Here is a 131,515-nt window from a genome sequence, read left to right on the forward strand (position 1 = left end):
GGCGCCGGCAATATCGCTGTCTGCCGCTGTGACCGATCTGCACGTCGAGTAGGAGGCGTCCTTCTCGCAATTTCTAAAGATATTCCATCATTTCATATAGATATTAACACTGAACTTGAAACCACGTGGGCTTGCCTAACACTCGGTCACACAAAGGTAATCCTCGGCGTTTGCTACCGCTCACCCTCGTCATCTGCCACTTTCACTGAACAGCTACACGATGCTGTTAATCTAATTTTTTCCCGTTTTCCTACAACACCGTTATTCTTACTCGGCGATTTTAATTTTCCATATTTAATATGGAATGCGCATCTACCCACCATAAAGCTTTTTTCCGTTCAGGCTAAAGATTTCTGTGAGCTGTGTTCCCCGTTTTCATTATCCCAACTTGTGACTCAGCCTACCAGATCATCAATCAGAACCGCTAACACGCTTGATTTAATCCTAACTAATCGACCAGAACTTGCTTCCTCTATAACATGCCTACCTGGTATTAGCGACCATACCTTACTGACATTCGGCTTAAAAGTCTGCTATCCCAAAAGGACAAAAGTTAAGAAATTAATACGCGATTACAAGAAAGCCAACTTTGAAGCCATTAACGATGAACTATCGTCATCTATACAAACATTTTTTGTTGATTTTGAGAACCGTACGGTCCAGTCAAAGTGGGATATATTTGTTCACCAAGTGCGCCTATTAGCTGAAAAGTTCATTCCTAATCGCATCATCACTTCTAATCCTCAATCCCCTTGGTACAACTCTTATATAAAGCGCCTATCTAACTGAGAAAAAAAAACGTCTCTATCGCTTAGCTAAATCATCTGCGAGTAAAACAACTTGGAAAACCTATAACGTTGCCATTAATCTGTACTTAACAGCACTAAAAATGCTAAAGACAATTACTTATCCCATACATTACCTGACATGCTTACGACAGATATCCGAAAGTTTTGGCGCGTCATTAACCCGTCTTCTGATAGCTCGATCACCTTGAAAGATGAGTCAGGTGAAGTTATTCCAAGTGAAGCTTTCGCAAACATTCTCAGTGAATCATTTGCAAATAATTTTTCCACTTCATCGAACATTGATCTACCACACAAAGAACACTACAACTATCCCATTATGCAACCCATAGCTCTTGACTTTGCAGGTGTTGCTAGGCTGATTGATGATTTGCCTTTAAACTCAGCTCCCGGTTATGATACCATTAATAGTAAATTTTTGAAAAACACTAACACATAAAGTTCTGTAATACTTGCTAATATTTTCCAGCAATCAATAAGCACTTGTACTCTGCCTGCTGAATGGAAAATAGGGAAGTTTGTTCCGTTGCATAAGTCTGCCAACAAAAGCTCACCCCTGAATTACCGCCCGATTTCGCTTACCAGTACCTGTTGCAAACTTCTTGAACATGTTATATTTACTAATCTCGTTAACTTTCTTGACTCGAACTCATTTTTCACCTCTGCTCAACATGGTTTTCGCAAAACATTCTCATGTGAAACCCAACTAATATCTTTCACTCATAGATTACACTGTATTTTAGATCGCGCCTCTTGTGCCGACTGCGTATTGTTAGACTTTAGCAAAGCATTCGACAAGGTTTGCCACAAACAGCTGCTATTCAAGCTGAGTCTTTTAAACCTTGTCAGTAACCTGCTGATATGGATTGTGTGTTTTCTTACTAACCGTCATCAATTTGTTAGTGCGAATAATTATGATTCATCATTGAGGTTCATTCTGGTGTGCCTCAGGGATCAGTACTAGGGCCCCTACTTTTCCTGATTTATATTAATGACCTACCTTCTTCATTGACATCTCAAATTCACTTGTTTGCAGACGATTGCGTGATATATCGTGAAATAATTACTAACGACGACACTAACGCTCCCCAGTCTGACTTGGACTATGTGATTGATTGGTGTAACACTTGGCTGATGCAACTTAATATTAATAAATGCAAAGTTATGCGCGTGCAGAGGAACAGCAGTACTCTTACTACTTACTATCTAAATAAAATTCCTCTAGAATCCGTTAACTCATACAAATACTTAGGAGTTCATACAACAGCAAAACTTACCTGGAACATTCACATTGAGTACATAATAAGTAAAGCTAACAGCATGCTGGGTTACTTGAGCCACAAGTTTTCCAAAGCACCACCATCCTTAAAATTACTGCTTTACCAGTCATTAGTGCGTCCTAAATTAGAATACGCTGCAGCTGTGTGGGACCCATACCATGGAAACCTTATTTCTTCACTCGAGCTTGTCCAAACTAACTCAGTCCGATTCATATTTTCAAATTATAAGCGTACCGCTAGCGTAACATCAATGAAGTACAATCTCTCTTGCATTACTTGCATCTCGCAGAACAAAAGCACGTTTGACACTGTTTCACAAATTTTATTACCATTCCTCCCTTCACAGTAACTTCATTTCTCAGCCTCATTACCTATCAAGCCGCATCGATCATCTCCATAAGATCGAACTTCAAACAGGCAACACTAACCCTATCAGTCAGTCTTTTTTTCCCAGATCATCACGGCAGTGGAACCACCTTCCCTGTGAAATTGTATCTAGTGTCGACAACAAACTGTTTCGTTAGGTATTAACTAACATTCTATAATTAGTAATTATTAACATGCTATTTCATTTATTTGCCGTACTTACAAGCGACTAAGGACGACACTGGTTAACATTGTACTAACAGGAATTATCAAGATGCTACTTTGTTTACATTGTCTGTCGTACTTACACATATTGGGCAAGATATTACATAGTATTGTACAATTAGGAATTACTAACACGCTGTATTGTTTATTTTCCGTACATTATTGTTATACTTCCCGTTTTCTCACTCGCCTCTGTAATGCCTTCGGGCCTTGAGGGTACCAACACTAAATAAATAAATAAAAATAAATAAATATAGTGACACCGTATTCCCGAGTCACGTTTGTTTACCATCCGCCGTAGTCATTCTGAGACTTCTATTGCTTCAACCACATGTGACGTATTCTGGCATCGTTCCACGTCGCTATCGCACTCAGCTGCCAAAGTCGCCCATAAGCATGGTGGAGAGACGAGGACTGCGATGCCAACGCAGTGACAACGATGGGATGACACAGGAGTGACGTCGATGGAAAGGCATAAACGGCTTGACGACGATTTCTAAATCATGACGATGATATAATGGTGGAAGCGTGACGAAGACGACGTGAGGACATTCGGACGACAACGTGTGTATGGCGACGATGCGTCGACGACAGCGGTATGCCATCAACCGGATGAGGAAGCTACGATGACGGCGATGGCACGACCATGACAGCATGATGACGATGTTACAATGGATGTACGATAACGACTGCCTGGAGACGCAATGACGATGATGGCATGGCAAAGATGGGATAACCGCGTGTATATGACGCCAGCATTAATAGAGTAGGGGAACCAAAAGAAGGATGACAACGAAGGCATGAAGGCAATCGGATGAAGTTAGCGAAGTAATGACGATGGCAAAACGACAGCGAGACGACGACGGAATGGCGACAACGGTATGACGACGATATGACGACAACTGTGTGACGACAATGGTGAAAGACGGCAGCACGAGGATAGTGGGACGTGAAAGTCAGCAAAACGGAGTTGGAACGACCGCGACGGTATCACAATGACGGTATGACGACGCATGCATGACGGCGAAGGAAGGATGACGATGACATAACAGTATGCGGGCAATGGGATGACGACTAGTATAACGACGACAACTGCGTGCAGGCTGCTAAATGACGAAGCCTGTATGACGACGAAAGCATGACGACGATGGCATGACGAAAATGGGGAGACGAAGCTGGAGTGAAGAATCTGACACAACCGCGACATCATTGACGAGGACGATCAGAAAGCGGATGCACAATAGCGACTGTCTGGCGATGACGGCGTGAGAACGGTGGCGTAATCCAGACTGAATGACAACAGCATGCTTACAATATAATGACGACAGGTGATTGACACGGAACCTCGACGGAATGCCGACAATGAGCTGACGGTACTGAAGTAATATCGGTGGTAAAATAACATCATGATGACGGTGCATGACGACAACCATATGACGACGACTGTGCGGCAAGGAAGGCATGATAACGATGGCATGAGAACCGTCGGATGAACAAATTAGAATGACAAAATAGAACGTCCACGACGCTATCGCGCCGACAGCATGACGACGCATACATAACGACGACTGTATGAAGACGAGATAATGACGACGATGCCTGGATAACAGCATAAGGACAATGGCATGGGGATAAGCTTACCACAACAATGACGCGACAATGAATGTGTGGCGAAGCCTGCATAACAACGACGGCGTGATGGTGACGGTATGATGAGAGTCGGATGACGAAGCTGGAGTGGCGACGATGAAACGACCAGAACGGCGTCACGACAACAGTTTGACAACAAATGAGTGACAACTCTATAAGGATGATAACGTGATGAGGGCGGTGCCACGAGAGTCGGTTGACAAAACTGAAATGGCGACGATTCAACAATCACGACGACATCACTTCCACGAGCACATATACGGTGACCTAAGTTGGTAGACAACTTTAGTCGCTGGATCGGCGTCATCATCATCATCAGCAGCCTGGTTACGCCCACTGCAGGGCAAAAACCTCTCCCATACTTCTCCAACAACCCCGGTCATGTACTAATTGTGGCCATGTCGTCTCTGCAAACTTCTTAATCTCATCCGCCCACCTAACTTTCTGCCGCCCCCTGCTACGCTTCCCTTCCCTTGGAATCCAATCCGTAACCCTTAATGACCATCGGTTATCTTTCCTCCTCATTACATGTTCTGCCTATGCCCATTTATTTTTCTTGATTTCAACTAAGATGTCATTAACTTGCGTTTGTTCCCTCACCCAATCTGTTCTTTTCTTATCCCTTAACGTTACACCTATCATTCTTCTTTCCATAGCTAGTAGCGTCGTCCTCAATATGAGTAGAACCCTTTTCGTAAGCTTCCAGGTTTCTGCCCCGTAGGTGAGTACTGGTAAGACACAGCTATTATAAACTATTCTCTTGAGGGATAATGGCAACCTGCTGTTCACGATCTGAGAATGCCTGCCAAACGCACCCCAGCCCATTCTTATTCTTTTGATTATTTCCGTCTCATGATCCGGATCCGCCGTCACTACCTGCCCTAAGTAGATGTATTCCCTTACCACTGCTAGTGCCTCGCTACCTATTGTATATTGCTGTTCTCTTCCGAGACTGTTAAACATTACTTTAGTTTATGCAGATTCATTTTTAGACCCACTCTTCTGCTTTGCCTCTCCAGGTCAGTGAGCATGCATTGCAGTTGGTCTCCTGAGTTACTAAGCAAGGCAATATCATCAGCAAATCGCAAGTTAGTAAGGTATTCTCCATTAACTTTTATCCCCAATTCCTCCCAATCCAGGTCTCTGAATACCTCCTGTAAACACGCTGTGAATAGCATTGGAGAGATCGTATCTCCCTGCCTGACGCCTTTCTTTATTGGGATTTTGTTGCTTTCTTTATGGAGGACTACGGTGGCTGTGGAGCTGCTATAGATATCTTTCAGTATTTTTACATACGGCTCGTCTACAGCCTGGTTCTGTAATGCCTCCATGACTGCTGAGGTTTCGACAGAATCAAACGCTTTCTAAAAATAAATGAAAGCTATATATAAGGGTTGGTTATATTCCGCACATTTCTCTATCACCTGATTGATAGTGTGAATATGGTCTATTGTTGAGTAGCCTTTACGGAATCCTGCCTGGTCCTTTGATTGACAGAAATCTAAGGCGTTCCTGATTCTATTTGCGATTACTTCAGTAAATACTTTGTAGGCAACTGACAGTAAGCTGATCGGTCTATAATTTTTCAAGTCTTTGGTGTCACCTTTCTTATGGATTAGGATTATGTTAGCGTTCTTCCAAGACTTCGGTACGCTCGAGGTCATGAGGCATTGCGTATACAAGGTGGCCAGTTTCTCTAGAACAATCTGTCCACCATCCTTCAACAAATATGCTGTTACCTGATCCTCCCCAGCTGCCTTCCCCCTTTGCATATCTCCCAAGGCTTTCTTTACTTCTTCCGGCATACCTGTGGCATTTCGAATTCCCCTAGACTATTTTCTCTTCCATTATCGTCGTGGGTGCCCCTGGTACTGTATTAGTCTCTATAGAACTCCTCAGTCACTTGAACTTTCTCATTCATATTAGTAATGATATTGCCGGCTTTTTCTCTTAACGCATACATCTGATTCTTGCCAATTCCTAGTTTCTTCTTCACTGCTTTTAGGCTTCTTCCGTTCCTGAGAGCATATTCAATTCTATCCATATTGTACTTCCTTATGTCAGCTGTCTTACGCTTGTTGATTAACTTCGAAAGTTCTGCCAGTTCTATTCTAGCTGTAGGGCTAGAGGCTTTCATACATTGGCGTTTCTTGATAAGATCTTTCGTCTCCTGCGATAGTTTACTGGTATTCTGCCTAACGGAGTTACCACTGACTTCCATTGCACACTCCTTAATGATGCCCACAAGATTGTCGTTCATTGCTTCAACACTAAGGTCCTCTTCCTGAGTTAAAGCCGAACACCTGTTCTGTAGCTTGATCTGGAATTCCTCTATTTTCCCTCTTGCCGCTAACTCATTGATCGGCTTGTTATGTACCAGTTTCTTCCGTTCCTTCCTCAGGTCTACGCTAATTCGAGTTCTTACCATCCTGTGGTCACTGCAGCGCACCTTGCCGAGCACGTCCACATCTTGTATGATGCCAGGGTTAGCGCAGAGTATGAAGTCTATTTCATTTCTAGTCTCCGTTCGGGCTCCGCCACGCCCACTTTCGGCTATCCCGCTTGCGGAAGAAGGTATTCATTATCCGCATAATATTCTCTTCCGCAAACTCTACTAATAACTCTCCCCTGCTATTCCTAGTGCATATGCCATATTCCCCCACTGCCTTGTCTCCAGCCTGCTTCTTGCCTACCTTGTCATTAAAGTTGCCCATTAGTATAGGATCGGCGTGAGATGTTCCAAATGGTTGAAGTAGGCAAAATCGCTATAATACCGCTATGTCCTATATCTAATAATTGCATATGAAAGCTTCCGCATGAAAACCAATATGTTACCACATATCATCACACACTCAAATCATCATCACACACTCAAATCACATATCATCATATCACACTCAAAATTCAGGCAGCTCATATCGGCTCACTTTGCCAAATAATCTCATAATCGGTAAACATTTCCTGCTTTTTTCATGTATCCAACGCGTATTTCACTTTGTGGTTTCTTCCTTAAGATGGGACATAACAAATGTCACATTTTCTGCTTTTACTTGTGTGTATATATGTCTGTATTGAATTGCATTTTTGTATTGAATTGAATATTGTATTGAATTGAATTTTATATTGAATTGTATTGCAACCTTTTTATTCAATTGCAAACATATGCGGAGCTCAACTGCTTGTGTGTTCTTTGCGTCTTTGCCTTCAACCACGGTTCCATAACAATGTATAACGTTACTTTGCCTGTCTGTCTTTTTATTTCGCTTTATAATTATATGACCACGTGAATACTTCTCTTGTTAACCCCCCCCCCCTTATGTAATGCCCAATAGGGCCCTTAAGGGATAATAAATGATGATGATGATATGTAGGCAGAGTCCCGCATGATGCCATTAGAACATAACGAAGTCTCGTTTAAATACATATACCTTCTGTATGAATATATTAATGTAGCCCTATAAACAACCATGATCTGCGTATGCAATAATACCATATGATTTAATGAGGTCGATATAGATAACGTACTTCCCATATATCATATCAAGCAATTACTACAGATGATATTGTTACGTAAGAAGACGCAAATGAAAAGCTATATACAAGTATATTTACAACGTAATACGCCGCACTTGGCCAAGAGGCAACAGCCCGCGCTAGCCTCCAATCGTTGTCGTCGTCTTCGTACTGCTCGCCTCTTCGTCATCGGTAATACTATTCCGTAGCACTACCCCCGGCGGCAAAAGCGCCGTCCCGGAGCGACTAAAGGCTGGACTTGGAAACAGTGTAGTAAGCCTTGAGCCTACTGACGTGCACGACATCACTAGGTGCCACAGTAGATGACGAGGTTGAGCTCACAGGGGCAATTTCGTACGTCACAGGCGTCACCTGGCGCAGCACGCGGTAGGGCCCTGTGTATCGCGAAAGGAGCTTCTCTGAAAGTCCGACGTGACGGGAGGGCGACCAGAGGAGCACGAGCGCACCAAGCGAAAACTGTACGTCACGGTGGCGGGCGTTGTACTGACGCTGCTGAGCGGTTTGCGAGTCCGTCAGTCGAGCACGGGCAAGCTGGCGTGCATGGTCGGCGAGAGCGATGGCGTCGCGCGCATACTCGCTTGTTGAGATCGAAGCAGGAGGAAGTGCCGTGTCAAGGGGCAAGGTCGGTTCGCGACCGTAGAGCAGATAAAAGGGAGAAAATCCGGCGGTGTCGTGCCGGGAAGAATTATAAGCGAATGTGACGTAAGGAAGGGCAATGTCCCAGTCGCGGTGGTCCTTGGAAACGTACTTTGACAGCATATCGGTAAGAGTACGGTTTAACCGCTCTGTCAGGCCATTGGTTTGAGGATGGTATGAGGTAGTCAGCTTGTGTTGAGTGGAGCAGGAACGTACAATGTCGGCGATAACTTTCGAGAGGAAGTTACGACCACGGTCAGTGAGCAGCTGTCGCGGGGCGCCATGAAGTAAGATAATGTCACGCAAGAGGAAGTCCGCGACGTCAGTGGCGCAACTGGTAGGGAGAGCCCGCGTGATAGCGTATCGGGTGGCGTAATGAGTTGCGACGGCTACCCATTTGTTCCCAGAGGATGACGTGGGAAAGGGACCGAGGAGGTCTAATCCAACACGAAAGAACGGTTCCACAGGGACAGTGATCGGCTGGAGATGACCGGCAGGTAGCACCTGAGGTGTTTTCCGACGCTGGCAGGTATCGCAGGCAGCAACATACTGTCGGACGGAGCGAGCGAGACCAGGCCAATAGAAGCGGCGGCGGACGCGGTCGTACGTGCGGGTTACGCCAAGATGTCCTGCAGTAGGTGCGTCATGCATCTCAAAGAGCACAGTCTGTCGTAGATGTTTTGGCACGACAAGAAGAAGATCAGATCCGTCAGGAAGGAAGTTCCTTCGGTACAGAATGCCGCCCTGGAGGACATATCAGCGAACGGATGCGTCGGTAGGTGTAGAGCGCAGACGCTCGATGAGTACTCGCAGCGATAGGTCTCGGTACTGCTCATCGGCGATGTTAGCGAAGGCAGACACAGAGAAAATGCCGTCGGCGGTACTACTGTCGGCGTCGTCGGGCTCGTCTACCGGGTAGCGAGACAGGCAGTCAGCGTCCTTGTGTAGTCGGCCAGATTTGTAGGTGACAGAGAACGAATATTCTTGGAGGCGTAAGGCCCAGCGACCAAGTCTTCCGGAAGGGTCTTTCAATGAGCATAACCAACAAAGCGCGTGATGGTCTGTGATAACGGAAAAGGGTCGGCCATATAAGTATGGGCGGAACTTCGCAACCGCCCAAACAAGGGCCAGACACTCACGCTCAGTGATGGAATAGTTGCGCTCCGCGGGTGAGAGGAGCCTGCTGGCGTAAGCGATAACACGGTCGTTGCCGCGCTGGCGTTGTGCCAGTACTGCGCCAATTCCATGACCGCTGGCATCAGTACGAACTTCGGTAGGCGCAGAAGGATCGAAATGGGCCAGAACGGGAGGCGTTGTGAGAACGTCGATTAGATGCGAGAATGCAGAGGCCTCGTTATCGCCCCAATGGAAAGGGGCGTCTTTTTTCAAAAGCTCGGTTAGTGGTCGTGCGATGGCCGCGAAATTTTTCACGAAACGGCGGAAGTAGGAACAAAGGCCGATGAAGCTGCGCACATCCTTGACACACTTCGGAACAGGAAAGTGCGTAACAGCATGGATCTTGCCTGGGTCCGGTTGCACTCCGTTCGCGTCAACGAGATGCCCAAGGACGGTAATCTGGCGACGGCCGAATTGGCACTTCGATGCGTTCAGTTGCAGACCGGCGCGACGAAAAACGTCCAGGACTGCCGAGAGGCGCTCGAGGTGCGTAGCGAACGTTGGGGAGAATACTATGACGTCGTACAAGTAGCACAGGCACATGGACCATTTGAAACCGTGAAGAAGGGAGTCCATCATGCGTTCAATAGTGGCAGGAGCGTTACAGAGACCAAACGGCATCACTTTGAATTGATAAAGACCGTCCGGAGTTACAAAAGCAGTCTTCTCGCGGTCGAGATCGTCCACAGCAATCTGCCAGTAGCCGGAGCGGAGGTCAATAGAAGAGAAGTAGCGAGCACCATGGAGGCAGTCAAGGGCGTCATCGATCCGAGGTAGGGGATACACGTCCTTTTTGGTAACCCTGTTAAGGTGCCGATAATCCACGCAAAAGCGCCATGAGCCATCCTTCTTTTTTACCAGTACAACCGGTGACGCCCATGGACTACATGCCGGTTCTATGATGTTATTGGCAAGCATTTTGCGAACTTCAGCGTGAATAACTTGACGCTCAACCGGTGACACTCGATACGGGCGGCGATGAATAGGAGGGGCATCGCCGGTATTAATGCGATGTTTAACAGTTGTAGTTTGGGCCAAAGGACGATCGTGAAAGTCAAAAATATCGTTGTAGGAAAACAGAACGCGGTAGAGCTCACGAGCGTGCTCGGACGGCATGTCGGGCGCAATCATTTTCTGTAAGTCGGCGATGGTGCAAGTTGTCGACTGAGATGGTAGAGGAGGATCGGCTGAATGGCTGTCTACCTCAATAGATGCTATTGAGTGATCTTCGAAGGAGCAAAGCTGGGCCAGAGACATCCCGCGTGGCAGCACTTGTGTCGTCAAGCCAAAATTGACCACGGGCAGGCAGACGCAATTAGCCGTAATAGATAAAACGGTATGAGGTACCGTGATCCCGTGTGTAAGGAGGACGTCTTGTATAGGAGCCGCGATATAGTGACCGTCGGGCACTGGTGGGGATGACACTAGGTCAACGTAAGTCAGTGCCGTAGGTGGCAAGCGAACAAAGTCGACGGAACTGAGGCGACTGGGGTGTGGTTCAGCGGGATCCAGAACAGGCAGGTCAAGGCGGAGAGTACTGGCGGAACAATCAATTAGAGCAGAATGTGCGGAGAGGAAGTCTAAGCCGAGGATGATGTCATGGGGACAGTGGGCGATGACCGTGAATAGCACGACTGTTGAGCGATCGGCGAAGGAGACGCGGGCGGCACACATACCAATTACGGGGGCTGTTCCGCCATCGGCGACACGGACAACAAGCGTCGTGGCGGGCGTGATTATTTTTTTCAGGCGGGTACGAAAGTCCGCGCTCATTACCGACAAATGCGCCCCAGTGTCTATAAGAGCAGATACAGGAACACCGTCGACTTGCACGTCAAGAAGGTTCAGATGAGTGGGCAACGTCAGTGGAGGATTTGGCGGCGTAGGGAGCAATGCAGCGTCACCTCGAGGCGCTGCATCATTCAGTTTTCCGGCTGGGAGCGGCGTCCGAAGGGAGTCGGCGAAAAGGAGCGACGGGGCTGGGGAGAGCGAGATTGTCGTCCTTGGGGCGAAGGTGAACGAGAATAGGGGCGGTTCGGCGCAGGAGAGTCAGTGGCGGCATTATCGGAGCGTGCGGCATAAGGGCGAGAAGGGCCACCCGAGGGGCGAGAATAGGCAGTATAAGCAGACCGGGTCGGGGAAGTCCAGCGACTTCGACAGTGCCGAGAAATGTGTCCGATGCGACGGCAGTGAAAACAAATGGGCTTGTCGTCAGCAGTGCGCCATTCAGCTGGGTTGCGGAAACGTGGTGGGTAAGACGATGCGGGACGGGGCGGAATCGAAGAAGCCGGATGGGTATCAGGGTGATGGGCCGAGCAGATGGTATGAAGGCCCATGTTTTCGAACTCCTGGCGGACAACTGCTTGGATCAGGGAAACCGTGACTGCCGGTGCGTTGGTGGGGCTGGAGTCGAAGGCAGCCGGATAGGCGGCCTCAATCTCACGCCGAACGATCTTGGTAATATCGCCGGTGTTGTTGGGACGAGGAGCGTCGGCACAGGAAGAAGTCGCTGGGCAAACTGCTGATCGATACGTCTGCTTTTAGCGAGTTCCAGGCGGCGGCACTCTTTGATAACAGCATCCACCGTCGCGACGTTGTTGAACACGAGCAAGTTGAAGGCGTCATCGGCAATGCCTTTGAGGATGTGGGATACCTTGTCTGACTCAGGCATGTGTGCATCAACTTTGCGGCACAGAGCCAGGACGTCCTGAATGTACGTGACATAGGGCTCTGTTGACGTCTGCACACGGCCGGAAAGCGCCTTCTGCGCGGCAAGTTTGTGACCGTAGGGGTTGCCGAACAAGTCTCGGAGCTTTTGCTTGAACGAATCCCAACTGGTGAGCTCCTCTTCGTGCGTCCGAAACCAAACTCGAAGTGTGCCACCGAGGTAAAAGACTACGTTGGCGAGCATGATAGTAGGGTCCCACCGGTTATTGCGGCTGACGTGTTCGTACAGGCTGATCCAGTCGTCGACGTCGTCCCCATCTTTGCCCGAGAATACGCCAGGATCACGAGGAGCAGGGAGAGAGATGTAGGTCGTCGAAGTGGCAGGAGGGGTCGGAGGCGGCTGAGTCGAATTGTCATCGCCGGGAGCCATGAAGCTAGGCTCGACGTACCGTCCACTGCGAAGCTCCGTGACGAGGTACAGGGAACGTCCACCTCCACCAGATATGTTACGTAAGAAGACGCAAATGAAAAGCTATATACAAGTATATTTACAACGTAATACGCCGCACTTGGCCAAGAGGCAACAGCCCGCGCTAGCCTCCAATCGTTGTCGTCGTCTTCGTACTGCTCGCCTCTTCGTCATCGGTAATACTATTCCGTAGCAATATGAACGTAGCCCTATCAGGAAAGAAAAAAAAGCTCCATATTCAATAATACCATATGGACACATGGGACCTCCATTTGGTCGCATAATATTTTTGGATGTTCAGCTTCTGAGTTTTTTCGATAAGGCTATTGGGACGATAAGGATTGTGAATAGGGTATTGTTCGACCTACAGTGTCAACATTCTCGAAATGTCTTCACGCAATGGACATTCGTGGACACTCGCGATCGGATCGTCATGAAGTGCATACAGAACCTATTGCAGCAATGCTGAAGATTCACGACAATAAAGCAGTTGTCGCAGACCAGAGAGAACTTCATTGCGGGGGTGTCGTTGTGCAGGAAAAATGACGATATTTCATGCCTGAACACCTCAAGAACGAAACACGTCTTGTCTTTCGAGTACATAATCATTATTATTATTATCATCATCATCATCATCAGCCGATTTGATGTCCACTGCCGGACGAAGGCCTCTCTATGCGATCTCCAATTAACCCTGTCCTGCGCAAGCCGATTACAACTAGCGCAAGTGAATTTCATAATTTCAACGTCCCACCTAGCCTTCTGCCGTCCTCGACTGCGCTTCCCTACTTTTGGTACCCATTCTGCAACCCTAATAGTCTACCGGTTATCTAAACTACGCTTAACATGACCTGTCAAGATCCGTTTTTTTTCTCTTAATGGCAATTAGAATATCGGCTATACCCGTTTGTTCGCTAATCCAAACCGCTCTCTTTCTGTTTTTTACCGGTATGCCTAGCATTCTTCGTTCCATCGGTCTTTGCGCGGTCCTTAACTTGTCCTCAGGCTTCTTTGTCAGTCTCCAAGGTTCTTCCCCATATGTCAGCGCCGGTAAAATGCACTGGTTGTACACCTTCCTTTTTGATGATAACGGCAAGTTTCCAGTCAGCAGCTGACAATGTCTGCCGCATGCGATCCAGCCCATTTTTATTCTTCTGTGAATTTCCTTGTCGTGATCAGGGTTCATTGTGAGTAATTGACCTAAGTAAACGTACTTCTTCACAGACTGTAGAGGCTCACTGGCAATCCTGAACTATCGTTTTCTTGCCCGGCCATTGACCATTATCTTTGTCTTCTGAATATTCATCTTCAACCCAACTCTTACACTCCGTGTGTTTAGGTCCTCACTAATTTGTTGTAACTCGTCGCCTGTCTTGCTGAACAGGACAACGTAATCTGCAAACCAAAGGTTGCTGAGATATTCGCCGTTGATCCTACCTCCGAAGTCTTCCCATTTTATTAGCTACAATAGTTTTAATAGCGGTGTTTTAATAGCTTTAATAGCTTGAATAGCAAGCACACTGTGAATATCATTGGAGAAATTGTGTCTCCTTGTCTCACCTCTTTCCTTATAAGTATATCCTCCTGAGTGCCGGCTATGGGGCATTTGTCCAATATATTGGACATCAAATACTCCGTCACTCCCCAGGCGGAAGCATGTTCTAGCCCGTAAAGCCGAATTGTCCAATATTTTAGGCACCTATTAGCACCACCTATAAAGTTTTGTTGAAAATGCATTAGTAGTTTGACCACCAGGGGTGTTTGCAAAGGCGGCATTCAGCAGCACGGCTTTCTACGGCAACCACCGAAAAAGTAAGTTCTATTTCTCATACTTTATCACTCGTTCTTTTTCTGTAATGAAATTTTGATTATTGAACAGATTTTGCGCTTTTGAAGGCATTTGCAATATTAAGTTTGCCCTTTGCTACTGCATAGCCACTACCACAAAAATGACCGGGTAGAGTTCCAGTGTCCAATATATTGGACTAAAGCCCCTACATCCACGCGCCACCGCCGACCAAGCTAAGTACCGCCAACCTACCCTCCTCCTCCACGCTCCTCTCCCACTCACCCCCTCAGCTTCCGGCGCCAAGCGGAACTTACGTAGCTTCAGCTTCCTGTTCCGAGTCGAAGTGACGCTATCTTTTTAGCGTTGTTTACTTTCGCGTCTACGGAGAGGCTTTAATTGCACCAGCTGCGGTTGAAACTGTTATTGCGATTCCATCCAAGAACCACCGCCTATTGTAATCGGCGATCTGCTCGTGTTCGCTGCTTCGCGTCAACCTGCGACGGATTGTGCCTCGAGAGACAACGTACAGTGGAATGCAGTGCCTGGGTGCTTGGAGACCGCTCCCGTTTTTCGTGCATTTGGAAAACAGCGACCGCAAACTACTACTTCAGCGGAATACAACAGCTTGTCCCCTTTGAATTCTTCTTGCTTTGAAGCGTACATCCCCTTCAGCCAGCACGTATGGAGGGACTTTAGTGAAGGAGTTCGCGACGCCAATTTGTACGGCAGACGCATAGAGTTTATGCTGTTGATTCTGAGGTTGAACTTGTCTCGTACGGCAGATCGAAGGTAACGAACGTCCCAAGTGCGTGCACTGCGTGAAGAACTGCAATGACGTGAAGCTATGAAATATAACAAGTTCAAATTTGCGTGGAAGGCATTCAGTGACATGGTGAAAGCAAGTGTGCTTTTCTTGTGGGATATGCGCGGAGGTGTGCAGTGAATTGGTGCGTGCGCGCGTGTTGTAACGCGTGCAAAGGTGTACGGCGAATTGTGTTAGTGTTGTGACGCGAGCAGATGTGTACGGCGAATTATTTTCATGTGTTGTGCCCCAGCCCATGGCTCTCCGCACTTTGTCAGAGAAAGGGGATGACAGGCAAAGCGTGCGGGCGCAGCGTACGCAAACAAGCACGTAGATGCACACGAATGACGCTTGGTGGAATGGCTAGAGCGAGCTACTCAAATTAGCACCGGTTGCTAAGCACGGGCGTCTCACCATCGTCTGCAATCACAGTGGAAATTCTCGCAGCGCAACTTCCCGGTAACTCCGGGAAGCGTAAACGCCGGAACCGGAAATCTTAAAACCGGACATGCCGGAACCGGAAACGCCGGAAGCGGAAATGCCGGAACCGGATTTGGTGTGAGGGGAAAAGGCGGTTGGCGGTACTTAAGAGAGCGGCGGTGGCGCGCGGATGGAGGGGCTTTATATTGGACAACATGCTGTGCTAAAACAGCCGATAATTGTGAAATACTAAAATTCACTTTTTGTCCCTGTAACGTAAACAGCAATTTCTGAAAAGCTCACTAATATCTGTAAACATTAATACACCTCGGAACTCAGGAGGATATTCCTACTTTTCTTGTGTATAATTAAGGTAGCTCTGAAATCTTTCTAGCTATATTCGAAGGCGTTAACGTAAGCGGCCTGCACTCCTTGATTACGTAATGTCTTTCTGACTGCTGGTATTTCTACTGAATCAAATGCCTTTTTGTAATCTATGATAGCCATATAGAGAAGCTGATTGTACTCTGCGGATTTCTCGACTACCTGATTAATAAGATGGATGTGAGGCATTGTAGAGTACGCTTCATGAAGCCAGCCTGTTCCTTTGGTTGACTAAAGTCTAGTGTTGCCCTTATTGTATTGGAAATTTTCTTGGTGAATATTTTACATAATACTGGGAGTAAGCTAATGGGCCTACAATTTTTCAATTCTTTAACGTCTCCCTTTTTGTGGATTAGTGGAATATTTGCATTCTTCCAGTTCTCTAGGACCCTTGAAATTGAGAGAGGCTTCGTATAGAGAGCCGCCAGTTGTTCAAGCATGATGTCTCCTTAATCTTTGATTAAATTGACTGTTATTCCATCTTCTTCTGCCGCTTTTCCCGTTTCATGTTTTGCAAGACCTTTCTAAACTCATCGCTAGTTATGGAAGGAGTTTCTGCAACCTGTTCATTACTGCTTCGAATAGAGGTATCGTGGCTTCTCTGGGTACTGCGCAGGTCAGTGCAGAATTCTTCCGCTGCTTTTACTATACCTTAGAGATTGCTGATGAGTGCATGTATCTTGGTTTGTCCTATGCCAAGTTTCCTTCCAACTGGCTTCAGTCTTTCTCATGTTATAATTTCGAATATGCCTTATTTTCGCATTCTTGAACACTTTCGATAGTTCCGCGAATTCTATCTTATCTCTGCAGTTGAACACTCATTCTTTGCTGTTTCTTTATTAGGTACTTCGTTACTTGGGAGAGCTTGCCTACTGGTTACCTTGACGCCTTACATCCCACTTCAACTGCTGCCTCTGAAGGCAGCCAAGTTACAGTTTCCTTTATAAGCTCTGTGTCATTTTCATCTCTCAATTCTAACGCTGCATATTTGTTTACAAATAGCAGCGTGAATTGGTGTGCTTTCACCCTTACTGCATCTAGGTTAGCCTGTTTCTTCCTGACTAATTTTGCTCTTCCTCTCTTCAAATTGAGGTGAATCCTAGACCTCGCCAAGCTATGATCACTGCACTTTAATCTACCTAACACTTCTACATCCAACAATATGATGAGATCGGCAGAAAGCTTGAAATCTATTCATTTCTTGTTTCACCATAGGACTTTTTCAAGTCCACTTTCTGTTGCTATGCTTCCTGAAGAAGGTGCTCATTATTTGCAGCTTATTGCTTTCCGCGAATTCTACCAGCAGCTCTCTTCTATCGTTTTTTTTTTAGAATCGACGCCGTAGTTGTAAATTGCTCGCTCACCAGCCTGCTTTTTCCCCACTTTTGCATTGAAGTCGCCCATTGCTACAGTATGCCGAGTTTGCACTTTTCTCATCGCTAATTCAACATATTCATAAAACTGGTCTACTTCATCATTATGACTGGATATTGAAACGTAGGCTTGTACTACCTTTAATCTCTACCTCTTCTTAAGTTTGATTACGACTACTCCTACCCTCTCCTTACTGCTGTAGAATTCATTAATGTTGCACGCGGAGTGTTTATGGATTAGGAATCATACCAGGTATTGTTGCTTATCTGGGAGACCTCTATAGCGGAGGACATCGCCGTTAGTTAGCATTGTATAAGCCTCACCAGTTCTTATTTCACTAAGGCCAATGATCAGGCTTTGTTTGGAATATTGTTACGCGAAGGACGAGTCAGTAAGACGATTAACTATTTACAGGTTATATTCAATACAGCGGTTGCAGCGCTGACCGGTTAGATTCACAGCGCAAGCCCAGATCGTTCTTCCTCCTCTTTTCTCGAGTGATATCACCCACGCGCCTCGTTCAAACAATCAAATACCCCACGCGTGTAGCAATATCATTGGCCTTTCCAGTACACGCCGATGCCTGTTAGTTACGAATGTGTTCGCCGCTGCTTGGCGAAGTCTCCTACGCTTGTCTCAAGGAAGTTCTGTTCGACAAGTGAATGACGATTATTAGGGGCCTGTCAGAGGAAGTCGTCGGCTATATTGTAGTTCATACCTGTAGAATACAGTGATGTCATATTCATGCTCTATGATGCTCCACCCAGAGCGGCTCGGGTGATCCGTCAGATAGGCTATTATTACTGGACACTCACATTCAGTATTCAGGCCACCCACCATAAATGAAAGGGCCGTAGAAGTTGAAAGAATAAATGGTGCAGGATATTTTATTTGCTGAGCACCAAACATGTCCTTTACAGAGAAGTCACAGAACTGGACTTCCGTGCTTCCAGCAAAATCTGAAAATAATTTCAGAGCATGCAGTCAAGTTTGAAGATATTACATGCACACGTAATCAAAATAAAAACATTAACATAAACAGCACACACAATGTTTCACGCTAATCCTATTCGTCACGTACGTACTACGTGTCAGAAAATATCAACTGGGGTGTTTATGTCGAAATAAATGCATGGTTTTTGTTATAACATATTCCGTTTTATGCGCTCACACATACAAATTTTCACAGGGGCAACAAGAAGTCTAAACTTGGAAGGTTTCCGCCTATGTGCATATATTTGGTTTTCGCACGTAGAACGTAGGTGTGCTCCTGAAAAGAAAAGTTGAAAATAGGACAAGTTCATCAGACCACATATTTTGGCTAGATTGAACATATACCTAATTGACGGCGTGTCTCACGTAACTACAACAAAATTTTAAATATATTGCTACGAATTGATACGTGAGACTCACAGTAAGTAGTTCGTAGTCGTTTTGTGTAAATGGGACTATCTTTGAAGTATGATTGTTAGCAAATTATACATTATTTGTGGAATATTATAAATATCAAATTCAAAGCATAGGTCGTACTTCAAAAGGTGTAAAACGTGTTTAGAAAGATCTGGTGAAGCTATTTCCATCCCATTATCTTTTACGTGGTTCCTTAATTCGGAGCTTTGAAGAAAGCCAACAATATATCAAAAAGAGAGCGCGCTATGCCATCGCAGAATTGCAGCGCTCTATATCGTGTTTTTAAGGAGTCCTGTCACGTAAAAAAAAAAAAAAAATGTTTCTTTTCGCTACGAAAAAGTCGACAGACCATGGCCGTTTTTACTTTGTTACATTGTTTAAAGAACTGAGTTCATTTCTTTTTATCCAGAGATTTCTAAAAAAAAACGAGGAATAAATGGAATGGCGTATTCAAATCTGTGTGCACTGCCCGGAAGACTGGAGTTACCGGGGTAACTACAGAGTTAGGTTGGAACTATAGGTTTGAGCACTAGGTTAGGTTGCAACTATAGTTAGATTCGAGCACTAGCCAAGCCATGCTTATTTTGCCTATTCTCTAAATTCGAGAAAATTTTTTAGTATCTGTGTTATTGTGCTTTTTTTTATTACACTTACTCACTTCAGTACTGTTAAGTTATGCTCACGAAGGTTAACCTAAAGCGCATTGTTCCAGACAAATTTACCCATTGGGAAACGAGCAAATGCACTAACTCATGGCAGCAGCACCAACATTACGCAGAGCTCCATGAGTTTCTTTCATGCCCTTTTGTTAATTTTTGTGCTGCATATGTGTTCCATTTGCAGGGTGCATTGAACAGCACTAGCGTTGTGCGTGCCACAGTGGCCTATATTTTAATGCCTGCAACTTATTTTCGCAAATGAGATTTTCTTCGCGTAAAACTCGGTGAGAATCCAATCATAAGACCACACGGAACGAACCCGATAGATTAAATTTAACCTTCTTTTCCGGAAGAGTTTAGCGAAACTGTGCACACACATGTGGCCACGAGCTCAATAAATTTTAGAACATATGCTGTGGGAATGCCCAGCACCGTACACGCACATTAAGACCACGACCCTGTCGTCGAGGTTGCGTGAGGCTCTGCAGAGCTCCGCCCTCGACGACAAAACCTGGGCGATCCAGCACGCCCGCAAGGCGGCAGCGAGGCAAGCCCTCGACGTCCCCTCATGAGAGGCTTAGTCCGGGCCATCATAAAGTGCTGGTTCTATAATAAATGTTTATTGCACCTCCACCCTGTGGTTTTTTTGGAACAGAAGGCGCAGTTTCTGAAATAAGGCGTGTTCCACGCCTAATGCCATTTTTTATGCGCAAGGAACTAGTTGAGATCACAGATTTTCTTAGACCAGCTCTCTGTCTTCTTTCGTGCAACGCTGCACATCTCCCTCCGTGCTCCTCACGAACATCTCGACATGACGCGTTTGACCGTCGCTTGCGCAAAGAAGAGAAGGAATGGCAGCAGGTAGGAGCCACTCGCGGATGCTCTGGTCGCGCCGGAGACTGCGACGGTGACGAACGCCGTTCGTGCCTCTCGTAGGTAGCCGTCGACTACGGCCATAGAGGCGCCGTCAGCCTTGCAAGTCTGGAACTCGCCGCGGATGCAGTCCAGCTGGTTCTGGAACAGCCTACGAAAAAAAAAGAAGAAAATGGGCCTTCTATGAGGATTCTAACAACGGACTTCGAAGTGTGTTAATGCTAAGGACGGCATCTTTTTTTTTTTAACCCTCGGGGACCTGGAAAACCAACGACGACTCGTCGCCAGGGCCAAGAGGGCAGTTGAAGCCAGAGGGTTCCTGGACTAAGGAGCCTTCCCACCTTAGGGTGATACCCGTCCTCGCTCGGGACACTGTTTCGTACAATAAACGTTTCTTTCTCTCTCTCTCTCTTGGCGGACGGGTAGCTAAAGAAAGCACCGCTGATTAAAGGTCCGCAAGACGTATTACGTGCAAAAAGTCACAAATGGCTGCAGATTGAGCGTAATCCATAATCCTTCCTTAGGCGCCGCGATAAGTTTCTAAGAAGTAAGAAAAATTAATTTCGCTTTCGCACTAAGTTCTGAAGGTGATGCACTGAGGAAAAAAAATTGGTAGATACACTTAAGACTATTTACATGCGGGAATAGGAAAGCATGCAGTCGCTTTGGTGAAATGTTTTTTCTACGTTCCTTGTCCGCGCAAGCTGTAGCCATCGTTTTAATTGCGCCTCGGTAAGGGCAAATGAAAACGCGCCAAGCGTCTCAACGCGCTCGCTTGCCCGCGAGGCGTTCGTAACTCATAGGATCGCTCAGCGTCATTCCGTTGGACAGTAACATGGACAGCAATGTTTTTTGTAGCGTAAAGCTACATTACGCATGTCGGAGCCGAGTTTCGCGTGCTTCTGCGCCTGCCATACTGCGCATGCGCGAGAGCCGCGTGACGTCACGAGAGGCGCAGCTGCGTCGCCCTAGCCGCCGCCGCGGACGCAGCCAGCGCGCGCTCCTCGCCGCCGCCGACTGCGGCACATGCCAAAGGTGTGACGTCGCAGTCTCCGCAGACGAGCCGGCGCCGTGTGCGCCCGCTGCTGCATTTACGATTGCGGCGTCGCGCGGCACTGCGCATGCGCGAGAAGGGTGCACCGTGCGTGTAAATGCGCGGGAGAGACGGTTGATGCGCGCGCTCGACATAGAGGTAGGGTGGCTAGAATGGGGAGGTGTGAAGACCGGCCTCCGGAAGCTGGCCCCAAAATGCGTTCCTGCCGCGTGATGGCGCTGCCGGCCGGGGCGCCGTTTAGGGCGCTGTAGTTTCTCGCGGCGTCGGCATACCTCCGGGCGGGAAAATGATTTGGTAGCGCTTAGTTTTTGCGTTTGAATGTGTTAGAATCTGACCAGACTTCTTTCTCTACATTGTAGATGCTGAGAGAATTTAATGTTTCGCTGCTCTCATTCCACATGGAAACCGCGAGCACCGACTATGCAGCCGACACAGCAACGGTTTTTGCGACCACCTCTTGCCGAGATTAGCGCGCTTATTCCTTGCCGAAAGTATAGTTCATAGGAATCGCCGCGCAAGACCAGCGCATTGGAATAACCTTGAATGTGTCGCCCGCACATAAGTCACATATCTGGGATTGTAACATAACTTTAAATGGAGGAAGTTCATGCAATATATCAGCATTGTGGTGAAGAAATTCTAGAAAGTACAACGCGCTTGCGATTTAATACATGTTTATTGGAGATAACACAGTTATTGCATAAAATCACATTTTTACAAAACACAGGGCGTAACCTTCTTGGCTTTGTTGTGTATGGCACACTGATTTAAGCCTTTGAGGAAAAAGTGAATACGTGTTATACAATAAAACCTAGACACCGATCCTGTTAGATCAGCGTAATGCTTCCTGCAGCCAATCTGTGGCACATTGGCTGCTAGAAGCAAGAAATTTTTGACAACTTTTGCTTGCAGTCGCGTAGGCTTGAATGCACGGGTGAACCTGTCCTCGAGTGTCTGAATGAGGTTGTATAGACAGACTGAGGGATACAGAAGCCCCCGATGTCCCCATGCACCCCCAGACTGAAATGCATAAGCTTGCATACTTCATTATAATGATGAACTGCGCAGGAGTGGGGTGATCATTGGCTCCGTTAAACTGTCTCACAATACCGAATGAACGCTCCAAGCAGTCCTGACTGAGGCGGGAAGTCATCAAGAACCTGAACCTAACCTTCTCAGTTACATACGTCAAGAGGTCTTTAGTGGAATGTATGGTCACAAGCAGACCTTCTGATGTGTCCTTGCTTAAGAAGCCGAGCCCTTTTGCATGGGCCTCCCACTGATCCAGAAATGCTAGCATGCTGTTAAGTGCAGTTTCTTGAGCACTGCCACGTCTGAGACACAAAAAGCATTTACCACCGGCACACGAAAATGAGCACAGTTGCTGTGGGCATATCTCAGAGCTTCAGTTGGAAACCATGATGTCATGGCTTCAATTGCTTGAGCCATCACGTCGATGAACACCCTTGTTGGCTCCAGATTTGAGTACTGTTGCTCAATATTTCCTTTGTGCAAGTCCATGGCGTGCACAACTGCACTGTTGAAAATATTGAAGGCCAGATTTACCCGCATCTTTTCGAATCCACTAGAATATGTGTGTGAATATTTCAACTTGGGTGCAACTTTCAATGTCAAGGCACCGCTGTCGACCTTCCATGTCGTTGTAACATGTTCACAGGGTGTCAAGGGATAGCGACAGCAGCTCACACCAACTACTTTGAAGAAAAACTGAGGAAACATTAGAAAAACACAGCTGCACTACACCGACCACGAGAGATCACTTTGCAATGCACCGTGGCCTACGAGACTGACAAGCTCACGGCGCCCCCGACGGAAGCGCCAAATTTTCCCCCAGTGGGAGGAACGCGCAGCGGGGCCTCCCTAGGCAATAGCGGCGGCGGCGCGGTCTTCACACCTCCCAATTCTAGCCACCTTAATAGAGGTTAAGGAGAGTTGAGGCGCTGCCAGTCGGTGCAAAAGACTGGAAAACCTAAGTTCTTTAAATCCCGAGGTTGTCGCTTGGCAGTGGCCGTCGAGCGTCGAAAGAACGAGCGTGCCAAGGCAAAACGTGCGGTCGAGACACCGGAGCAACGCGAAGAACGCCTTGCGAAAAGACGTCGCCAAGAAGCTCAACGCCGTGCTATGGCTTCCCAATAACAGCGGCAGGATCAAGGGAGTGTCACAGACGATCCCAAGACTCGTCGGTGCACTGAACATGCTATGAAACTCGGTGAAAGTGCGAGCGCGTCTATACTCTTCCTCTCGGACTTTGTGAACAATCCGTTTGGACACATTTGTGACGTATGTGAAAGACTGTGGCATTTGAATTACGAGGCCAAACAAGGCCATAGCCGGATAAGCTAAGGTTAGCAAGCAAGGCAAGAGATTAACGAAGCATAACCGTACCTTTACGCTGCGTATATCCTGGCGTAGCTGAGCTAAGCCACTGTCAATATTTTTTTCATTCGGTTAACGATTAATCATTCATCGTTTTAGCCCGTAATCAATGGATCGCTTTCGATGAAAGGTTTTTCATCGACCAATTGATTAATCGAAATTTTCGCCGGGAACTTCTAAAAAGGTTGAAATACAGTTATCTATATTTGTAGGACCCTATTTTAATGTTTCATAGCTGGAACCAAGTTTTAAACACAAGTGTATAAACGCTTGATAAAGCGTAATCTGTAACTTGTTCAGACTAATTATAGTTGGAACTAGTGGCTGTTGATAAGATAAAGAATACATGCTATAAGATGGCTAAAGTGAAAGTGAATTCCAACTGAAATCCACACACCCAGCATGCGAGAATAGATGCTCGGACGCTACAGATTTGCTGGAATCCACATGAACTCTCCATTGCTATGTAAAATACACGCTCCAAACTGGCGCGAATGCTTTGCCACGTGTTTAGTGAACTGAGAGCGGCACGACGATCAACGACTGGGTTGCAATAGTATGCCTCGAATCGCGAGGGCATTTCAAGCATCTGGCTTCGAGCGGCTTGGTGATGTGTGCGGTGCGGCGAAAGAGAGGGGAAGCACTCGGCTCTGCATCGCTCGAAGTTTCGGAAAAACCGTCGACAGTCGCTTTACCACAGCAGAACAGTCACTGCTCGTGCGCTGCCATTCCAGATGATTTCGAAATTTTCGCGCTACTGCAAGCTCTCGAAAACGGTTATTCGATTTGGTCGAATAAATGAAACGTGGATATCGATGAAGAATAATCGTTTTGCGGAATGATTAATCGAATAATCATTCATCGACATAACCGACCCTGAGAGTTTACTCGGTCACTACTCTTCTATTCTGCTCTCCTCCTCGTGCTTCCACTGTACCTTCCTCCGCTTTCCTGCTCTCGCTCTATTCACCATCACTGTCAACGCACTCTCCATTGCGCTCCGCTTTCGCTCTCTTTCACCCTCCCCTGTGGCGCTCGTTCGCTCGGTCATGCCGACGACGTTCAACGAACGAGCGGGGGCTAACACACAGAACTGTTCTCTGCCACCGCAATTTAATCACTGCCGTCAATATAGGAGCGCGCGCAATACCCGGCGTCTGCGAGGCAGCTTGCCGGTGAGGCGAGATCACGGAACAGTCCAAGTGAATAAGGGGTGGATTGGCGATAGCTTTAGTTACACTGTATTAAAGAAATAAAAGACTGCATCAATTTTCAACATTTGCAAAACCTGAAGTATGTTCTTATGGTCGTTCTTTTATTTGTTTCCTGGGGGCTTTCTCCACTAAGCGCCCACGCTTTCCCCTAACGACATCAAGTATTCCCGCCCTGTGTTAAGTACTAATGGTGTTAAGTGTGCATCTCATGCGCTACAAATAAGATTAAATCTTCACGCGTGATAATCTATTGCTCAGTCAGTTCACACCGAAAGCAACGCCACAATATATGCAGTCTATGCTGCTCTACCTCAAATAAAACACTAAAATTACTGTTATATAAATAAAATGTTTTGCCCCTTTGGTTTGCCAGCGCCATCAAATAGAAGGTACAGAATTGTATTAGCGAATTCCATGCCCTTTATGATTTACGACGCCACGCTGTATGGTGTCGTGATGCGCGTACCGCTAATGGGTCACAGTAAATTTGGCATCACAAAACGCGAAATGTTTATTTTTTTACAACCTAAACACTCACTTTCAAAAGCAGTGGTAAAGAACAAAAAATGTGTTATGCTTGCGACCTGCGGACGCCATCAAGTAGAGTGCACCGATGAGTGTTACTGGATTTTATTCCCGTGTAGATTTACGACGTTGCTACATGGTAAACTTGAAGCCCTCGGGTGTGCCTAAGGCCTGATCAGCTATAGCCCTTCAAGAACCGACACTTCGACAACACAGCAGAGTTGGCGACGCCAACTTCGTGTAAGCCCCACTTCTTCCAGGGAGATCGGCTTGAGTGGAAGCATACTGTAAGCGTATTCTACAGGAACGCAGGAAGTCACGTGCACGCGCTTGTAGGGTACCTCGGTGTGCGTATGCAATGATGAGGGAAGTTCTTAAATCATGCGTCTGGTATTCCGTAGAACCACAAGAGAGAGAGAGAATGAAAAGGAAAGGCAGGGAGGTTAACCAGATATGAGTCTCCGGTTTGCTACCCTGCACTGGGGATGGGGGATAGGGGTTAGAGAGATGGCAGAGGAAAACGCTCAAAAAAAGGGAGAAAAAAAAAGACACGCACACATGGAGGCGCACACACAAAAGGCGTTCCAGTTAAAGTCGTTCACACAGGCCGGTAGATCGTAAAAAGCGCAATAGCGCTTGCAAGGCCTTCTTCTGTGACGGTAGGTCCTTTCGATGTTGTAGAATTATTTTTTCGGATAGCGGTTGGTCATCCAGTTGGTCAAGTTCATGGCGAAGGCATGCCCTCTGGGAACTGTACTGCGGGCAGGCACACAAGATATGGCCAATTGATTCTTCAAGGCCGCAGTGGTCACAGGTTGGGCTGTCGGTCATCCCTATGCGGAATGCATAGGCTTTAGTAAAGGCAACGCCCAACCAAAGTCGATATAAAAGCGTGGCGTCTCTACGGCGAAGCTGTGATGGCGCTCGAAGACTTAGTGTGGGATCGAGTGAGTACAGTCGCGTGTTTCTTAAATGTGGCTCATTCCATTGCGACGCGGTGCACTGCCGAGCAAGTAGGCGGAGCTTGCGTGCTGCGTCAGTTCAAGAAAGAGGAATTGGGACGTGGCGCTCCTCAGTTCATCCGCCCGTTCATTGCCGATGATCCCGCAATGACTTGGAAGCCACTGAAAGGTTATTTCGTGGCCTGCATCACTTGTATGTTGTAACATTTCTGTAATATGGAATATTAGCTGTTCGTGCGGTCCGCGTCGTAAAGGTTACAGTAGAGACTGCAGTGCCGCCTTCGAATCGCAGAATATTGTCCATTTGTGTGGTGGTTCATCACCAATGTGTTGAAGGGCAGTAAAGAGCGCTGCGAGCTCTGCTGCCGTCGATGTTGTGGCGTGAGTCGTCTTAAATTTGATTGTTGTAGCTTTCGCTGGTATGACGATTGCCGCCGCGGAGCTGCTTGGAAGGACAGATCCATCAGTGTAAATATGAGTAGAATCACGGTAGTTCTCGTACAAATGTAGTAGCGTGAGCTGTCTAAGGGCTGGCGATGATAGATCAGCTTTTTTCGAGATACCAGGTATAGCGAGGTTGATTTTTGGCTGAGCGAGGCACCATGGAGGAATCGAAGGTCTCGCAGCCGGGGTGAAACAAGCTGGCAATGATTCATTATATGCAGTTATCGTCTGGCTGAAAGATGTGTGTGGTCTCTCCGTTGTTAGGGAAGCCAGGTGGTGACGGGGAGTCCTGGCCAGATGCCTTATATGTGTCCTGAGTACTTCAATTTCAATGTGGGTCCTGGCAAGGTGGTCTCCAGCGATTGCTATCGTAGCTACTGTTGAAGCACTCTGAGGCAGGCCAAGACAGATCCGGAGCACTTGACCCTGAAGACTTTGTACTGTGCGTACATTTGTTTTACCTGTGTTGCTTATTGCTGGCAAGCTGTATCGCAGAAATCCTAGAAAAAGCACCCTGTACAGTTGCAACATGGCACTGGGCGACATTCCCCAGGTCTTGCCAGCGAAAAACTTGAGCAGGTGACAGATGCCTGTCAACCTTTTTTTCACGTATGATACGTGTGGGCTCCATGACACGTCCCTGTCGATTATGACACCTAGGAACTTGTGCGATCGGACCCGTCGTATTATTTGGCCATTTATCATTACAGTGTAATTGGCCATGGGTTTGCGCGTAAATGGCACTAGTGCGCATTTCTCTGAGGAAATTTCCAGGCCTCGATTACGGAGGTAGATAACAGTTTGTGTGGCGGCTCTCTGAATTCTCGCTCTCAACTGTAGGCGTGTTACTGCAGACGTCCATATGCAAATGTCATCGGCGTACATTGATAGCCTGACTGTGGTTGGCACGTGCTCAAGGAGAGCAATTAGTGTTAGGGTAAATAACACAGGGCTAAGTACACCGCCCTGGGGGACGCCGCGGTAGCTGTAATGTAGAGAAGTATGGCCTCCCTCGGTGCTTAAAAAGAAGGATCGCATGGATAGATAGCTCCGTATCCATTGAAACATCCGACCACCCACTCCTACCTCTGCGAGAGCAGAGAGGACGGCTTCATGCGTAACGTTGTCATACGCCCCTTTAACGTCGAGGAATAAAGAAGCGCAGAGACGCTTACGGCATTTCTCATGTTGAATGTAGCTGACCAGGTCGATGACGTTATCGATCGATGATCGACCGCGTCGGAAGCCCGCCATGGCATCTGGGTAGGTGTTGTGGTACTCCAGGTACCACTCCAGACGTCCTAGGACCATCCTCTCCATTACTTTGGCCACACAGCTCGCCAAAGCGATCGGGCGATAGGATGAGAGCTCCAACGGCGATTTGCCAGGCTTCAGCAGTGGAACAAGGCGACTTGTCTTCCAGGTTGTTGGTAGCGTGCCATTTCTCCAAGATTCATTGTACACCTGGAGGAGAACTCCTCTCGCTCGCTCCCCCAGGTGACACAGAGTTCGGTAGGAAATTCCGTCAGGTCCTGGCACTGATGTGCGGCTACACAAAGCTAATGCTGCCTTAAGTTCGTGGACTGAGAATGGTAGATCCAACCGGTGATCACGTGGTGGCGGACAGCTGCTCGAAGGTGATAGAATGTTGGTAGCTGTGAGTTGGCCGGATAGTCTGGCGCAGAAATCCTCTGCCACGTCAATCTCCGATCTCTTTTGAGAGAGGGCAAACGCTTTGAATGGGAATCGCTGTACGGGAAGTGTCCGGAGACCGCGCACCGTTCTCCATAGTTGAGATAAAGGCTTGTGTGGATCTAGCGACTCACAGAAGGCAGCCCAACGCTGCGAATCGAACTTGTCTAACCGGCCCTGTATCTTCTTTTGCGTGCGCCTGGCGGTCCGTAGATCGTCCATTGTCTTCGTACGTCGGTATCTTCGTTCAGCACGTCGTCGGATTGCTCGAAGTCGTTCTAGTTCCACATCAAAGTCATTCAGTCTCGAAGAGCATGTGAGAGTACGCATAGTGTCTTGCACCGCGCTCTTGATTGCCTCTTCCAAGTCGAAAGATGGATTGGCGTCGCAGTTTTCTTCCATAATAGACTGAAATTTAGGCCAGTCCACTCTTTGGATCGTATCCCTTATTTTGGAAGGGGACAATCCTCTGATCTTGATGTACGTGGGGATATGGTCACTTCCGTGCGTCTCAATGTCCGCAAACCACCCTGCGCGTCTGACAAGGCTTCGTGAGACGAAAGCCAAGTCAAGACAGCTGCTGTACGTGGAGCCACGTAAGAAGGTAGGACTTCCATCATTCAGCAGCCAAAGTTCATTACTGGAGGCGAAAGATACTAGAGATCTGCCTCTTCCGTTGATCATCGGACTGCCCCAGAGTGTATGGTGGGCGTTAAAATCTCCAATGATGACCCAGGGATTGGAGGTTGAGGAAAGGATGTCTTGTAGTCTTTCGTAATCAAATCGACTTGACGGAGATAGGTATGCGCCCACAAAAGTAAAGGCCAAGTTCTTTTTCCTTACGTTTAGGCATATATATTGGTTATTGTCATTAGGTGGTACAGGCTGATGAGTGTAGGTGAGGTCACGGCGAATACACACCAAAACCTTACTGTTTTCATAAACAGTTGACGACATGAATAATTCATATCCAGAAAGCCTGATTGTGTTCGATAAGTTCGGCTCGCAAATGACGATAATGGGAAACATATTGGCGTACACGAAGCGACGGAAATCCGAAAGGCGCGCTCTGAGTCCGCGCGCATTCCACTGGAAAATAGCTGCTTGTCGGACGTCTTCCCTAAAAGACCGTGGCTGTGGAGCCATGATCTACTCAAGGGTTGCCAGCACCGGACTCAGAGCGTCCAGTACTTGAAGCGCACTTCTGGCAGACGGTGTGTGCATGTTGCTTAGCAACACGCGAATGGCATTCATTAAAGGCCTAATAAGTGCTATCACTTGCTCATCTGTTTTCCGCGACTCTTCGGATACAGCACCTTGCTGTACAGGGGGAGGCTTCTTCTGCGGCTCTTCTGGCGGTCGTGTACGCGGAAGTGGCGGCCATTCCTTTGTGGAGAGAGATCTGGCAGTATTCTCCCTTCCAACATCGGTGTTCGGAGTGCTGGAAACTTCCGTTGATGATGATGCTTGACGCATTGACTTTTCCTGGAAGCTCGACGTTTTCCGTCGTGAAGACCTTCGACGGTGACGTCGTCTTCGCCGTACTTTCACAGCGGCCTCTTTGTGGGTAGAATTGTCTCTCACCATTTGTTTAAGAATGGTGATCTCTTTCTTGATCTGGGGACAGTCTTTGGAAGAGGCGCAATGATCACCCTGACAGTTAGGACACTTCAATGTGGTTGCGCTGCACTTGTCTTCTGAGTGGGGTTCGGCACATCGAGGGCACACGGCCGAATTTCTGCAGACACCCTTCACATGGCCCATCTTCTGACAATGGAAGCATTGCATTGGTCTTGGAATAAATGGTCGAACCTGGTGGCGCAAGTGGCCGACCTTCACGTAGGGTGGAAGGCAGTCGCCTTTGAACGTTAGCCTCACACAACGTGTGTTGCCGAGGCGACAAACATGCACAATGACGTTATGTTCACTTGCTGGTTTTATGAGAACTGGGAGGTCTGCATGAGGAATTTCGTTGTCAATGTCATAGATGACTCCTATTATTGAGGCACCATTCGTTGGCATAATGGGTCGGACCTTGATGTTTCCCAGCTGCGTTACATGTTGTAGTATGGTCAGCGCGCTCGGGTTCATCACATCGATTGCCAGGATGTTTCGCCTAGTGTTTATCCTGACATCCTTGATCTCGTTTGGCACAGTGTTTTCGAGATACAGAGAGAGTGCTTGCCTGTTGAGGACGCGCAGGTTGTCGGTAGCGTTCTGTGGCACAAACAAGATGGAGTGAGGCCATCGTTGAGGCGCTGTTTTCACAGTGTTCGAGCTGGACGCCGAAGATGAGTTGATAATTCTTCGTTTGGCCTTGCGGTATTGGACAAGTCGAAAGCTGTCTTCCGAGGACTCGTCACCTGATGCGGAGTACAGCTCTGTGTCCTCGCTACCACTCGACGTATTCCCTCGCTTCCTCGAACCGATGTCCGCGGGTGAACAGGAACCGGGAGGATCCTCGGGGTGTTGCACATCCATCACCGTGACGGAGGGGGCTGTAGACCCCACATATGCAGTGAGAAGTCCAGAAAAGCACAGAGACGGGCGAGATGTGTTCCACAATAGAAGCACTTCGTCTACTTCCATAGAACCACAAAGTTTACTATGTCACCAATAAGCTAGATTACCATTACGGATAGTTTGCTTTGATATAGTTTTGTGCCTTGCACAGGCGCAAAGCTACATCAGTTACTGAGCAGTCCGCAATAGTGTTCAAAGGCAGACAAACCTGGAGCTCTGCTTCAGTAAATATTCGGTCGGTATAACTGGAGTCGGTAGGCCACGTACGCAAAGGGTTTGAGGTGCTTGGTGCTGTCCTCGACGTGGTACCTTGAAGTCTTCCGCTTCTTTTTTTAAAATTTCACAGTCATAAATATAGAACGCCTCGAGTTTATTCTTAGAGATGGTTACGCTTAGACAATAAAACATCTTAAGCAGTCTTCGTGATACTCACTTGTTTGCCGAGCCAGGAGACAGAGCAGATCCGGATTGGGAAACGTTGTGCACGAAGATGTTGGAGCACTCGCTTATAGCATCATCGTCAGGGTTGCAGCCGTCGGCGCGGAATCGTCCCGCGAATTCTGCAAAGATACATGACTCAATGCTAAAAAAAATCACAGGCCTGCGTGGCACACTCAGCGCAGTCACAGCGTAAGCTGGAGGAGTGCCTCCTTAGGAGCTCCATTTTCGGCACCACGTCGGCTTCGCATCGCATTTTCGGCTCTTGTTTTCACGAGAACGGTCTGAACTGTCCGCCCAAAGTCGATGGTGAGCTGCGGCTTCTGCTGCTCTCTACACTGCGGCATGCTGAGCCTGATGTAGCCTGGTTGGAAGCGCGCGCGTAACTCTATAATCAGCAGCGCTTCCTACCTTCTGAGGAGGCACCATAACCTGTACCGAATCGGAAACGCAGGTATCGAGACTACGTGGCCCACATGTCGCACCCCTTGACCCGTGGCACGGTACGTCGTTTTCGATGATGATTATGATGACGATTTATGGCGTCCCCTTCAAAACGGGGTAGTGACAGCGGCACTTAGTCTGCTTGAGTTAACGAGGTCCAGCTACATGCAGCATTCAATTGGTATATGCAACTGCCACGTGTCTGGACGCCTGGTGCAACATAACGGAACTCCAATGCAAAGTTTCTACGTGTCGACACTAAGCCGGGCGCATGTCGCATCGAATATCAGATGGCTCCATGCGATGCTAATGATGATGAGGATGATTGAAACGGGACGGCGGCAGTCCCCTAGCCTGCTTGAATTAATCAGGTATGTGAAATACCTTTTCCGTTATATCCACATTTGTACATATCCGTAATCTTTTTCTTCCTCAAGACTTTTCTATCTATCTTGCACCGCTAACTATGCAAATGTTACATGTTGTACCACCTGGCGTAATAATATGCGGCTGCAATGCAAACGGCGCAGGTATGGAAGCCACGCCTCTCACATCACACGACAACTGGTGCAATAAGGAGCTAGTGACGGTGATGATGATTTATTGAGATCCCCTTTGAAACGCGCTGGTGATATAGTCACCTAGTCAGTTCGGTTTATTTAGGTACACAATATGTATCATTCGTGGCCCATTCGTTTAAACATCTCCTTATATTTCGTTTTCTACCTGAAACCATCTTTAACTGCCTTGTACCGCTACGTGTGTATCTGCTACATGGCGCTAGCTCTACCTGGTATAATAATATGCAACTGCGATGACAAATGTGTACGTATCGACGCTACGCGGCGTGCACAACACATCGCGTGTCTCCTCGTGCGCAGGGACGCGTTTATAGGACACTTTACCACTGCATGCTAGAAAGTGCTGGCGTGGCTTAGTGGTAGAGCAGCTTACTTCCTCGCAGAGTGTCCGGGTTGAATCCCGACGGGAACTGGGCATTTTTTATTATTTACGGCGATAGCTGCCACGGATAGACGTCAGACCCTGGAGTTTTGCAGCACGCGTAGTGCCACCTGCCAGTGCGAAGAGGCAGTAATTGAGTAGTGGGAAGCCCGACTCCCTTGCTAAGTTGCTTGTGCAGCTAGCGACTGCGAAACAACTATTTAACTAGATTTTGGCCCATATTGCGAGTGTTTTGCGCATTTAGCACCCAGACAGAGAGCTATGAATTTCTCCGATAGTCGGACGCGCCACCGAACTGCCATAAAGCGCTTACTGGCTCACTCGTCAGACTGATGGCGGAAGCGACGGCAACCCCGATAGCTCCGCGCGCTACGAAGAAACGCCGCAATCGGTGCTACTGTTGTGTTGTAAATTGCCATGAACGTGAAGGACTGAATAACAACGTTCAGTTTTACCGATTTCCATCGCGATCGTATGAAGGGGAAAGGCGAGAGCACTGGACACGGGCTGTTGAACCAGTTGGGTAATCGAATTACTTGTATTCGCCACAACACAGCGGTTTGCATGAGAAAGTGCGAAAATTTTCTTCTGCTGTAATTGCGTTCAGTAGCCCTGACGGAGGACCGTGGTAACCAAGCGAAAACTCTAGAATCTGCAGCCGCCACTTTGTTGGTAACAACAACAACAACAACAACAAAAAAAAAACACGTTGCGAACCATTTTGCGTATGTGCCATCGATATTTCCAACTTTTAACAGACGTCCGCCTCCGCTTGAATCAACAAGTGGAACGGAGAGATTCGGCAGGTCAGTTTAACCAAACATTTTCGTTCGTTTATGAATTCAAAGTCCTGTTCTAGAGCATCGTTGTATCGCGAGCTCATTTCTAGTTTCGGTATTTTGTATGTCCTGCGCCAATAAACAAGCACGTTTCCCAATGTGCTGAGCCTGCTCGACTGCGTTTTTCAAATGTGAGCAATAAAGTTGCTGTAGGAGCACTGGATGAGTAATTGCGAAGTAACGCACGTGTGTAAAGAAAAAAAAAATGTCGCGTTTATTTACATTTATTTTAGCGCGCTTGTTGCTTGAAGCGTCTGCGAAAAGTTCAAAGGTACTGAGCAATGGTGTAGCTCCTGCGAGAAAGAAAGATGCGGCACGTATAGCACTGTAGGAAGCTTACTTTCGTCTTGTTCGCACGCTGTTTGCTGCCTTAGAACACGTTTTCAGTTTGCTGCCCTGAAAAAGGCTATGGAAGTATTTACTCTCTGTAAATAATTGCGAGAAAGAAACATTACGATAAAATGCATAAAAATATAGGAGATACTTAAGTCTTGTGTTCAAGACATTTTCAATATAAACCAATTTGGAATGCTTAGATTTTTATACTGATATGCCTATAAACAAGCCCGATGCTCCCTGTACTTGCGAGCTGCAGCGCACCGAAATAACACCTCGGACTTCCTTTATATTGTACACGTACATCGCCCTGCTGAGCTTCCTCCCTTTCCGAAGCGTGGATGGGTGGAAGAAGCTTTCCAGGTCCTTGATATTTAGGAAACCGTGCCTCAACACAACCCAAAGAGGAGGGTCCATTGTGGCCTATGCACCTCCGCTTGCCGGACAGCTCTTCTTGCACTACTCAGTTCGCGCCCAGTCTGCGATGGGGGCGCTGGTGACGGGTTTTTCCGCAGCGCCGCCTGGGCAGAGTCTGAGGTCTATGCCGGACGCCGGCGGCGGAGGCGGCGGACAGCACCGCCAACCGAAACGGCTATTTGAATGAGCCCATAACAGCTTAAGCTGCAAAATAAAGCCATCCTGTCGAGTAGACGAATACACCTTTCAAGGCAATTTCGCTAATCTGTGCTTATTTAATATTCTTTCATCCGAATTAAGCCTTAGTTATGAGTTCAATGCGCGTTGTGACTTGAACTGTCCTTACTGCATCTACCAAAATTGGCTGAATGTACGCGCAAAAGCTACACAAGAGCTTTAAGACAGCTGCCCAAGTTCAGCATAATGTTTACGCACTTATAATTATATACAACATGCATTAGAATTCTCACTTAAGAGCCTCTTTCGCATTTCTCCACCACCAAAATGTGCAACCATGGCCAGGAGTTCACCTCGTGGCACCATACGCCAGGCAGATAGTCCACAATAATTACGTCAGAGAAAACAGCGATTATCAGGAGCATACCACGCAGCTTTTCCCGTTCATTGTCGCACAGCCAGCTACGCGCCGTGTCGAAAGCTTTGATGTTCCGCTCCAGGGCACTGCGGGTAGCCTTGGTGTAACAGTCGCTGGTAAGGATGCTCTTCTTACACTCGATCACGTTCTCGTAGGTCCTGCAAGGGCGTGTAAAAAGTGCCTAGTTTCAAAACAAATAAAAGTTTATTCAGCATCACAGGGTCGTCTAGGGGCGCAGAAAACATTCCGTCAGTCTAAACAGGGAACTATTCCATACAATGGCTCACAAACTGAAGGTTACAAAAGACTTAATCACAATGAAAGGGACTAATATTAGTGCACACAATCTGTGCGGAATTAATATGTATACAATGGATAGATGGAAAATGAGAAGAAACGAACTGTACTCAATAAGAAACTTGAAATGAAAATTCGAAGATCAGGCAAATAATTGCTGAAATTTGAACATACAAACAAGATATAAAAAAGCATGACAAAATATGAACATCAATAAAAACGAATATTTTTCATTAGCGAATGTGTGTTACAATTGGCAAATGTAGCAAATTATATTATCTCTGGCGATCCTATTCAGTGTCAATATTCACTATAGACATGTCAAGTCAATGTCAGTCCGAGGCACATGGTCTTGTTCCCCATTCTGAAAGTAATCAACGTGTAAACTTTGGCTAGTCTACGCTTCACCTCCAAAGCACTGTAGTGTAGTAAGCATATGTTACTGCCAACCTGTATTTCTTGGAAACATACTTCTAGCAGGTTTTATAAGCGTTTTTACTAACACTATCGTGTAGCATGACGCATATGATAAGGGGAATAGCATTCTTGGCATTATCAGAACAGTTTGCATTCCCTCTGCATGGCTAACCTATTGCTATAATAGGCCAGGAAAATCGCAGCGCAAGTACTGACAACAGTTCCAGCTTGCTTTCCTTTCCGAACTAAAAGCCTTCCTCTATTCATTCAACTTCCCTTTACCAAGGCTGACTGAACCATGTTCTACTGAACGTTAGAACTAAGAGTTCTCCCAGCAACAGCGACATAACGTACACCGCATTACGTAGCCTCCCGGAGGACCGGAATGTGAGCCTACTTGACCTCATCAATCATCTTTACAAATCTCACAGTCTGCTTGCCGATTGAAAGGAGTCGTTTGTAATGCCAATTCCAAAACCAGAAAAGCCACCAACATGTGTCGCCAACCTCATATTAACCTCCAACATATTCAGAGGTAGAGAGAAGTTGGCTACAACTGGCCTAAAAGGGGGGAGGGGAGGGGGAATGCCTCAAGACACTCGACATGCTTGGCCGACGCTAAACCGGTTTTCGGGCTCATCTCAACACGCAAGAAATTACTGAGATAGTAACTATACGGACACTCCAGGCATATTTCTGCCATCGGCGTCACCGCGAAGTTCCATATAAAGTCCACGGGCGACAAAATCGTCGCCGTGTGCCATATGCTCTCATGCTATTCTCAGCAGCGGCAGCGGCAAGACAAAGGCATGTCACTACCTTTAGGTTTTATTCAGGGCCCTTAAGGCCGCTGTATCTTGAACGCCATCTGCGACGGATACAGTCCGCGCTCCGCTAGTTTTCAAGGCGTGGTTTGTGTCGATGCGAGAGACTGCACGAAGGTCAATTCGCTTGCTGCTGCTGCCGCGCTTCCTTACTGTAGCTTTTTGAGAGCGAGTTTCCGCGGTGATCGAGTCAGATGTGTTCATGTTGGCTTGTTCGCGCGTGACACCATGCTTGTTAATTTTGGCATACTGTGGTTATGAAGGGAAAGCTACGGAGGCAAAGAGCACACAGTTGAGAGCGCTTCTGAAAAGAGTCCCGTGTTTCAATTCACGTCAGTTTAGGCTGGGAAAGACAAAACCTAAACACCTTATTGGTAACTCTTAAGTAGGGCAGAACACACGACTGAATGTAGATGTTTACTTATTCTTTGGCTTTTCCCTTCCGCGCCTGGGAAACTAAAAACCGCTGCACGTTGAAACCGCGTCGATTCAGCGTCTGTTCGGAACAACCGAAGGCTCCGTCAGACGCTGCCGGTATATCTTAACACATGTGCAGCCGCCACGCGCCCGTAGGTTTCTCTTCATAGCCACAGCAAGTCGTCCGCGAGTATGGTATGCCTATGTGTGTAAGTTGTGTGGCTGGTAAAGCTATTATCCTTACTTAGTATGGTTGCCCACTAATTTACTATCGCAATTGATGCTTCGCCTTTTGGGCGAAACTGCGACTTTGACTGCTCCTCATCAGTGAAGTTATTGCTGCCGCTATTACATCGATAGACTCGAAAATTCTGGTTTCAGTCGACGTAAAGAAAGTGTATGACTCGACACCACATGCAACTGTACGATGACTGTGCTTGTGTAAGCTTTTCTCTCGAACCGATCTTTACGAATCAAAATCAGAGAAAAGATTGATCTGTCCACAAAAAAACAACGTGGGAATCTCTCATGACGCTGTTATCTCACCAGATTCATTGTAGCAGTGGACTAACTTGCATCCCTGCTTCAAGCTATTGAAGGCGTTGACTTTACCATCTATGCTGATGATGCAAACATTTAGACAATGGGTGGCTTTTTTGATCGCCGAGAAGCACTGCTGTAGGCTTCAATGTAGCTTGATTTTTTTCAGAAAGCAGTGTTGGCGTCATCTTCGAGAAAAACGCACGCATTCAACAATAAGAAACAAGAATATTCTGCCCGAAATTTCCCCCAGAATGGCTCATCATATGCTTGTACGGCTGCAAGATTCATCGACAGACTTTGGTTAGGCTTCTCGGCGTTCCCATTCGACTAAGGTGTAAAACCGACGACTTGGCTCAAGCAAGTGTCAGCATCGTCGCGTACGATGGCCTACTTGATTCGCCATAACATTGCAAAGGCTTGAAGCCAAAAGGATTCCACGCTCAATATACTCACACATGCGCTTCTGCCTTTAAAGTCCTCTAAGAGTACCGCTTCAGCTTTCTAAACAGGTGACAGGAGACCATAGCAGAGCGATTAAATCTAGAAACCATCGGATAGTGAGGGGTTACTACGCTACACCAAAGCAGTGGCTTTTACAACAGTCCCAGATAAACATGATCTCCTACAAAGCTGAGCTACAGGAGGTAGCGCATGATACTCCACCACTAAGTAACAAAGGGCACGAGAGCTATCCTTGTGAGACTGCGAAATAGAAATGATAATGCTGACTCTCTTTCCGTAGCTGCACGTCCGTGGAACTAGCCAACGCTCATTGACCACCTACCTATAGCGAGAAATTTGGGCAGGTCACAAGAAAAAAAAGATCGTAGCCCTTGCGTGGCACAGCGCAAACCATAGTGTGACTGGTAATTATAAAGTCACAGGTCGCCTCATGCCACGTGAAGCGTAGCTGCGGGCTACATTTTACCTCCGCTCGATGGCTGCCACTAGTAACGGTAATCTCGAAGTCTTTGGCAGCCTTCAGATTGCTGCCACAGCATCAAGACATGCTAGTAATCACTGAAACAGTACCATCTAAGCTTACGCGGACACTCAGGGTGCGCGGTTCGCATCGAAACTAGAATAAAACAGTCAGAAGAATACGTGATGGTGTAGCCCTTCTAGAAACTCGAAGTGTCTGGTTGAAACAGAGCTGAGTCCCTGGCCATCACGGTATTCCCGGCAAAGAGGACGCCCATAACGCCGCAATGGAAATATCGCATGCACCCCAAGCAAGCGACGTAGAAGGGCGACACCATAAGTTTTGACTATGGCAGTGCTTGCTCCCTGTATGTTCTTACGGCTCCCACTGACGTATTAGGCGAGAGAAACAATGGCGGAAACAGCGAGAAAGCAAGCGAAACAGTTGAGGAGGAAGTCAAAATCCGAGATTAGTGGGAAAGCGCCCTGTTCGCGAAACAAGACCGGAAAGAAGACCTCGGCAGCCTCCTTTCCCAGAGTCGCGTCCTGTCCTGTGAGAATTTGGATGACACGCTATATCCGATCCGTACTTCGCCCTCAGCGTGCAGGCACGGCTTTGACACCGGTCTTATTAGACACGATCTGAGGACCTACGCACGACATGCAACATAAACGATAAGGTTGTCATTGTCCGCGATGCCATAGATACACACCGGCGAAGGTTATATAGACTTGTTATATGAGTGCGAAAGAAGCACCGTGGAAAACCCAGTTTTGTCAACGATGCCGTCACCAACACGTCCGAACATCGATCAACAACATCGACATGTAATCGATGAACCGGACAAAGCTGCCTAACGACTAAAAGATTATCCTTCGGACCCTTGCCGACTTAATAACTTCCGAAATTAGGGCGAGTTTGTGAGGCTGCTTATTTGACTTGAAGTGCAATAAACTCGGAGACAGAGGAAAGGAACACCGGAGAGGTCAAGCGCTAACTCTACCACTCGTCCTGTCTGGTGTTCCTTTCCTCGGTCCCCATGTTTTTTTTTTTTGTTTTTTTTTGCCTGTCATATCAAGTATGCCGACTTTGCTTTCTGTGAGCGGCTAGAGGAGTATATAATAATCTCAGCCCTCCTCAAAGCACTATCCCTTACTTAGCTATCTCTGCTTCTAGATGATAGAAGCAAGAAGGCATGATATTCCATTTTTAGAACTTTATTGAAGACATGTTTTATATCTCTCTCTTACATATTTTGCTCCCTGGTGCATGGGCGCCGACTACAGGGGAGGGGGGCTTCAGGGCCCGAGTTCCTTCCAGAGATATCAGGGGGGGGGGGGAGCGCTCCCCGCAGCCCGCGCAGCGATGCCGAAGCCTCCCTGCCCCCACAACCACCTAAAGTGTAGTGACTACAGCTTTTTCACCCACATCATTTGAGGTTTCTTTTGCCTTGCCTAGACTTCTCACTAAAAATGTTATTGCGGCTAATAGCTTATTACATCATAGTTGGCGCGGACGTGCTTGTCTTTGAATTCCTATTTTCACTTTATTTCTGCAAATCCTGACAATAGGAGGGCAAGCGCCTTTGAAGAACTAGCGGCGGCTGCCATATCCGTATTTTCTCCCTTCAACATCATTTTAAATTTACACTGTAAACACTATAGACAGTCAGAATATATTTAAATGCATAGACAGGACAAATTTTATTATATTTTTGAAAGAGAAGGTGGTAGCCAATTACCCATTATTTCAAAAAGTACGGATAGCTTATGTCTAGAGAACGAATATGTTGCTCTATGTTTACCTCGCTGCAAATTGCTTCGCGTGCTTTTTTGACTCTGAAAAAAAAGAGACATAGACTTCAGTGACCCCTTCGGCAGAGTCCTTTATCAACAGCCTGTGAAATGCACGTGAATGATATGTGTCTCAGTATTACTTTTCTTTCCAGTAAACAATGCTAACAACTCATAAAAATGTTTCTTATAATTTATAACATATATTAGGGATGGAAACACCGTCAGTTGCACGCAGAGGTCATAAATACATACAGGGTGTCCCAATGTACTTTCAGCGAGATTGAAAAACGAGCAATGCATTACCCCCCCCCCCCCCCCCAAAAAAAAAAAATCTAGCGCATATTGTGACCGGTACAGTGGCGTAGCTGTCGGCAATCTTTCGTTACCGAAATTTAATTAGGTCCTTCTAATTAATTATCTAACTCGAGATCTACTATCCCAATTATCAAAGTATTAATCATGAATTCCTAGGCACAGCCAAGGGACGTCTAACTGCAAGATTTTCAGTGACGGGCTAAATGCGTAGAGATTTTTTACGATTGATAAATAAAGCCTGCGAAATATGGAGAATACCGCGTGATTGCGCTCGCAGCCGAATCATAAAGCCGTGCCCTGGAACGTGCTCTGTCCGAGTTAGCCCGAATGAAATAAAGGAGACAAAGTAAAACATCTTGATCGAGCTAGCGCTTTCTCTGCCGCGCCTCGGCCGGAGTAACACGTCGCTTTTGCTGTTAATTGGAAACAAGCTAGAACAGCAGTGATCTTAGCGTATACAGATGAAATGCACAGATGCTTTGTTGTTTGCCACAAGACCTATCACCATAAAAGCGAATTGAAAACGTCAGTGCCAATGCTTAAAGGTAAGCTTTGTTTCGTCCTAGTCGCCCCGTTTTTCTCTAATGAGCAGAAGGAAAACATCATCCTTGCCTTGGGAGCTGCAAATGGCCACAAGAGGAAGGCCGCAAATATATATCAGCCATGGAAGTGTGGTGGTAGACCAAACGCATCAACTATCATCAGAAATTATGAAAACCCGAGACAAACTGGCAGTTTCAAGAAACAGTGGCGGATGATTCCCCCTTTGAGTCCTAGCCTACGCACGGATGTTCTAGCATTTATGGCCTCAAGCCCTCAGGCAAGTGAGCGGGACGTGGCCGCCCAGGTAGCCATTTCCAAGTTGTCAGTTTGCAGGATTCCAAATGACCGGCTTTCACCCGTGCCCCTTCAACCAGCACCAATGCTTGAATGATAGAGACCTGCAGAATCATATAGGTTTCTTGAATTGGGTCCTCACGAAAGTCTAGGAGTCACCAAACTTTTTGAGCAACATCATGAGCACGGATGAAGCCAATTTTCAGGGAAACGCCCAGGTAAATTTGTATTATACACACTATACAATAATAATAATAATAATATATGGGGTTTTACGTGCCAAAACGACTTTCTGATTATGAGGCACGCCGTAGTGGGGGACTCCGGAAATTTTGACCACGTGGGGTTCTTTAACGTGGACCTATATCTAAGTACACGGGTGTTTTCTCATTTCACCCCCATCGAAATGCAGCCGCCATGGCCAGGATTCGATCCCGCGACCTCGTGCTCAGCAGCCTAACGCCATAGCCACTGTGCAACCACGGCGGGTTACACACTATACAAACGACTCCAATTCATAGCGGGTAAAGCGCAATTGGCACCAGTACGAGTGGTCGTTCAATGTGTGGTGCGGGTTTTACGCATGTGCTATAATCGGTCCCATCTTCTACGGTCAGATACTGACTGTAAAGCGTTACGTGGACGAAATCCTTGAAGGAGCGGTTGATGAGTTTCTCAGCTAGGTCACGATTTCACGTCTTCCACTTATGTGGCACCAGCAAGATGGATCACCCACACACAGCAGCAGCCGAGCACGAAACTGGCTGGATGCAACTTTTCATGTGCAATAGACTGGAAGGCACGGGCCTCCAAATTGGTCAGCTAGGTCACCTGACCTCTCTCCACTCGATTTCTTTCTTCGAGGTCATGTGAAAGATCATGGATACAGGATGAAAAAGGACATCAGATTAGCTAAAGGTAAGGATAACGGATGCCTGCTGTAGAGTTCAAGCTTCGGTCATCAAGAGAGCCACTGAAGATGTGATAAAGCAGACTCATGCAGCACTGCTATCTGCAGAAGTAGACCTATTCGAACGTCTTCTAGGCAGCATCTGGTGTTCAACAGGGCTTACAAATAAGGGCACAGTGAAATCTGATGCTTCTTAAACTTTTTTTGTGCATGCATCCCGATTGCCGATGTTGCTAATTTGGAATTGGTTATTTACTTTCTTGAACGTATCTGTTTTGCCTTTTCTCGACAAGTGCGTCGCTTACCAGTCTGTTTATTTCGCTTTTATTTTATGTCATGGACCTGCTTTTGCAGTGCGTATACGTTCTCGTGAAAAATAAAACTGTCGCTTTAATTTGGCTTTGGTCCCAAGCAAGTATCTGGCACGAAATATAGCTGCGCGCGCGATCTTTCGATGCGGTGTGACCAGAACCGGGAGTTTGAAACATTCTATGCCTATTCAATAGCTTTTTGCGTTTTGTGCATGGTCAGACCGGCGTTTCGGCGGCGTTATCAAGAAGCTTTTGTTATGAATGTGATCAGTCGGCCTTGAGAGATGGATAATAAGTGTGCCTTAGAAACGAGAGGAACGAATTACTGCGAAACGCGAGACTTGCTGTAGGTGCTCCTTTCGTACATTATGATGGTGATGCGCTCTCTTCGGGTTTGCGACAGGAAATGAAGTTGCTTTCAATCAGCTTATTTGAGGGCGCCGCTTTATGAGGAGGAGGGATATGGGTGGGAGCGAAGTAACGTGGTATTTTTCATATTGACACGTGAAATTGTTGATATTTTTCGAGTGAGCGCTTTTCACCGTCTAACAAATGTTATCTCTCAGCGCGGGATGCGCTTGCATGTATCAGAAGTTCCTGTAAGGTTATCGATGGTTGGTTCTATCCGCTGTCTGTTCTTACCAAGCAATGTTATCTGATTGGATGTATTCGCGACGCGAACATGGTGTAGAACTTTCCGGAAGACATGCGGGCACCAGCGATTAGTCTGGAACGCTCGATGGCACGTGTTTAAAAGTCGACGCGCTTGACTGGCAGATTTCGACGATCACCGACTGCGTCCGCGGCTAACGCTGTGCTTTAAGTGCAGCTTGTTTTTGTGGGCACAGGTTCGCCCAATAAACGTTACTTTCGTCATTCAAAGTGTCGCTATTATGTTCTTTACCCTCACTACTGCATGACAATATTTCGTGACGTTTCTTTGCCAGTCGGAAAAAAATGCACGCATCTTGTGCGTCGCTGAAAACGTCACAGTTAGAAGTAATTTGGGGGTGCCTACAAATGTCCCGTTCATAATTTCATATTACTTTCATAGTACTTCTCAATTTAGATAATTAATTACAATAAGCGAAATAAATCTCAGTAACAAAAAATTACTGACGGCTTGAGTAACGCTACTGCTCTTTCTTTAGGTCTTGGTGCATGATAGTTAGATGACCCTGTGTAATTCACTCAGAAAGCGAATTGAGGCGAAGGAAGAGCAGGAGGAGGAAAAATCTTTATTCTGGTCCTGTACAAGGTGTTGCCACCTGCCTGGCTAGTCCCATGTTGGGACCGGGAGGTCAAGCCTCCTAGCCCTATCACGGGAGTACTGTAGAGCCAGGACTTGTGGGATATGATCTGGAGATCTGATCATTCCTAAAAACCGATTCTGGGAAATGCCAGGGCCGAGTGACCCACACTCCCAGAGCAGATGTTCAAGCGTGAATATCTCCTTTTCGCATGCTTTGCATATAATATTCCTCTCTGCAATGTCATACCAATCCTTTATTTGTGTAGGTGAATAATAAGACTGTGTTTGTAATGTCCTAACTGTAACTGCTTGGGCTCTGTTTAGCCTATATTTAGGGGATAGAAACTCCCTCCTTTCCATGTAGTAATGTCTTGCAATTTCATTCTATGTAATGAGCGTCTCTCTGTAGGTTCTCCAATCCAGGAGAATCAAAACCATATGTAAAAGCGGCCCGGTCTGTAAGGTCGCGGGCGATGCTCTTGGCCGATTCATTTGGATTGACAGGAATGTCATCAAGTGAACCAAGGGGCACCGCAAACCAATAAATGCAACGTGTAACATTTGTTTGCCTTTGGTTAATTATTCTCGCAGCCTGTGGGGAAATCTTTTCCCTAGTCAAAGCTCTAATAGCTGTTTTAGAGTCACTATATATTTCTGTGAATCTATCGTCTGTTAGTGTCAATGCAATGACAACTTGTTCTGCGACTTCAGGTTTGCTAGCATAGACCATGGCGCAGTTGGTGCATTTGCCCTGATGATCCACTACCGGCGCCTTGAACTTAGTTCGATCCTTGTAGGCAGCCGAATCAACAAAGCAGGCTCCTCTGCCCCCATTATCCATTTTCTTGATTAACGCCATGGCTCGTGCAACTCTCCTGTTGATGTTATGTTTTGGGTGCATATTCCTGGGTAGCAGTGCGATAAATATGTTGTCTGCGAATTCTTGATTAACTTTAGTGTACTGTGCAGGATCCGTAATGGGGTTGATCATGATCTTGTCCAGGATTGATCTTTCCGTGCTGGTTGTAGATAATCTCGCTATTTGTGATGTTTCTTGAGCGTCTACGATCTCGATGGTCGTGTTGTGTATTCCTAAATTGAGCAATTTTTCAGTCCTGGTTCGAATAGGGAGTCCCAATGCGCTTTTAACAACCTTCTTGATCACTGAGTCAAGCTTCTTGAGTTCAACCTGCATCCAGTTGTACATGGCAGCGGCGTATGAAATATGACAATGTACGAAAGAGTTGATTACCCTCATTAGGTTATCTTCTTTCATGGCCTTGTGCCTTCCTGCCAGGCGTCTGATCATCCTGCACGCGTTATCCGTCTTAAGGGTGATTTTCTTGACTTGCGAATGGTTTCCGCTGTTTGCATCAATGAAAAGGCCTAGTACCCTGATCACGTTGACTCTGGGTATATTGACACCATTTTCTGTATGTGGGTGTATATTGCTTTTCGATAGAGGTTTCCAGCCCTTAGGCCTGCCCCCTTTTTCACGTTTTTAATGTAGCTACTGCAATTTATGTGGGGAGCACCTGAGTCCAGTGGGTCTCAGGTATTCCTCCGCCATCTTGATCGCTTCAGTCAGTGCATCCTGTATCTGCCCTTCACTGCCACCAACACACCTTACAGTGAGATGATCAGCATATATGGTATCGTCAATGCCCTTAATGTTGCCCAGCTTTCTGGACAGACCAATCATGCATAGGTTGAAAGGGACGGGAGGATCACCGATCCTTGGGGGGTTCTTCGATCTTCGAGCTGAACCCCTTCCGGGTTTGTGTCGCCGACCTTTATTTTCGCAGTGCGTGCTTCGAGAAAGGATTTGATGTATTTAAACATCCTCAACCCGAGTCCAATGTCTTCTATCGTTTTGAGGATGTACTCATGCTTGATGCTGTCAAACGCTTTTTCCAAGTATGATCCGAGTATGGCTTTATTATTTCTAGAATATCCGTCGAGTATGTGGTGTTTAATTTGCTTCATGGGATCCTGCGTGGAAAGTGCTGACCTAAAACCCAGCATGTTGTGAGTGTAGATATTATTGTCCTCTGTGGTCTTTTAGCCTATTAAGGATTGCGTGTTCAGCGACCTTCCCTACGCCTGATGTAAGGGATATTGGTCTTAAGTTGTCCAAGCCTGGAGGTTTACCCAGTTTTGGTATTACTATAACTTGTGAAGTTTTCCATTCTTCTGAGACTTCGCCTGAAATCCATGCTTCATTGATGACGTCTGTCGGCGATTCAATAGACGGCTCATCGAGATTGCTAAGTGATCTGTTTGTTGCTCCATCAGGACCAGGGGCTGACTTTCGATTTACTTCACTTAACCCCCCTCCGTATTTCGTATGTGGCGAGGGGTTGGTCGAGTTCAAGTATAGACTCACCTGTATTCTGATGGAAGTGGTTGGTCCTGCTCATTTCTAACATGTAGGTATTTGTCAATTAGTTGTTTGGTGACTGTTTCGATGGGCTGATCCTTAAGAGCTACGTGTATACCTCGGGCAAGGCTGTGTCTCTGGTTGGCTTTAGTGCCTTCTTCATCCAGCAGATGCATGATCAATTTCCACGCCTTGCCGTGCCTTATTTGCCCATCGATTGACTCATAAAACTTGTCCCACTGCCACTGTTGCTGGCAGAGGGTCTTACAGTGTTGTTCGATTTGTTTGTTAAGTTCTGCGATTCTTTTTTCTCAGCCTACGATTTAGCCTTTGGGCCCGCCACCTTCGGGTTATGGCTTCCTTGGCTTCTATTAAGTGGGCAAATTTCGAGTCCCCCTTGCCTCTACGTTAGTGTGTTTAACAATCCTTTTGGACGCTGTTTTGACGTCCCTTCTGATGCCCTCACACTAGACTCCGAGATGGAGTTTGGTGGTTTCTTTTCCGCTTTGGGCTCTTAACTTACGAAAAAAGGTCCAAATCTAGGACCTCGCATTCTCGAGTTTGGCCTTTCTCAACTTTCAGTTCGACTTCTATTAGGTAAAGATCGCTGCCAAAATGAGAGCAAGCCGGATTCACTCGAAACCAAAATCAACAGCAGTCATGCACCGCAGCGCTTATACTCGGACTCAAAGAAAAAAAAATCACAAAGAGAGGCTGCAGCTTCGCCGGAAAGGCGAAACAGTATTAGTGACAGCCAAATATACGACAATTAGCCGAAGGAAGATTACACCACCGAGAGACGCCAGATTCTTGGTGCTGTGAGAAGACTCAGGCTGTGAAACTGAATTGTCTCCTACCATGAGGTATTGTAAATCCTCATATTATCCGGCAAGTGAGAAATATATATACATACATGGGGTTTGAAAAAACTGGTCGCCCACCCCCTCGCTCTCCAGAAAAATGAAAACTTTCTGCCTATGCCCCTGCACAGTGTGCCGCATCCCAAGATGGCAGTGGAGAAACGCCGAACTTCAATAAGAAAGCTTGTCTTGGGAACTCCATTGGGCGCATCCACAGCCGCTATATTGAGAATAGACAATGTTCCGGTCCCTCTGCCCCAGGTCATTGTACATACGACCTCAGAGCTACTTCCTGAGGTGAGCCGAGCAACTGATATGAGCAACGAGGGAGAAGAGGACATGCACGACGGGTGGACAAAAGGACCAAGAATTTGCAGCCAACGCTCACGCACTAGCAAGATCACTGCGCGGGGAGCTATCGTCAGCACCATGAGTCAACAAAAGGACTTCGACATTTTACTTTTACATCTCTCCGCCGATTGTCTCGGCTATGCGAAAGGACTTATACAAGGCCGTGAGGTCTAACTATTAAGCAGAAACGCTATAATCTCGCATAGAATAAATATATTCTACATCTCATGCACTCAAACATTAAAAATAACTTTTCTCGTTTTTCATCTTCATGATACTTACCTTCTTCGTCGTCTTCTGATTACGGTAGCGAAGTCCGCCTCACCCGGTTTTGTTCCTGCCACTACTTAGCCGCTTTCCCAGGCCAATCTCGAACATAATGCAGTCCAAACAATGTAGGCCGACCCCGAAAACACTACAGTCCATAACTGCAGGCCGATCTGGAATCTAATGCCAGTCTATAATCCTTTGAAGTTTATCGGGTGCGTGGCGGAATCGAAGTCGTCACGCGGATTTCTCAAACACAGTAGCACGATGTTTCAACGCACTGCGCCTCAAATTTCCGCAGAAAGGCTGGAATAATTCTCACTGCTGGCACACACCAGCGTTCCACGCATCCCTGAGGCCACGCCTATACTTTGCAGGCAGGCTGTTAGGTGGCGCAACGTGTCTAGAATGAAGCGTAAGATAAGGGCTAGGCTGCAGTAGACGACACTCATACGAACCAGCGCAACTCCAATGCAGTCACTCGCGCCACGCAAAGAACTTCGCGGCAGCATGATTTCCTCAGCGTGTCCCGAGGGAAGCACGAGCGAGTAGCCCGGCTGCTGCACAAGCTGCCTCGGTGACGCGTTTCGGCTATTCGCATACTTGGAACGTTATCGTGAATAACTTCTCACACATTTTTTGTTGCGATAGCAAATATATGGACACTCATGGTGAGCTTCCACCATCGTCGTCGGTGTCCACGTCACCGTGAGGTACCGTATACTAAAGGCGAAAACGATAACGTCGCGGCAGCGCACGGTATGCTGTAGGTGCGAGGTGAAGCATGCTAGGGTCAGCCGAGAAAAGTGAAGGCGAGACGCGGCGGTTTCTCCTCGCGTGCGCAAGGGCAGGAGCGGGGTGACATGCGCGAACTAATAGGGGGCAGGGGAAAGGGGGACAGGTTAGTGCGCACCTATTCTTCTACTGCGCAGCTGCGCATTGCGTGGCCGAGCGCGGCCGTACGCGCCCTATCTTGGAGGTAATCTGCGGTGGGTGCAAAACAAGGCGACGCGAGAAGCCTGATGGCCTCGTGCGCGCTTTGTTCTCGCGCGACTAGTTCACGTTGAAGCGAGAGGCAGCACGAAGAGAATTCGTTCGCCACTGCTGACACTCATCGCAGCGAGAGTCGGTCGTCTTCGAGTGAGATGTGTACACGTCGCACGACTTCATGCCTATTAATATAGTTAGTAAGTGAATGTTACCGCGGCCGATAAAACTACTAGCCTCACTTCGTATAGCTGTCTAAGAAATTGGTATTTCAAGGAGTGCTTCGTTTTAAGGGTGAAACTGCAAGTTATTTCTAGAAATACTTTCACAAGAAGAAGTAAAATTTCTCTCAATGCAATATTGCATATTTGCCTGCATTCATACTCGTAACCACTGGCAGAAGCGCAGAAGCTACCATGTGTATCTTCATCCAACGGTCACTAAGCTTTAAGGTATGATGACATCTGAAAAGTTAGGTTAGTTTGCGGGCTAGTCGGGAATATTTATTCATAGCCTTAAGTATCCGCCCACAAATGCTGTTGGCCTACATTGAAGAATTACCGCCAAATAGGGCCTGCCAACAAGCTCGTCCTTCTTGCGTTGCGAACAGATTGAATCCTTGGAAGACTTCTAAACAGCATCAAACGACAGTAAAAAAAAGAACAGAACTTAAGCCGCGAACTAACAACAACGCTTCTGATGGATGATTAATGTTTTATGGCGGAAAGGCATATAAGGCCGCGGGGAGCTAACAACCCTCCTCCAATTTATTGAATTTCGACGTCGAAGTTGTCTCTATCTGAATTTTATTGCTGGTAATTTTCTTTACGCAAAAGTGACAGTAGAAATGTCCATGCATGGTGGAACATTGTCCCTGAATCAATAGAGAAATTATTTATGCTTTGTATCGACGAAGCAAGGATTTCAGATAACCAAACTTTAACCATTGCAAGGCATCGTATTACCATGGTACTTCAATCCGTTTACCTTGATATTAGTTACAAAACTGGTTTCATACAACGAAAGTGATTTTATTTCCTAAGCTGAGCGGTTTTCAGTACTAAGCACCTTCTTATCAATAGTGTCAGCTTCTGCTTATTTTACGTCGACCGCAGATGAAGACGATTGGTGATTTCTGCTTAGCCCTGCGTTGTGTCCGTGATTCGATTCTGCCATATTTCTAATCTCATCACATCACCTAATCCGCGTCCATTTACGCTACCCTGGCACATTACCAGTTAGTTATCTATTGTACCCATTACATGACCTACCCAGCTGGACTTTTCAAAATCTGAACCGGCATGCATGCTATACCAATCTGTGCTCTATTTCTTTATCGCTGTCACCTCTTTGTGATTATCGGCCTAAAATTGGACAGGGAAAGCGGACAACGCTATCAGCTCCCTTTCCAAGCTAACTGCCCTCAGCTCTGAGAAACACCATGAGAGCCAAATTCCAAGAATGTTTCGAGTGAAACTGCTACCAGGAGCAAGGGCACATTCAACTTCGAGATTCTCTGCGCGTAGTCATTGACCCTAACATGAGACGGACTGAGTGTTTCCGTTTCCAGTGATGGCGAGTACGCATGTCGGGCCGATTCTAAATTTGGTGGCTCGAACCTTTGACGCACTGCCATTGTGCGCAACCACAGTGACTGCCGCCTGCGATGCCCTGAGCCAAAAGAAGCGATATGGAGGCGCGGGCCACCGATGTCGCAGACCCAGAATGAGTCACAGTCACTCTTTGGTGACTATGCCTTCGTATCTCGTGACTGATGGTGCCAGCTACGCACGAGGCTGTATTTAAGGCTTTATAGGTCCGAGTGTGAGAGCGGAATGATTCGAGACTCATTCCATGTAAACATCATACGCCTGTAATTTTATTGTCTTTCGTTGTTTTTCAATAAAAGGATCGGCTTGGGCGAAATGCTATGTACGCAATGAACGGCCCAGAGGATGGTCTTCATTTTCATGCAATTACAATTTATTTTTCAACATGGACGCAAGACTTCAATCAAGGCTACCACAATGTTTACCAAGGCCCACGGAGACGCCATATTAGGGACCTCTGCTAAACGTTACACACATGAACAGTCTTATTTCTGGGAATGCCAAAATACAAGTCCATGTTGAGACAACTGCGGCGCCATGACATCTACAGACCCAGCTTACAGAGACAAGGGACGTGTATTTAAAATCAACGTGAAAAAGCTCGACCAAAGCCCCTTGACACTAACACGGATGCTGCCGGTCTTGCCCATCAAAACAGCGCAAAGGCCCTGGACTTCTTGTATATTGAACAATAAGTTTGGTCTCTAAACTATGACCCACAGATGTCATCTCATCAAGACTGTCATTTTATTTTCTTTCCATCGCCTCGGACGCTTATTCTGCTGCCAATAATAACGTAAGGTGGCACATTTGACCACCTTCTTCAAGGGGCATTATACTCCTTCATCCCGTTCCCTGCGGAGGAGCACGCACATGAAAATACGCTGACTAATCTGCCTTTTCAAAAAAGCCTTCGCTCTCTCTCTCCTTTCGTCATCGAAATACCCACCTTCACCATGGTTTCCTGAATCCTGAAGTCAAACACACCACACCTGTTCATGGTCATGTCGCTGTCTATTTGTGTTACTCCTTTCATTTTTTTTGTTCCATCGCTCATTGTGAAGGTTCTGCTTTTCTTCTCAAGCTAATTTTTATGCCCCAAGTTTCAGCGTCTTTTCTCGGGGCGAATGCATTCAAGATATGCTTTCCTTCCAAAGGATACTGGTAAGCTTCCTTTCATTGCTTAAGATATTTTGTTGTATGTGCTCCAACTGATGTTATTCGTCTGAACATATGTGGTTCATGATCAAGGCACCACTTTTGTACTTTTCCTAGATAATTGCACTCGCGCACAGCTTCAAGAGGCTGACTATACTAGTCACAAACTTTTAACGCGAAAGCGCTAAAGGCCCAAAAATCTGGTGTCGGCGTCGCCGCCTGCATTGGCGTCCCGTGAGCGAAGATTGCCATATATATTTAGGCACATGTATATGCCACACCTTGCTATATGACATGCTGTATATGCACGTTATATTGCCACATCGTTCTATCTCTAAAGTTGCTCAAACCATGTCTTACATTCTTGACAAAGTTATTCCTCGGAATTTTGAGAATGACAGCCCGCAAACAAATGTCGTGAAACAAAAGACTGACAGCGCACCGCGTTTAAGTTCAATCTTCTCAGACTGAAATATTAAAAGTGCTAAACAATAGCATAAACCTCAAAATGACGTAAGTTTTCGGCGCGGCTGTGCAATAACCTTGATATCGGCGCACGCAAGAGGCCGCCTTTCTACCTTAAAGCTCGCCTTCGTACATAGCATTCACCGCCGGTGTTTCACGGTAAACATTACGAATACATAAGCTGCAATTTCCAGGAAGCGTGAGAAGCGGTCAGGGATCTTTGGGTGCTAGCGCGTTCCACTCTTAAAGCTGAAGCCTAAGCGTCCTTCAAAGTTTCTTTTTAATTATTTTTTATATGAACGAGGAAATATGGGTTTGTTTGGTTAGAGCAGCTTTCCATTTAACTATAAGTCTATCAGCTTGAACTGAGTATTGCAAAAACAAAATACATAACATTTAAGCTGTAAATCAGGAGTAACTGTAAAGTAAAATTTCGAGACGATAGTGTACATCCAGTTAGCAGCATAAAATTCTTTGGCGTACTTTTTCATGAACCCGTACCTTGGAACGTCTATGTTTATTATTTGTGAGTGGTTGGCCTAGTTAACACTCCTAGGGTTAGTTCTAGTAGTGTGGCATAAGTACCCGAGAAAGTGGATGGTTAGAACGGTGCCACGGTAGCTCAGTCGGTTAGGGCATCGCACGCGTAATGCGAAGACGTGGGATTGTTCGTCACCTGCAGGCAAATTGTTTTTACAGTGAAGCTGTTCAAGGCTAGGATCTGGAAAAAAATGTGTCCCCCCCCACCCGACATGTTGACAAAAACAAATCAACATGTGGGCCGATCCTGGTGATAGTGCATAAAGGCTCCAAGTTCAATGGCACTTAACCCTGTAAGCACAGAATCCTGTAACGCGCCCTCGAACTGCCCTTGTCACACGTGGGGCCCAAAGAGGTCCCAGGCACAAGGGTAAGAACGGATGTTTTGAAAAAAATATTTTGTGGAACTTTTCCAAAAAGGACTGTTAAAGAATTCCCGGTGCCCACCGCGCAAACGCGCTAACGCCACTGCTGGCGCGTTCGCCGTCGCCGTCTTCTTTCCCAGCTAGAAAAAACAATGCGCCGGAGCGATGAAGGCTGTTGCCCAAACGCTAGTCTATGGCGATGCGTGTCGAAACGTCAGTGTAATGTATAAAATAAAAAAAGGAATGAAAAGTAAATTAAAAATATAAATTAAAAATACAATAAAAACAATAAAAATGATCATAAATAACAAACAAAAAAAAGACGATACAGACAACGGAGTTATGTATTTGTACCTTTACTCGACCTATATAGCATGACCGCCATATAGAACCTAACATAGCTATTGAGCAATACAGATTCGCTGGTCTTCCATCTTCCCGTAGCGGAAGGGCTCTGAATTTTTATTTCACTGTCATTTCCATTAATTTATCATTTCTTTAATTCAATCATTAAGTACAAGTAACTTATCCTATGTCGTCCTTGGTATGTGTTTGTTGGCTTCTTACGATATGATTGCTAAACACCGGGCCTTTCGGTTTATCCACTTTCTTCATGTTCATTATTTGAAACTTAAGCGATCAAAGGTTGCAGGTATACAGTAGAAAATTCGTCTTAACATTCCAGATCAATTCAATATCCCAATTTGTTATTCAATTCTCCAGTCATATTTAGAATGTATTTTCCAGTCTTGGGTACCAATCTCCAAAATGTCAGATAATTTGGCTCTATACAAACGAAATTAATTCGCGCTCTTGGGAAGTTGACCTTTAGTGAAGTCAGAATAAATTTTATTTCTCTATATAACTTTCTCAGCACTAACAAACCACACACAAGTAAAATATGAAGGCACACGCATAGTCAAATAAAGCAAGGCTACTACACATTTCAGAAAACATATCTCCACATGTGCAAAACGTTAAATTTAAGAAAGCCTCATTACCGACTACCAAAACGAAGAGTATTTGCGGTTTGCAAAGTTCAGAATATCAGATTCTATATTTTCTAAATAAAGAAACGATGACATACTGAAAGAGGTGATGCAGACAGTGTCGCTAAAAGGTTTCAAAAGCAGCCTTACTATTGTGTTACAATAACAAACACAGGTTTTATCTTATTGTGTGTAAGTGCATCTGTACTATTCGTTTCGTGACGGGTAACGAGGGTGGTGGAGGGGCTTTCCCTTAGTCTTATTTTTTGCTGGATACAAGCCGAAGTATGTGCTTTGTATCTTGTTCAGCATTTACATTTCTTTATTATGGTTTTTGGCTCGTAATAATTCTTCAGCTATGTGGTATATTATAACACTGAGCATTTCGTCTGTCAATTCAGCGTGTTTGCGATGCTGTTCAGACTGCATGTTGCGCTGGGCCAAGCTTCTTGGTCAGGTGCGGGTGGGCAGCTATAGACTTTAGCCCTTAGTTTCCATAGCTCGTGTTGTACAGAAAAGCAGAAAAACGAACAAAGTGGAAAGGAAACGTGATTGCACTCAGTTTACGTTTCCTTGTAACCCGTTCTGCGTTCCGCGTACAGCTGTGCCCACTCTCACCTGCAGAAGGCCTCGTCGTAGTCCATGGGCTGGGTGCGCACCTTCTCGAGGAGCTCGTTGGCGACGGTATTGGGGCTGACGATTTCGCGCAGGCAAGCCGTCACGTGCGTCATCCGGGTCTCGCAGTCGCTGCTGCCCGAGGGTGCCGGCGCTTGGGGCGCGGGAGGCTGGTCGCCTGCACCGTAGCGTTCGGCGGCTTTTGCAAGTGCTCGGAGTAAGCTCCAACAAGAGTATGCATAAAATAAACACATTTGCGAAGAATGTGTGTAGGTATTGCTCGCATCTCGCAACGTGTTCACAAATAAAAGCTTTGCAGATTTTTTACGACAGACAGCATTACAGTGGCCGATAGTCAGGGGAGAAGTGGGGCACCAGCCTCTGCGAAATGTACATCATGATGAAAACCTAATGCTAACCCTTCTCTCAACACATAAAGCCCCATTATATTTAAAAGCGTACACCATCGTTAAGGTGAACGGCTGGTGAAGTACATTCTACTCGTATGTTGAAGAAGGCTAAGGGGTCAGAGAAAGCATAGCAACATGATCGCCAACATCACCAGAAAAACTTCGAGGTCATTTGCAGGAGAAAGGCCTCTGAAACCAATCCCCCAATTTTTCGTTTTGCGTTTGCTGAGCAAAACCTTCAACAGAATACGAACTGCTAACACCTGCCCTCGCAAGTCTTAAAATTTGAGCACTGTTTAAAGAGTCGCAACACTTTACTATACATATATATAAGTGCCCATTTTGTGCACATTATATATTCTCACTTCCGACGTAACAAGACCCTCTAGTCCTTTCCCATCGCTGTGCCATATACTATGTTAATATGATAAGTCGAAAAAAATCTTAGAAGAAACATCACGCTCCTAAGCTTTTGTAGACCTTTGTCAGCAGATTTTCGAAAAACAAAAAGAAAGAATTATGATAACTTGGTATGCATTAGAGAGGCAATATATGGCCCATTCATTATGAAAATAAATAATATTACCTTAATAAACAGCATTCTCGTCGCACTACACCATCTGTGTTTGTTTGTTTGTTTTAAGTCTAACATGGCGCTTCTTTTAATATCTCATGAATAAGTTTTACCGCTTTTTTCAGGTAAACTCCTGGTATACATACCAATTAGTGTATAAGAAATTTCGGTGCCCAGGAAACTATATAGGTTCTCCCAAATATCACGCACGAATACTTAAAGATATGCCAATGCCACGTACCTAGATGGAACCAAGGTAATGTTGTTTACCGCCGCTTGGAGATTATTTTTTTTTTGCGTTCCGTCTAAGTACACAATTTGTTTTAAGTAATTACACAACCTCTAAAATATTATTAGTTGAAAAGTATGCATGAGAAAATTGTAAACCAACATGAAAAAAACTCCCGATGCAGCTTTCAGTTGCTCAACACGTGCTACATAAAAGTGTTTTCTCTGAGAGTAAAAGAAGCCCGCGAAAGCACGCAAAGTGCGTCGAGCGGCTATTCGCGCAGCCATATTGCGTGTATTCGCGGGCTGCTTTCGCCCCCGGGAAAGAAAAGAACACTTTTATGCAGCGCGTGTTGAGCAGCCGAATGCCGTATCGGAGTTTTTCATGTTGCTCTGCAAATTTCTCATTGACACTTTCCATCAAATTATAATATTTGGGATGTAAATAATTGACTAATTATGTAATTAGGCGGAATGCAAGCTCATAATGACGCCATCGATGGGAGAGCACGTGGCAATGGATTGTAGTGCATAAATTTGTGTATGCCTTCGAATAAAGTTAGGTGTGAGTTCAGCGCTGTCCTGTGTGTTTCTGCCTTCGGTCTTCATCTTCTAGCGCCGCCCTTTCAAAATATTCAACCAGTACCAATTCGCCCAAATGTCCATCCTTCTACAGCACAATGTGCCGGTGGCAGAGCGGGAAATGGACGAAAACAAAGATATAAAATCTAATCAATTCAGGTGCTCACACCATTCCTGCACGATGTGTATCACAGTGTGTTACCCCTTGAGAGAAACGCGAACGCACAGACAAGCGACCCAATGCGAAGAAATTGAGGAGAAATGAGACATAAAGGTAGCACGTCCTAGTGGACCCTGACTTTCCGTTACGTCGGCGGCTTGAAGGAAAACGTAATGTGCCTGCCATATAGTATATCAGCGCAATGAAAAAAAAATATTCTGGAATTTTATAAAGCCGTACGCTGCCAGACGTTATGTTGCAGTCATGACAAAGCGCTGCTCATCTTTAGTGCAACTTGCAATGCGCAAAGGTGACACTGTTGCCTCCATTTTAGAAGCGCACAACGACTCGGAATTGTAAATTGCAAGATGAAGCGTGTAGTTAGTTCATGCAATCATACGGAACACCGACCATTATGAGGGCCCTCAGCATCCTTGCTGTCCTGGCAGCCAATGGAGTGAAGCAGGGCGCCTGTCACGTTATTGAGGGCTGTCCGTATGGGTTCCTTCTGGTTGCAGGCCTCGTAGACGCCCGGCGCGCAACTTCGCAGCCCCTTCGAAACAGTACTGCAGACAAAGACAAAAATTCGCCGTATCTTCAACATTACATCATCAGGATTTGTGCGGGCAACCGCTGTAGTATACTTCGCCAGTCTTTATAAAAACTTAATTCAACAAAATAGCAGTCGTCGATCCACGGTGGTGGCAGTTGCATAATATCACTTCATTGAAGAAAATGACCAGAAACTCTACCTTGTACTAGAGATAAACTACTGCGAAAAGAAAGACATGCACCTTGTGTCACAAAGAAAACACTTCCGCCCAAAGTCGAGGCATTTGTAACATATCTTTGATTTGCGTTGTGGAAAAACATTCTTTATAAATATGTTTGTTTAGTAGCAAATACTGCGAGCCAATTCGCCCCATGCAGGAGGGTCAGCGTACGTATTATTACGAGCCACCTCCTTGGGCTAACTAGAAAGACAATGGCCGGGACGTTGCTTGCGGTCAGCCATCTTGGCCTTGCCTGTAAACAGTCTTCTTATATTCATGCTTCGCGTTTTTCTATTTAACGCCGCGTCACACATTCGTGGAGGCACGTGGTACTCTCTCCACACGACGAAGCTTCGAAGCGGTTGGCAGTGCTGGGCCACCACCATCGGACCAGCCGGAATCTGCGTCTGCGCTGAGGACGATTGTTTAAGCCCACTGTCGAGACCGTGGAACGCTCAACGGGACCGATGACGCCGACGTTGAGGAGTGGCCGACACAATGCGAACGGGTGAGCGATCACAATCACTTATACCTGACGGTTATATCGGCCAATGCGGTCTTCTAGCTCAATGGAACGCCGAAGTTGTGGCATGGCAATCATGGGAGCTGGGATAAATTTAAGCAAAAGCCCCGTGACCGGTTAGGTAAGGCCTCCAGTCAGAAAATTGCTTCGAATAAACAGCTGTCAACTTTAGCCACAACGCCCGCGGAGACGCACATGTTGTACATACAGGAGGTGCTGGCGCTGTACCGTAAAGCTCACATCGACATGCCAAAGTCTGATGAGGAGGAGGAGGAGATGAAGAGAGAAAGCAGGGATGTTAACCAGAAATGCATCTGGTTGGCTGCCCTACGCTGAGACACGGTAAAAAGGGAACAGAAAGAATATATAGAGAGAGGGAGGGGAGGGAGAGAAAAGGCACGGTGAGCTCGCGAACGCACGTGAAGGTCCTGAGCGAGTCAAAGGCGTTCACATAGGCCAGTCGCCCTCAAGAAAGACAAAAGTGACTTCCCAGCTTTGTGGCCAAATGAGCTATGGGGACGGTGTTTAAGTAGCACCTGCACAGACAACGGCCGATCGTCGAGTCGTCGCAATGCGATAGATAATGCTTGTCTTTCCTTCTGAAATCGATGTCAGCGGCACCATAAATGTCCGATATTCTCTTCGACGCAGCAGAATGTCACATGTAGCACTGTCGGTCATTCAAATAAATGTAGTGTACGCCTTCGTGAAAGGCACTCTCAACCGCAGGCAGTATAGGAGCGATGCTTCAAGTCGGTGAAGCCCGGGTGGCTGTCGTAGTTGGAATGAAGGGTGAGTTCGCGGAACCAGGGGCGCCATATATTTGGGGTAACTGGCCATGTCCTGAAGGGGATAGCGGAAGACACATTCAATCTGCTCACGTGTAGAAATTATGCTACCGTTGATGCCGTGGTAAGGGAGTGCCAGCGCTTCGAACAGGACAAGAGCCTTCGTCTTGTACGACCATTCGCCCGGCTTCCCAGCAACGGCGCGACGATTTCGTGTGCAGAGTGGCCGCCATCTCACTTTTCACCGCCTTCTGCCGAATTGTCGAGGACCGTCCGCCGCAAAATCGAAGCGATAGCTCAAGCTACCCTCTTTGCTCACTTTAACGCTGATGACTCGAGCGAACTAGTTGTTTCATTCGTCCAAGCCATCGTGCGAAACGAACTAGTGAAGCTGGGACTTTACGCTGCTGGCACCACGGATTGTCATACGTCCACTTCTGGGACCCCAACAATGTTCCCTCGTTATCAAAGGTTCGCTGCACGATCTCAGAACCCTGCTGATCAGAGAACTGACGACGCTTTACCTGCGTCCGTGTCGGGCACGTTGCTCGCTACGGTAACAACCGGAGGTCGTTATCGCAACATACTCCAGCCTTTGCCCATGCTCAGAAGCTCAGAAGGTGCGTGGGATCCACTCGATAGGTGCTGGCTGCGGGATGCGTGCAGCCAGAAGGTGACTCGGTTGACATATTTCAAGGCTGCGACTGACGCATCGCAGAAGCCGCGTCACCTGGAGGGCATCAGTGCGGATGATGGATGATCCGGGCCATGGGTATCATGGAAAAAGCGGCCACAGAGCACAACGCTTCTCGAACAGCAAGGAGCTCAGCAAAAAAGGAGGAAGGAGGCTCTTCGATTTGAAGCTGGGACGTCTTATTAAGGGCAGGTGCGCAAGGGCAATAAAATGCAGTGATTGTTTCACAGTCCTGAATGCTTGCATCAACGTAACGCACGATGGAGCCAAGCGGCAGGTGGGCGTCTTGAGTGATAATTCGGTCCCGAAGTGACGCCGCCGCATGAGTTGATGTCGGGCGACGTATATCAGTTGTCTTGTTATCGCTCAGCTGTACGAACTTCCAGGGAGGAACAACTGGCGATGGTGGTGGTGGAAGAGAGTACGAGAAAGCGTAAGACCTGAGAGCACACGTTGCGTGTGAAAGGCTGGCCTTAAGCCTGCGAGCATCATGTCGCTGCTGCACCAGCTCATCTAGTGTGTTCAGCTGTGCATTCTCTTGGAGAGCCTCGATCGAGGTGATGCGGGGAAGGCAAGTGATGACCCTCATTGCCTCGCCATTAACAGCTTCAAGGTGGTCCCATTGTGCCCTCGTCAAATGCTGGAATGGGGCTTGATAAACAAGGCGTGGTTGCACTACCGCGTTCACCAAATGTCGGGCAACATATGAGCGGGCACCACCAGTTTTAGGAGCAATGCGCCTAATCAGACCCAAAGTTTTGAGTCGCCTGCTTTGTAGCGCTGGAGAGCCACGCAGTTCCGATTCCCGACTCATGGACCGTCAGACCCAGAACCTTTACATTTGAACATTGTAGAAATGGGTTCTGGATAGATGAAGACGAATGGGTGTTGTAGAGAGTTTACGCCGGCCCCAGCGATTGGCGGCTGACATGTAAATAGATTTGCTGACGGAAAGCTTAAGGCCGACCGAAGAAGCGTAAGTCGACGTAATATCTAAAGCTGGTTGAAGGGCAGCGGCTTGAGTCTGCAGGTCACGATGAGTGCTCCAAACCGTGTTGTCATCAGCGCACTAGAATTTTATGTCGGGTACATCGTGTAAGCGGCATGCAAGCGGGACGAAATCAATATTGAATAATGTGGGTGACAATACCGATCTCTGGTGTACACCACGAAGAGGGACAAATGACCCGACTGCATCACCGACGCCACCATGATCACCAGCATCACTATCACCATCATAATCATCATCATCACCCTATTTATGTGCGCTGCAGGATGAAGGCCTCCCCCTGCGATCTCCAATTACCCCTGTCCTGCGCCAATCAATTCCAACTAGCACCCGCAAATTTCTTAATTTCGTCGCACCTTTTGCCGTCCTTTATTACGCTTCCCTTCTCTTGGTAGCCATTCTGTCACCCTAATGGTCCAACGGTTATCTGAAACGAATTGCAAAGTCTCCGTCTTCAAGGAAAGATTTGAGAAAATTCCGTACTCTATGGGGAAAATGCAGCATGTCACTTGAAGCCAAGATGGCAGCGTGACCAATGTATCGTATGCCTTTTTGACGCACATAGTGAGGACAGTACGGACAGTGCGTCTGCGAGTTGACGACAAAACTGAGGATGCCAAGAGAGCCAGCTCATCTACAGTGCCTATGGATGGACTGAAGCCAATTTGAGCAGGCTGGTAGAAACCGTGGTGCTCTAGCTACCACGACACTCGTGTGGCTAGCATTTTCTCAGCAAGCTTGCACAACCTCGACGTTAGGGAAATGGGTCGGAAGTTGCAAAGGTTGGCCAGCGCCTTTCCTGGTTAGGCTCACCTAATGTTAGGACGCCACCCAGCCTTGCCTTTAGGCGGGTTGTTAGCTGCCATCGTACAATGTAGCACAGAGTATGCCCGCGATGCTGTCTATCGAGCCCATATGGCCCGTCAGATCGTTCATGAGCGATTACCCGACTCGCGTATGTTCAAGAAGGACCGCTATGACTGCAACCACCGACACCTCTGCTTTTCTCTGGGATATCTTGCACTTCTCTGGACTCCACCTCGCCGCGTAGTTGTTTCCGAAAAGCTTTTGTCGCGTTACGCTGGACCTTACAAGATCTTGCGGCAACTTGGTGACGTGAACTATGAGATCGCGTCACTGGACAGTTGTTCCCCATCTTCCATCTCGTGACGTCGTACACTTATCCCGGTTGAAGCCAAACTTTTCTGCAGCCTCCTCCTTGTGTAATTAGTCTGCGCAAAGACGGTGCTTCGCCCGCCGAGGAGGCTAGACGTTACGAGGCACCTCCTTGCACTAACGAAGGTAGACGATGGCAGGGGCGTCGCCCGTGTTCAACCACCTGCGTCGTCCTGTAAATAGTATCTGGTTACATTCGTGCTTCACTTTCATCTATTTGACCCCCCGTCACAATATTATACATTGGCAGTAGTTGCGAAACACAGTTAGACAGTTATTACCAGAACAACAACGTGCTTAAACATCATAACAAGGAGAGTTACATATACGAAAAAAAGTTAGTGCCCTTTCACTCTGTTAAGGATAACCAGCGAAGCTGTAGTGGGATGGCTATTGTGATGACTATATTGATTTATATAGTTATTGCTATATTGATTGAAGACACATACATGTAAATTCGTCATTGTTATCGCCTTTTATTAACGGTCAGTCGTTACCACAGCAACCAAAGCTTTGTGGTCGCTGTAGGACACCGACGAAAAAGTACAGAGGGCCCGGCTGGAGCGTCAGCGGTAGCAGCAGCGCGAATATGTGCGGTGATGGCGGTAGAATGCGTACTACAAGGAGCGAACTCTCGGATACCGAGTGCAAGAGTCGTGCCCCTCAGAACGCCGAGTGCACACACTGCCGCAACGCCGCCGCCCCACGTTCACGCTGCCCTTGATCACGCACGCCGCCGATGGTGATCAAGTTCCCTGCAAACCTCAGGGGATCACACACCACACACGTGGCGCCAAACGGATTGCCCAAAAACTCCCGCTCGAACCTCGCCGTCGCCGCAGGTAAGCGTTCCGATCGATTGTAGCCCCGTCGACGCCTCCCGTTTTCGAACTCGCGATACTCGAAGCATTCCAACTCACGAAGCGTTCTGGCCATGAAGGGCAGAGGGCTTGCGCGCTCGGCATCCACGGCCGGCTGCTCGTCGGTCGTATTTTCCCGCCGTTGCCGCACTTCGCAGTTATTAACGCGACAGCGTTAAGGAGCTTGTGTCGCAGAAAAGCCGGTGTCGTCGGCGTCGGTGTTGGCGTCGGCGGCGTTGGCCGTGAGCGATGAATCCCAGCAGGCACTTCATGAATAAAAAACAACTTGCAAGAGGGCTGGGTGGGAATCGAACCAGGGTCTCCGGAGTGTGAGACGAAGGCGCTACCACTGAGCCACAAGTTTTTTTTTTCTTTATTTACCACTGAGCCACAAGTTCGATGCTTCAAAGCGGTACAAAAGCGCCTCTAGTGAATGCGGTGTTGCCTTAGAAACGAGCTGTTTCTAAGGCTCAGGCGTGCGTCGCTTGCTCAGGCGCACATTTCGTTGCCTCGCCGAACGCTGCGTTGCTCGACGCTCACCGCGTCCGATGCGGGGCGCGTAGTCGCTGCGCCGTAGCCCATTGTCTTACACCGCTTGGCGGGTCTACGGGAACGCTGTCGCGTTCAACTCTTGAAGGCGAGGCTTAAGCGTCCTCCAATTTTCTCGCTGCTGCTGCCGCCGACGCTCCAGACGTCCTTACGACGCACTCTGCACTTCGCCAAGAGCAGCTACTCGACGGTCCCCACCCGTAGGCTGCGGCGCGTTCGGCGGCGGCGGTTTCCCGTTGCTTTAGCGCCCGTGCGCACTGTTCGTCAAGTCGGCGCTCTTTAAGGGCACGTTCTTCTTCCGATCTAACTACTGTTGGGCTGCTGAGCATGAGGTCGCGGGATCGAATCCCGGCCACGGCGGCCGCATTTCGATGGAGGAGATATGCGAAAACACCCATGTACTTAGATTCAGATGCACGTCAAAAAAACCCAGGTGGTCGAAATTTCCGGAGTCCTCCACTACGGCGTGCCTCACAATCAGATAGTGGTTGTGGAACGTAAAACCCCATAACTTTTTTAGAGCAAACTACCTGCGTCCTCCCCATAGCAAGTCCAAAGTGCAACTGATGATAACGTCGCTAGGGTGATGACTACGTCAGAACAAGAGGTGGCACTTCGATTGGTGGCTAGACTAGGACGTTTTATTTTCTCTGTCGACGTGACTTGAAAAACGGACGCAAAAATTTTCAGAACCTAGCCACATACAGCTTGGCTGAAAAAAAAAAAACAAATCGCCCGTCGCAGTATAGTGTATCGACGTATGCCACAAGAAGTGAGCGAGAACAAAGTCTTCCAACGCTCTTCACAAAGTGTTAAGTAATTGATTTCCTGGATAGATTACGTGGGAGCAACGCCAAGTCCCCGCAAGGGCAGATAATAGTATTTCAAGTGTCGGGGCTAGACCACAGGAGAAACTCGCTCTCTGATGGCACAGTTTTAGCGTATGAAATATTGATCAGTCGAAAAGCCCTTCAAGTGCACGCGCAAATTTAAGTATCACAGCACCAAGTGCACTAGCATGAAAAGTTCGGCGAGTTGATATGGTAACATACTTTTGTGGCAGTGCGAACGTGTGGAAGGAAATAGTAACCGTCAGAAAAAAAAAAGTTCAACAGTTATACCCATTATCCACCGGCTGTCACACAACCTAAAGAAAACTGCCCTCCAAGATAACACTGATGTGTTTATTTCTGAACCTGTTAAACTAACCATCTTGTGCCGGAAAACAAGACCAGAAATGAAAGAAAGTGCTTCTAGCTGCCAAGTTGAACACCGGAAAAAGCTTAGAGATTGTAAGACTACGATTATATATCGTGCACCCTTATCGTGCGGAAAGTATTACGTCGGACAGTCGGGCAAATGCATTAATGATAGGCTGCGCGAACACAAAAATAAAGTCGACAAAGTTGTACCAGGCGGGTTTTTCTCCCTTCGTTGTAAGCAGCATAAGTGCTCTCTTCTCTTCGAATCCACAGCCATTACTGGCAAGAAGTAGGTGCGAACTGACTAGGCTTTTAATAGAAGCTGAGCACGTTGCTGCCCTGGGGGATTCATGTATCAGTAAACCGTCATTGGCGTTCTCTGAAAAATAACACATGTTTGCGTATGGCTTAAGATATCACTCATAAAAATGTTTCGCTTTGAAAGTTAACCTGTTCGCGTGGCTGTGACTCATGTTGGCTCAGTGTACAAGTACGACCTGGTTTTCGACAATAAACATTGTTCAAAGTCAGCGCTGTGTGTGTCCCTGTGTGTCTTGTTTTGTCCTGTCCTTTAAAGGGCGCTACCGTACACCTATTCAAGATGCGTCACCGACAAGCCCACATTGCGACCCTCGCGAAAGGACCACGACGTAGACGAGAAACACGGGACGTGCACTGCACCTCGGCCTATGCATATCTTCTCCACGTCTTCGTCCTAATTAAATGCTCGACATGCCATACGCTGTGAGTGTTGGACAAGTGTTCAGTACAAAGATATGTACTACTGGAGTGTGATAGACGGCGGGGACCACGTGCCGTAAACGTAAAAAAGCGAAATAATAATAATAATAATAATAATAATAATAATAATAATAATAATAATAATAATAATAATAATAATAATAATAATAATAATAATAATAATAATAATAAAGGCGGCGCATCGAACATTCCAGGAGTCACGTCGCCGATAACATTGCCTTAAGCGTCTTCCGCCTCGCTTCTACTCACACAACGTTATCATTTAGGATTTCTTCATAAGAGGCGTGTGCGAATACTATATTTCAGACCGAATCAAATACAAATCAAACAGTGCCGCAAGGGAATAAATAAAAACTCCAATATTGAATACCTTCGGTATAATTATAGAATTGTGAAAAGCTGGTTTCATCTTTACTATACAATAAGTTTTATATCGTAGTTTTAGTAAGGTTAGCGAATTCCTGTAATTACGCTGCACTCATTGATAGCGAAAAACGGCGCATTGGGAGCAAATACGTAGTATATTAGCACACCTGAAACTCTTCGGAGAGAGGGAATTATTGTGGTTTAACCAGTGAAATGTGGCTCCCTGAGTGATTTAATAATAATAATAAGAATAATAATATCCTTTATTTCATGAAAATATCACACATTCAAAAAACCGGTCAGCTTAAGCCATGAAAGCTTGTCGGGCTGTACCCGCCAGTCAGCGACAATTACTAAAAAAAAAAGTAAAGCAAGGTTAGCAAGCTGTAAACTAAAGTAATTTACAAAACAAAAGCAAACTATAACGCAAAACGAGGCTACAATACAAAAGCAAAGTACTACAAACAAAACGTGAGCTACGAGAAAACGCAACTACAAAAGATATAAAGTGAACCAAACAAGGATACACACCAATCTAGAACAAACGAAACTAATCGAAACTACAGCACGGTCTCTAATGACTACTAAACAGAAGCATAATTGGTTTTGAGGTACAGTTTGAGTGTCCGTTTTGATGAGATAGAGTACAGTTCAGTGGGTAAAGAATTAAAAACGTTAGGAACATAATATTTTCTGTTATAACGATCAGAAAGGGTATAACACCGTGGGGTAGTGAACGTATTGTGGTGTCTCAGTGGTCTGACAGGAATCAACGGAAAAAAAAATCTGTATTCCAAAAATGTTTTATCATCACAGGTTGAAAAATAATAATGCTTCAAATGAGGGTAACTGCAAAAAAGGAAATAGATTATTATTATGTAATTAGGGGGAATGGTCTCATTGTATGCAACATTTCAAAGAACACATTTCAGAATATAATTCAATTTTGCGCGCCATGTAAATGATCAGTAATAAAACATGGTAATTCCGTATCTAAGATAGCTGTACACAAGTGCGTGAACAATGACTTTTCGGACAGAAAACGGGAACAGGTATCTAGAGTTATACAGAAGACAGGATACTGTACGCAGATTTTTGCTAGTACCTGTAAAGTGAGCGTTCCATGTCATATCAGAATCGAACATGATGCCTGAATATTTTACATTAGTTGCGAACTCTAATGGTATGTACAAACTGGGATACATAGCGAAAACATGACACAGGGACAAGCAGGAACAATTGCTGTCCCTGTGTCATTTTTGCCCTATGTACCCCAGTTTGTATGTATTCCACCAACACGTCCGAATTTCTTCCCTGCTAATGGTATGCATTTACAGTTTATACAATTAGAATCGTGAACAAAAAGTGGCACAGGACGGTCAATTTTTGTGGAGATTATGAAAGCAAACTAGTTTAGTCTTTTGTCTACTAATTCCATATCCGTTACTTGTGCACCAATTCATTACAGACGTGACATCTGCTTGAAGGTTATAAACGCATGTATTAAATGGTGCATGCGGTTATAAGTTACAGAAGGACAGCGTCACTTTGATACAAATTGAGGCAGATGATTGATGTACAGGTTAAATAAAAGTCGAGATAAAACAGACCCCTGGGGAACACCTGATTTTAACATTATTTTTGTACTGAAATAGTCAACTATGCGCACCACCTGAGAGCGATTACTAATATAACTAGACAATAATTTTATAAAAGGGCCCCTGAAGCCAATTCTTTCTAGCTTATCAAGAAGTAATGCGTGAATAATGTAATCGGAAGCCTTACTTGCATCTAAAAATAGAGCACATATGAATTATTATCAAAAGCTGAGTAGATAGTGTCCATAAATTATTCTAGTAGAGAAATAGTGGTTTTTCTCTGGATGAAACCAAACTGTGCTTGTGACAGAACATTATTTTTATACAGGAAATTGGTCATCGTTACGAGCTGGTGTTTTTCAATTATTTGACTGATTGCAGGCAGAATGGAAATCGGTCTGTAGTTCTCTACTTTGCTATGGGAACCACTCTTATAGAGCTGCTTAACCACAGCCACTTTTAACTCGTCGGAAATAACGCAATGATCCTTATACCCATTAATAATGAAGAGATGGACGGATTTAAGCACAGAAAAATTACGTTGAATATCATGTATGGAGATACCGTCTATACGAGGTGGTTTCTTAGGTCTAAAGCTAAATAAGATGCTGTGCAAGTCTCCTGCTGTAACCGGTGGCAAGAATGCCGATCGTACAGTATTAGGTACAGCACTAGACGCATCTGGAGCGAAGGCCTGAAGATGTGAAGACACCATAGAAAAAGAGCAATTTTATTTTTGAACGGCTAAGGTGAAGTTGCTGAAACGTTTTGCGAATACATCTTCAAAAGGTTGATTGGTGTTTCGTCCGAATGCTTCGTTAATAGCTTACCATGTCTTTTTGGGGGAGTGCTTGCTTTCATAAAAGGTCTTAGTGTAATACTGACGCCTTGCCGACCGAATCATGACGTTTACCCTGTTCCGGAGCGATCTGTACAGATCTCTAAGGTGTGTATTGCTTGGGGAACGCTTACAACGTGCCCAAAGGGCATCTTTTTCTTTAATAGCCGTCAGTATATCGCACGTTAGCCTTGGAAGTTTGGGGTTGCGTTTTTGCACGGTGATTGTTTTCTGGGCGGTAATTTTTAAAGAACGGATTGCATCAACAAAACGCGTATAAGCGATGGACGTTGTGACATGACGTAAAACTTCAGCTTGCATCATTACAGAACTTCGCATGATTTATGACTACTGTGACCTTGCGGATGAAATTCATTGTACTTTTTTTTTTCATTTTATGTTTGACTAAGCACAGTTGGTGATCCTCCAATACTTAAAAACTATTGAAAAAACGTGATCATCATCATCATCATAATCTTCATCAGCCTGGTTACGCCCACTGCAGGGCAAAGGCCTCTCCCATACTTTTCCAACAACCCCGGTCATGTACTAATTGTGGCCATGTCGTCCCTGCAAACTTCTTAATGTCATCAGCCCACCTAACTTTCTGCCGCCCCCTGCTACGCTTCCCTTCCCTTGGAATCCAGTCCGTAACCCTTAATGACCATAGGTTATCTTCCTCCTCATTAAATGTCCTGCCCATGCCCATGTCCTTTTCTTGATTTCAACAAAGATGTCATTAACTCGCGTTTGTTCCCTCACCCAATCTGCTCATTTCTTATCCCTCAACGTTACACCTATCATTCTTTCCCTAGCTCGTTGCATCGTCCTCAATTTGAGTAGAACCCTTTTCGTAAGCCTCCAGGTTTCTACCCCGTAGTTGAGTACTGGTAAGACACAGCTATTATACACTTTTCTCTTGAGGGGTAATGGCAACCTGGTGTTCATGATCTGAAAATGCCTGCCAAACGCACCCCATCCCATTCTTATTCTTCTGATTATTTCCGTCTCATGATTCGGATCCGCCGTCACTGCCTGCCCTAAGTAGATGTATTCCCTTACCACTTCCAGTGCCTCGCTACCTATTGTAAATTGCTGTTCTCTTCCGAGATTGTTAACCATTACTTTAGTTTTCTGCAGGTTAATTTTTAGACCCACTCTTCCGCTTTGCCTCTCCAGGCCAGTGAGCATGCATTGCAATTGGTCCCCTGAGTTACTAAGCAAGGCAATATCATCAGCGAATCGCAAGTTACTAAGGTATTCTCCATTACCTTTTATCCCCAATTCTTCCCAATCTAGGTCTCTGAATACTTCCTGTAAACACGCTTTGAATAGCATTGGAGAGATCGTATCGCCCTGTCTGATGCCTTTCTTTATTGGGATTTTGTTGCTTTCTTTATGGAGGACTACGGTGGCTGTGGAGCCGCTATAGATATATTTCAGTATTCTTACATACGGCTCGTCTACACCCTGATTCCGTAATGCCTCCATGACTGCTGAGGTTTCGATAAAATCAAACGCTTTCTCGTAATCAATGAAAGCTATATATAAGGGTTGGTTATATTCCGCACATTACTCTATCACCTGATTGATAGTGGGAATATGATCTATTGTTGAGTAGCCTTTACGGGATCCTGCCTGGTCCTTTGCTTGACAGAAGTCTAAGGTGTTCCTGATTCTATTTGCGATTACCTTAGTAAATAGTTTGTAGGCAACGGACAGTAAGCTGATCGGTCTATAATTTTTCAAGTCTTTGGCGTCCCCTTTCTTATGGATTAGGATTATGTTAGCGTTCTTCCAAGATTCCGGTACGCTCGATGTCATGAGGCATTGCGTATACAGGGTGGCCAGTTTCTCTAGAACAATCTGGCCACCATCCTTCAACTAATCTGCTGTTACCTGATCCTCCCCAGCTGCCTTCCCCCTTTGCATATTTCCTAAGGCTTTCTTTACATCCTCCGGCGTTACCGTTGGTATTTCGAATTCCTCGACTATTTTCTCTTCCATTATCGTCGTGGGTGCCACTGGTACTGTATTAATATCTATAGAACTCCTCAGCCACTTGAACTATCTCATCCATATTAGTAGTGATATTGCCGGCTTTGTCTCGTAACGCTTACATCTGATTCTTGCCAATTCCTAGTTCCTTCTTCGCTGTTTTTAGGCTTCTTCCGTTCCTGAGAGCATGTTCAATTCTATCCATATTATACTTCCTTATGTCAGCTGTCTTACACTTGTTGATTAACTTCGAAATTTCTGCCACTTCTATTCTAGCTGTAGGTTTAGAGGGTTTCATACATTGGCGTTTCTTAATCAGATCTTTCGTCTCCTGCGATAGTTTACTGGTATCCTGCCCAACGGACTTACCACCGACTTCCATTGCACACTCCTTAATGATTCCCACAAGATTGTCGTTCATTGCTTCAACACTAAGGTCCTCTTCCTGCGTTAAAGCCGAGTACCTGTTCTGTACCTTGATCTGGAATTCCTTTATTTTCCCTCTTACCGCTAACTCATTGATCGGCTTCTTATGTACCAGTTTCTTCCGTTACTTTCTCAGGTCTAGGTTAATTTGAGTTCTTACCATCCTGTGGTCACTGCAGCGCACCTTGCCGAGCACGTCCACATCTTGTATGATGCCAGGGTTAGCGCAGAGTATGAATTCGATTTCATTTCTAGTCTCACCGTTCGGGCTCCTCCACGTCCACTTTCGGCTATCCCGCTTGCGGAAGAAGGTATTCATGATCCTCATATTATTCTGTTCCGCAAACTCTACTAATAACTCTCCCCTGCTATTCCTAGTGCCTATGCCATATTCCCCCACTGCCTTGTCTCCAGCCTGCTTCTTGCCTACCTTGGCATTAAAGTCGCCCATTAGTATAGTGTATTTAGTTTTCACTCTACCCATCGCCGATTCCACGTCTTTATAGAAGCTTTCAACTTCCTGGTCATCATGACTGGATGTAGGGGCGTAGACCTGTACAATCTTCATTTTGTACCTCTTATTAAGTTTCACAACAAGACCTGCCACCCTTTCGGTAATGCTATAGAGTTCCTGTATGTTACCAGTTATATTCTTATTAATCAGGAATCCGACTCCTAGTTCTCTTCTCTCCGCTAAGCCCCGGTAGCACAGGACATGCCCGCTTTTTAGCACTGTATATGCTTCTTTTGGCCTCCTAACTTCACTGAGCCCTATTATATCCCATTTACTGCCCTCTAATTCCTCCAATAGCACTGCTAGACTCGCCTCACTGGATAACGTTCTAGCGTTAAACGTTGCCAGGTTCATATTGCAATGGCGGCCTGTCCGGAGCCAGTGATTCTTAGCACCCTCTGCTGCGTCGCTGGTCTGACCGCCGCCGTGGTCAGTTGCTGCGCAGCTGCTGAGGACTGACGGCCGGGGTTTGATTGTTGTGTTCATATAGGAGGTTGTGGCCAAGTACTGCACCAGGGTGGCCAATCCTGCTCTGGTGAGGGAGTGCGTTACCGGTTCTGGTCACCGGGATCAGGCAACACTCCAGGCCTGTTTGTGCAATTTTATCAGCACGCGGTTCTTTTCTTTTTTTTATCCGGTGGAAAATTGCCGGCACCGGGATTCGAACTACGGACCTCTTGCACGCGAGGCAGGTGTTCTACCTCTACGCCACCGCTGCACCTTCTCTAGAACAATCTATCCACAATCCTTCAACAAATCTGTTACCAGTACCTCCCCAGCTGCCTTCCCCCTTTGCATAGCTCCTAAGGCTTTCTTTACTTCTTCTGGCGTTACCTGTGGGATTTCGAATTCCTCTAGGCTATTCTCTCTTCCACTATCGTCGTGGGTGCCACTGGTACTCTATAAATCTCTATAGAACTCCTTAGCCACTTGAACTATCTCATCCATATTAGTAGCGATATTGCCGGCTTTGTCTCGTAACGCATACATCTGATTCTTGCCAATTCCTAGTTTCTTCGTCACTGTTTTTAGGCTTCTTCCGTTCCTGAAAGCATGTTCAATTCTATCCATATTATACGTCCTTATGTCAGCTGTCTTACACTTGTTGATTAACTTCGAAAGTTCTGTCAGTTCTATTCTAGCTGTAGGTTTAGAGGGTTTCATACATTGGCGTTTCTTGATCAGATCTTTCGTCTCCTGCGATAGTTTACTGGTATCCTGCCTAAAGGACTTACCACCGACTTCCATTGCACACTCCTTAATGATTCCCACGAGATTGTCGTTCATTGCTTCAACACTAAGGTCCTCTTCCTGCGCTAAATCCGAGTACCTGTTCTGTAGCTTGATCTGGAATTCCTTTATTTTCCCTCTTACCGCTAACTCATTGATCGGCTTCTTATCTACCAGTTTCTTCCGTTCCTTTCTCAGGTCTAGGCTAATTTGAGTTCTTACCATCGTGTGGTCACTGCAGCGCACCTTGCCGAGCACGTCCACATCTTGTATGATGCCAGGGTTAGAGCAGAGTATGAAGTCGATTTCATTTCTAGTCTCACCGTTCGGGCTCCTCCACGTCCACTTTCGGCTATCCCGCTTGCGGAAGAAGGTATTCATGATCCTCATATTATTCTGTTCCGCAAACTCTACTAATAACTCTCCCCTGCTATTCCTAGTGCCTATGCCATATTCCCCCACTGCCCTGTTTCCAGCCTGCTTCTTGCCTACCTTGGCATTAAAGTCGCCCATTAGTATAGTGTTTTTAGTTTTCACTCTACCCATCGCCGATTCCACGTCTTCATAGAAGCTTTCGACTTCCTGGTAATCATGACTGGATGTAGGGGCGTAGACCTGTACAACCTTCATTTTGTACCTGTTACTTAGTTTCACAAGCCCTGCCACCCTCTCATTAATGCTATAGAATTCCTGTATGTTACCAGCTATATTCTTATTAATCAGGAATCCGACTCTTAGTTCTCGTCTCTCCGCTAAGCCCCGGTAGCACAGGACGTGCCCAATTTTAACAATGTATATGCTTCTTTTCGCCTCCGAACTTTACTGAGCCCTATTATATCCCATTTACTGCCCTCTAATTCCTCCAATAGCACTGCTAGACTCGCTTCACTAGATAACGTTCTAGCGTTAAACGTTGCCAGGTTCATATGCTAATGGCGGCCTGTCCGGAGCCAGGGATTCTTAGCACCCTCTGCTGCGCCGCAGGTCTGACCGCCGATGGGTCAGTTGCTTCGCAGCTGCTGGGGACTGAGGGCCGGGGTTTGATTGTTGTATTCATATAAACGTACTCATTTACAGAGAGTGACTAGTCCATTCTAAGACCTCTCACACAGATGTAGCGATCTAAATATTCAAGTGATAAATGCGCAACACTTTCCAGAAAGATGAATTCGCTATCAACTGTCTGTCACTACTGGAACGGTACCTTAATTTTTGCTCAAGGAGAACATAAGACGAACTCTCACCGTTGATGTGATTCGAACGCAATGTCCACTTTTTAATAGAGAAACAGACCTGCCAACTATTGGAACGATACCTTTCATTACTTACCAAAATAAAATATTACAGGATTTGCCAGGCGCTTCGGCTGCAACATACTAACAAAAATAATGATTCAGATGTTAAGCAGCAGACTACAGGTGGCATTGCAGCCTGAGGTTAAAAAAAGTTCTAACGTCCAGCAACAATCTCACTCATTAGTCATCGAACAGTTATCAGTTACTGATACCAGTCTTCCAAGCAATAAACTTCGTAAGAGCATGTTCACAATCTCGTTGCAGATCCAGTGCCAATCTACAGCAGTAAGATCGCCATTCGGTAAAAGCGGCCTTCGGCTAAAGCAGTTTTCAGGAAGCGGTCTGCTTTTTCGAGTATGAATTGAAAGCTTATTTGTGTTTGAGGCGTCCAAATAGACTTATGAAAAAGTGCAGGATGATATGTTTAATGTGATTACTACTGCTTGAAAGGCAGAAAAAAAAGCCCGAACTAGCTACTAATCATGAACCTTTGCGGCCTTGAAATCGCTCTGTCGAGTTATAGTTGTGAACATTCTCAGCAATGAAAAGAAAAGATGTTACTTGGCTGCAAAGCGTGCGCAATAATGCTCCTGAAAGAAAATGTGGCCATTCTCATCCGCATTAATTTAACCAGGGGAAAAAGAACTCACAAACATTGTCTTCACAACAGCTAAATAATACACAAATTACGCCACTGAGTGTTGAATTCGGCTTGATTTCCTGCAGTTCTCTTTCCCGTTGGGGCAAATGCAAAACTGTCGCATGGTGAAGCTATGCTCATTCACTACGTGTTCCACGAAACCAAAAAAAAAAAGCTATCAAACATTGCCAGAATACTTGGTGCAGTAACACGGATGCAAATGCTTTCGCAGCTTTCACTTCATTAGAGAGTTGTTCGTGAGTATTGGTAGATTTGATGTGGTTATTGTTGTGACAGCAATTGTACGGACACTAGACGCGCATTCGCGCTGCCCTACCCCCTTACAGGAAGCAATGAGTCTTCATCGTTTGTCACAGCCAGATATGAGCGGTCATAGAAACTGAACATGTACGACTCTCACCTGCACACGCTCTCGTTGCGCTCTGATCGCAGGAATTCTCTGATGCTCCCGTACTCGCCCAGAGACTTGCCCACGCACTCTACGGCAAAGTTCAGGTGGAAGCATTGGCCGTGGGGCAACTGAGGCGCGGAGAAGATACCTGCGTGAACACGAGGCCATACATCGTTTAAGTCCGGGGAAAAAAATGTTTTGCATACGTAGGCTAATCTAAATGTGATACATCACAGGCAGTGACGTTGGATAAGCGAGTTCTCACACCAGTCGGAAGTACCACGAGCATGTTTGGAAGTGCTATACGTCTCTACATTGGAAGTGCTAGGCTATCCGCCGTGGTTGCTTACTGGTTTTGGCGTTGCTTTGCTAAGCCCGAGGGCGCGGAATCAAATCCCGGCTGCAGCGGCCGCATTCCCATGGAAGTGAAGTGCAAAAAACACCTGCGTAACATGCATTGATCCGCGTTAAGGAAGCCTGTCCAGGTGGTCCAAATTAATCCCAAGTCCCCCACTACGGCGCGGCTCATAATGATATTGCGGTCTTAATTGTGGATGATCGCATCTCTTGGTGTCCTGCCGTTAAATGTGTACTACGCAAATCGCACTCCCTCCGTAAGTATCTGGCCGCCTTGACCGCTCGAGGTGCTGGCTGCGACCAAACAATGGCTCTTCTGGTGTACCAGTCATCTGCACTCTCAGGCATGCTGTACGCATTACCAATTTTGAACATACCACCTAGTTTGATGTCCCAACTGGAGCGAGATCATTGCGTTGCCCTTCGACTAATGCTTTGATTACCTCGTGAGGCGCAATCTATTGCTTTACTCACTGAAGCGCATCAGTTACCCTTGAGGCTGCAAGCAGATCAGATAACTCTATATCATACTGAGTGTCTGCACCGCGCATCGAATGGTCAATCGCTCCTTGATCGTCGCATTCACCGCCCATTATCTCGCATGGGAAAAATGGCGGCATTATTTATGGATATCGCTACCATTTCTGAACATGCTGCTTCAGATACGTCTCCGCCTCCAAAAGGTATCACAAAACACGTATTCCCCATTTACTTCACAATCCCTGACATGCACAAAAAGTCTGATATGGCTGTTTCGGCAATATTCCAACTGGCTCAGGCTCACATGTTAGAAAATTTCCAGATTATCTTCAAGTTTTCACAGATGCATCTGTATACAACGACGGTCAAGGCGCCTCTGCAGCTTTTTTTCTGCCTTTCAACTCAAGTACGACGTCTCTTTCAAATCCCTCATCCAACTTCGTCAACAACTGCGGAACTAGCAGCGATTAATGCTGCACTGAAATACGTGCAAGAGGAGTTAACTACATCGAAGGTTGTCATCTTTACGGACTCCCGTGCTGCCCTTAGCAGGTTACAACGCAGTGAGCTTGATTGTCCACTTGCGCGCAGCATTACTGACTCTGCGAGCAAAATTACATCACGTGGCGTATCTCTCGTTGCTCAATGGATACCTCCACACGTAGGAATCGCCGGAAATGAAGAGACTGATCGGCTCGCTTCAAGTTGCGCTCATAACAACTGTGACTGCCTAGACATTTTGTGCAAGCTTGGTGACGCTCGTCTGCTGATTCGTCGCCACCTACTCAAGCAGCATCCAGATCAGCGCGTCGCAAATGGAACGTTCCCGCCCCGTGTTCGTGGTCGAGGCTTGCCTCGTCGCGCTAGAGCACAACTGCTCAAGCTGAGGGTTGGTTGCGTGAACGTGCGTGAACGTTTATACAGACAAGGGCGTGTGGCAAGTCCATTGTGTACGTCTTGTGGCTGCTACGAGACACTTCAGCACCTTATATTTGCGTGTCCCGCTTTCAGTGCGCAGCGCATGTCGCTAGTGAGAAACTATGATCTCCTTGGCCTGCGGTGTGCGACACTCGAGGAATGTTTATACCCCAGTGATTGTGTATCTAAACGTGATCAGGTCTATCGCACCCTACTAACCTTTCTAGAGTTAACTAACTTAGGTTCGCGTTTGTAGCGTGAGCATTCAATGTTCTGTAGTAGCGTGACCTTTAGTGACCGGCCCTACTGTGTGTGATCAGTACTGTGCCCTAACGCTTCTTCCTTCGAAGATGAGAGGTGGCGGGTTCAAGCACCTTATAGTGGATATTGTGAACCGACTACCGGTGAAACGGTGATTGCGTGCAGCTGTATTTGGCGTCTCATCGTGGGGAGCACAATAAGCCGCATAACGAACTAGCCATGGATGTGGTTGATACTTGTGGAGGCTGTTCGACGCGGCATCACTTTAATTCCGGCTGGAGAGTCGAAACTCGGCATAACAACGTGCGTAGTGTACTGTGTTCTACTTTAGTCTTCAGATATGTCATGTTGCTCTTCTTTTCCTCTTTCCTCCCCTCCTTCCTATCTTCTATTTCTGTGTTGCTGTAACTTCCTTTCAGAAGAGTAGGCAGGCGTTGTGCCCCTTCCGGTGGCAGTTGCCAGCCTGCTCCTCGCTTTCCCTTTCCTGTTTAACACAGGAACACTTTCCTGTACACATATACTGTGTATATGTGTACATGTGTTCAAAAGAAATATAATAATTGTCACGTAAAATACCAGAATCTAATTTTAATGAAGTATTAGGTTCTGTACTTTCGAAATTCTAGGCGTCTGTACTAGACTCACGGTCTGGATTGGAAGCAGCAGTCGTAGCTATAGAACAGCCAGCCATGGCCGGCATCGCATGAAGCAGCGTTCTAGCACAGTGGTGCTGTTGCGGAACTCCCCTTAACAGTTATGTCTTGCAAATACTGTACCTGTACAGAAATTCTGACAAGTGCTAGAATGCGCTACCTTTTCGAATGCGCTGTGGGCGAGCTTTCAAACGTGCGAGTCTAATGCGGAAAACGATTTACTGTGTGCGATTTAGTTACAGGTAACTGAAATTCTTGTTCAAACAGCTCGACAGAAACATCTTCGCTTGAAATTGTGTTGTGATTCTGCAAGGTCGCAAAAGTCTGCCGTGTTTAGTATTTTCTGACACACCGATTAAATTGAGAAACCGTAGTCAGCACAAGCTTTCCGTTTGTGTGTTCTCCATCGTCAGTTATTTGCCGCAGGTGAAACTAAACCCATACGGATTCCCTTGGTTTTCTTGAACTGATAAATATTTATTCTATAGATGTTTCTTTTTCTTGAAGCTTGCAATAGCACGCGCGCCTGCTATGAGTTGTTCTCACCAAGACGATTTTCACACAGCAACGAGAAAATATACGACATATGTCGATTGGACTCGAAGCAATGCATTAGCTAATAAACCACGTAAACAAATTGCACACTCTGGCTTCATTTTCGGCCACCAGGAGGCGTTCACTTACGCAGATTGTCCTTGCTGCAAAGGCTCTCCACAAAGGCATTCGCCGGTCCTGTCCACGGATTGGTGTCGCAGCTATCGTTTCCGTACGCGAGCGCACAGTTCTGGAACCCAGTGTCATTCTTCAGCGCTCTGGAAAAAGGCGGGTAGAGCGTTAGTCCCCATACTTTGTCAAGGCGCATCCGATTTCCCGAAACACCGGTGCGCTCTTTGCAGTTTGAAGTTTCTTTCCTTTTGTAAATGTAAAGAGAACACCGAAGCAAAATGCACAAAAGCGAGCCCCCCTCTTCCCCCTACCCTCGCAGAGAGTCGCACCATACAAATGAAACAAAATGCTTTGTAAGGAACAATGCGGAATAAAATTACTATTTCTGTGCATCTTAACAAAAAATATCTATTCACGTTTACAACCCTGCAGACTCACTTAAACAGCTAGTACATGCATCTTGCAGAGCTACATAAGTGCATCTAATGAGAGAAATTGAGCAAGTGCTTCACTAGACTGAAATTCCTCAGATAATAAATTGAAACCTGAGTAAGATTTTAAAGTTCATAGTGCTAAGTTGAAATTAATCGCAAGATGAAAACGAATAATACTATGGGTTCCGTGCAAAACAGGTGGGCCATAGGGAAGGAATGGGCGTCACGAATAGAAAATCTGAACGGCTAACAGTTTGCAGAAGTCTAACTGTTTTTCTGCTAAAAATGATTGAATACCGTAGGCACAAAATGTTTCAGATTAGGCTTTCTGCAGTTAGTTTAACTTTTTGCTGTTACTCCTTCGCCTCAGAACTGATACTGTCGCAAAAGTCGTGTGTGCAGCAGCACCAAGCGCATTGTGATGCCATTTTAGCGATCAGTAATAATGTATACCTGTCTAGCTTTTGCCATGGCACCTTAAAGAACGGTGACATAGCTGGCAGATATTGGTAAAATAATTTGATCTATTACAGGAACCCTACTTCCTTGACAGCAACCCTACTATGAAAGATCATCACTGATACTTTTTATGCATCACTAATGTCAGTGGCTTCTTGGGCTGCGTTCGCCAAATCTCCTCTGCTTTATGTTAAGCCTTGGGACATGGCGCATACCTACTCACGCACATACACATGCCTACCTTAAGGTTGCATCGTTACAGGTGCAGCTACATCACTAGCGGCACCCGTAACAATGCAACTTTCAAGATAGATGCATGAATTCATAAAGGGTTGGTAAAACAGGCCCGTCGCTAACGCTTTACTGCAAGTGCACCATGGCGCCCAGGCCAGAGCAAATAAAGCCCTGCTTTCAACATCTAGTTGTAGTTCCCGATTTTGGGCAGAGCGTTTGCCTCCGGCAATACATTTCTCGCGCTGCAATGCCGTATTCCCGTTCGTAAGATCTTTCCTAATTCATGGAAGCAGCACTAAAACCTTCATCTTTCTTCAAAACCGCCAGCAAAGGAGCTGCTCAAGGGTTTCTCACTCGCAGAGCGGGACAAGCTGGTCGTGCTTCCCAACAAGCTCGAGAGCCTCCATGGCCGCCGACTCGTAGCAGTGGTCCTGCAGCGTGCAGCCATCGGGGAACACCTGACCTGTGCACAGGACTGAGAGTAAAAGCAAGCGCGGTTACAAAAATATGCCCTTGTAACATGAAACTCAAGAATTTCAGGTCTGACAAGATTGGTCTACAATCCAGGCCGTTATGATAATAAATTTTATATTGAAATTATTGGTGGCCGACAAAAAGCTGCGAGATACGTGCCGAGGCACTGCAGGCTTTACTTGAAATACCCGCAGGTCTCCAGCCCACCTCAACCATCCAATAGCTGAAGCACATCGAGTCTACAGAAAAATGATTTTGACACTCCCTCCGAAAGTCAATCAATATATTCGGTAACAAGTTTTATCCTATCACTGGTAACAGTGGCAGACCTTACAAGAGTCCTGGTAGATGTTTACATAATCAATAAATTATGCTTGTAGATTACACATGTATATTGGAGAACAATATTCCAACATCTACGGCTTCAATGCCTTCAATATTGTTCGACCAAAACCGAGCAACCATAGACACATAGACACCCCATCGCCGACGCTACTAACAACTTTATTCGAAAGGCAGCGAGGTACACTAAACATATTCATGCAATGCTCAGACACACCAGCCACAACGGAAAGACTACAAAGGGCGCATACAAAAGCCAGCAAGCCCATTTGAATGACTACCAAAAAATATATCTCCCGTTTTATGCAATACCTCAGAAGTGTAACTCACACAAGTGTTACTTTTATTTATATTAAATGCTTCCAAAATTTCACTTGCTATTTTGTCTTTGCTTCTACCCGAGATCTTGACATGAAATTTCGGCTAGCAAGAGCAGGATTTACTGCCTCTTTCAAAAATACGCCAAGTCCTTCTGCAAGTCATCAGCATGCTTCCACATTCGATCATTAAAGCAGGGGCCAGTTAGTGCTACGTGGGACTTTCCACAGATCATGAGGGTTTCGCACACCACCGCAGTGGTCATGCTGCACGTAAAACTTTGCGTGATTCACGTGTCTCCGTGTGTCTTACGAGTCTCTGTGCCTGCTTTCTCGTTGTGCCCTGCTTATGTCATTAAATGGGAGCCTGATTTTAGAACGCGAAGTTCAGTGAACACGCCGATATGTCACTTTCGGAGAACGTGAGCGCAGTCAGTCATCCGACCAGCTGCTGTAGCCACTCGTTCCCGCCAGTGAAGCACACTCTAGGCGCGAAGAGTGCAGCGCGCGCTAGCGTCTCGTTGACATCACTTGTCGCTTCTGCCCCGGATGACAGAGCTTTGACAAGCCACAGCCGGCGAGACAGGATGATCGCCGCCAGATAACCGAGATAGCGTGCCGTTGACCGTTACGTCAGCGAGGCGTGTCTCGGCGCGGAAGTTACGCCCTTGCTTCGTGTAGTTTCAGAATTACGAGTGAAACACGCAAGCATTCACCATGACGATATGCGTGGCGATGCCCGAATTCGGGGGCGTCTGTCTACAACATGTTTCAGATTGCAAAGAGTGGCAGCGAAGAGCTCATAGGAGCGCATACAACCTGGAGATTTTTGTTGCCGAACTAACACTGGGTGCATTAAGAATTGTCCCTATCTCTGTCCTAAATACTCGTTATGGAATGTGAACTAGTAAACTTATAGAGCAAAAGGATTAAGACATAAAATTTGGGCTGGTAATGTGCCCCAATGACGTATGCATAACCACATTTGAAAGCTATGATGAAAAGTCAACGCCATCGCGGAAGCAGATGTGCCAACGCTCCACACAGCGTCAAAAATGCTGTCCCTTATTTAGTAACAAGAGCCTCAGTATGCGCCTTTAGCTTAACCTTACGGGGCGTAATAGTTCCGTTTGAATTCCTTATAGCACAGCCGAGCCCTGCCCACCAAGGCTGAAGGGCCAGTGAGCACGGATTTCTAGCACCCTACGTCCGTTTTCTGTCCTTTTATTTCTAATGCTTCTCAAGGGGTGATACCCATAGTTACTAGCCGAAAATTTTTAGTTCAGATTTTCTTCATATTTGGCGCAAACGGTTGAACTTTGGAGCAAGAAGTGATGCTTCAAACCAGTTTCAACGGGTTTATGATCGCTCACGTAAGCTGAGAATAGTTAGGCGTAAAACTCAAATTTATTTTTTACATAAACGAGACTGTGCTCTCGAGCTTCACAAAAAGATTTTTAAAAATAACAAAAAGGCGCACGACCTGTTCTTCAGGCCACAAGTAGCTACGAAAAATAGAACTACGCAAGTCCCCTATGAACCAAGATGTGAGAAGCAATGCGTCATCTTATTCGTATCTATACTTGAGTAAACGTATCCGTGTGATCAAAAGTGACTGCTCTGCTAAGAGGGGCTTCTTCAACTTAGCGTTTCTATATGCCTCTAACCGCTGGAGGCCATCCCTTTCAGATGATCATGAGTGTTTGACTAACGCGCCTGCCTACCAACTTGCAATTTCGAAAACTGGAATAACAGTGCTGCCATTCCTGAAACGGCCGCAAAGTCATTTTGCATTTACGAAGTGCGTTTATTTTACATTTGCATTTTGCCTTTATTTTCTTATCCTTATTGTTAATTATTCGCACGGCACTTCTCCTTCAGCCAAATATGTTCATCTAGATAGTATATTGTCGCCTGAGTTTCGATTCATCTGGAATAAAACTGCTACAGAGAACGCAAAGAGAATGGCGCTCAGGTGCAGCGTTGTGTGCGGTGCATGCAACCGTTTTGCATAACTGCCATTCAACTCTCTGGGTGACTTTGAAACTTGGAAGTGTGTTTCTGTCATTACAAGCTAGCACCAGAAATAGCTGTATTGAGGTCTGGCAGTAGATGTATGTTACGCACAATAGAAAGATCTGTGTTCACGCTGTCTGGAAATGGAACTAACTTCATTCGCGAAGAATTTTCAGTTTAGTTCTCGAACACATTGAAACTTCTATATTACGAACTGAAAAGTAAAATTATGCGTTTCCAGCGGTAATTGTGAAGCAGTACATGTGAATAAAATCTTTGTGGTGTATTTTTACACCATCGGCCATATAACGTAAACCTATTCGAATATGTTTTTATTTCGATCTCCTGACGTGAAATTTGTGTAACCGCAGACGCAAGCATCGGGCGTTCACCCGCAGGGTTGTCTGAACAAACCAATCAAATGCTCCCCTCGTTCATAGGAGGTCACTTTTGTTTTCTTCAAAAGCGAATAACATTGCCTGCACTGAGCGGCTTGTCTTACCTAATTGGCTCACAAGAGGCGAGGAACATGCTCAAGTGGAGAGTGATTTGATGGGGCCGAGCTGCGGCACTGAATATCGATAACCGGATGAAGAGGGTAGTGCCGGCGTCTGCCGCTGGTCCGCTTTGTCTTAGTTAGCATGCGATGGCTCGTCGACAATCGCGGCGGCATGCAAGGGAAGCTTAAGAATGATGCTAAAACGGATCCTCAGCAAAGAAGAGTTAGCAGAACAAGGTCGTGAACGTGCCGCAAGTGCTCGAAAACGTTACACAGCCACGCAAAAAGTTTAGTTATACGCAAATAAACCCATGCTCTCCGGCAGGGGCAAGTAGCTTGTGCCGGTATGATCGTCGGCAGCCATCTTTTATTCCTTTCGGAACGGGGCAGCCGGTGGTTATTCAGAAGAAAATGCAGTTTTGTTCGGCATATTAATGCATCTTTAACGCGTACGCGTCACTTTGACGCGGTGAGTTTTTGCGGTTTTGTGACGTCGCGTGACAGGCAGATGAAAGTGGGTGCAGCCCGAAAACGTTTGACCAATAGCCGAGGGCTACTGGCGAAAAGGTGTCGAATCAGAAATAACTATTTTTGTTTGTTCGGTCAAATTATGCATAATCAAAATGTACACGTCATATCAGATAGGGAGCTATCGCGGTTTTTGTGACATCGCGTGACAGACAGGTGAAGTCGGGGTGGTCCAAAAAAGTTTTTGACCAATCGCGATGGGCTGACTGCAGAATTGTAATAGAAAAGTTTGGAATAGTTTTACGTTATAGCGCCCCATCACTTGTGCCCATCGTCTTTGTATGCGAACAGCTATAGCCTGCCGGCTGGTCTTATTGGTGACGGCCATCATGCAGATCACAAACGCGTCTTCATGGTGGAGTTTTTCTCGGTTAAATGTAGCACTGAGAAAGGAAAATTTATTTTAAAACTAATTGTGGTGTCTTACGAGCCGACAGGCGAATATAAGGCACGTGCAGTGGGGGACTCGGGCTTAATTTTGACCATGTAGATGTTCTTTATTTCATTGTGCGTAAAACTAAGTGCATGGACGTTTTTATATTTCACTCCCATCGAAATGGAGCCGCCGTGTCCGCGAATCGAACCCATGACCACGTGCTCAGCAGCACATACCTTCAGCCATAAGCCACCACGGCGGCGGGGAAAAGGGGAGGGGAGATAAATAAAAATATTTAGTCTCCTTTCAGGTACAAAGTCGTCGCTTTTTCGTTGCGAATGTCAAATGTTCCAAGCACTGCACCACAACAGTTACAATGAGGTGAACAACCCTTTCCTTATACAATAAATGTTTCTCAAGCGAAAAAATATCAGCACGCTATGCAGTTGGAAGCGAATGAGGCAGCGCCATGAAACGTGCCAGTTTGGGCATACACAATAGTCTGGCATTGTAAACATTACAGTACTACGGCTCTACCGCAAACGCTGGGTGAAAAGGCACGCACTTCGATACGTCATCGCCTGAGTGGCATTCTGTCACCTGCTCTGAGAGCACGAACACACAGGGGAACCGAAACAGGTAGTCGCAGTCGGGTGCCCTATATCAACGAACGTATCTGAAGCATCCGCAGTTGTGCATGCGATGCCCGCTTTCTTCGCGTTTTGCGGCTTTGACTAGTTCTATAAAGAGACACGCAGTGGACGTTGTCCGGCGACCACGTAGCACGAACAAATCGCCAGGAACCACTGTGGCCAGGAGTGATATTCTTTAGCCTGATTCTGTGACCAAGTGATAAAGCAAGAAGACTATATGTCGATTTAGGAGACATTTTTCATTGCAACAATTAGAGAATCACAGTCAAATACTAATGGAGACTACCCATAGGCAACGTAAATGTTACGTTTTAAAGCGAAGCTTTCGATGTCTCACTGATTCGTCCGGAGCGCCGAAAACGCACTGTAGTAAAACAAACTTACACGTCTGCGTAGAACACTACAGTTTACATTCGCAGTACAACACCAGCGTCGATTGGCAGGCCGGTCAGTGCCTGATAACGGCGTGAAGCGATGAGCTCAGCAAGAGTAGCGCATGAACACAATGAAGCGAAAGTTGCGTCTGCCAGGCATGGACACTCTCGCTATCGCAATTAACTGATCTTCCCTGCTTATCGCTGACAGCAAGTGCGCGTGAACACGGGCTCGTTTCAGGATCTGTAAAAAAAAATCAAAGCCCCTTTCTTAAAGAAGGTTCAACGCCACGCTACCCACACGAACTGTATACATCTGCATTGCATTACGCCCGTCACACGATGCAATCCCGGCAGTTACCATGGGTAGGCCGTGGGTGCAGAGCATGGCAGAAGAAGCTGCCGTACGCGAACGTAGGCGTGACCGCGATCGTGCCCGTATTGCCGATCCCGTGTATTGGCAGCGGCGCGCAGAGGCCATGTGGGAGACGCTTGTCCAGTCGAGATGTCTACTGGTCTTGTGATCGTCATCGTGTGCATCAGACCACACATGTCTCGTGGTGACGCGGAAACGTTCCTGGCAGAAACGATGAAGACCTTAAAATCACAAAACGCCGATCCTCGTCTGTGGTGACTTTAACATCGATGCGGCGAAAGGGCACGGTAAATGGATCAAAAGTTCCATGCTATATCGCTACTCGTTGAAACTGATGACGTTACAGAGACCCACGATGCAACACCGTTCCTGCATTGATCTCATGTTTACCAGCCAGCTGTGCCACGTTACGATCGCAGTGCCTCTGACCGTCTGCCGCAGCAATTACAAGGCAATACTGCGCGAGTGTAGAATCGTCCGTGAACGCGTAAGCGCTAGCGTGATCGTGGCCGTGTTGCCGATCCCCTGTATTGGCAGCGGCATACAGAAGCCATGTGGAAGACGCTTGTCCACTCGAGATGCCTACTGGTCTTGTGATCGCCAGCGTGTGCACCGCCACACGCCGATCCTCGTGTGTGGTGACTTTAACATCGATGTCGCGAAAGAGCACGGCAAATGGATCAAAGTTTCATGATAGATTGCAACTCGTTGAAGCTGATGACGCTACAGAGACCGACGACGCAACACTGTTCCTGCATTGATGTCATGTTTGCCAGCCAGCTGTGTCACATCACGATCGCAGAGCCTCTGACCGTCTACTGCAGCAACCACAAGGCAATACTGCGCAAGTGTAGAGTCGTCCGTGAAAGTGTGAGTGTGTGCGTGTAATCAACAGCTACATGATCCAAAATAAAGGCTATGCAACTTAACGAAATGTGTCTTCATTCAACTTCAACATGCAAAAATACAATCCTAAACAAGCAAACAAATCACATATGCATAGCGTCGGGTCGCTCAGGATTTCTTGGGTTCGTTGCGTCGTTATTCACTTTGGAATTTGACTTTAATTCAGTTTGCATTGGGGGAAAGCTTCGAAATCAACCATTGTTGTTTAAGAAAGGGGCTTTGATTTGTATACTCACATAAGCGGCAAAACCTGAAGCCACTGGCAAGCGACCTTGTGTATTGTAGCAGAGAAGAAGTTTGGGCGTGTTGGTGGGATGCATTCAGACTGGGATACATAGCGCAAAAAATTACACAGGGACAAGCAGAACACAGGACGAGCAGAACACAGGACGAGCGCTCGTCCTGTGTTCTGCTTGTCCCTGTGTAATTTTTTGCGCTATGTATCCCAGTCTTGTGTATTGGTTGGAAAATATGGCATATTCGACGCACTTGCTGGAACGAACGTTAGGCAAAGCTTTCTTTAGTTGCTTTATATAGATCCTACGCCAAACCATACCTGCAACTGTATTTTACTTTAACCTTATACCTAAATGTTAACCCACGCCGCACCTCGGTGCAGGACCCCCACCCAAGCCTACTCGGCTAGACGCCAACACCAAACCTGGTGAAGCAGGTAAGCAAGCTAGGTTGAGTTGAGTTGAGTTGAGTGGTTGTAGGCTACTGGTGGGATTAGCCTTGCAGCTGCTGCCGGCAGTTCATCCACCGTATCGACAAATAAAATAAACAAATCACGTAAATCAGACGCAGACTTCGCAATTACAAATAGTCACTCATAATATCACCATGTGGAGGCCGAATGTATGTCCTGCAGGTAATTTAAAAGGAGGCGAGTAAACTCCTCCCTGCACAACTGGTTCCCGCGCGGGAAAACAATGTCCTGAAGGTAACTGTGAGGAACTCATGTTTTCTTGAAGGTACACATGCTGCTGCAGAGTGACTGTAATGCGTCAGCATTATCAGCATGATCAGGATTTCACAGCGTCCAAGATAGGTTCGCGTTAAACCAGAGCGAAAGACTTTCGAGGATACACATCCGGCACTGCCATCATAATCGGTCCACCAAGACATCACCGTTGATTACGCCTTCTCTCTGATAGCAGGTGTTTTGATTACACCCCCAGCTATATGCGCCAACTTTACTGCTGCCTAGTTTCCGGGATAAGCCCCGTTTATTCGGTGAGAAACCGAACAGTACAGTTGCCAGACCCCGGGGAGGTTGCTAAAGAAAGTTTAAGTTTAAAACTACTACTGCCCCCAAGCAAGCGCCCTTCTAATATTGTCTAACTGCATTCGGTATGTTTAACACTCGAGTGCTCCGTTGTAGCATAGCCTTCAATATCCGATGGCACAAGTAGTGAATTACGGAGGCAGTGGTTACAGAAATTGATCATGGGAGATTCCACCGGCACCTCCTCTGCATCGGTTTGGCGACGAACAATAATGCATCCTGTGCGCGCCCTAAGGGGGAAGGGCGTGGGACAGGACAGGGTAGCGCGCATGTCTGCTTCTACAACGGCCGCGGCTGCGCATGGAACGGCTGAGCGCGGCCACACGCGCCTATCTTGGAATTAATAGCTGTTGGAAAGAGATAGCTGTTGGCTTCGTGTGCGCTGTGCTCTAGCGCACGTGTTTGCATCGAAGCGAGAGGCAGCACGAAGGGGAATTTGCTCGCCGCTGCTGCCAATCTCCATCACGCCAGCGTTTTGACAGATAGCGTACGCGGTCATCAAGTGAATTGTTTCCTTGTGTGCCTGAGCGCGTGTGGTACCGTGCTTGTTGATTCGATTAGTAAGTAGAGTGAGACAAAAAGGGAAGGAAAGATACGGATGTTAGCCATAGTAAATACCCCCTGGCTACACTCTGCTGGGGAAAGGGGTAAAGGAATAAAAGGAGAAAAGAGAGAAAGAATTCACAAGCCCTTAAAAACTTCAGCAAAGGCCTTGAGTGCCGAAACCCGTCTGGACCAGTGTCCCAGGACTTTCTCTTCTTTGAAGGAGCGATTGTTCAGTCTTTCGAGCGCGGTCACGAACACTTTTCTTGGCACATTGTAACGTGGACAATCACAGAGCGGGGGCGCGATCGTCTCCTCGCAGCCGCAGGCGTCGCAAGCAGGGCTGTCGGCCATTCCAATTCGGAAGGAATAGGAGTTCGTGAATGTCACGCCGAGCCATAGGCGACACAGAAGTGTTGGTTCCGCTCGTGGTAACCCTGGTGGAAGACGGAGTTGCAAACGTGGATCTAATCTGTGAACACGTACGTTCGTGAATTCATTGGTGCTCCACAGAGTTAGCGTAAGCTTGCGTGCGAGGGAGCGAAGACTTGCGGCTGCAACTGTTCTTGACAGTGGTATGGGTATACTATGGGAATCATCGTGGGTTGACCAGGCAGCGTCATCCGCACTTTGATTTTCCGAAATTCCGAAGTGACCCGGTATCCACTGGTAGACGGTGCTATGGCCCTTGTCGATGGCGTGATGGTGGGGTAGGCGGATGTCTGCGACTAAGTACACATTAGGTCCGTGGTTGAAGGGGACAGCGGACACTAGAAAGCTGCCTTTGAATCACAAAAGATGGACTACGAATGTGGTGATTTGGGACCAATAAACTCCAGAGCAGCACTGATAGCTGCGAGTTCTGCAGCCGTCAATGGTGTAACGTGAGACATATTGCATTTGATGGTGACAGATTGAGCGGGAACTCCACTGCTCCAGCTGAACATTTAGAGGAGACAGAACCGTCCGTGTAAACGTGGGTGCGTTCGATGTACAACAGTCTCCTTAGGCTTTTTCCGTGCTTTCATTCCATAAAGGAATGAAAGCATGGTTTGTTTGAGGGCGAAAGATGACATCTCCGTTTTCCTTTTGATGCCGCGAATGACAAGAAGAGCCTGGAGTGGATGCGGGCACCACAGCGGTAGAGATGGTTGTGCTGCAGGGGTCAATTTTGGCTGTAAAGTTCCGTGGTTGGCGGCAATAATTCTGTTAAACGCTGAACGAGGTCAACTGGCAGGACGGGACGCGAGATGATGCTATGGAAGTCGGGCAAATGCCTGATGTGCATCCTTAAAGAGTCGACATGAATATACGTATTGATGGGGTGATCATGCGGGATGGCTATTGTTGCTGCCGTGGATGCAAACCTGGGAAGGCCAAGACAAATTCGCAGAGCTTGAGTTTGCACAGACTGGAGGGCTCGGAGGTTGGTCTTACCGGTCCCTCCCAGTCCAGGTAATCTGTAGCGTAGGAGACCCAGACACAGTGCGTTATAGAGTAGGAGAATCGCACTCACAGACGCACCCCATGACTTTGCTGCAAGAAATCTGAGCACGTGTGTTATCATTACTTTCCTTGTTAGGTAGGAGACATGAGGACTTCAGGAGAGGCCTCGATCTATTATCACTCCTAGGAAAGGGTGCGTCTTCTCGTAGGCAATAGGGTGTCACAGAATTGCATGCCCGCGCTCCTCTCAAGATGGCCGCCACTGCCGCAGCAGCAGCAACGCCGCTTGAACAGCGATGAGGGAGAGCGCTCCCCATTGTCCCGAGCTCGCCAGACCGGTTTGGTCACGCGTGTCGGCTGAGCGCGGCGGAGGGACGACGCGGCTCGGCGAGCGGCAGAGCAGTTTGGAGAACGAAGGAGTGGGGTCGTGCACCGGGGACAGCTGAAGATGTGGTCGACATGCTGAGATCTCCAGGCCGAAGCCTTCGCCGGTCGAGCGACAGACGGTGCAAGTTCGTCAGGATCTTCGGCAGCGAAGTTGCAGCAGCCCGACGCTCTTCAGACCGGGACCTCGGCAAGCACGCCCCAGATAAGCCTCGTGTTCCAGGCCGCTCTCAAACTTTCCGCCGGACTCTCTTTTCCAATCGCGTTTAATCTTTCATTTGTTTATCCATCGCGTGTTAATTATTTTATGTTCTGTTAGTGTAAGGTTTTCCGTATTTATTGTCGCGTGTATTTCTCATTTTTGTCGCGTATTTTGTTTGTTATTTCGCGAGTGTTAGTGGTTCCCACGTGGTAGGCTTAGTGTCGCGCGAGTGGCGTCAGGGCGTGTGCTGTGTGACCCGCACGCTCTCCGCGAACTAGGCCCCGCTACTGGTAATTTGTATGTTTTTCGAGTATGTCTCGGACATGATTTTATTTTATTAAATTGAATGTGTGTGTCGAACGTCGCCTCCCGTCTCATGCCTCTGGTTCACGGTCGATCAGGCGTGGACCCTATCGCCGGTCAGCAGTCGAACCCTCACTAAACGCACGCGGGGTGGGTTTGTTGTCGCCCCATCCCCTCCGGTTCGGAGAGTGCGAATTAACCCCACCACCAATCTTTGACAACTGGCGTCCGCACGACAGGACTTGCTGACCACGATCTTCCGTGACCACGAGGCATAGCGGGCGGAACAGACGCGTATCGCGGAGAGCGGGAGAAGGCCAAGATATGGCTGATGGACTCCTCGAGGAGTTGGAGCGCATCGTGGCCGTCGGGAGGCAGATGGGTCTTGAGGGGCCAGCGCTCCGGGAGTTTGTGCGCGACATGCGCTCCAAAGAGGAGGCGGCTCATCGCGAGCGCAAGAAAGCGCGAGAGCTGCGTCAACGCGAGGCGGAGGAGTGCGATGCGGCACGGTCTTCCCAGCGCATCCTCGAGTTAGAGAGGGAAATTGCGCTGTTGCGCGCGAGGGAGGGCCGTGTCGAGAGCATTCGCAACACAGAGTGCATGCCGGGCTCGACCGTCGCCGCTGACCAACCTCATCCCTCTGGAGTGAGCCTTGCGCAGGTTCGTGCCCAGCCCGAATCCTACCTCGTGCCTCAGCCCTTGGGCGCCGGGGCCTTCGAAGCGAACGTGAGGCCGGTGCTCCGAGAATCAGGCGGTGTGGCGGGTAACGATGGTCAGAAGCCGACCACGAAAAACGTCAGCCGCCACGCAGGCAAATTGTGCTATCGCAGGCCGAGAGAGGCGGCGAAGTGTGTGGCGCGGCGGAGGCTGGCGGGTTACCGCACACCGTGGAGGTACGAGGTACGGACCGCTAGCAGATTGCAGAGGGTGAGGAAGAGGCCGCGCAAAATGGCGCAGAGGTCACGGAGGCGTCGACAGAGCTCGGGGGTCGCGGAGCGTTGCTCGTCGCCGCGAAAGAGAGCGCGAGCGATATATTCGCCGCGGCAGGTGCCGCTAAGCCGTGCACTTCGTGACACCCGGTTGGTCAGGCGCTGCGAGTGGGTGAGGACCCGGCAAGGTTCGGTGTACCCCAATCACCGAGCCAAAAGCAGGCAACCGGGGCGCGAGGTGATATGTCGCGGTGGAGCGGCTAGTGCGTCTCCCCACCTATGTGTCGGGAAAGCTCGGGGGACGGCAGGAATGCGACCCCAGCGAGTCCGCTTGAAGAGCAGGGGGTAGTGAGCAGGGCAGTCGGCACTATGTTGACATTTTAGATTTGTTGATAGTGTCACGTAACTTTTTTTGTTTGATTGCATTTATTAGTTCATTTTCCGGCGCTTCCATTCACCGATCTGTTATTTTGTATGTTTTGTTTTGTGTGTGTGTGATAAGTGTTGCGTGTAGACTGCGCGTACCGGCTCTGCCGTGGTTTGCGCCAGTCCCACGACCCAAGGGGAACAATACAGTATCACATCAATTTTTTAGCAGCTGTTTTGACTCATTTTGTTTTATTAGTGTAGTTGTGTTGCGTACTGCACTGACTGGCCGAGAGCGAGGCGGCGATGTGCGCGGCGAAGTGCCTTGTGCGAAATGCCGTGACCCACACGACGACGTGATTGTGCGCGTGACCTTCGAGTGCGTGGGGACTGCGGTCTGCTTAAGGTGCGCGTGCATGACTCTGTGTTAGTTTGAATGTTATTAGTATAACATTCTTGTCGTCGGGGTGGTGTCACAGAATTGCATGCCCGCGCTCCTCTCAAGATGGCCGCCACTGCCGCAGCAGCAGCAACGCCGCTTGAACAGCGATGAGGGAGAGCGCTCCCCATTGTCCCGAGCTCGCCAGACCGGTTTGGTCACGCGTGTCGGCTGAGCGCGGCGGAGGGACGACGCGGCTCGGCGAGCGGCAGAGCAGTTTGGAGAACGAAGGAGTGGGGTCGTGCACCGGGGACAGCTGAAGATGTGGTCGGCATGCTGAGATCTCCAGGCCGAAGCCTTCGCCGGTCGAGCGACAGACGGTGCAAGTTCGTCAGGATCTTCGGCAGCGAAGTTGCAGCAGCCCGACGCTCTTCAGACCGGGACCTCGGCAAGCACGCCCCAGATAAGCCTCGTGTTCCAGGCCGCTCTCAAACTTTCCGCCGGACTCTCTTTTCCAATCGCGTTTAATCTTTCATTTGTTTATCCATCGCGTGTTAATTATTTTATGTTCTGTTAGTGTAAGGTTTTCCGTATTTATTGTCGCGTGTATTTCTCATTTTTGTCGCGTATTTTGTTTGTTATTTCGCGAGTGTTAGTGGTTCCCACGTGGTGGGCTTAGTGTCGCGCGAGTGGCGTCAGGGCGTGTGCTGTGTGACCCGCACGCTCTCCGCGAACTAGGCCCCGCTACTGGTAATTTGTATGTTTTTCGAGTATGTCTCGGACATGATTTTATTTTATTAAATTGAATGTGTGTGTCGAACGTCGCCTCCCGTCTCATGCCTCTGGTTCACGGTCGATCAGGCGTGGACCCTATCGCCGGTCAGCAGTCAAACCCTCACTAAACGCACGCGGGGTGGGTTTGTTGTCGCCCCATCCCCTCCGGTTCGGAGAGTGCGAATTAACCCCACCACCAATCTTTGACAACTGGCGTCCGCACGACAGGACTTGCTGACCACGATCTTCCGTGACCACGAGGCATAGCGGGCGGAACAGACGCGTATCGCGGAGAGCGGGAGAAGGCCAAGATATGGCTGATGGACTCCTCGAGGAGTTGGAGCGCATCGTGGCCGTCGGGAGGCAGATGAGTCTTGAGGGGCCAGCGCTCCGGGAGTTTGTGCGTGACATGCGCTCCAAAGAGGAGGCGGCTCATCGCGAGCGCAAGAAAGCGCGAGAGCTGCGTCAACGCGAGGCGGAGGAGTGCGATGCGGCACGGTCTTCCCAGCGCATCCTCGAGTTAGAGAGGGAAATTGCGCTGTTGCGCGCGAGGGAGGGCCGTGTCGAGAGCATTCGCAACACAGAGTGCATGCCGGGCTCGACCGTCGCCGCTGACCAACCTCATCCCTCTGGAGTGAGCCTTGCGCAGGTTCGTGCCCAGCCCGAATCCTACCTCGTGCCTCAGCCCTTGGGCGCCGGGGCCTTCGAAGCGAACGTGAGGCCGGTGCTCCGAGAATCAGGCGGTGTGGCGGGTAACGATGGTCAGAAGCCGACCACGAAAAACGTCAGCCGCCACGCAGGCAAATTGTGCTATCGCAGGCCGAGAGAGGCGGCGAAGTGTGTGGCGCGGCGGAGGCTGGCGGGTTACCGCACACCGTGGAGGTACGAGGTACGGACCGCTAGCAGATTGCAGAGGGTGAGGAAGAGGCCGCGCAAAATGGCGCAGAGGTCACGGAGGCGTCGACAGAGCTCGGGGGTCGCGGAGCGTTGCTCGTCGCCGCGAAAGAGAGCGCGAGCGATATATTCGCCGCGGCAGGTGCCGCTAAGCCGTGCACTTCGTGACACCCGGTTGGTCAGGCGCTGCGAGTGGGTGAGGACCCGGCAAGGTTCGGTGTACCCCAATCACCGAGCCAAAAGCAGGCAACCGGGGCGCGAGGTGATATGTCGCGGTGGAGCGGCTAGTGCGTCTCCCCACCTATGTGTCGGGAAAGCTCGGGGGACGGCAGGAATGCGACCCCAGCGAGTCCGCTTGAAGAGCAGGGGGTAGTGAGCAGGGCAGTCGGCACTATGTTGACATTTTAGATTTGTTGATAGTGTCACGTAACTTTTTTTGTTTGATTGCATTTATTAGTTCATTTTCCGGCGCTTCCATTCACCGATCTGTTATTTTGTATGTTTTGTTTTGTGTGTGTGTGATAAGTGTTGCGTGTAGACTGCGCGTACCGGCTCTGCCGTCGTTTGCGCCAGTCCCACGACCCAAGGGGAACAATACAGTATCACATCAATTTTTTAGCAGCTGTTTTGACTCATTTTGTTTTATTAGTGTAGTTGTGTTGCGTACTGCACTGACTGGCCGAGAGCGAGGCGGCGATGTGCGCGGCGAAGTGCCTTGTGCGAAATGCCGTGACCCACACGACGACGTGATTGTGCGCGTGACCTTCGAGTGCGTGGGGACTGCGGTCTGCTTAAGGTGCGCGTGCATGACTCTGTGTTAGTTTGAATGTTATTAGTATAACATTCTTGTCGTCGGGGTGGTGTCACAGAATTGCATGCCCGCGCTCCTCTCAAGATGGCCGCCACTGCCGCAGCAGCAGCAACGCCGCTTGAACAGCGATGAGGGAGAGCGCTCCCCATTGTCCCGAGCTCGCCAGACCGGTTTGGTCACGCGTGTCGGCTGAGCGCGGCGGAGGGACGACGCGGCTCGGCGAGCGGCAGAGCAGTTTGGAGAACGAAGGAGTGGGGTCGTGCGCCGGGGAACAGCTGAAGATGTGGTCGGCATGCTGAGATCTCCAGGCCGAAGCCTTCGCCGGTCGAGCGACAGACGGTGCAAGTTCGTCAGGATCTTCGGCAGCGAGGTTGCAGCAGCCCGACGCTCTTCAGACCGGGACCTCGGCAAGCACGCCCCAGATAAGCCTCGTGTTCCAGGCCGCTCTCAAACTTTCCGCCGGACTCTCTTTTCCAATCGCGTTTAATCTTTCATTTGTTTATCCATCGCGTGTTAATTATTTTATGTTCTGTTAGTGTAAGGTTTTCCGTATTTATTGTCGCGTGTATTTCTCATTTTTGTCGCGTATTTTGTTTGTTATTTCGCGAGTGTTAGTGGTTCCCACCTGGTGGGCTTAGTGTCGCGCGAGTGGCGTCAGGGCGTGTGCTGTGTGACCCGCACGCTCTCCGCGAACTAGGCCCCGCTACTGGTAATTTGTATGTTTTTCGAGTATGTCTCGGACATGATTTTATTTTATTAAATTGAATGTGTGTGTCGAACGTCGCCTCCCGTCTCATGCCTCTGGTTCACGGTCGATCAGGCGTGGACCCTATCGCCGGTCAGCAGTCGAACCCTCACTAAACGCACGCGGGGTGGGTTTGTTGTCGCCCCATCCCCTCCGGTTCGGAGAGTGCGAACTACCCCACCATCAATCCTTGACATATGGTGTCCATTAATTCTAACAATGTAAGGTCTCATTGCTTTGCGCGTGAAAGCGACCATCGATCCCTTATCGGAGGACACCTCCTGACTTCGTGCTCGAAGATAACCTGATGGTAGTGTGGTGGCTTTTTGGAGTCTGGCGCGCACCTGTGGACGCGTCGCTCCTTATGACCAGATGTATATATCCTTTGCACATATCGATACATGGATGGATTGTGGAGAGGTATGAACCAGCTCGATGATCACGAGGGTAAACAGAGTGAGGCTCAAGACTCTGCCATGTGGTACTCCACGGTAGGCGTTGTGCTGTCATGACGCATCATCATCAGTTTGCACAAAGAATTACCTTTCCTTCAAGTAGCTGAATATCCATCGAAACACAAGGGCACCTAGGCCGACATCGCCCAAGGCATCCAGGATGGCTCGATGGGTTACGTTGTCATAAGCAACTTTAATGGTCCAGGAACATCGCCGCTGACAGTCTCCTTAGGCTTTTTTTCGTGCTGAACAGACGAAACAAGATCTATGACGTTGTCTACAGAAGAGCGTCCTCATCGGAAGCCTGCCATACGCTGAGGGTATATCTTGTAGTTTTCTAGATACCACTCTAGACGCGTCAGCACAATCGTCTCCATCACCTTTCCTAGACAACTGGCCAGATCAATGGGAAGATAAGACGCCACGTCTAGGGGTGATTTACCTAGTTTGAGCAGAGGCTTAAGGTGGCTGGACTCCTTCACGCCATGGATGGTTCTGCACCTCTAGAAGAGCATGCTGGTCTGTTTGACCAAAGTTGCCAAGAGATGCGTATGTCAACCCGTCAGGTCCCAGGCGATGAAGAACGTCTGCACGCTGCCAACGGCGCTTGCAACTCCTCGATGGAAAACAGATTGTCTATACGAGAATCCCGCAAGATTGGAACGTCAAGAGGGTCATGTACGAGGAACGAGGACGGTAGACCCGCAACCTTCAATCAGAAATCCTCCACTACGTCGATCTCTCGGCCACCTTCACAGATAGCCAGGCATTTGAAGGGGTAGCATTGTTGTGGTGATGTTCGAAGACTGCGCACCGTTCTCCATATATAGGATAGGCGATTGTGTGGATCAAGGGAATCACAAAAAATATTCCATCTTAGAGACTGCACGGAGTTGATCTGACGCTGGATCTTCTTCTCTATGCGTCTCGCCTCCCTTAAGTGTTAGATGGACTTGGTGCGCCTGTACCTTCGTTCCGCGTGACAGCGAATTGCTCGAAGCCGCCCCAATTCTGTTTAGAATTCAAAAAACAGGAATAGGCCTAAAAACTATTGTGGCTTCTCGAGCAGCATCGTTAATGAGCTCCTCAATGTTGCCAGGCAGACAGTACTGGATCTTTTGGCAGTTCTTCTCCATGAGCAACATGTATTTAGGCCAGTCGATGCTTTGAAGAACTGTGGTAGAGTGTGACTTGCGTATGCCGTCCATTTTACCCTATGTTGGAACGGGGTCACTACCATGTATTTCGTCGTCCGGAAATCACTTCAGAATGGTACTGAGGCATGTTGAAACAAAAGTTCAGTCCAGACAGTTGCTGTATGTCAATTCCCGCAGAAAGGTGGGACTGCCATTATTTAGGCAGCAGAGTTCAAGGTCCGACGGGAAGGATAGTGCACGTCTTCCTCGACAATCCATCTTCCAGCTTCCTCATAGCGGGTGATGCGCATTGAAATCGCCGGTAAGAAACCGTGATCCCGGTGTCGCGGTTAAAACTGCAGTTAGTCTTGCGTTGTCATATTGACTCGAAGGTGAAATGTGTGCACCTACGAGCATGAGTGAAACGTTCTTGCATTTTATAGTCAAACATACGTACTGATTGTCGGCATCAGGTGCCACTGGGTGTGAAACATAAGTGAAATCGCATCTGACGGAAACGATGACTGCTGCGGTCGCTACAGGTGGCAGCCATGAAAGCTTCATATCCTGATAGGAGGATGACGCTCTCATTGTTTGGCTCACAAATGACAATGATTGGAAAGTTGTGCTCAAAAACAAACGGACGAAAGTCCGAAATGCGGGGTTTAAGGCTTTTGGCATTCCACTGGAAGATCGACGCTTCCTTGACTTCCTTAAGGAACGAGTGCTGAGGAGCAGCCATGGTGCTTCTCAAGACCGGACAGTACCGGATTCGGGGCATTCAGTGTATGAACTCCATCTCGAGCCGTCGGAGTGTGTATGGCAGTCGGTAGTACTCGTAGCGTGTTCATAAGGGCCCGCATCATGATGACGACTTGTTTGTCGTCTTCTAGGCTGCTGTCAGTAGGTGAAGTATAATTCGGCGAGCGTGCTACATCTTGCTGCTCCGCTGGTTGGTCTAGTCGTGGCAACGGCGGCTACTCATCGCACGAGGTAGTGATATTGGATATCTTCTGGTTAGGAACCTCGTTGCTAGTATTGCTATTTGTCTGTGGAAGTTTGTGGTATGTCAGTGGACGCGGTGCATCCTTAGCAATAGCAGTGGGTTTTGTAGACCTCCGGCGATGTGAACGCCGACGTCGCACTGTGCGGCAGCCTCCCTGTGTGACGAACCATCCATGACCATTTGCCTCAAGTCTTTAAGCTAATATTCACATGTGGGCAATTCTTTGAAGATGCATCGTGAGAGCCATGACAATCGGCGCACTTTTGGATTTCTGCACGACAGGCGTCGGGGCTGTGCGACCCAGAGCATCGTGAGCACACGGAAGCATTTGTGCAAACCGCACTAAAGTGCCCTATTTTTTGACACTTTCGGCACTGAAGCCGCTTTGTCACAAAAGGCCGTTCAACGTGACGGAAGTGCCCGACCTAGACATATGACGGTAGGGTGTCTCCTTTAAAAGTTAGCTTCACAGAGGACGAATTCCCCAGGCGACGAGATTGCAATATAGCAATTTCCTCTGTCGCTGGCTTGATGAGTATATGCGCGTCAGCATCGCTTATGAAATTATCTACGTCATACACCACACCGGCCGTAAAGTCATGATCGTTTTGCTTATAGCAGCGTACTTTGGCGCTATCCAGCACATTAACGTTACTAAGAACGTCCTGCGCGCTGCGGTTTGTGACATTTAGAGCGAGAATGTTCGTTCGGGCGTTCATCCTTCCATCTTTGATTTGACCCGGAGCAAGGGTCTCGAACGACACAGATGTAGCTTGGCGGTTGCGCCGGTTTAGATTGTCACTAGCAGCAACCGGCACAAATAAAATTGTGTGGTCCGATGACTTTTGCGTCGGGACCACAGTTGTCTTGTGGAAGGAGATGTCCTGACGAGTCTCTTTTTACTTTGCGATTTGCTACCGGCACGAATTCACTGTCACGCGAGGTTTCATCACTGGTCGCTGAATAGATCAGAGTGTCCTCGCTGTTGGTGTCACTCGGGCGACTAGACCGCTTTCCCGGAGCAGCCGCTGTTGACGTGGAAGAATCCGGCACACCCTCCAGGTGACTTCACGTCCAGCGCCGTAGCTAAGGGAGCAGCGTCTTCTACAAAGTAGCTTGAAATTCGCAGAGACAAAAAAAAAGCAGCGTACCACACAACACACACTTCATCGTCCTCCTGATTAGTCAGTAAATGTTTAGAGCAGCTTATACAGCTAGTAAATCTACTAACCTTACCGCGTATAGCTTTGTCAAAATTTGCTATCGCAACCAATGCATTGTCTTTAGTGCGAAACCGGCTTTTTTAAACTGGGAGCTTTGGCAGCTGTTAAGAGGCAGATTGTAAACAATACTTCCTAAGAACAGCATCAATCATAAATTTATTATATGTGGTTTTCTAATTGCAAGTAATATTTCTGAGAAAGAAATTATTTTCTTCCGCTGGATAGTGTTTGCAAGATCTTTACAGATTCCCACCTCTGACAAGAGAAACTACGACGAAGCCTGTTATAATTAATGTTCCTTTGCAAGCGCTTTCTCAGGTGCACGCACAAATGCTGAAAAAAAGATACGCAGATTAAACCCACTGTGGAAATCGATGTAAGCGAAGCTTTCGGTGCTGTTTGCTTTGACGAACGATAATTTTTTAGTGGGGATGTTAACAGGGAATGTTAAACTTAGTCGTTGCTTAGTCCAAGACGAGAGTTCATGTTAAACGCTACTTTGAGTGCATCACTGCTGTTTACTGCGTAGTACACAGAACACACAAGGAGACGTGTTTGCTTGAGGCATTGTTGTGCGCCATAATTTGTCATCTCTGAGAGGGTTGAGCATTATGATTGCTCCACATGGCAGATCACACCATCTCAGAAGCACTAAACTTTAATGGAATCATGGGGATGTACGTTCCAAAACCCACAATCGGATTAAGTGGCAGGCCGTAGAGGCGGGCTCAGGATTAGTTTTTACACCCTGGTGTTCTTTAACGTGCACCTAAATCTAAGTGCACTCGCTTCTTCGTATTTCGCTCCTGTAGAAATGTGGCTCCCGTGGTTGCGATCAAACCCGCAACCTCGAGATATGCCATAGCCGCAAAGCTACCGCAGCGCACACTGAAGTGTAGATTTGACGAGTGACCGCTTTTAAGGGGATGTCACCTAGACCCTACGGCGCTTTAATTTTGCCTTGAGTTTGCACGCCCTACTTCCCTTGTGCGCTTGACAAACTTACATGATGTTTATTTTTCTGAAATAGCAGAAACGTACCATACCACACTTCAGTTCACCAGCAACCGTTGTCGTCAATATAGTAGTAGCATTTCCTAACCTTCTCGCTTCACCTTTTCCCTGCCACCTCCCCCCACCTCCCCTATTTGTATTGCAACCGCGAGCGAAGAATGACGAGGCTGTTATTCACTCGTTTCGCGACTACGTAGGCTCTACCCATTTTATACCTCCTCTCTCCAGTTCTGTCTGCGTCCCTTCTGGGCTAGCACTTTAGCAGAAAGGTGAGCGCTGCAGTTTCTGCAGTGCTCTTCCTGTGGGTCTCGCATAATTACAGCTTCCAAGAGGGTGTTGCGTGCCCAGGAAGCTCCACAGGGCATTGTTCACATTCGAAGCGGTGCAAAGGTCCACACGTGTTTGTGACATCGCCTTCTTTCTCTGTCGCGCTCATATATATATATATATATATATATATATATATATATATATATATATATATATATATATATATATATATATATATATATATATATATATATATATATATATATACATGCTCTGAACCAGTCCCCGACGCGGCGTGCAAGCCAATCATAGCAGCAGCAGCAGCGGAAAAGTCGCCGGGAGAGGAAAAGAAAGCTTCGCTTTAAAAATTTTTGGTTGCACCCGAAGGCGAAGCTTTGAAAGCTATAGCAAACTTTAGCGTTGCGCTGAAGGGGCCTTATAACGCCAACGTAATGAGGAGCATGCCAGTGTCGTTGCAGTTGTCGCAGCGGCGGTGAACGGCGCAGGAGGTGAGACTGTAGTGAAACTTCAAGCGCTCAGTAGTGTGCAAATAAAGGTTTGCATAAATTTAGCATGATGTACGAACCGTCTAGAATGCATACAGATGCTCAGCAAAACGGCTAATCTCTGTGTGCGCAACGCTCATGCCATTAGTTGAAGCCGCAATGCTGCGCCCTGGCACCGCCAGTGTTAACTGAGCGGAGCAGAATGGTGCGTCCACTTGCCTTCGTCTATTTTCGTACCAAACGCACTTCTGGTCCCTGGAGGCCTTTTAATCTACCCTCCATACACGGGCCGCACATGCATCGTCGATGTTAGGAGAGCACGACAACAGATTTGCGCTTGAGTGTACAGGCAGCTCCAACAACGGGATAGAAAGACGCCCACTGTTACGTTCAAGTTCTTACTGAACTCTTCGTGGGCATGAACCATGCAGAGTTTCCACCATTGATGTCGTGATGTCCCATTCGCAACGTACGTAGCATTCAGCCAAACTGTGGCGACTGAATTTGTGGCGATCGCTTCACAACGACCAAAGCCGCTGATATCCGCAGTTCCTTTCTGCGTCTCGACTGTCGCTTTGTGTAATCGCTCCAAATGTTTTGCTTTCCAGATTTCACGACGGTGACGTTGTTTGCGGATGATTGCATGTTTTAGCAGCAAATTTCATCGCTCGTGAACCACGACGGTACAGAGGGAGCAGTTTCAGCTAATTTTGCTTGGTGTGACCTTGAGAGGACGTAACAAATTGCAGGAAGAAACTGTACTCATCGTGTGATACGAAAAGCAACTACCGACGTTTTCTTTTCTATTTACTTGGAAACGTTACAGTCACGGTGGTTGAGAGGAATAAGTACCTTGACGTCACTCTCTCCAATAAGCTTTATTGAACAGCACACATATCTAATATCTGTGCGTCGCCTTACGTAAACTAGGTTTCCTAAACCGGAAAGTCCAAAAGGATCTAGTGCGTGCTAAATTGATGACTTACACCACTTGAACAAGAGGCAAGGAGGTAGACTGTGCTGCTATTGCTCTGAATGTTATGTAGCAGGAGCGTATTTAAAACAAAACAGTAAGACTAATATTCCGTAAATATAGAGAGGAAGATTCACCCTCCGTATCGACGAACGAAAATGAAATACCAGAACTGGAAACCCGAAGAAAATACTTAGCCTGATGTTTCTTCATACCAGCTCGTCACGAAAACAAATTCAACCTAACTGAATCTGTCACCCCATCACGACTCAAAAGACTTGTCACAGTCATTAGCATACACTAACCCCTATATTTGCGCGGAGAAACAACTTTGAAGCACCACTCTGAGCATTACTCACTCCCTGAGTGTCGTCGAGTTTAGGGATTGTGATTGAGATATTAAGCGAATTTCTTTTCTTTTTAAAACAGTATCTTGCTTGAAATGTTTGTAACAATACTGTTCACGTTTTGTTTGTTGTACTTATCTACATTTTTCTCATTTGACATTTGCTTTATTAGGTGTTATTGTAACTCCTCCTACTTAGGCAGACCCTTGGCTCACAGTACATTTAAAGAAATAAAGTACAGAAATGATAGCACACTTGATCAACAAACTCTGCCTCCGTCCTTTGTTGTGCCATGCACAGCGACAGTCAAAGCTATTTCTTCACTAAGTTTTTTGTGCAGCATTAGAACGTTTCTAAAGGATACAGATAAGATGGTTCCTAAACATTACGTTAGAGGTCATTCGATGGCACTGAAAGTCTCATTTAAATTAAATTAAATCTCAAGGGGCCCAGTCATCGGACCTTTCAGCCCGGCAGCACGAAATTGAGCCCTGCTGCAGTGCCAGTGATCTCGGTCCCAGCTGTGACCCACACCCATCGAGTATCTCTTTGTTAAAACACCTGACCATAACGCAAACTTTCCATCACTGAATGTATCACACCGCATAACCGACGCAATATCATACGCCGCAGTGAAGCCTTTTCTTGCCATTAAGATGTCATAGGGACTGAACCACATTTTTCGTACTTTCTTTGGCGTGCTATGAAGGTTGAGTGGGCATCACCAACGGCCCGGGGCCCTCGACCTCTGTCTGGGCAATTCTGCTCCAACACAACATGTCTCTGTCGCCCATCGCATAAACTGAAACTCCTGTAACGTCTACTGAAATCAAAGCTGAGGTGCCTTGTACTCACCAAGCATGCTTGCGAATACCAAGACGTCGAATGACACGGGCCTAAACATGGTCGGTTACGAAGTCCTTACGGTGATGGAGTTGGAGGGCTACGGAATGACTTCGACGAGACAGATTCCTTTTCGCGAGACGCCAGGCAGTATAGGTACAGCAGTCGACGACGACGGTTGCCGGAAACGGAAGGGAAGGCCGGGGGCGATATAATGGGGGAGGAGCCGCCATCCTCCTGGGTTCGGCAGCGCGCGGCTGGGCCTCGGCGGAAGTCTGCGCCGTGACGCACGCATTCCTGCTGGGCGCAGCGCTGGCACCCGCACCACAGGCCTTGGCTGCTGAAGCAGGATCTTCTGTCACTCCTCCAATGGGGTTCGCTTATTTTGTGCGTTTTGCCTTTATCATGTTCCAGTGGTCGGAAGGAAAATAACAAACGAAGGTTCCGTGTTGCTCTCTGAGCCATGTCTCCCCGGCTGCTGGTGGCGGGGACTCTGGTGGGGCTGATTCAAATAACTCTCATTTAAGAAGTGTATGCGCGTACACTTCGGGTACGGTGAAGTGGCACAAAGGGTGTGGCTGAACATGAAGGCGACTAGATAGAGCACTTGTAGCTGCGAGGTCCTATTACGAAATGGAGCGGAGGTATTTTGCACTTTGTACGGGGTTCCATTGTCTTTGATTAGTTGAGTCCCAAGGTGCTGTCCACAATAATTACGAGGTGGTCAGGTATGAAAAAATTTCTCATATCATCTCATCATCACCATCACCATCAAACCATCTCACGATACACGTCGACGTTAATGCGATTATCAGTAGAGCAACGCACCGACACCCCGCATTGCCTACACTGAAACGCGTCATGAATGAGGCTTGTGCAGCCGGCCTTTTCTCTCGGGTGTCGATGATGATGATGATCATTTATTGGCATCCCCTTTGAAACGGGGCGGACAAATGGTCAAGTGGCCTGCTTGAATTAATCAGGTAGGCTGTATATGCTGTATAGACTGTATATCGCCAGAATTTTTTTTCTCCTCCTCAAAACTTCGCTATCAATGTTGTGCTGCTACCTGTGCCTCTGACAGATACGGTCGTGTCAATCTCCTCCCTAGTTTTTCCCCCAATGCTCTAAAGGACTATTTACCTCTACTGCTAATCAACTGATGCTTTCATCCAATTTAAATCCAAGCGCTTCTTGGAGGTGTGTTTTACCTACAGATCTCACTGAGGTGAATCGCTTCGCATTCTATCAGAATGTGCTGAGTGGTCTCCAGATTTTTTCCCCAGCATACACATGCCTCATCTTGTTGCAAGTATTAGCTCCAGTATATACTGTCCTCCGGTTGTCCTTAGGTAACCAGCTCGAGCCTCAAATAGAAGGCTCTTCATTTCGTGTTATTGTTCAGACTTCGCGTTCTAATTCATTTCTTCTCATTCTTGTAAATCTCCATGGACCTTTTTGTATCCATTGTTTGCATGAAATTCACTATCTCTGTTTCTCTCACTTTCTTTTCAGTGACTTGTGGTTGTCTACTTACACTTCAATTACCTTGCACTTCGTTGTCAACTTTCTTGACCTCTTCCTCCATTCTGTGTCCCCGCTCTTCAGGCACACATACATTTGCACTTTAGCCGCTGATTCATTCTGATCCATCTTCCTGTGTCTTTATTCAAAACTAATAATGCTATGCCATTCGAATTTCAATAAAGCTCATGTCGCCCTGCACTGCCTCATACGTGGTTTTACCGCGAACTCCCAAAGCAAACCGGCCCATAGATCTTTTGTTAAATTCTAACCCCGACAAAATGTCCAATTTTAAGCACAGCATGGCTTTTCCGAACGATAGCGCTGGCACCATTCCTCATTTACAGATTGCGCGCACCACTTCATATTTATTGGGGCCCTAAAGCGCTCTATGTTTCAGTATTGCTGCATTCCGCTCCCCCTTTATTGTCAGTTTATCTTGGTGGGTGCTTGAGTAAATCTTTCCTTGGTTTATGTATACACCAAGGTACTTATATTGCTTGACTATGGGTCTCTTCTTTTCATTAAAGATCCTAATTCCAGATTTCTCTGTGCTAAACTTACGGCCTAGATTTGTCGCTGCATTGCCACACATATTTGAAAGTGTCTTTATATGTGTTTAATTGTCCGCTAGTCGCACTATGTGGCCAGCATACATCAGTCAGAGTACCTTCTGTTGCGCGATTTCTCCATTAGGCATTTAAGATTCACTGCTTGCAGCCGTTTTTCTATGCGCTTAACATAAAGCGTTAGCTGAAATGGAGACGGGATATCTTTGCTTCAGTTGTTGGTGAATTTCGACCACTTCCGAGCATTTCCGATCTTACCATAGAACTTGTACACTTGCACTCCGTTGTTTATATATATATACATACATATATATATATATATATATATATATATATATATATATATATATATATATATATATATATATATATATAAACGAGAAGGGAGGGGGTTAACCGAGGGTCCCGATTTTTATTAGTCATATTATAAGAAGCCAACAAACACTGACACCAAGGACAACATAGGGCAAATTACTTGTGCTTAATAAATGAAATAAAGAAACGATAAATTAATGGAAATTAAAGTGGATGAAAAAAAATGGCTGTGGCTTAGGTAAGGTTAAGCCCAGGATGCGAAGCATACTAGCCTTTATTTTAGTTGTTGAACCACTGTTTAGCCTGGTGAACTGCTGTTGCTTGGCTATATTTGGTTCGGCTAGACGAAGAAACAACTCATGCATTACTGCTTCGCCTTCAAGAGTGGAACGCGACAGCGTTCCCGTCGACCCGCCAAGGGGTGTAAGACAATGGGCTACAGGGCAGCGACTACGCGCCCCGCATTGGACGCGGTGAGCGTCGAGCAAAGCAGCGTTCGGCGCGGCAACGAAATGTGCGCCTGAGCAAGAGACGGACGCCTTAGAAACAGCTCGTTTCTAAGGCAACACCGCATTCACTAGAGGCGCTTTTGTACCGCTTTGAAGCATCGTACTCGTGGCTCAGTGGTAGCGTCTCCGTCCCACACTCCGGAGACCCTGGTTCGATTCCCACCCAGCCCGTCTTGCAAGAGTTGAGCCAAAGCCACTTCTCCTCTGTCGTGACGTCACGGTGTCACGTGGTTTCAAGGCGACACCGCCGCGCCTGAGGAGCTGGGTTGAGCTCTCGTAATATGCTTCGCATAAAACAACTTGCCGCAGGTGGGAACCGATCCCACAACCTTCGCATTTCGCGTGCGATGCTCTACCAATAGAGCTACCGCGGCGCTGTTTCCCCATCCACTTTGTTGGGTATTTATGTGTACTAGTAGAACCAGCGCCACCACTCACAGACCTTGGCGGCGGACGTGGAACGCCCTTTTTTGCCGCAGGCGTCACGAGAACGTGATCTTTTTGGGTGAAGGCAACTGGTCAATAAACCCACACATGCTACCTGAAGGCATCAATGTTGCCGGATTCGAGACTTTCGTTATGTAATAAACGAGAAGGGAGGGGGTTAACCGAGGGTCCCGATTTTTATTAGTCATGTCATAATTATATAGTCATATCATAATTTATATTAATTTATCGTTTCTTTATGTCATTTATTAAGCACAAGTAATTTCCCTTATGTTGTCCTTGGTGTCAGTGTTTGTTAGCTTCTCATGATATGACTATATATATATATATATATATATATATATATATATATATATATATATATATATATATATATATATATATATATATATATATATATCGCTCAGCAGCTTTCCGCAATTCCTGTTCTCGTAGATGATGATGATGATGATTGAAGTTTCTTGGTGCAAGTGCCAGAAGTGGCCAGACAGTGCCAAGGCTATGATGATAGACTGCCATTGGTAAATGAATAATGATCATCAAGACGTGGACGAAACACGGCTATATAGAGGCTTGAAACATATTCGTCTGAAAGTGCGCAAATATATGCGTAATACAACTAGACAATGATACATTACATATGCTATGGAAAAACGATGCGCTACGAAGAGTTGACATCATCATCATCAGCCTGGTCACGCCCGCTGCAGGGCAAAGGCCTCTCCCATATTTCTCCAACAACCCCGGTCATGTACTAATTGTGGCCATGCCGTCCCTGCAAACTTCTTAATCTCATCCGCCCACCTAACTTTCTGCCGCCCCCTGCTACGCTTCCCTTCCCTTGGAATCCAGTCCGTAACCCTTAATGACCATCGGTTATCTTCCCTCCTCATTACATGTCCTGCCCATGCGCATTTCTTTTTCTTGATTTCAACTAAGATGTCATTAACTCGCGTTTGTTCCCTCACCCAATCTGCTCTTTTCTTATCCCTTAACGTTACGCCTATCATTCTTCTTTCCATAGCTCGTTGCGTCGTCCTCAATTTGAGTAGAACCCTTTTCGTAAGCCTCCAGGTTTCTGCCCCGTAGGTGAGTACTGGTAAGACGAAGAGTTGACATACCAAAATATTTCGCTACAAGTAGCACTACTGCCTCAGACGAACCTTAGGCACAAGGGCCTTCAGGCATGTGTGAAACATGTCACTATTATTCCAGCATCAGCCTCTCGTGAGTGCTTGTGCCACGAATATCATGGGCTTATAACGCGCAATAAAGCGACATCTTGTAAAAAGAAAGTACACTGATTTATGATGAAAAATTGGTTCCGCTATAAGAAAGAGTACCGGATGAAGGGGTATGTGGCATCGGTATGCTGGAGGAATGTACTTTTTTCGTTCAGCTTCTGCTTCCCCACACTCCACCTAGAGGTGGAGAACGGTCAGCATCTCAGCGCATCTACCACAGTGGGGAGGCTCTCCACGAGTCAGCAGGTAAGGATAAGTACCCTATGCGCGTCCTATTCTCACTCGACTTAACATGACTTCAATGTGTCGCGCTTTTGTTACCGAAGGCAAATTTCGTACGTGCGGCTTAATTAAGTGAAATTTATCAGAGGTTTCACGGTGCCAGATGGATTGCCAAATGTTTGTCAGTATTCTGCGCAAGAAAGACTTTAAGTCTGTGGGAGGAATAGCTATGGTAGCGTTGCAGGATCTCGTTGTTATAGATGTAGCAAGTTCGTCTGCAAGCATATTGCCCACAGGCACCCAACAAACTACTATATGCTGGTTAGGTGCACACATAGTACCCAGACATGAGTAGAGGTCGCTGAAAACTGGATGCTTACGTTTCCGCAAAGACACTGAAGCTCTTACTACACTTTGAGAGTGTGTAAATATGACAGCGTTTTGTAGATTTAATGCCTTTATGTATCTTTATGTATCTCTTAGGTATCTCAGGCAATTTGTTCGGGACGAGTGGCTGTACAGCCGCAAAAAGCTGAGGGAAAAGAAATCCAAGGTGTTCTTTCAGGAAAGCATGACCAGATACAACCAGCAACTGCTTCGAGTGGCTAATGACTGGGCTAAAGTGAATGGTTACATATTCGCGTGGCACAGGAATGGAAAGATCTTGCTGCGAAAGACCGAGGGCGACTCTGTGATCGTAGTGCGTCACAGATCAGACTATCCTTCCTGAGCCTGCTCTCTTGTGAGCGTACTTCTTTCCCGCTTAAAGATGGCTACTGATAGTCCCTTCTTTCCGCATGAGGTAGATAATCTTGTCTCAAATCAACATGCTGGTTCATTGAAGTGTCTTCTCCTTAATGTTCGTTCGCTCTATAACAAAGAAACAGATATCGATGACTTTATCGATGGTTTTAATTTTTTGTTTGATGCTGTAATGCTCAGTGAAACTTGGTGCAGAGATGGTCGTGACGTGCCTAAGTTTAGACATTATGAATCGTTTTGTGTGAACCGAACAAACCGCCGTGGCGGCGGTGTTTTGCTGTTGTTTAAAGAACATGTAATTGTGAATTGCTTCCCGACTTTTGTGTTTGTTGCGAAGATGTTGAAATGGTAACAGTTCGTGTGAATGAGTACATATTTTCTGTTTGCTACAGGCCTCCTGATGGAAATGTTCTTCAGTCCCCTTTTTTTATGAACACCTGCTGTCTTTTACTACAGAAAACAGCCATTACCTGGTGTCAGCTGGTGATTTTAATATCGACATGCTGACAACTTCTCTACCACAAAAGATTATGTTAAATATTTTAGCTCCAAATTGTTACGGAAATTGAATCCGTACACCAACAAGGATTACATCCGAAAGTGAAATATTGTTGGACTTGCCCATTGCAAATGCTGACACTGAAGATGCTACTGCCGGGGTGATGTCACACGATCTTAGTGATCACCTTCCAGTATTTCTTTTTATAAGAAAACACGTACAACTTTAGAATGAACAGGAAGCATGAGTATATCCTATGTCAAAACATTACTCAAACACGTCTATATAGCTTCAGAGACGAACTTGTATGGTGCGACCTTAAACAAATTTTAGAAATAGATAATGTTGCAATCGCGTATGGTAAGCTTATTGATAAAGTCTGTGGAATATATAAGAACCATTTTCCACAAAAAGAGCTCAGGCTCGGTAAAAAATTACGGAAGCCGTGGATAACCCCCGAATTGCTAAAACGAATTAATTATAATAATGCGCTCTATCACAAGTTCTTCAAGACTAATGATCCAAGTATGTTAAAGGAATACAAGTCGTATAGAAACAAGCTAAATAAGGAAATAAAATTGCGTAGGAAGACCTATTTTCATGCAGAATTCGAGGGTTATTTGAACAAACCTGAAACCTTATGGAAAACGTTAAATGATGTCTTAAATCGTCGAAAATCAGTTCCGCGAATACAAACTCTAATACTTGGTGGAAACAAAGTGTCGGGAAGCGCTCTTGCTAATGTTTTTAATGATTACCTTGTAAACTTTTCTGGTGGTAGTGCGTCGTCTGATATTAGTGAATCTATGCCAAACAGAAATTCATCTTCGCTCTTTCTTCATTCCTTTACTGAGGACGAGGTGGCATCAGTTTTCCTTTCACTAAAATATAGCTCAAGTTGCAATGCAGCAGGGATGCAGGTTCGCCCTATCAAGTATGTGCTTCATATCATTTCCCCGTACATTACCCATATTTTTAATTTGTCTTTGTCAAGCGCTATCTTTCCTAAACGGATGCAAATAGCCAGAGTGTCGGTATTGTTGAAGAAAGGTGACGGTAATGATGCTAAATATTACAGACCGATTTCTATATTACCTGTTTTTTCGAAGGGCCTAGAAAAACTAATACTAATGCAGGTTTCGAAGTTTTTTTTACAAGCACAGCCTAATTTCTCCAGCCCAGTTTGGATTTAGAAAACAACGGTCTACAGAATAAGCACTACTCCTTCAAAAAGAAATTATTTTATCGCAATTTGAAATTAAGAGCATTGTCCTTGGTATTTATATTCATTTTACTAAAGCATTTGATTGCATCCTTAACTCGGTTCTACTTGATAAGCTTGAAATTTACGGTATTCGAGGGCACTGTGAAAGCCTTATAAAATCTTATCTTGACAATCGCTATCATTATGTTGAAATAAATAATAGCCGCTCAAATTTGAAACATATCACCAGAGGTGTTCCTCAGGGTAGTATTCTTGGCCCGTACCTGTTTATCGTATATATAAATGACTTAGTAAATATCTATAAAGATGCAAAATGCGTAATGTGCGCAGTCGATGCCAGTATATTTTTTTCATCACCTGACTCTAGCAGCGTTGAGAATAAAGCTAACACTGCTCTGAAAATTCTTCATGTATGGTAAAACAAAACTATCTACAAATTAATATAAACAAAACAAAAAGCAACAATCTTTAGGCCCAAATCTAAGCAAATAATCAGTTCCGTCAGCCTTGTTCATGACGATGTAAACATAGAAATTGTAGACAGTTTTAAGATACTTGAAGTTGTTTTCACCCAAAATATGCTTTGGGACATGCACATAGGATCGATATTGGGCAAATTATCTCGTGTAATTGGCATGATAGTGCGGCTGAGACCTCTTTTACCTTACAGAATCAAGGTTCTTGTTTATAAGACCCTATTTTTTTCTACACTTTATTGCTGTCTGCTCGTGTGGGGTACCACATCACGTACGAATCTAGAAAAGATACATATACTTCAGAAAAAGTTTTGCGAGTACTATTTACCCTGCCTTACAATGCCCACCCATCAGACTTATTTCCGAAAGCAAATATAATACCCGTGTTTTACCTTTATAATTACAAGTTAGGTCAATGTTTCAAACGGGCGGTAAAAGAGAACTTAAAGTTTCTTCATGAGTTATCTAATCTCACCAGGAGCACACATTCTTACATCAGAAGGTGTACGGAACAGTGGAAAGTAGTCACTCCGCGTGCCAATTATTCTACACAAAAGATATCATATACACTACCAACACTTTTAAATTTGTTTCTGAAATGAAGCCTTGATATTTATATAACTGATGTACGAGCTTTACGTGAATATTTTGTCACTCAATATTTCTTCAATAATTGAAGAGCGTTTTTCAGGTAATTTGTGTTGTTGCGTTTATTTTTTTGCATATTTCACATGTAGTCAATTGCTATGTATATATATCCCCTTTTCAGTCGCTGTTTGCCTTGTAAAGGAGGCTGCGGGCTCTAGTCAAGTCGCTTGCCTCTAAAGCGACTTTTACCCGCAGTCTCCTCCATCACTGATGGAAATAAAGAAGTTATTATTATTATTATTATTATTATTATTATTATTATTATTATTATTATATTACAGCCGAGGGTAGTGCATACGTCTCTGCCGTAAGGATGCTCGTTTCTACGTGCACAGTATTGCATTCCGAGAAGGACGGCCAGACTGCCGCGTAGGATGCGCCATTAGGTGATTTGAATGCTTCAGTATAAAATCCTGCACTGGAGGACTTCAACTGGGGTTCCAGAAAGTGGATACGGGTGTGCATCTCTGAAACATGCTTTGTAACTTCGACAAAGGACGTGTCGCCTTCTATCAGTTGCCCCAGCTAGAGTGGCAACAGCCTTGTTGGAGCCATCAGTTGATGCACATGTAGTGGGACATTCATTATTTATCTCAGCTACCTCACGTGTAGTGAGTAAGATTTTCTGAATGAAAGTTGGTTTTGAAATACTGTGGCAGACGTCAAGTCATTAACACTTTTATAACAAGGGTGTTCAGGATCAGATTGCCCTTTGAATGAGTATATGAAGCTTATGTATGTTCTTTGCAGTTAGATGAACAACTCATTGGATTCTACATATAGACCTTCTATAAGACATGTTCTAAAGGCGCCTGTGGCCAGGTGAATACTTAGATGGTGAAAGGGAAGCACATTATTTAATTCTCTTGGAGTGGCAGTTTGATACAGCGTGGAACCATTGTCCAGATATGACCATATGAGGCACCTGTACAGGTTCATTCAGCAGCCCCTGTCACTGCCTTATGTTGTGTCCGCAAAAATTTTAGGAATGCTCGTTGTTTTCGAAAATTTGCTTTCAAATGTTTTATATATGAAATGAATGTAAGTTTAAAGTTAAGTATGGCACCAAGAAATTTGTGCTGTGTATTAAAAGGTAAGCGTTCACCATGTAGCTGGATATTGGGCTCTGGGATAAGGTCCCTCTTCCTTGTAAAAAGGATGCAGGAGCTTTTCGGGGGATTCAGCTCAAAGCCGTGCTGATTTGACCGTGCAGAGCTTTGCTCAGCGCAAACAGAACGTGTCGCTCGCAGACTGCGATGTTACACGGTTTAAATCCAATCTGCACATCACCGACATTTGCTGAAGGAAACATACTTTGCGGAATACATGAACATACAGAATTCATTTTAACAATAAAAAGGGTACAGCTAAGTACGCTGCTCTGCGATACCTCAGTTTCTTGTGTAATTGACCCAGAAAGAGCATTACTGATTCTAACACGAAAAGTACAGTTAGAGTTCAATTATGCTGAGCATGTAGCCACGGATACCTATTCCCGTTAGTCCTCTGATAATACCATAGCGCCATCTGGTGTCATAGGCCCTTTCCATGTCTAGAAAAACTGAGAGGAAGTATCATTTACAGACAAATGTATCGCGCATGTTTGCCTCGATGGGTGCAAGATGGTCGGTTGTGGACCTGCCTTCTCAAAAACATTGGTATGGATTAAGCACGTTCTTTGATTCTAGATAATGCTAACGACGCTGATTTATCATTTTTTCGAAAAGCTTACACGGGCAGCTTGTAAGTGCTATGGGCTGGTAGCTTGTTACCAAGGATGGGTCTTAACCCTGTTTCCGAACTCGGAAAACGACAGCTTCTTTCCATGCCGCTGGAAGGTGTCCGGCTGCCCTAGTGTTATTAAGTGCGAGAAATGCAATTTGTGTATCCGTGTGCATTTTCTTGGTCATGTCATACATGGTCCTGTCTGCTCCCAGCGCACAGCTTTTGCAGACGTTCAATGCTGCTCTAAACTCAGGAATGTTCAAAGTATGCTTATATAAATCGGTTTTTATACATTTGCGGTCCAGTGTGTTGCGTTCTTCTATTTCTTTGTGTTTAATGAATGTCTCTGGATAGTGCGCGGAACTATATACACAATGAAAATGTGTTCCAAGATCGTCTGCCTGGTCTTCTAACCTGTTAACTTGGTTATTTACCGAGGGCAGCGGATGCAGTTCCTGCCCCTTTAGCCTTCTCACCACGCTCCACACTTTTGTTTCTTGGGTATACAAATTTATATCCGACAGGAACCTCTCCCAGCTAGCTCTCCTAGCCTTCCGTCACGTGCGCCTTCCGTGTGATTTAGACTACTTGAATTCAACAAGGTTTTCTGCAGTTCTGTAACGTCGCAGGATGCCCAATGCTTTGCTTCTTCCGAGTTTGTTTGCAGTCATCGTTCCACCAGGGAACTCGTCTTCCATCTGGATGACCTTTTGTTTGAGGTATGAGCTTTACTGCTTCGTCAATGATAAAAGTGGAAAAATATTATGCAGCCAGATCTATATTAGGATTACTTAGAAAATCTCGTCATATGTGGGTGGATTCCTTAAAACATTTCCACTTAGCGTCGGCCATAGTTTCCTACGAGGGACATGCGGAGTGAAATCGTGTTGTGTTACTAGGTTTACAGTTAAGGGAAAATGGTCACTTCCAAATGGATTTTTTGTTATGTTCCAATCTAAATCAGGGAATTAAGAGGCAGAGCCCATCGACCGGTCTGTTTATAAATATGAATTATGATAAAGATTGTAATATATTGGTTACTTGCTGTTGGAAGAGGCACGCACCAGAGTTCAGTAATAGAGAGGCAGAGCCCATCGACTATTCTATTGATGAATATGAATTATGAGAAAGATCGTAATACGTTGGTTTTGTTTTCTTCCTATTGAACAGGTTGAAGGTTCGTATTGAAGAGTTCGGAAGAAAGTTTTGTATAAGTCGACCTCTCGGGTGTTACCGCGGGTCTCCCCACAACGTGTTGTGAGCATTCGAATCACCCACGAGTATGTAGCATTACTGAAGCTGCTCACTGAGACTATAAAAATAAGTTTTTTCCGATGTGATAGTTTGGGGTCGGCGTATAGAATATACAGCGACCAATTTATTTAAAATACTTGCACATATTAAGGCTGCCTCAAGAGCCGTCTGAAGGGAAACATGTTGGCAAGCTACAGACTTGTCTACAACTATGGCTACACCACCGGACGACGCGATAGCATCGCCTCCGTCTTTCTGGAAAAAGGTGTATGCGGGAGAAGGATGGATTGTGTAAATTTGAGTTGTGTCTATTGAACACACAGCAACTTAGGATTAAACCTGCGTAGGATGGTTTTTAAATCATCGAACTTGTAGAGGAGTCCTCTGACGTTCCGCTGCGTTATTTGTGTATCCATGTGGAAAGTGTTTTTTGTGCTGTGTGGCCCTTTTCAGACACCACGACGCGAGGTTTGCCGTTTTTGGATTGATCGCGAGAATGTCGTCGCTCCTTACGCGCTGGTGGCGCCGTCTGCCTAGTGGTTGTATTTATCGCCCCTTGCAGCGCTGTGTTTGACGTGTAGGCCTCGGCACGTCGGACGAGACTATTGAGGCCGCCAGGCTAGATGGCGATGGCCCCTTTTGCTGGGGCGGCGGAGCAGTGCTAGCTGCAGCCACCAAGGCGACGGGTTGCGTCACTGGCCGCTCACTGCGTGTGGGCCGGATAGTCGCCGGACGCTGTTGTGTCGCTGCCCCCGGGCGCATCACATCGGCAAAGCTGTCATTTGTCAGGTACGGCACTCGCCTGTTTGCCTCCTTGAGTGAGATGTTTTCTTTTACGTTGATATTCACAATTTCTTTTCTTTTTTCAATAACGGGCACCACCGCCAGTATGGGGCATGCTCGCCATCACTGTTTACGCAGTTTGGAGAGCTTTCGCAAGTTTTGGCGGCATGGTCACCGGCACTACATTTAGCAAACGCCCGTCGGCTCTGGCAGTCCTAGGAACTATGACCGAAATGCTAGCATTTTAAGCATCGAAGAGGGTTCGGAACGCACGGTCTGACGCGTGGCTTTACGTAGCTTGACTGGAATGTCTCGGGCAGGGTGCTCGGGCAGGGGCACGGGGCTTGAGATAAAAGCACTAGATGCTTTGTTTTCATGTGCGTGCCCTCACACCCTTGCACAATTCGCTGATCATTGATCGCATTTTGCTCACTCCAGCCTTCCAGCAGTTCAGCTTCTGTCAGCTCCATTAGGTCCCCATGGGAGACAACACCACGGCTGGTGTTCGTAGTTTGGTGCCGGGATATTGTCACTGGTAATTCCCCGAATGAGGCTAGGTTTGAAGCTTTTCGTGTTGTTCCGCAACGCGGAGTTCCACAAGGAGATCTCCACTAGCCGTATTCGATGCCTTGAAGCCTGCGCCAAGAGCTTCGGTGAGACATTTCAACACGAGGAAAGGTGAAATCATTCTCATGGTCTTTTCAGGTTTGTCAGAACAGATGGCATGGAATCGGGGCAAGTTTTGTAAGCTGTTGCGAAAAAGTTAAGAAACGTCTTACATGCGCCCTCGTTTCTAAAGGTGATCAGGGAGTGGAGGGAGGAGGCGAAGGGATTGCCATTACTAACAGGGAGTTTTCGGCAGCGGTACCAGCCGCCTACCATAGAGCCGAACAAGGGGACGTGACAGGAGTTGTGTTTAAACGGGCCTGGCAACGGCAGCTGTACACAAACACTATAGGCTCCATAGTTATATCTACCGTGGAGGGGGAGGGGAGTATGTCATTTACCCCCTCCCCCACTTTTGAAAGCGGGCACTTTCGCCTGAGCGCTGGAACGCGGCGTGCTGCTGTTTCTGGTGCTCTTTCTCTCCCCCTACTTTCATTCCCTACCCCCTGTGCAGCGCGGTTGAGGTGTCCTCTGCTGAGAGACAGTTACTGCGCTGCACTTTACCCCAACCTTTCCTTCCCATCATCAAGAATCTCCTTCTCTGAGCGCTGGAAAGTCGAACAAAACTACAGCTTGTAATGAAGAAAGGAGGAGAATGGCATACCGATCATCATCAAGAACAGAGGGCACGAGACCGGCGTTCGAAGACCACCATCTTGCTCTCCGCGCTCACTGTTCCGAGCTACCGCCCGTTTGTTGGACTCGCTCAATAAACATCTTTACATTTGGTGGATCGTGCTGGGTACGCACATCGTCGGCACCCTGGAACTCCGATCCCGCACGTTGCACTCGACCATGCAAGCTGACGCAGCCCAACAGCCGCCACCTCTCCCGGCCGCCGTTTGTCCCGGCCCCGTTCGCCAGCGAGACCCCCCGGTATTTTCGGGTACGGAAGACCAGGACGTCGAGGACTGGCTGTCGTCCTACGAAAAAGTTAGTGGACCCAACAAGTGGGATGACGCTACTAAGTTGAGTACCGCGAACTTTTACTTGGCTGGCGTGGCGAAGCTGTGGTATACGAACCACGAATCGGAATTTGAAAACTGGTCTGCTTTCAAGGAGGCAATATCTGCCGTTTTCGGTCGCCCTGCCGTGCGGAAGTTACGCGCCGAGCAACGGCTGCGCACACGGGCACAGGAACCGAATGAAACATTTACCGCCTATATTGAGGACGTACTCGATCTCTGCAGGCGCGCCGATGCCTCAATGAGCGAAAGTGCCAAAATACAGCACATCATGAAGGGCGTCGACGACGATGTCTTTCAGATGCTTCTTGCGAAGCCTCCTGGCACAGTGTCTGAAGTGGTAACTCTGTGCCACAGCTACGACGAGTTGAGAAGGCAGCGGGCTCTCACCCGACGTTCATCTCAGACGTACAATCAACCGCTCGCTGCACTGGACATCATGCCTGCCCAGCCATACCTTATCGCACAAATGAAAGAATTTGTGCGTGAGGAGGTGGCCCGTCAGTTGTCTCTCCTGCCGTTTGCTCAGCGTCAGGAGCTCCCACAACAGCAGCAACTGCAGCGACCAATCCCGTTGGCTCCCGTGCTTCGACACGTCATTCAAGAGCAGATTTCCGAGGCCATGCCGGTGCCCATTCAGCAGCAACCTGTCGCCGCGCCTCTTAGTTACGCTGAGGTAGTAAAGCGGCAGCAGCTTCAACAGCCCTCACCACCCCATGGTGTGTCGTATGCTGCAGCCCCGATTCAGCCGTCCGTGACATGGTCTGCTCCCATCCCTGCAAATCCCTGGCGAACGCGCGACAACCGGCCGATCTGTTTTGCGTGCGGTGGCCCTGGTCATATCGCCCGATTCTGCCGTCGTCGCGCGCCAGGATATTCAGACGCCCGTTCACCAAACTACATAGATCGTCCCCGCTCTCGTTATGAAGATCCGGGTCCCCAACCAAGCACGTCTTCACGTGACTATCCGCAACCCACGTCTCGTCGCTCACCTTCACCCCGTCGCCGCTCCTTGTCGCCCATGCGTCGTCGACCAGCCCCTGAAAATGAGGGAAACTAGCCTCCGCAGTTCGTGAGGCAAGAACTGCGCTGTCGAAATGCTCAAGTCCTCGAACTTTGCCGTCGAATATTGTCGAAGTTTTCGTAGAAGGCATCCGTGCATATGCTCTTGTCGATACCGGTGCTGCCGTTTCTGTTATAGACGCCACACTTTGCCGCAAGCTTCGGAAGGTGACCACGCCTCTTGAGATGATGCCCTTACGTACAGCGAATGGAGACCCTGTTCGGCCTATAGCTACCTGCACTGCTCGACTTATTATAGCTAAAGAACACTACATTGTCGAGCTTATCGTCCTTTCCTCTTGCTCGCACGACATTATACTTGGCTGGGACTTTCTATCGTATAATCACGCCGTTATTGATTGTGCCAGATCTGAACTTGAGCTCTTCCCCTTGTGTGACGAGTCCTACTACCCCGCTCATCAAGCCGCACACAAAATAGTCGTCACAGAAGACACAGAAATTCCGCCGACAGCAGCTGTTTTGCTCCCCGTATTCTGCAACAGCATATGTGATGAAGCTGCATTCTTTGAACCATCATGCCTTCTTCTAAATCGGAAGCCACTTCTTTTGCCTTATTCGACCCTCTCTATTTCGAATGGAACAAGCGCTCTCTGCCTCACAAATCCTCTTCCATATCCCATCAGACTGCTTAAAGGTGAATCCCTTGGATGCGTGCAACCCATTGATGTCGGCCAAATTTTTTCCGTGCAGCAAGATTCAGCTCGACGCGACCTCGACGTCATCAGTGCTCTTACCCCTTCTGATGTTCCACCTGCTGACCTATTCGATTCGTCCATCGCAGACGGACTGTCCCCATTTGAACGCACTGCTCTTCTCCAGCTGCTCTACCAGTTCCGCGACTCCTTCGATGTTGCCCAACGTGCCCTTGGCCGAACTTCTACCATTGTTCACAACATCGACACCGGCTCCAACTCGCCAGTGCGACAACGCCCTTACCGCGTCTCCACCGCGGAACGTCAAGTTATTACCGACCAGGTTGACGATATGCTTAAACGCGACGTTATTCGCCCTTCACAAAGCCCGTGGGCATCCCCTGTGGTTCTCGTTAAAAAAAAGGATGGATCGATTCGCTTCTGCGTGGATTACCGGCGCCTAAACAAGGTCACTCGAAAAGACGTGTACCCTTTACCCAGAATTGACGATGCCCTTGATTGCCTACAAGGTGCCGAGTTTTTTTCGTGGTTAGATTTGCGTTCCGGGTATTGGCAGGTACCTTTAGCAGAGGCCGACCGTTCAAAGACAGCCTTCGTCACCCCTGACGGTCTATATGAACTCAATGTCATGCCCTTCGGCCTCTGCAATGCGCCTGCCACCTTCGAACGCATGATGGACTCGGTTCTGCGGGGTTTGAAGTGGCACATGTGTCTCTGCTATCTCGACGACATTGTTGTCTTTGCGCCAGATTTCGCAACCCATCTAGAACGCCTCAACCATGTCCTGACGTGTCTGAAAACCGCTCAGCTGCAACTAAATCTCAAGAAGTGCCGTTTTGCTGCGCGAAAACTTACAATTCTTGGTCACGTTGTATCAAAGGATGGTGTGCTTCCGGACCCAGCTAAATTACGTGCCGTGACTGACTTCCCCAAACCGACGACTCTAAAGCAGTTACGAAGCTTCATAGGGTTATGTTCCTACTTTCGTCGGTTTGTGCGCAACTTCGCCTCTATAATTGCGCCTTTGACCCAACTACTAAGCAGCGCCTCCAATATCTCGTCATGGTCTTCTGAGTGTGACCAAGCCTTCTCCACCCTTCGCCGTCTCCTGACGTCACCACCTATACTGCGCCACTACGATCCTACGGCCGCAACTGAGGTGCACACAGACGCCAGCGGTGTCGGCCTCGGTGCTGTTCTCGCGCAACGAAAGCCTGGGTTCGCAGAGTATGTCGTCGCATACGCCAGCAGAACGCTCACCAAGGCTGAATGAAACTATAGCGTCACCGAGAAAGAATGCTTGGCAATAGTCTGGGCGCTTGTCAAGTTCCGCCCTTACTTATATGGCCGCACGTTTGATGTAGTTACGGACCATCATGCATTATGTTGGTTGTCTTCGTTGAAGGATCCGTCAGGTCGCCTTGCCCGCTGGGCTCTTCGACTTCAAGAGTTTGACATCCGCGTTATATATCGTTCCGGACGCAAGCATGCCGATGCTGATGCACTGTCGCGGTCACCACTATCCACCGAAACTGCGTCCATATCCACTATAGACCTTCCATTGTCAGCTCTTGACGTCGCCACCGTCTCCTCTGCACAGCGCCACGATCCCTGGATCGCTTCGCTTCTTGACATTTTATCCGGGGCACCCACTCTTTCGACCACTCGAACTCTGCGACGCCAAGCTTCGCACTTCAGCATCCGTGATGGCCTCTTGTACCGGCGCAACTACTCGCCAGATGGTAGGAAGTGGCTCCTAGTTATCCCTCGAACGCTTCGCTCTACAATCTGCGCTTCCTTTCACTCCGACCCGCAGTGTGCTCACGGTGGTGTCTTCAAGACCTATGAACGCTTACGGAAAAGGTACTACTGGCGCGGAATGTTTCGCTTTGTCCGCAAGTTCATTCGCGGCTGCCACGAGTGTCAGCGACGAAAAAAACCACCGCATCCTACCGCAGGTTCATTGCAGCCCCTTCCATGCCCAGAACGCCCATTCGACCGCGTTGGAATTGACCTTTATGGACCTTTACCTTTGACCACGGCCGGAAACCGATGGGCTATCATTGCTGTCGACCACCTTACACGATACGCCGAAACCGCTGCTCTTCCCACGGCGACAGCACAGGACGTCGCCTCTTTCATCCTGAGGCGTTTTGTGCTTCGGCATGGTCCTCCTCGCGAACTCCTCAGTGACCGTGGCCGCGTATTTCTCTCCGATGCAATTCAAGCACTTCTCCACCAGTGCAAAATTGTACATCGGACGTGTACTGCCTACCACCCTCAGACGAACGGTCTCACTGAGCGGTTTAATCGGACTCTGGGCGACATGCTTGCGACACATGTTGCATCTGATCAGTCAAACTGGGACCTGGTTCTCCCATTTGCGACATACGCGTATAACACCGCTACGCAAGTCACAACCGGGTTTTCCCCCTTCTTCCTTTTGTACGGTCGCCAGCCGACGCACACTATCGACACGTTGCTGCCATACGCACCAGATACCTCAGAGTGCACGCCCGTGTCAGCAGCGGCCCGTTACGCTGAAGATTGCCGACAACTAGCCAAGCGCTTTACTACAGCCGACCAACAACGCCAGAAAAACGCCCGCGATGATGATCACTCTCCGGCCGCAACATTCGCTCCTGGAGCACTTGTGTGGCTGCTTGTACCACCCTGCGCCCCTGGCTTGTCGTCCAAACTGCGCCCAAATTATCATGGTCCCTACCGCATCGTCGAGCGTACTTCCCCCGTAAACTATGTCATTGAGCCTCTTACGCTGCAAGGCGACCGTCGTCGACGTGGACGTGATGTTGTTCACGTAAACCGCCTCAAGCCGTACTTCGACCCTCTTGTACCCACCTGTTAGATCGCCAGGATGGCTCCACCTTTCTCGACGGGGGCAATTGTAATAAAGAAAGGAGGAGAATGGCATACCGATCATCATCAAGAACAGAGGGCACGAGACCGGCGTTCGAAGACCACCATCTTGCTCTCCGCGCTCACTGTTCCGAGCTACCGCCCGTTTGTTGGACTCGCTCAATAAACATCTTTACAAGCTGAAGCTAAATTTTCTTTCTTAATAGAGTGACCACAGAAATAATGCTTTTATTTTCTGTGCATCCCCTGCTTGGACAGCGAGCATTGTCTTTTGGGCCTTCTCAGGACGCCCTATATAGCGGATGACGCGCGGGATTGGCCATACACACTGGCATTGCGAAGAACGCCTGACGCTGGGCAGTTTCCGCCCTAACAAACGTCAGCTTGCGCAACTTACATCACGTCCAGGTTTTTGGGACTGCTTTTACCGTATTCGAAAGCACAATAAGCTTGGACATTTAACCTGCGGGCGAGGGGGAGGTCCAAATAAAGCATTAGAATCAGCCGCTCCCAATGACTGGAGTGCCTTACGGCATGAAATCGTTGGTTTATCAAATGCTGCAACTAGTTAATCTCTATTTAGAGATAGCCTACGTAGCCTTGCAGTCTCAGTATGTTGACACTGTTAAGGTGTTTATTTGATCTGACAAGGAGCAGCGCAGCGGAGACAGTCTAGGCAGACCACGGACTCCGAGCGCGAGCGGCATTCACGCGCGAAAGCGTTGGAGAGGACGACCCACTATATCGTTCCCCAGTCCTTCTCTACAATTACTTCCGGGAACGAAAAGGGAGCCACAGGCGACCTAACGGCTTCTCACTATGAGTGAGTCATAGTAGGTCTTGAGGCAGTCGACCTTGACTATGTCTCGTCCACGATGGCGTATAGACCGTTTTTTTTCCATAGAGTTACTATACTGACTCTAGAGGACAAGCTACCCATAGGGCCCATGCATTAAAATCGGGAACCGCAAGAGCGCCGCCATGTTGCTACGCGCCGAGGTTGCCAGCTCCCGAGACGCTTGCTAGACTTGGTGACAGTAGTCAGTTTTAATCCGGCAACAGTAGCAGCATGGCAGTATGGCGTCTCGCTTGTAGTGTTGTGATGTGTGTGTGCAGCCGTGTGTTTGGGCTTTATAAGTCGGTTCTTTATTCTATGTTGCGGGATGGTGTGGGTGTGGTCCATGTTGGCCGTACAGCTGGCAGTTATGCAACCGAGGGATGATCCTGTTCAAGTTTCCGGCGGTATGCGGTTTTCAGCGGTCACGCCTGTTTCAGGAGTGTCACTCGACGACATTACGAGCTCGAAGCTGTGCTCAGATTCCTCGTTGGCGTTCCGTAATTCTCTTCGCACGGGCGCGGTATGTTGAAAAAGCCGCTTTCGCGACCTATCGTCACGACGATAGATCGGGATTTTTATTATTATAAGTAATGATCCAGCCGTAGGGCACATGTAACGGACAAACGGAAGTCTCAGGAGATCACCTGAGATTATAGTAGAGCAGGCGGGGCAGGAACTCCAGGGCACCCGAGGGACAGTGGGGGGATCAAAGCTCGAAGCAGAACGGTACGTAGGTTGGGGCCGCCGAGGCAGGTGTGTGCCAGGGAGTGTTCGCACGGACAGCTCCCCTGGCACGCGCGGCCGTGCCTCGCAAGGTCGAGATACTTTAAAGGCACCTGCGCCCATGATCTTTCTTTTGCCTCGGCGCAGTGAGCACGATTAACGAGAATAATGTGGAGGGCATCCGGTGCAGTCGCGAATGCATCATGACAAATGTAGCTCGCGTCGCCTGGCGTCTGTAGTAATATCAGAGTTGGTTGTATGAACTTTATGCATAATACGCTTTGTTACGGTACCTGAACGGAATGGGTCTAGAGGACGGCGTTGGAACATTTTATCGTACCGCCCTGATCCTATACCCCCACTACAAACACACACATACCCCCCTTTTTTATGTATACATACAATTCCTTGCCATGACGGATCATAGCCTTCTTTATTTTTGAAAAATAGAGGAGGCTATGGACCGATTGACCAGTTCAAGTTGTCAACTTGTCAGTAACTGTCGTAGGAATCACTGTATTAAACACCATTCCACGATCGGATTGTTTACTTTCATTTTTTGTTGTAACACTGAGGACTACATAGAACTTTATTTTGTATATGTGAGAGAAGTATGTGGATATCACGAGCTTAAGCCAATGTGCGATACACAGACAAAGCAGCTGCTACAACATGAACTGCATTGAGGGCCACACAACACATACGTAATTAAAGGTGCAAAATATAGGGGGAAGCTTCAAAATACGCTCTGTAGCACTGCAAAGTATAGCATATATTGTATGTGTACAATAAATGTTCAAAAATACGGTGCATCAATTTCCCATTTGCCTTCAAGTTTATTATGAAGTTCAAGTTCACTGAAGTTTATTATGAGCATATGTACAACAGAAATTTACTAACACACCCGCAGTCAAGGTGGCTGTTCGAGGTGTGCTGGCTGCCTCAGTGTAAGAAAAAGAAATTAGGTAAATGGGGACACCAGTGCCACTGCTTCTTGCCACTGACCTGCACGTGCCTCTGCGGCATCTTTGTGCACAAGTGTGCTGGCGTGGCGTAGGAGTCATCCGAGAGAAAGAGTATTGTTTACATGGAGAAGTGGCTGTTCACATTGCCTGTCACTTTCCCTCAAATGTTTCCTTGGCGACTAGGGTGACACACCCGCAGTCAAGGTGGCTGTTCGAGGTGTGCTGGCTGCCTAAACGAAATAAAAAGAAATTAGATGGATGTCAATACCAGTGCTATTGCTTATTGCCTCTTACCTGCATTTGCCTCCACGGCCTCTTGGCTTGCGGAGTCTGTATGAGGGAGTTGCTGTGGCTAGGCGTAGGCATTGTCTCAGCTAAAAGAAAAGGTCATTTAAATGGGGAATTATGGAAATAAATGCAGTTGTTATGTCTGCTTCTTGCACTCTTCTTGCCTAAATGTTTTCAAACATAGTGTCCAGAACACACCAGCTTCTGCTTTTTGCCTGCAGGTGTTGCTGCGAGATCCTTAGTATGGCTGCGTGCAGCATTGTAACACTTGGTGGAGGCATTTGAAGTGGTAGCCAAAAATATAAAGAATCATCCTTGTCTGCACGAATGCTTTCAATTTCTAAATGCAGTGGTAACTGTCACTATTGGAGCAAGGCCCCCCACATCTATGCGGCAAGTGCCATAGCTCGAAACTGAATTGTTCCTTTAGTGTTTCACAAGGCATCTGATATGTCCACATTAGATGTGATGTGTTTGTTTTTATTTATCCCAGTGCGGAGAGAGCATTATTAAATGGCTGAAGTACTATAGCGCCAAATAGACGACACAAGAAGAAGAGACACGGACGAGCGCTTATGTCCATGTCTCTTCTTCTTGTGTCGTCTGTTTGGTGCTATAGTACTTCAGTAATATGCACCAACTAGCCCAACAAAAAGTTCCGCTGGAATATCATTAAATGATTTTTTTTATTCTTGCGTGTCTTGTTTTTTGGTTTATTTCTGAATTTATCATGATGCTAAAGTGACTTATGTAATGGCAATCAGCTTTTGTTTTGCAGAAAAACAATGCATTTCTTGACCCATTGTTTGACATCCCCTCACTCGCATAATTTTGCAGAATATTCTACCTATATTGACTTGCTTGACCTCCACTAAAGAGTCTTGCATTTTCAAATATGACTCTTTCCTTAAAATCATTCGACACGTCTCATCATTTCTGTACCTTGGGCTTCTGATACTCTGGAGTCACCATTTTTGCTTGTTTCTGACTAGAAATATCTTCTTTAATTTAGAGCTTAAATTTTACTTTTGGAGCACATGGAAGGGCTTGCCATTGCATATCTGCATAAAAGGGAAACATGTTTCATTAAACATTTGCAAAATCCAATTGAAGATTGATGAATGCAGCTTGCAGTGTGATATGACTGAATGAGCCATAAAAGTAACTCATCTCATTTGGTAAATGAAAGCACATATTAGTGTGATGCACAAGATACGTTACACTAACATGGTGGGTTCCCTTGCTTATACAGCAAAATAATCAGTGCGCGAGAAAAAAATTATTTTTGCATAACCCTTGTACACACTGACTTAAGGAAAATGAGCTGGAGCTGTCCACATGATGTACAGTCACCCAAATCTTTAACTGGTGTGCGGGAGCGGCGACTTTTCCGGGCGTCAGCGCCGTATGACGCGGCGAGGCTGGAAACAGCCTAGTAGACGATGGGCCCAGCTGAGCGCGCTTTGTCCGCATGCGTTTAGCCTCAGACTGTTTCCAGCCTCGCCCCGTCAAACGGCGCTGACGCACGGAAAAGTCGCCGCTCCCGCACACCAGTTAAAGATTTGGGCGACTGTACTTATTTTACCTGCGAGTATGGTCAACAAAAATGTGTCCAAGCTGCTTAGTGGTATTCGGGATTATGTCAGTATTGCATATGTGCCTGTTGTCGAAAATAATTGAATTTTGAAAATGTTCGCAGGGATCTGATGTGCATATCTGCAGTTTATGGATACATGTAAAAGACTCAGCATCAAGTGCAAGTGAACGGTCCCACAGGCCCGGAGTCGATCATGCAAATAGATTCGCTGCACAAATTTGTGACCAGAAAAGATATTCTACATGAAATGGCATGCAAGGAAGTGTTGAAAATATTGTACAGTTAATAAACGCCTAAGCTATTAATATGTGGATTGATGCACTCGTTATGCAAAACGGAGGTAAGGCGTGCAGACAGGACACAAGAGTAGAGTATTTATAAGTAAACAACACGAGCGCCGCCCACTTCTCTACTCTTGTGTCCTGTCTGCACGCCTCACCTCTGTTTTGCATAATGAATCCTCACGAAAAAGCTCAGCTTTCTGTCGTTCTAAGTCTCGATTCACTCGATTTCGTCCACATTAGGCACTCACCTCTTGATTACTTCGTGGCACAGAAATACTCGGCACCAGGCTGTTTTTTTGCTGTGGCCTTTGTAGAAGCATGATTGTTCAAAGTGCAATATTTAAACAGATTCTTTGAGTTGCTTGTGGCTTCGCCAGTACAATTCCGGTGCGCTGGTCCGCCTGTCCAGCAATTTCTTACTGAAGGGAAACCTGCAAATAAAAACACCGCTCCGCATGCAGAAAAATGCTCTACTGTGACGCTTCTCAAACTATTGTGATGTACCACAAGAGCTGCCTACTCGCGTGATATTCTCAACAAGGAGATACATTCGTTTACTTACATGTGAAGGTATATGCCAGACCACTTCGGGGCTTCGGTGGCACATGAGGCACGAGTGTGCCATAGCGTCCGATGTCGACGCGCGATCGCATGTCAAACCTAAACGAAACTACTACGCATCCAAAAAACAGATTCGAAACCGAAATTCGCGTCATCCTTTATTGCATGAATGCGTACATCGTGATTTACTTAAGTCACGGAGTTAGCGATCGCTTTCTGTAAACTTAATATTAACGTACCACCTTCATAAAGCCATCAGGTATGCGTTTGTAGATGACAAAGCATAAGGTGACCTGTACTTGTTCTCAGCTCTTTCAATAGTAATTGCGCTGGCCACATTGACCAGTAGCAACAGGGCGGCGCCCTAGAGGTTCCCGCTTTTCCGGCCCAGCTTTTCCTCTAGAGTTGTTCTACTAACTCTATGGTTTTTTCGTAGGCGCCGCCATATTGTGAACGCAGTGGCGCCGCCTATGAGCAGCGCCATGCTGGCTTGGGTGAAAGCGGTCTTTTGCACGGCAGGTATACGCTCGGCGGTAGGTTCTGGCGTTCATTTTCGCGGTCGTGTGGTCTGTTTAGAATGACGTGCGCCTTCTACGTGGTAAACGGTTCTATGAGACGTGCTGAAGTGGTTAAGGTGTCATGGCCGGAATTTCTGCTGGCGTTGAGGTGGACGGAACACGCAGCGCGATGTGTCCGCGCATATTTCAGCCTACAATCAGCCTCGGAGGTCAATTATGTATTTCTGAATGTTCCAATCACTAATGTGACCTTATTTCAGTATTATCATCTATTTCTAAGCTGTGGTTTAGGAGCCATGAAACATACGCGACGATCGTAACAGCGTGGGTACCGTTCTGCTACGATAGGAGCTGTACTGTTATACTTTGACAAGCGTTCAAACTGTTCGCTGCAGGTTAGATTGTGTGCCTACGTGGTTGGATGGATGAGGTTTCCACCCATGAATAAAGTAGATTTGGCTAGTAATAGCAGCATACCTTACAGTCTGAATTAAGCTTGTCCAGCAAAGCGACCGTTTACGAACTGCGCGCGAGCGTCCTAAGCAGTAGTAGGTGCTGGATTAGATATATTTGTTCTATATAGCGCATGAGCCAAGCATACGGCATCAGCGGTTATATATTTATAAACGTTGTGCGGCGTTAGCCCGTTTTCTCTTGCTTTTTAGAGAAAGAGGATGATAACCAAATTTATTTTTTTGGTTGTGTTCGTTCCGTTCTCTACGACGCACTCACACGTATTACGGAAATTTTGCGCTCAAAAATAGCCATCGAATTCTTTTTATGCGAACCCTCTCATATATTATGGCTGTATACAGGCCAAAAAGGCAACGCCGAAGCACACAGCTTATATATGTATCGTGCTGGCTCACCAAAAGCTTTTCAGAAGAAAAGCTTTTGGGCGCGTGGAGAAGTGTTGACTGTGCCCAACGTGCCATAAAAGCACTTGTGAACTTTTTAAGTGAGACTGGTTTAGACGATCGCCTCTAGATGCTGTGAGACGTGTAGTCAGTGCGAAATGTGTTTGCGCAAAAACTTTCTGTGGCAAGATTACTTTTTGTATGGACAAGATTAGTCTTAGTGTACTGCGTCTCCAGTGCGCATCCGCATATTGGACAACGTGTATATAGTATCTCATTAGAACTTGAGACTGACTCCAACCAAATAACCATATCATAATCATCCGCCACCTACCTTTCCCTGTATTTCCCACTTCCCCATTCCCCAGTGAGGAGTAGCAGGCTAGAGACACGCTCTCCAGGCCGACCTCTCCTCCTCTCTCTTCATTAAACTCGACTCCTCCTCCTGGCTCACCAACCGCAGTGATCGGTGTGTTGAGCAGCGCCATGGGCCTCATGCAGGAAGGCTAGCGTAGACATATGGTAATTTCAAGCATACTAGACTTAAAATGCGTGAGAACGATGCCAGTGTATCACAAATATTTGATAGCGACTGCCGCTCGGATGTTTCGTGGTTGCCTTAGGTTGGCCGTGCACGAGCATGTGCTCTTATGTTTTATGTTTGACTTCCTATACGCCAATCGATCAGACAGGGAGCTGATTTACCATTTATTGCTGGTAATACAGAGACGCCGGTTTTCTTTGTTGAATTAAAAATTGGAGGACGCTTAAGCTTCGCCTTCAAGAGTGGAACACGACAGCGTTCCCGTCGACCCGCCAAGGGGTGTAAGAAAGTGGGCTACGGCGCAGCGACTACGCGCCCCGCATCGGAAGCGGTGAGCGTCGAGCAGCGCCGCGTTCGGCGCGGCAACGAAATGTGCGCCTGAGCAAGCGACGCACGCCTGAGCCTTACCCCCGTATGCAGAAATGCAACTTAAGTCGAACACATGCTTGACTTGATTTAGATGACGCCTGGCGTTAACGTGCCCAAAGACGCTCACTGCGTTTCCTCCGGCGCGTTCCCGATAGGCGTCACTCGGATCAAGTCAAGCATGGGCTTCAACTTAAGTTGCATTTCTGCATACGGGGGTTAGAAACAGCTCGTTTCTAAGGCAACACCGCATTCACTAGAGACGCTTTTGTACCGCTTTGAAGCATCGAACTCGTGAATCAGTGGTAGCGTCTCCGTTTCACACCCCGGAGACCCTGGTTCGATTCCCAGCCAGCCCATCTTGCAAGTTGTTTTTTATTCATGAAGTGCCTGCTGGGATTTATCGCTCACGGCCAACGCCGACGCCGCCGACACCGACGCCAACGACACCGGCTTTTCTGCGACACGAGCTCCTTAACGCTATCGCGTTAAAATCGATATAAGCAAAATAGTAAACAACGCATACACGCACCGCGACTGATAATGCGCGCACACCGCGGCTGATTATGCGCGTCCCATTTTTGCGCCCCCAAGACATATTTCTGCCTACAGTAGTTACCGATGCAACGAAAGGCTTCCCTGACGACCTTATATGAACGAACATCACGTAAATTTCACAAAGTACGATCTAAAACATTTCGAAATCGATCCGCAGCACGCGACAGCATTACTTTCAAGCAGCGCCGCACCGGATCGCCCAAGCCAGAGAGGAGGAAAGACTCTCCGCGCGCCTTATCCTCCTCGCCCGATGAAACTGTCTATAGAACGTCGGAAATGACAACAGGAGCGGTGCATGCCGCTATGGGGTTATACGCTCGGCGCTGGCTATACATCAACAATCTAATCAAACGTCTTTCAGATATAACTGTCCAACTTATCTTGTAATCACGACTTATCGTAGCTATATGGTAGTGAAAATGACCTTGGTCGAACGTACAGGGCCATTTTAATACCAACAGAACACTGCCTTGAAATTTTTATAAAGCAATGTGTCACTTCTGACTATGACGATTTCATTTTCGGGTTGTTTTTAATTAAGAGCTTCCCTATTACTTGTTTCACGGCAGGAGAAAAACAGCAGATATTCCGTAATTTGAAAAACGAGGGCCACTTTTTTGCGACGTGTACCGAAAATTCGTACTGTGTAGGTTGCTTATGTGATCGGTAAACAGTTACTAAATGGTCCCTTTCTCCCTATTTTTATGGTTTAAACATGGCATTTACTTGTTTCCTCCAGTGTCCTCGGTAAAATATGTGGTGCACGGTGTTCATATTTACTTGAAGTACGAAGTAATGTTCCAAGTGACGATGCGACATATGCTTATTATGTGTTGGTGCATTACATCCGTTGTAGAAAGTTGCTCATTGAAGTTTTCCAGAGTGCCATACTGCCGCTAATGTAAATGTTTCCCAGTCTACTAAAATAAAAGCACAAGAGACGGTTGGAATTCCGTGAAAATAAAGGATTTTACACGCAATGCATTCCGAAACGTTCCCTTTCGTGCTTTAAATGGAAGTGTTGCAGATAATTACTAAATCCCCGTTTTTCGATGAGTTTTCGTGCATCATACGAAATTCGTAGTTTGTTTCTCCGTTGTCCACGGTGAACTAAACAAGGCATCTTGTCTATATCGGGGGAAAATTATGGGCATGGGGTATGGCCAATGCGTAGGCAATGTTCCGAGTGGATGGATAAAAAGCGCATTTTCCAGTATATTACATATACAAGTGCTCCATAGCGTTATTAGTCTGTTTTACGAGCGATGTATACATGATTACAACTGACATGATTACGCTGACATAATTACAATTTTACGAACATAAGGGGAACAATGCGCAAGTTTATGTGCGATGGTAAATGCGTGTTGATCAAATACATCATTAAAAATTGTAAAAAAGTGTTCGAAAGTATCACACTGCTGCTATTAGCTAGGTTTCTCAATGCTCCAAGAGAACTATGTGTTTCACATATTTTATACTTTCCAGTAATATTCAGCATTTCAAGTGTTAAGGTTTCTGGATTATTCAGAAGCGTTAAGAATAATTATTGAACCCACGTTTTTATTTTATTTTTTCATGCGTGATATATTAGTTTCTCCTGGTACCTTCACTGAAAGAAAAGAGACCGATTCGTTTTGTTTGGTGACTGCAAGGACAAGTTATCGGTACAGGTTAATGGTACGTTTAATGGGAACATGGACTTTCGCAATAAATTACACATGCGAGCACTCTAGATTGTTATGAGTGTGCCTAACTAGCGGGAGAGAATTGATCGTGCTGTCCTGGCAGAATTACAAAGGCCGCCAAGACCAAATTTCGCAAAAAATAGTGGCACGCTATGGAAACTCTCTGTGCGAAATATTAATTTTATTAGGTGGTAGTTGAATGATGTAAGTCACATCGGAAAGCATACAGGATAAAGCATACGCATACAAGGCAACAAAGTAAATCTTTAAATATAGACAAAAGAGAAAACAATAGAATTAGTGTTTTCTGGCTAATTAAATTGTCGACAGGTGAGCCTTCAGGGCCGACAAGAAAGCACCCAAAGACGAGCGTTCCACAACGCCGGCTGGAAGCATGTTCCATTCTCGCACCGTTCGTGGAAAGAACGAATTTTTAAAGATATTGGTTCGGCAATGAAATTCTCGCAGTTTTTTGGAGCGGTGAGAGCGTGTGGTTCGTTTAGTGACAAACTCAATAAAATCATCCTTTATTATTCCCATTTTATAGTGATAGAATAGATACTGGTATCGCAACCAATCAGCATGGCGCCGGCAGTGTAACGAATCCAGTTGAGCCTTTTTCCCCAAAGCGCTAGCAGATGCGCGCCAGCTGTATGTATTGTAAACAAATCTGACCAATTTTCTTTGAATACTTCCTAACTGCCCGATATTTTCATTCGTGTAC

General features: G+C 46.9%; 1 protein-coding gene across 1 annotated transcript; it reads right to left on the reverse strand.

Annotated features, from left to right (window-relative positions):
- Positions 1-18,438: 18,438 nt before the first annotated feature.
- LOC135908093 (uncharacterized) lies at positions 18,439-102,746 on the reverse strand. The gene is made up of 9 exons (XM_065439845.1): positions 102,571-102,746; positions 79,215-79,335; positions 77,752-77,879; positions 74,408-74,546; positions 57,157-57,311; positions 54,795-54,969; positions 35,373-35,521; positions 31,765-31,891; positions 18,439-20,671 (listed from the first exon to the last, which is right to left on the reverse strand). The coding sequence occupies exons 1-9, from the start codon at positions 102,617-102,619 to the stop codon at positions 20,443-20,445; spliced, it is 1,272 nt and encodes a 423-aa protein (XP_065295917.1). The 5' UTR covers positions 102,620-102,746; the 3' UTR covers positions 18,439-20,442.
- Positions 102,747-131,515: the final 28,769 nt, after the last annotated feature.

This window comes from Dermacentor albipictus, chromosome 5 (genome assembly GCF_038994185.2).
Source record: "Dermacentor albipictus isolate Rhodes 1998 colony chromosome 5, USDA_Dalb.pri_finalv2, whole genome shotgun sequence".
Lineage (NCBI taxonomy): Eukaryota > Metazoa > Arthropoda > Arachnida > Ixodida > Ixodidae > Dermacentor > Dermacentor albipictus.

Coding starts and splice junctions, on each gene's coding strand:
- LOC135908093 (XM_065439845.1), bottom strand. CDS start 102,619: ATGTTTAGGCCCGTGTCATTCGACGTCTTGGTATTCGCAAGCATGCTT. Junction 74,547..77,751: donor TTGCAGCAAGGACAATCTGC/GTAAGTGAACGC, acceptor GTGTTCACGCAG/GTATCTTCTCCGCGCCTCAG. Junction 35,522..54,794: donor TACGACGAGGCCTTCTGCAG/GTGAGAGTGGGC, acceptor ACGCCCTTGCAG/GACCTACGAGAACGTGATCG.